The sequence below is a fragment of the Aulonocara sp. 'chitande type north' Nkhata Bay genome, linkage group LG3, assembly GCF_057382095.1.
Source record: "Aulonocara sp. 'chitande type north' Nkhata Bay isolate Kocher_YH1m ecotype deep benthic linkage group LG3, A_spYH_male_GT1.1, whole genome shotgun sequence".
NCBI classification, from domain to species: domain Eukaryota; kingdom Metazoa; phylum Chordata; class Actinopteri; order Cichliformes; family Cichlidae; genus Aulonocara; species Aulonocara sp. 'chitande type north' Nkhata Bay.
In genome coordinates, this window is record NC_141346.1 from 22,710,738 (window position 1) to 22,854,916 (window position 144,179).

The 144,179-nt window shown below is 38.2% G+C and overlaps 4 protein-coding genes and 2 long non-coding RNA genes across 9 annotated transcripts; 3 read left to right on the forward strand and 3 right to left on the reverse strand.

Annotated features, from left to right (window-relative positions):
* Window positions 1–2,713: 2,713 nt before the first annotated feature.
* Window positions 2,714–32,387, reverse strand: LOC147334605 (high affinity immunoglobulin gamma Fc receptor I-like). The gene is made up of 10 exons (XM_086285964.1): window positions 32,357–32,387; window positions 32,126–32,185; window positions 31,493–31,759; window positions 30,908–31,153; window positions 14,179–14,445; window positions 12,889–13,047; window positions 12,732–12,782; window positions 10,984–11,058; window positions 9,917–9,982; window positions 2,714–2,874 (listed from the first exon to the last, which is right to left on the reverse strand). Exons 1-10 carry the CDS (start codon window positions 32,385–32,387, stop codon window positions 2,714–2,716), a joined length of 1,383 nt encoding a protein of 460 aa, XP_086142090.1.
* Window positions 32,388–50,803: 18,416 nt separating this feature from the next.
* LOC147334606 (low affinity immunoglobulin gamma Fc region receptor II-a-like) lies at window positions 50,804–68,788 on the reverse strand. Its single transcript, XM_086285965.1, has 7 exons — window positions 68,758–68,788; window positions 68,396–68,455; window positions 67,435–67,683; window positions 54,328–54,387; window positions 53,853–54,110; window positions 52,292–52,537; window positions 50,804–52,011 (listed from the first exon to the last, which is right to left on the reverse strand). The coding sequence occupies exons 1-7, from the start codon at window positions 68,786–68,788 to the stop codon at window positions 51,881–51,883; spliced, it is 1,035 nt and encodes a 344-aa protein (XP_086142091.1). The 3' UTR covers window positions 50,804–51,880.
* A 12,825-nt stretch (window positions 68,789–81,613) lies between these two features.
* Window positions 81,614–90,962, forward strand: LOC147334607 (butyrophilin subfamily 3 member A2-like). 2 transcript variants are annotated; one of them, XM_086273377.1, is made up of 7 exons: window positions 81,614–81,714; window positions 85,257–85,347; window positions 85,544–85,885; window positions 86,728–87,006; window positions 87,090–87,209; window positions 88,330–88,862; window positions 88,975–90,962. In XM_086273377.1, the coding sequence occupies exons 2-7, from the start codon at window positions 85,266–85,268 to the stop codon at window positions 88,987–88,989; spliced, it is 1,371 nt and encodes a 456-aa protein (XP_086129503.1). In that variant the 5' UTR covers window positions 81,614–81,714; window positions 85,257–85,265; the 3' UTR covers window positions 88,990–90,962. The 2 variants fall into 2 exon arrangements, with proteins under 2 accessions (XP_086129503.1, XP_086129513.1); XM_086273387.1 differs by lacking the exon at window positions 81,614–81,714 and adding an exon at window positions 84,017–84,057.
* Window positions 90,963–115,435: 24,473 nt separating this feature from the next.
* Window positions 115,436–116,427, reverse strand: LOC147334608 (uncharacterized). Its single transcript, XR_015128591.1, has 3 exons — window positions 116,314–116,427; window positions 115,626–115,700; window positions 115,436–115,541 (listed from the first exon to the last, which is right to left on the reverse strand). It is a non-coding gene; the product is annotated as an uncharacterized LOC147334608 (long non-coding RNA).
* A 5,206-nt stretch (window positions 116,428–121,633) lies between these two features.
* On the forward strand, window positions 121,634–125,087 carry LOC147334609 (uncharacterized). 2 transcript variants are annotated; one of them, XM_086287371.1, is made up of 5 exons: window positions 121,634–121,944; window positions 122,234–122,303; window positions 122,789–122,866; window positions 123,016–123,141; window positions 123,320–125,087. In XM_086287371.1, exons 1-5 carry the CDS (start codon window positions 121,927–121,929, stop codon window positions 123,823–123,825), a joined length of 798 nt encoding a protein of 265 aa, XP_086143497.1. In that variant the 5' UTR covers window positions 121,634–121,926; the 3' UTR covers window positions 123,826–125,087. The 2 variants fall into 2 exon arrangements, with proteins under 2 accessions (XP_086143497.1, XP_086143499.1); XM_086287373.1 differs by having other exon boundaries at window positions 121,926–121,948.
* A 2,191-nt stretch (window positions 125,088–127,278) lies between these two features.
* LOC147334610 (uncharacterized) lies at window positions 127,279–132,639 on the forward strand. 2 transcript variants are annotated; one of them, XR_015128593.1, is made up of 4 exons: window positions 127,279–127,410; window positions 127,679–127,792; window positions 128,000–128,103; window positions 131,915–132,639. It is a non-coding gene; the product is annotated as an uncharacterized LOC147334610 (long non-coding RNA). The 2 variants fall into 2 exon arrangements; XR_015128592.1 differs by lacking the exon at window positions 131,915–132,639 and adding an exon at window positions 129,466–130,395.
* Window positions 132,640–144,179: the final 11,540 nt, after the last annotated feature.

Consider the following 144,179-nt stretch of genomic DNA (forward strand, 5'->3'; position numbering starts at 1 on the left):
ATAACCTGTTCAGGGTTGCCGACCCCTGAACAGGACCCTGAGAGCCTTCATCAGGAACTCAATGGGGATGTGGTGGACAACAGTGGAGGCCAACCTCAAGCCCATAGCACAAGTCACCATCAAGTGCGAGATCTACCAAGGAGATGCTCTGTTCCCACTGCTGTTCTGCATAGGCCTGAACCCCCTCAGTGAGATAATTGACAAGACTGGCTACGGAATGGAGCAGTTGTCAGCCACCTCCTGTACATGGATGACATCAAGCTGTATGCCAAGAGTGAACGAGACATTGATTCACTGATCCACACCGCCAGGATATACAGCAATGATATCGGAATGTCGTTCAGACTGGAGAAGTGTAGTCGGATGATAACAAAGAGAGGGAAGGTAGTCAGAACTGAGGGGATCAAACTACCAGAAGGCAACATTGCAGACATAGAGAACAGCTACAAGTACCTGGGGATCCCGCAGGCGAATGGAAACCACGAGGAGGCCGCTAGGAAAGCTGCAACCACCAAGTACCTGCAGAGGGTCAGGCAAGTCCTGAGGAGTCAGCTGAACGGTAAGAACAAGATCCGGGCTATCAACACCTATGCCCTGCCCGTGATCAGGTACCCTGCTGGGGTAATAGGCAAAAGGAAGAGATAGAAACCACTGACATCAAGGCAAGAAAGCTCCTTACCATGCATGGAGGGTTTCACGCCAAGTCCAGCATCCTGAGGCTGTACGCTAAGCGGAAGGAGTGAGTGTCAGCACCACAGTCCAGGATGAGACAAGGAACATCCACGAATACATCACGAAGATGGTCCCAACTGACCGAGTGCTCAGTGAATACCTCAGGCAGCAGAAACCCAAGAAAGTGGAGGAAGGCAAGGAACCATCATGGAAGGACAGGCCCGTGCACGGTATGTACCACCGGCAGATAGAGGAGGTGGCTGATATCCAGAAATCCTACCAAATCAAAACAAATAAAAAGCATGATTTAAAATTGATTAAAACAAGCAAACAAACTAACTAACTAATTAACAAACAAACAAACAAAACAGTATATAAAATCAAAACAGATAAAATCAGAACAGTAGATAAAATCAGTAGTTAAAATGTTAGTTTTGAAATTTAAGCTTAAAAGTGTGGATTTGGTGCTTTATTCAAATGCAGCTGAGAACAGGTGAGTCTTCAACCTGGATTTAAATAAACTGAGTGTTTCAGCTGATCTGAGGCTTTCTGGGAGTTTGTTCCAGATATAAGGAGCATAAAAGCTGAATGCAGCTTCTCCGTGTCTGGTTCTGACTCTGGGAACTGATAAAAAACCGGATCCAGATGACCTGAGGGATCTGGAAGGTTCATACTGGGTCAGGAGGTCACTGATGTATTTTGGTCCTAAACCATTCAGAGCTTTATAGACCAGCATCAGAACTTTAAAGTCTATCCTCTGACGGACAGGCAGCCAGTGTAAAGACCTCAGAGCTGGACTGATGTGGTCCACTTTTTTGGTCTTAGTGAGGACTCGAGCAGCAGAGTTCTGAATGACCTGTAGTTGTCTGACTGATTTTTTAGGTAGACCTGTTTTACTGTTACAGTAATCAAGCCTACTAAATATGAATGCATGGACTAGTTTTTCCAGGTCCTGTTGAGACATCAAATCTTTTATCCTTGATATATTCTTGAGGTGATAGAAAAACACATTAAGACAATAACAAAATCAGCTTACTAAGTTTAGCTCTGCATCCATCACTACACCCAAATTTCTCGCCTGGTTTGTGGTTTTTAGGTGTATAGATTGAAGTTCTCTGGTGACCTGTAATCGTTTTTCTTTAGCGCCAAAGACTATTACTTCAGTTTTGTTTTTGTTTAGCTGGAGAAAATTGTGGCACAACCAGACATTAATTTCCTCAGTGCATTTACCAAGAGCCTGTACAGGGCCTCGGTCTCCTGGTGACATTGTGATATATATTTGTGTGTCATCTGCATAGCTGTGGTAGTTTATTTTGTTGTTCTTTATAATCTGTGCCAGTGGGAGCATGTAAATGTTAAACAGAGGGGGTCCCAAGATGGAACCTTGGGGAACTCCACATGTGATACTTGTCTGCTCAGATGTGAAGTTACCTATTGATACAAAGTATTTCCTGTTTTCTAAGTATGTTTTGAACCAGTTTAGTACAGTTCCTGAAAGACCTGCTGTTAAGTCTAATTGTTGAATGTTGCCATTGTGTTTCTTAAATTTGTACAGTCTTAGTTCAAGCAGTAGGATCAAAGCCATTCCTTTGATCCTGACCACCTCTCCAACCACTCTGTGCTGGGGGAGGTTTTATTGTAGATACATCCTATCTGAAAGATCTGTTTCTTTTGATGTAAACTTCCTGGGTTTACGACCCTTTGGTCAGCAGGAGGTCTGACACACACACACACACACACATTCTCACATAACACACACACACTCAGTGTATACATTTACATACAGTGCCTTGTCTTTGTAACCAAAGGGGGTTGCAAGGGGAGGTGTTTTGTAAACTATTGTTTGATGTTTGTCAATAAAAGGCAGCGAGAGGAGGCCATCATCGGGGTCATTGTCGTGCTGGACACAGATGAGAGGCCTCCCTTGCGCAAGTAATGGATCGATCGACTGTCTTGTTTTCTTCATGATGAATAAGTCTCTAGAATTAGCGGGGCTTGTGGAAACACAGACCCAACATTTATTTGGTCCTCGAGCCGGATCCTAACACATTGCATCCACCGAGGAGAGGGAGAGGACACCACCGCAACGTCTGGGATGATTGACGTAAAGCCCTGGTGTTTCACTTTGCTTTGTCACCAGGCCGGGAAGTTTGCGCCTGAACTCCCCTCGGGATGGATGACGATTGACGGGATCCAGAGACTCTTCCCATGAACGTAAACAAACAGTGAGTACAGAAGGCCTTAGAGAGCGGCTACGTGACCCTGCGTTGACCGCAGGTACGGGAGCGCGCTAGCCGCGTGAGAGAGACGCAGGCTTCTCCGCTGTGTGGGGCGTGGAGATAACCTAGGTTCGGTGACTCCGCCGTGAAAAGAGTCCGGAATCTCCGCCATTTGGGGCGTTAGAGAGTGTCCGAAGGTTGAATTCTCCGCCATATGGGGCGTTTGAGAGTTTTCAACAGAGAGCGCTAGCTGTGCGTGCAGACGCAAGCAATAGGCCTATGTTGTGTGGGTGTGCGGGCCAGACGTGGTCTGCGTGAGTGTGGCTGATTGTTGTCTTGTAATGGAGAATAAAATGTGTAAGTCTGCCTTAGAAGGGGATGTAAAATTTATGGAGAAATTTTCACCGGGCAGCACGCAGTATGTGGGTTGTTGGTGTAAAAAATATGGATTTGAAGGGACATTAGTGGAAGTTAAAGGTAAAATGCTTGTAGAAAGAATAGCTGTAAGTGTAGCAGGTAAAACAGGGAAAGCGAAGCAGAGGAAGGAGTTGCAGTTAGCAGTTGCTAAGTTGTGGCTGGAGCAGGCTCAAAAGAGAAGAGAAGCACAGAATGTTAAAAGAGCAATATTGCAAGCAGTAGTTGTGAAACCTGAGGATGAAAACACAGCTCAATCCACTGCAACTACTTTAGAACCATAGAAAAGCTTTAGAAAGAGCAAGAATGTTAGCAGAAAGAAGAGCCAGAGAACAGCGTGAGAGAGCAGAGGCAGAGGTGGAGGAGAAATTAAAGGCTGAGTATGGAGAGGCATTAGGAGCAGCATTGAGTCCAAGACAGACTAGGCAGGGTAGGAAACAGAAAGTAAAGTTAGTGAACACAAACGTTACAACTACATATCCATCCCTGACACAACACAAAAAAAAAACATATGGTGTTTCTGTCCCAGAGTGTGAAGATGAAGAAAGTTTTTCTCCTGATCCATTCCGTGAGTGTGAGCATGTTTGACGTCATGGTGTGTGTGAAAAGGTATCCAGCTGGGGCAGACTGATTCTGCAGATCACCTGCCCAGTGGACAAAAAGGAATAAAATAGTTGTGTGGATGAATGATAGCATGAAGAGTGTTTGGTGTTTCTCAGTCTGAAACAGCTGTAATGCTATTTTCTGTTTTGGAGAAAAGTACAGTTAAAAAAAAAAAAAAAAAAAACAGAGAGAGATGTGTGTTGTTTAAGCAGTGATGAGAATAATGAAAGTGTGATGAGAGACTAACACAAAAACATACAGAAAATGCATTAACTATACTAAACCTTACATGCATATACACATACAATGATACTCATGAAGACCAGACAGCATCTTAAGCATGAGATTCTGTTTGTCATCTTGTCCAAGTCACTAGTAAGATGAAAGTGATACATAGACTAGTGGACTGAATATTATAGGAGGACAGATGGTTGCATCATAGAGGAGAAAACAGAATGCTGATGAGAGGTCTTAAATGAGTGAGCTGAGTGAGCTGATTGTGAGTTTCTGGTGTGTGAAGAAGTTTTACCATGGCACACATTTAGTTACATGAGAAGAAACTTATTATGTGCTAAGACAACAGGGTTATACTGTATGTTGTGTGTATGGCTGATTGGATGAATGTTTGAGATTAAACTGGCTGTTGATTTGTCTTTTGTTATTAAGTTGAGCCTGCCAATTGGGTTGTTACGATTTATCCCCCTGGCATGAAGAACACGTGTCATGACTTTAACAAGGCCTTTCTTTCCTTTATTTTCTTTCTTTCCTTTATTTTCTTTCTTTCCTTTATTTTCTTTCTTTTATTTTGTTACTTTCATGGTGCACTGAAAGTTTTGTTTGATGATCTCTGTTTGAGCAGATCTGCACGATTAGAATCGAAGCGTCGTCGAGAAAACTGTTGCAAAGTGAGCTTCTCCAAAATTAAAATGGGCTCAGGAGAAAGCCACTTATTTGGGACAATTAGGAAACAAGTTCCTGTCTAAAAGGATTCAACGAGGAAATCCAGTCTAAATTGTTTTTCTTTTTGAAATGATGTCGTTTTGCTGAGCGTGGAAACGAATGCGACGATAATTTCCACAATTAGCAAAAGAAGGAATCACTGAGTGAATGAGTAAGAATTTTAAAATAAATGGGGAACTGACTGACTGACAAAAGCTGACAAGACTGACTGACTTAACACCATTGTGTGAAGTCAACCCCCACCTGACAAAGGTGTGGATGTATCTCTGTGTGTGTCTCTGTTGCAGGAGCAGAAGGAGACCACAGGAGGAAACTTGGGTCACATGACTATGTGAACTCTGAAAATTTAACCTTTTTAGTTTAAATTCTCTGTCTGTGAATTTAGTGAGTGGAGTGAGTGGAAAGACACAACACATTTACACGTGAAGCAATATGTTTCACAACTAAATGGGATCAGCTGCTCATCGATGGTGACATTAGGCCCAGGGTTGTAAAACAGGGGAGGTGGTGCACACACTTATCCCACACTGTCCTGATGGCAGCTAGCTTGTCTCTCTGCCGTCGAGCTGGTCTGTCATCTCGGTTATCAAAACGGATAATCCTGGAAATTTTGTGGAAGTTTTCCAGAGACATTGATGCACGGAAAGGTTCTTGCCAGTTTCTGCATCCCACAGGGATTCTGTGGATTCCCCTTTGGACCTGAAAACTCCTGCAAGGATAAGAACCCCAAAGTAGGCCTTTGGGGTTCTTAGATGAATTTGTTCCATCTCCTTCCACCTCTCTCCAAAAACACACCTTCCTTCTAGATTACTGCAATCCAGAATAATTTTCTGGATGGAATCTGGGATGAAAAACTCAAATGAAGACTTGATGTCCTGCACATGAGTAACTGTCAGCCATGTTGGCCCTGGCTTATCACAGTAACAGCTCTGCAGGGTGGCTCATTTCTTGGGCAAGAAGACCATTCAATTTCACAATTTATTGACATCCATATTTCTTCACTTGCTGTCTGGTGGGCTTGTTCTGGTCCTGGAGCTGGCTGCAGATGGGGTACTCGTCTTCGTTTTGTTACTAAATGGTGCTCAACCTCATCCTCTTCTTCAAAGTCACTGTCAGACTCTGAATTTTCAGAAATGTGAAATATTCTGAAACCTCTTTGTCAACATCATCATCCGAAGCCCCTCTCTCTTCCAAAATCAATTGGATGGCCCTCGCAGCAGATAATCTTTTGCCATCTTGATCAGTTGTGATAAAGAACCACACTGGCAAAGTCTTATTTATAGTATTATGCCCCTAATTTGCAGGAGGGACAGGGTATGAGAAAATAAAATTTGGATCCCTCAAGAAAGAGGGTAAAATGTGTGGGAATGTCAGAGCAGACGGTGTTGATAGTTGGATTTTCAACAATGTTGCAACTTTGTGCAGGAGCAGGAGGGGAAGAAAACACTATCAGCAGCACCAGAAAGGAGGAAGACAGAGTGTGGGAACACAGGACCTACACTTTCAACACTTTTATTAGACCTGGGTCCAGTGGACCCGAACACCTTGTATGTAATGTAAATGTGTGGGGGGAGGTACAGTATGAGGTCATTGAAAATGAGTTTGGATTTATGTTCTTCACAGAAAATAAGCCAATGAATTTCAGGTTGAAAAAATAATTAATTGTTTAATTTTTCTTTTGAAAAAAACTGAAAACGGGTCTCACAGACCCGAACACCATACAAGGGTTAAGCTGTACAATGTTTCAATAGTTTATTTCACCTTTTGACATTGTTAGTTCCACACGAGGTAGATGTTTACTACTGCAGACTAAACTTACATTTCTGTCACCTACAAGACACTTGTCTTTAATGTTACTGTTACTCTCACAACCACACATATTACCATAAAGTGGTGCACAATTCTGAATCTGTCAAACCCTTTTTGCCAACGGAGGAGGGCACTTCTCATGAGTGAACAGACAAAGCCCACCAGTTCTCTGCTGGGCTTTGTCTGTTCTTGGAGTACTGTTTGTTCATCTTTATGAGATAACTCCTCGTTTATCTCAGCCTTGGCACCAAGCACAGATGGATGATGTATGGAATAAAACAAGTTGGAGGTGAACAGTTTCACCCTTGACTTGTTAAAATTAAATCCATTTGCTTTAAACAGATGCCTGCGTTCCCAAAGAATATTAAAGTTGTTGATAAAATGCACTGAGTGGTCAGCACATTCTGATATAAGCCATTTATTCAGTGTAAACAACCTGCTGAATCTCTCGTCTCCTCCTCTGACCGGCGGTACAGGTCCACTGATGAATACAGCTGCATTCAGAGAGTTTACAGTATTTAATAATCCAGTAAAGTCCCGTTTCAGAACCTCCGACTGTTGTTTGGACACATCGTTTGACCCTGTATGCAGAACAATGTTTGTCACAGTTGGATATTCATCTGCAATTTGAAGAATTCTCTCCTTCAGGTTGTTGACCATATCGTTAGGAAAGCAGAGGACTTTAGTGTTCTTACCGCACATCCTTTGTACATCCTTTACGGCAGAGTCACCCACAATCAGAGTTTCAGGCCTAGCCTTTAGCTTTCCCTGTGGCCTTTTACTTTTCAAAAGATTTTCAGACCTTACTTCGCTACTTTTAGATGGATGGTTGTCCGATATAGATCCAGGGTCCTTTGATAGTGGAGCAAATCTGTTCTGCAGTTTCACATTCAGTTGTTTTGAAGGTTTGTTGTTAACCTTCCTATTCACGGTTGTCCAGTCCTGTTTCCTCCCGTATACAGGGGTAGAAGAGCTTCTCTGTCTCGTAGGAAGTGAAGGCCAGTCGGTTTCAGAGATTTCAGCTCGCTGTGCCCTGCCTGTGATACATCCTCCCCCTTCCAGGAGACATGATTTATGTCTTGGTTTTGCACCAAGACAGTCCAAGGGGGGATTATCGCTTGAGGATTTATAATAGTGCACAAAGTCTACTTTCTTGGTCATGTTATCTGTGCTCCTTAGCTGTGTACTAGCTTGCTCATTGCCATTGTTTTGAATCAAAGGCAAGGTTGTTTCATTTCCACACAGTCCATTTACCTCCACATTTACTTCTAAGCGATGAATTTTTGTCTCCAGTAGTGCAGTCTTCTGCAGGAGGCTGTGGTAGTCATCTGTGGAGAGGGAAGGCATCTTGTTGGTCTCCAGTAAGCACAAGATCCATTGAGGCTGGGGTTTATCACACCAGGCACCCAGGTGCAGGCTGTGTAAAGATGCTCCAGAGACAATCCAGCACATAACAGCAGGGTGTAAGATGCTAGCAGGCAGGGCATAGATGGAACGCTATAACCAAGTGGCCGGTATAGTATACAGGAACATCTGTGCCGAGTATAACCTGGAAGTTTCGAGGTCAAAATGGGAGATGCCCCCAAGGGTGATGGAGAATGACAGAGCTAAGATCCTGTGGGACTTCCAGATACAGACGGACAAAATGGTGGTGGCTAACCAACTGGACATAGTGGTGGTAGACAAACAGAAGAAGACGGCCGTAGTGATCGATGTAGCGGTTCCGAATGACAGCAATATCAGGAAGAAGGAACACAAGAAGCTCGAGAAATACCAAGGGCTCAGAGAAGAGCTCGAGAAGATGTGGAGGGTGAAGGTGACGGTGGTCCCCGTGGTATTCGGAGCACTAGGTGCAGTGACTCCCAAGCTAGGCGAGTGGCTCCAGCAGATCCCGGGAACAACATCGGAGATCTCTGTCCAGAAGCGTGCAGTCCTGGGAACAGCTAAGATACTGTGCAGGACCCTCAAGCTCCCAGGCCTCTGGTAGAGGACCCGAGCTTGAAGGATTGACCGCCCACAGGGGCGAGTGGGGAATTTTTTTTAATATATATATATATATATATATATATACATATATATCACTTAAGATTATATATTTATTCATTTATTATTATTATTTATTTTCTTAAATTTTATGGATACTCAAAAAACAACAACAACACAAGTTAACAAAAAATAATTTTACATAAATTTGCTTTTATTAAAAGAACGCACATTTTTTGCCTTAAATTTATTCCCCCATCTTCATAATTTTACATAAGATTCACCTTGTGTTCACAGTACCACCATCTTTACCATAAAAGGATATTTTGTTGATGGCTCACATTACATTAACATAGCATTTGTCACACTGTCTTGCCACAGAAGCCACAGTGAGCATGTTTAAGAACTGCAACAGTGTACTCATGTCTACAATTAGGCAGAGCAAATAGACCTGGGCTTCACTAATAATATTTATTAACACACTGCTCCCTGTTTAAATAGACATGATGATATGAGGTGGCTGAAGTTTTCACTCTCAGAATAAGAACAGAGATAATATTTTTTTAAACATGCAGGTTGAGATATTTGCAATTTGATATAAACTGCCATCTTTTCACATATTAGAAATTAACTAGAAGTTAACTAATTAAATGTGTTTTTAACCACAAAAATGTTTCATTGTATTTTATATAAATATATATAAACATGTGTCACTTTTTCTAGATTTCATGATGGCATTAACAAAGAAAATAAAATGCACACTGAAGACCAGCATTCCCTTTATTTTTAGTCTTGTACTGTGCAGTAAAAGTTATCCAGATCCATGCCAGTCAGTTGTGGGACTCCAACCAGCTCACTACTGCCATCTCTGTTTGGAGGCACAATACATTTCAAAACAGTTATTTGTTAAAACAGTCTTATCTGGCTGCTGCATGATAGACCATCAGATAGACTCATCAACACATTTTTGCCTGTGGGTTTCTCGTGTGGGGTTTTTTCTGAGATGTTAAAAACAAAGCTGAAAATATCAACAGCATGAAACACGTGCATGCTGTGTTTAAAAAAATATATAATTTAAAAACCAAGAATATAACATTACTGTCAGATTATATATCCATCTTGTCCAAGATGTATTTGGCCTGGCCCTTTGCTCAGTGATAATGTGCAGAGGCTCCAGTCCTGCTGCAACCCTAAATTGTTCCCAAAACATGGGGTGAGCATTAAGGATTTAATAGTCTACTTTCAGTGTCAATTACCTTTCACATCCCTGGGTTTCCTGACCATAGCATACTTCACCTGGACTGATTCAAGTGCATTGTCCTCTGCAGGCATATAACAACAAAACATCATAAGAGTGATTTTTCTTTTCATTACATTTAAAATGTAAATTGTTCTCACTCATTTCTGGCTGGGACACACGTATGGTCTTCAGAGCGATGTTACTTTTTATATGGTGACATGTTTTTCTTCCTGTCACGATCTATGCTGTTAGATCATGTGTAGGGGAGAGTAATGCAGACAACCAAAGGCAAAAAAAAGGATTCTTCACAAAGAGTGAGGCATTTATTATGGCTGGTGGCAAACTACAAAACAATGGGGAAAGGCGAACCAAGATGAAGCTAAATAATAACCTAAAATGGGAAAACCAAAAATAGACATGAAAAACCCTAAACATGAAATCTGGTGTGGGTGTGTGGATACCTGGAACATGGAAACTTGGAAACATGGCATGAACTTAACAGACAACCTGACCGAAAATGAATGACAAAGACTACCTGAATGCACATGAGGGTGACAAAGGAAGAGGAAACACATGTGGAGCTGGGGCAACTTGACACAATGACAAGACAGGAGGAATTAAACTGGACATACTGAGCATGGGGCGTGAGACTTTCAAAGTGACACATGACAGATAGGGGAGACATGAAATGAGACACCAGGGGAGAGATGTAAACAAGAAGAAGAGACGAGACACAAAGGGAGAGAGCAAGAGAAAGGGACAAAAAGGGAGATAAAGACATCATGAGACATAAAGGGCAATGGAGGACAGACTCACACGATGAAGACACAACAACATAAACAACATATTGAGGAGACACAAACATGGGAGGAACCTAAACATACAAGAACTAAACAGGGAAACAGGACTCAAAACATAGAGCCAAATAAAGCCTAGACTAAATAAATAAACTAGAACATAATAAAACACAAGTCACCAAACTCAGAATGCTGGGTCAAAAACTCCTGAACCATGACACTTCCCCTACACATCTAAGCAATTAAGGGTATTATAACTTCAATGTTTTCAGTTTAGGCAAATTACCTGTCGACATTCTTGGTTTTGTGATGAGGGAATATGTCTCGTTGTTTTCTTCAGCTATGCTTACCACTGCAGGCACTGAAATATAGCGACAAGTCAAGACCTTAAACGAATATGATATGGGCAGACATTTTTTAGTTGAAATTTTAAAAAAAACAAAACAACAACAACAACAACTCTGATTCTAGACACTCTTTCTATATGATAACAATGTCAAAGTGCAGACAGTAAAATCAAATCAAAGAGACATACCAAAACCAGAGTGATGATTAAAACCTTGGTGTTTTTTGGTTGAAATGGCTGATTTTTTTTTATTATTTGAATTTCACTAAAATAAACAAACGTAACAAATTTTTTGAGCTTCCAATTTATAAACATCGCTTAAACTTAAACAGTCTGTTTTACAGCTGATCAAAAGGTCAGGACCACATGCCTTTAAAATCTATAATGGAGCTTCAGGAGGTGAAAGGGGCATCAAACGGCCAGTGGCTATATCCAGATGTTGCAAAAAGCATCCCTAATAACTGAGGGCCCTTGTTTGTGTGGTAACAACTGGGTTTTTCAACACGCCAACACTACAGTACACAATGCCCGCAGGACAAGGGACTTCTTCCAATAATAACATGGTAAATGGCCTGCATTTGTATAGCGCTTTTCTAGTCCATAGGACCCCAAAGCGCTTTACACTACATTCAGTCATTCACCCATTCACACACACATTCACACACTGGCGATAGCAAGCTACATCGTAGCCACAGCTGCCCTGGGGCGCACTGACAGAGGCGAGGCTGCCGGACACTGGCGCCACCGGGCCCTCTGACCACCACCAGTAGGCAAACATGGGGTTAGTATCTTGCCCAAGGATATTTGGCATCCCAGCCAGCCTGGGATCGAACCACCGACCTTCTGATTAGTGGCTGACCTGCTCTGCCACCTGAGCTACGGCCACCCAAAACATCACTCTTTAGGACTATCGTGCATGTTCCATTGATCTAAATTCAACTGAGAACCTTTGGGGATGAATGGCAAGGGAAGTTTACAAAAAATGGACTACAGTTACAAAATGGACAACAGTTCCATACAGTAGATGACCGTCTTCACCACTTGGAGAAATGTTCCCACTCACCTCATGGAAACGCTTGCATCAAGCATGCCACAACGAATCTTTGAAGTGATCAACAATAATGGTGGAGCTACTCATTATTGAGTTCATGTTTGGAACTGTGATTTCTGTTTTGAGGGGATTTATAGGTTCTTTTGTAGGTGTGGTCCTAAGCTTTTGATCAGCTGTAAAACAGCACTATCTTATGAATGAATGAAGGTCCCGGCTCAAAACATGTCTCACTCCCATTTCTTCTTGTTGGATGTTGAAGCTCTACTTGGAACCTAGTTAAGATCCAACCATGATTTTTTGGCATTTTTCAAGTGGTCATAAACTTTTGATCGGGACTGTATATCAATTATTATGTTGTCATCATGTTGCCTCGCAACCAGTGGGCTAAAGTGACCAATTTGTAGCATTTATGCTTCTACCATAAGAAAGCGCAACATATTTCTTTCCACAACAGTAACATGCAAATTATAATTAAAAAAATGTTATTAAACATGGTATATTTTGACATCATCATATTGCCTAATAACAACTAGTGTTAATTTAATTGACCAATCTTGCTTGCTTGTTTCTAATTTCCATGATCCTGTACATTTGAAGTTCAGTTTTTTTTTCTTAAACAGATGTTTGCCTTCCTAACCTGTTTGTGCAGAAGAGGGAGGCTGGAAGGAGGCAGCAGAATTGTGAGCACCTGCTTATGAAAAAGACAAAATAAACAGGAAAAAAGTATGTTTATTGTTATAAAATAAAAAGTCATAAAAAAATAAAATGTTTTGATGAGCCAACTGTCAGCATACTTGGTGTCAAAGAAGTTTCTTCTGTATGACCTCTGATGGTTTGTTGATGTTTATTATGTTGAAACACTCCTGCCAGTATTAGCAGAATGACCACCAATAAAACACTGAAACCTGTGCAGAGCACCAGGTAGAGCTTGAAGTAAGGCACTGTAGGATGTCCTGCCAGAAAGATGATTGCACTGTGTATTAGAAATGATTAAAATTATGTTGTAAATTACTCTAAATATTTTAAAAAATAAAATAAATCCTATTCACTATAATTATGTATGCCCAATATGATTTAGCCCTTTTTCAAAAGGTGGCACACTGTTCCAGATCATTTTCCAATTACTTTATTTCTGTCTAAATAAATTATTTATTTATTTATGTCTCAGCCGCATATGATAACTGGACATGCATACAAAGGTGTAAACAAAGCTTCATAAAAATTAACCAGTTGCCAATAGAAAACATGTCCTCCACCCACTAAAGAAGTTGTATTAAAAACCACATTAACAATGAGTCTAGTTTGTTGTTGAAAAGACGTCCACAACGACCACATTTGGACTACACATAGCCTGTGGACAGAGGTCCAATGGACGTCAACACTAGACGTTTAGTAGACATAAAAGATGTTACGTGGTGTTACCAAACAACCCCTTTAGTAGACCAAAATACGATGTCCAAAGATGACACATAAAAGCAACACTCTGGCGTCACTTTGCACAGTAGGTATGTTCATCATAGACCACATGTTGCTCTTCATTAACACACTTTATCATGAAGGTCTAAAATACAGTTTGGGTACAAAGTTTGTCTCTAATTTATTTAGAAAATATTGATGCATCTTACCTTCAACACTAAGCCAGCTCTCTGGTGATTCTCCAGCATCAGCAATACTACATTTGTAAAGTCCTTCATCAGATTTGGATACAGTGGGAGTCATTATGTTTCCTGATGAGCTGCTCCCAACGGAGACGCCATTTTTATAGAATTTTGCAGTGTACCTGGAGTTTGCATCCTTTTTTCTACAATGCAAGGTCACATTTTCTCCCTGCACCACAGGATAGACAGGAATCTCCAGGATCACATGACTCTCTAAATCTAAATGGCAGAAAATATGGCAGTTATTTTGTGTAAAAAGGGACTTTTACATAATAGTCATGGTCAACCGTCATGACAGCTCACATCATTTTTAAACAGACATCTGTGTCAAATATGTGCTTTTTCTGCTTATTACAATGCACACGCACAAACTGTTGATGGACTAAGTATGTCAACTTATAATTGATTTTTTTTCTATGGACATACCAGTTACAGTGACATTGACAGAGTTGCTTTTTTGTAATCCTCCCATTTCACACCAGTATTCTCCAGTGTCACTTGAAGGATATGCATTAATAATATTGCAAGGTCCAGTCGATGTTTCCCAGGTTGAAGCACATGTTCTAACATCTCCATTTATCTTTTTCATCACTCTCCATCCATTCAGCCCATTTAGCCCTTCACAGCTGATAGTGATAGGCTCTGTTTGAAAGAACTGCTGTCTGTTTGGAACAACTTGAGGAAAACCTGAATCTGAGACAGAAAATCAAATAAAGACTCAACAAATACCGAACAAAATAGTCTCAAAAAACTGTTTTTCAGACAACCACAAATGTATACACATTAAGCACTCTAATGCTCGACTGCTTTCAAATAATTATATATGACATTATATATATATATATATATATATATATATATATATATATATATATATATATATATATATATATAGATAGATAGATAGATAGATAGATAGATAGATAGATAGATCGTATGCGTGCAGTTTTTTCACAAGTGTTTTAGAGGTTTATGTTATGTTGTAGTTCTATTTTTAGCTGAAAAAAAGTAACTGCAGTAGTTTCAGAAAATTCATATTCTTATGAGATTTATTAAATCTATAACATACATACACACTTAGACATACAACAAAATGAATATTTAAAGACTTACTATATGTTTGCGAATCACTGAATTCAGCAACTATAACCAACAGAAACAGGACATTCATCACTGAAAAGATTGAGAATGACAGTTTTAATATTTAACAGGTTTTTTTTCCATCATTAGCAATAAGTCCTATGCATTTTTAGTGAGCAGTTACAAACATCCATAATGACTTCATGCAAATGCATAGCTGTATTTTGGATATTGTTATTTGCCCTTAATCCATGTATTTATTTTTTAATTTGTATATATATATATATATATATTTTTTTTTACAAAAGACAAGGTCAGTACTCACAGACACTGTTGGTGGAGATTCTGACCTCCATGTTGTCTTGCTGCTGACTGTGTGAGCATCAAACTGAAATGAGGATATATTCTTTTAAAGGAATTTCCTCTTCCTGTGGTTCTTTGTAGTGACTGGGGCCCAACAGGGTTCAATTTCAATCACATGTGATTGCATAAAAAATGTCCCTGCAACCTACTATATGTTCAATTTCTTGAATTTCTTTATTCATTTATGTTTGATCAGTTCTAGATTTTGATCATTCAGCCTACTCTTTTAATTCTTTAAGTTCTCAGTAATAGTAATGTATAAGATAGATTGTGAAATTCAGACTGACATTTGTGTTTCTTTCCTCTGTTCACCATTAATTCTTTATGTTCTGTTTATGTTTAAAATGAGGAATAAAAATATTCATGTTGTGTTTTGATATTGCAGAAGAAAATTAACAAAACTTTTCCAACTACAATATGGAACTTTGATGTGTTCAATTCCCACTGCACATTTGAAAAATACTTCAGATCATACAAATTCTGCAGTTTTATTTTTTTTATAGATGATATAATACAATATAATATAATATATTATATCATATGATATAATATAATATAACATAATATCATTAGAATCTTACTGGTACATGACAGTAAGAGTTCATGGTGCACAAAATTAATATAACCCAATGTTCATGACACTATCATTTGTCACGTACTGTGGTCACCACAGTACGTGACAAATGTCAAAATAGCTCTTTGAGAGCATCTTTACTGTGTGAGATGACAGCATAAACAAGATGGTTTTGGGTTCTCGTTAGTAAACTAAAAATAAAATGTCTATTGATGGTAAAACTTAGCTCATATTCTTAGATGTGAAAATTTACTAAACAGCAATATTGCAAAAAAAATGTATAGTTATTTTAAGGACATGAGTTGTTGTGAATACATATAACTCCACAATAAGTGATTCTCTTGCATATAGTATGATTTCAAAAGTATGATAGTATCACTCAATTTCAGTGTTACTCGCACATTGGTTAGTTATTCTCATTGACCACCTTAAGCCATCATCAACATTCTAGTAGACTCAGTAGTCCATTGACATCAGTTGTAAATTATTTATCTAGAAATTTTGTAGAGTATGGAGTTCGAAGACTGTGGCTGTTTGGTCTCTCCAATGTAGAGGTCTGTGCATTCCTCGCTGCACTGTACAGCATACACCACATTGTTAAGTCTGTGACAGACTTAACAATGTGGTGTCCCTCCCCAGACGCCTTAACGCCCACTCACATCCTGGGCCGTCTGACCTCAGGAATTTGACCTTAGAACTGAAGAAGCTTCTCAGATGAGAGGTGAAATGTCTTCAAGCAACTTAAAGAAGTCCAGACACTTTTCTTTGCAAGCTCCTTTGACTATCCAAGATGGCCGACTTCTAAATGGCCACCATGGTCACCACCGATCTTGAGGAGTTTGCCCCCTCACATATACTAATGTGCCACAAACAGGACTTTAATATCACCAACCATTCCCATGTTATTAAGGTGTATCCATATAAATGGCCCACCCTGTATTATAAATCAACACACACTCTTTATATAAAAGTAAGTAGCCTGCACAATCTAAAACATTAAAATTCTGTTAATAACCACAGAAATGTTCACTGTCTTCTGTCTAAATGTTACTGTTTTGACAGTTCTTTTCATAGCTTTCATAACTTCAGTAACATTAAAAATCAAAAAAGAACAATGGAGACTAATATATCCTTCATTCGTGGCTTTGGATTGTATTATAGAAGTGATCCAAATCCTCTTCTGTTAAAACTGAGTTGGTACCCTCATGAACTGTTTCCGGTCAGCCTGCTACGGTCGATTCTGTTTTGAATACAAATTAAATTTCAAAATATTCATTTTTCTTTTAAATGAAAGCTGAAGCATTCTGGAAATTATACTTCCAGCACCCAAAAAATTACAAATTGTTGCCCTTCTAAATTATTTACTGTATTTTCCACACTATAAGGCACACTTATAATCCTTTAAGTGTTTACTATCCGCCTTACTATACGGGGGGCCTTATGTATGAATTCTGGTTGTGCTTACTGACCGCGAACCGATTTTATGTGGTACATGGCACTCAAAAATCTGTCAAAAAATGTTTTAGTATGACTTTGGTAAGCTACGAAACCGCACCACTTGGTAGATTGTCGGAGCATTACAGCTACTGTAGTCAGGAGCCTCGCGGAGTAATCTGGGTCCAAAACTCTATCCGCTTCAGGTCCCAAAGTCAAACAAACACTGCGGCATCACTGAGAGTTGAAAACCGTCTAAATTCTTTCATCTTTAGTAAAATGATCAGCGTTGCTGCTTTACCAGGTGTAACAATTAAGCTTAACATCCAGGCATGTTTGTAGGGTTACTGAAGTTGGACTAGCTGGTATATAATGATGTGCTACGTGATGACTAGCGACACAGCTATGTTAGCATAACATAAACACAGTGAAGCTGGAGGATGAATGCTAACTTTTTTCCACTCGATAAAACTTAACGTGAGGGTTCCCCGTGATTATGGGCAAATGCAATCGCATAGGAGGATGTTGTAACTTTAGTCAGGAGAACAACTGAGATAATCCATCAATGGTACAGAAGTGGAGGAAGCAAGAAGGATGATTTGAGTAAAGTTTGATTTATCTGATTTTGTTTTGTTTAATGCACCTTATAATCCGGTGTGCCTTATGTATGAAAATAGACCCGTTCATCGACAGTGGGCCTTATATTCTGGTGTGCCTTATGGCCACTGTAATAAGTTTTGTTAATTTATGAAATACAATGATGAAAAAAATAAGGTACCAAATTTAAAACAGTTTGTTAATTTTAAATATTTCACTCACTTGCAAACACTCTGCTTCAGCTGCCAAGTGGCTGAGCATATGACCACCAGTTAAAATTAAATCTAATGATAGCAATGCCAAATACCATTTTCATTATGATACTCCATGACCTGCAAACAACCTTCAGCTCCAACATGTTGAACTGAGGGTGCTCAGCTTCATACATTTTTGTCTGTGGGTTTCTAGTGTGGTTATTGTTAGAGATGTTAAAAAATAAGCTGGCTAAGTATGTCTTTTTCTCTGTGAGAACATCTTCAGCTGTTGAAACACAGTGTAACAATGACTAAATAATGACATGACTTTCAAAAATGCTCCAAAAAATCAGACAGATTTAATGTCTGTAGCACTAAAGTGATTATATATATATGTATATATATATATATATATATATATATATATATATATATTTTTTTTTTTTTTTTTTTTTTTTTTTTTTAGGGCTGTCTGCGTTAACGGGGATTAATCCATCATCACAATTTACGCGATTAAAATTTTTAACGCAATTAACCCATCTGGAGCGCAGAATGACGAATGAAATGTCTGTTGCCAATGCATTTCGGGCAGTTTGTCCAAAATTAATTTATTCTGCGCTCCAGATGGGTTAATTGCATTAAAATTTTAATTGCAATGATGCGTTAATGTGTTATGTAAACAGCCTTAATCTTTTGTCTTTTTTTTATGATTACATTTTTTTTTACTCCACTAGCCTTTTAAACAGTTAGGGCTGATATATTTTCAATATTTCCACACGTTAGGCAAAATACCCTTCATCATGTTTCGTTTTGTGATGAGAGTATGCATCACCTGGGTGGATTCAGTCATGTGGGGCCCTGCTGACTCTGTATAGTCTTGACTTGCCTGTATGTTTCAAAGTAGAGAGGAAGATGAAAATGTTTTTCTCAGCCACAAAGATCAAAACTCTCTTCCTGGGGGGATGTGAGGTGGGCAAATGAACTGAATCACTTCTTTAACAGGTTTGATTAATCCAGGAGGCAGTCTCCAACATCGGCTGCAGCTCAAGGGTTGTCAAGTCCTGCGCAAGAGAAGAGACTGGATGCCCTCTGGACCTGGTGGAGGTGGGGTGAGTGACAGGAGAATGGTGGCTGTCATCCCTGTTGGACAACATCTCCCACCCCATGCAGGAGACTCTGACAGTACTGAGCAGCTCATTCAGTGGCAGGCTGAGGCCTGTTTTTATTCTGCCTTCAGTGGCAGAATCTCTCAATCCCACAATGTGGGATTGAGAGATTTCACAGGTCTTTCCTTCCAACTCCTGTCAGACTCTACTGCAGATGACCACACTATACTTCCTACTATAACAAAGCATTTTAGTCAATTTGTATCGTAATTTATTCTATTGCATATAGTATTTTATTATATTATGTATAGTATGTAATTCTATTTTAAGTTATTCTATTCTATTATGTTTTTTCTTTAACTTTTACTGCTCTTAAACGTACTTTCTGCAGTGACAAAAATCTTATTGTATCTTATCTTATGAAACTTCAGTAATTTCATGACAGTAACATGTAATATTTATTCACAACATTCACTATGCAAATTATATTACCACAGTATCATGTAGCATGGGGATATTTGTTTTCAGAATATGCTAAAGAGATATGTAAGTCTGCATTTCTTCTCTGGACTGACATTGGAAAGGACCAAGGCAACTAGTGCTTATTAGTGGCTTATTATTATTTGTTTCAAAAGATAAAAAAATTAAAAAATAACGTTCTGTAATGACGAAACGCACACTTTTAAATTCTCGATAAAACTTACTTCCAAAAACTAGCCAGCTCTCTAGTGATTCTTTTGTCTTAGAGATGTTACATTTTTAGAGCCCTTCATCAGACCTGGAAACAGTGGGGCTCATTAGCTTTAGCTTTGTTTTGTAGGTCTTTCAAGTTGTCATGAGATAATATTTAGCCTATTATAGTTTTGTTAGAAATACATTAATATACATTTTTAACTACTTAATATGCGTTTGAGAGTCACTGAATTAATCTACTGTAACTAAGATCAACAGGACATTAATCACTGTAAGGATTAAGAATGACAGTTAAACATATAAAATATTTTAAAAATATTTTCTTCATCATCGGGCCTTCCAAGGTTTGGAGGCCTATCTCCACCCACCACCACTTCCCCTGCCGGTGGCGGATTCCCTCAGGTGTCGGTGCGTTGGTGGTTCTTTGTATCTGGGGGTGGGCGTCCGGGTACACACCGGCTCACTCCTTGGCGGCCGCTTATTGGGGCTCGCTCGGGCCATTTCGGAGGTGGGGTGCCCCCGGCCTCTCGGCCTGGGGCTCGGTCACTCAGGCACAGCTGGCTGCCGGCGGAGCTCACGGGCGCATCACTGCAACTCCCCCTGGCTTCTGCTCCGCGGCTGCTGAATGAGCCCTCATCTGGGACTCTCCTTAGCTCTTACTGGGACAGTGGCGCAGCTGCCCCTCTGTGGGTCTTCCTTGGTCTCTTGTGTTCTGGGGGCCTCTGGATGTCTGGAGTTTTGATCTCCTCCACACCTGCTTGATACCATAAAGGACAGGGCTGTGGCTCCCCACACTCCCTAGCAGATCATTACATGGAGAAACCTTTGGAATGCAAGCATGCTGATCCACACAGGTATGCACACAGGTGTACACATGGGTATTCACAGACGCGGACTAAAGCTTTCTTGGCTGCTGGGTATAATAGACCCCCTTTATGCATAGCCCTATTTATACATCCACTACATCTACTTCCTTCTCAGTTAGGACAGTTTTCCTTCCTTTCTCTGGTATTAGAGGTGGTAGGGTTGGGCTCTGTAATCATCCAATTGCTTCTGTCCACATCACTTGATTGTAGGCTTTGTAACAGTCAGCCTGGCTTAATCTTTTTGTAAATTTTGCTATACATGTCTCCACATTGGATTGCCTGACTGTTGCCTCCGAACCACTCCCACACCAACTGTTCTGCTATGGTATTTCTTAGAAATGAGCTTTTTCTATGAGTCTACTCTACTTCAACCTCGCCCTCAGCTCAAGCCATGTAAAATCTATCCACACAGACCCGTATCTATTCTTCCAGTGGGAAAAAAAAGAACAAAAAGAAAAAAAAAAAAAAAAGAGTGTCAAGGTTCGAATTTGAGGAAGAGACAAACGACTGCATGGTCTCTCAGTAGATGTCAGAATAGTGATTTTATTATACATATGTACATATGGGGAAGATAGGCACTGCAAAACATCAGACTCCATCTCCCCCCGCAGGGAGCGCAGACAGAGTGTGGGAGGCCGGTCTTCCAGCTTCTCTGCTCGATACAGAAAGCTTTATAGCCTAATATGACGTCAGCAGAATTCGGCAGAATTCCCCTATCTCCCCTATCTCCAGAACAACAACATTTTCCAGATGTTTCCACTCAGGCTTTCCTGGGAACATAACCAATAGTGTGTAGAATGTGTAGTTGTGTGAGAGTGTTCGTTTCCGGCCAACAAAAGTTCACCGTGTCCTCATATGACTTTACTGCGGGCTGACTGGACCCCCAGCTAAACTGGTGCTTTACTAACTGATAGAGTATTGTATCTAGAATTCTATTATAGCCGATTTACTAAATGATAAGTGATACATGATAATATTGATGATAAGCTGATGCGGACTAATGAAGTAATAATGAAATAATGACAGTGCATTATGAATGATATACAGTGACAGTAAAATAAGATGTTTTCCACAATAAGAGATAATATTTAGCCTATTATAGTTTTGTTAGAAATACATTAATATACATTTTTAACTACTTAATATGCGTTTGAGAGTCACTGAATTAATCTACTGTAACTAAGATCAACAGGACATTAATCACTGTAAGGATTAAGAATGACAGTTAAACATATAAAATATTTTAAAAATATTTTCTTCATCATTATTGTTGAGTCCTGTATTTATCAATAAGAAGTTAAAACATCCACAGTGAATCCACTGACAGGTTCTGGTCTTCCTGAGAGGGAGAGAGAGAGAGAGAGGTAGTCTGTTTAAAATAACATCTATTTTTTAAAAGTATATAATTTGGCAAAGTAGAATGCCAAAATAAAGCATCAAGTGAATTGAAATTCATCAAACATAAGCAGTGTCCACAACTGAATAAACCAGGGTGTCAAAATTTTACAGAATCTTTTCCATTTACATGCAATCAAATAATGCCCTAATGCAGCCTAAATGTGGTTTTATAATGTACTGTTCTTTGTTTTAAAATGGTGTATATGCAGCAGAAAAATGTGTGACATGTCATAATAATCATGTATCCAAAAATGTTTTATTTTAAACATGATTATCCAGCCTATGTTAAACTTTTATCGTTTTGATTCATTGAGTTATTGTCACGGAAAAGAGGGACCCAGGCGCGGTTCTTCTTCACAGAAACACAGTGCGTTTATTTACAGTGAAACAGACAGGCAAGTCCAACAATTCACTCAAAAGTGCAATTTTCCAATCGTGCTCGTCCCTTGCTCCCAGTGCGTTCCGTGTTGTAACTCCCTTAGTGTGTGTGCTCCCCAACTCGCTTCTCCGCTCGCCCCTCCTGGAGGAAGAAGGAAAATCCACCATTAGCCACACGCTAGCCGAATAACAAGCTCACACTGCTCGCACGGACTATACCAGTTCGGAGTAATAATCCCACGTCGACTGTCGCCGCGAGTCCAGGTTAAATACCCCTTTCTAGCCGGGAGGAATGATTACCAACGGCTGGTCAGGAGAATGATAAGGGCGAAAGCGGATGGTTGAATGAAACGGATGAACCAGAATTGGTTTGTAAAAATGCTGCAACTTCAGTGGTGTGGAACTGGTTTAGCTTTCGTCCGTCAGACACACAACAAAGCACTATTTTTGGTAGCGCATGCTAACGGACTGTCGTTATTACCGTGTTTTTTTGGAAAATACGGCACACTTAAAATCAATCCTTTGATTTTTCTGAAAATCGACATTTTTATAATCCAGTGTGCCTTATGTTTGAATTCTGGTTGTGTTTACTGACCTCGAAACGATTTTATGCTCGAAAATCTGTCAAATGTTTTAGTACGACTTTGCTAAGCTACGAACTTGATGGATTGTCGGAGCATTACAGCTATCGTAGGCAGGAGCCTCGCGGAGTGATACGTACGGTGCTTCAACATAATTTTACCGTATTGTGTGTGTATAACCTCTTTTTAAGTTTTGTGGATATTATACATGGTTATGCTGAGGATATGTCAGCCAATTTCCACTGGAAATGCCTTTTGGTTAAACTGTCAGCAAGGAATCTGCATTTGCACTGTTACATTTTTATATAACTTTAATGCACATAAAAAACAGCTGCTTGTTTAAGTGAAAATACATTGATGTGTTTTTTGCACTAATAAAGTTGTAGAGTTGTAAAGTATTTTGTCTAGTGTCAATTATATCGTCAGTTAGATCGTTATCGCAAATTTTCAAATCTATATCGTGATAAATATTTTTGGTCATATCGCCCTGCTCTAATACATATATACTAATAATCATAACAGTAGTGGTACTACATATGCTGATAATTTGCTTTGCTTTGTAGTAGCACTGGAAAATATTGGATTCAGCAATTGAAATGTTTTTTTTGTCTTTCTTTTTGTCATTGAAGATATTCTTCATCAGAATCCAGTGGATCTCATAGATAACAAAATGACACTTGTCTATAATAATAGTGAAACAGAAATGCAACAATTTCAATTCCAACATGAAACTTTAATATGTTTAAAATTTATACTGTACAATTTATACATAGTTTAGATCATACTTTTTTTTTCAAGCTGACTTCTATAGTGTACAACACTGGTCAGAATAGCAGCAGCAGAACATACATACACATTGTCATAGACTGTGGTCAGAGACAGTATTGAAAAACTGCAACAGGTAAATTACAGAATCTTCAGCAAGCCATGTAGCTGTGTAAACTTCAAATATCTGCTTGATTTATCCAGACATCACATATTTGCAAAAGTGCTCTGACTTTTTCTGAGACGTCTGTTACCCACCAGCTCGATAGCTAGCCGGTTCACTAGAGCCGGTGAAAACAGCGAACTCCCAGCACATCGTTTTCAATCCTCCACGGTCGTTTGCTACTCAGGTTAAAGATGATAAATATAGTTCAGTGAGATAACTTAGAAATGTTACTGTTTGGCTTTTTTCAGTGTTTTATTTGGTTGTGAGTAAATCAGTTTGGCTGAGATTGAAGTTATAGTTTTCACACAGCTGAATAAACTTCACACGGAAAACTGATTAAACAGAAGAGTGACATGATCGAGAATTTACGCCAGTGTCCTGTTATATTTTAGATAGCAAGGAGCAGACGGCTGAGTTTATTAAACTCCACTGAGACATCCGGTGACGCGAATCTGAAGGTTAGACCCTCCAATTATACAGTTGCTCACTTCCGGCCTACCCAGCCTCCTGAGGACCCAGCCCACGTAGCGCGCAAAGGCCCGGTCCTCAGGAGGATGCAGCCTATGAACTTGGACACCCCTTACATGTGTTTTGTGGACTTGGAGAAGTTATTTGACTGTGTCCCTCGTAGTATTCTGTAGGAGGTGCTTCAGGAGTCTGGGTTTTCTGGCCCGTTGCTATGAGACATTTGGTCCTTATAAAACTATTGCAAGATTTTGGACAGCATTGTTGACAATAAGTTGAACTCATTCCCAGTGGGTGCTGGACTCTCCCAGTACAAGACTTTGTCAGTGAGTCTGTGTATAATTTTTAATGACAGAATTTTGAAGAGTATACAAATGGCAGAAGACTTCGTCTTGGTTGGCCTCAGAATCTTGTCTCTGATTTTCGCAGATAATGAGGTTCTGTTGGCCTCATGTAGTCGCCTCCAGTTTGCGCTGGAGTGGTTAGTAGCCAAGTGTGAAGTGGAGGAAATGATAACCCAGACATCTAAAGAGTTTAAGTATCTCTGGGTGTTGTTCATGACTGAGGGGAGATGGGAGCGGGAGATTGGTAGATTGAAACAGATTAGTGCTGTGACTGCAGCTTTGTAGTGAAAAGAGAGCTGAGTGTAAAAGTGAAGCTCGAGATTTGCTGCTCTATCTACATCCCCACTACACCTATGGTGATGAGTTCTGGGTAGTGAACAAAAGAACAGGATAACAGAAATATGAATTTGCGGTGAAGGGTGGCTGGCCTTTCCCTTAGAAATAGGGTAAGGACTTAACCCTTTAACCCTTTAGAGCCGGTCGGAGCGGGCACGCTCTGTTTTACGTAACTATTTTTAAATCCCGGTAGCTCTGCAACCACGTAAGCTAGCGCAATAATTTTTTTTGCATATGAAACCGGAGGAGTTGTACTTACATCTTATGCCATCAGCTTGTCCTAGGTCACAGTTTCCTTCCACATATAGCTTTGCAAAAACTGCATAAAAAGCACTTGCAGCAACAAAAACATAATATTCCAGAAACACGCTTTGCCGATCCGATCAGCTGTTCGTAACACTTCCTATGTTGGAATAGATGTCAGCGCGAACTTTTGCATGTCCGCCATTACCTGCCCGAAACCGGAAGTGACGTCATTTTGCGGGAATGTAGTCTTTTTTACCATCAGGGCCTATACTGGTCTTTTTAAAAGTTGTCTTTGACTTTATGACTTTCTGTGTCGTTTCTGGGATGCTTAGGACTCAGATTGCACTGCTGGAAATAGTTTATTTTGATGCATATGCTGCTTTTTTGCAAATTTGCAGTATCATATTTATTTTTGTTTTTCCTGCAGTATATAAAAATTGGTGTATTTCAAAAATAAAACTATGAAGACACTGTTAAGGTTCAAAATTGAGGAGGCAGAGTACAAACCACCCTTGGTCCAGAAGCTCTTGGTCAAACAATGATTTTTAATGAATACACACGTGTGGGAAGAATAATCTGTACACAGACAGGAATTAATCTTCAACTTAATCAAAGCATGAACAGATATTTTATAGCATCAGGGTTTGATTTACTGACGCCCCTTCATGCGTCACAGATACATTTTATACATACGTCAAATCAAAACCACAATGACCTTTTAACACAATTTAAAAAGAACATCGTCTTCCATCTTCATAACAGGTGCATCCTGTCACTGCCGGATGCTCGCCTGTCATCCTGACACCTCAGCAGCAGTTCTGCGACAAACTGCTCTTTTTGCAACCCCAGCAAAACATGATTAAACTTTCACCTATAAATGATTCTCTCTAACTAAGTGTGTGTGTGTGTGTGTGTCTGTGTGCTAACCACAATTGCACCCTGTTTCACCTCGCGACTAGCTCCTAACCTCTAACCAGACAGAGAGACAGAAGCCACTCTGATATGTAACAACTGAAACTATGTATGTGTCCTCTACTAAATAAATGTTTTAATCAAGAACCCCTACTAAAAGCTTAATACAAGAATATGAACATATAAAAGATATTAAAATGAACTGTTGTGTAAGCATGTACTGCAATTCCTTCTATGTTCTAGTTTTCCCTCAGCATGGATCATCTAGACACTCTCACTAGATGAAGCTTAAGACCATTAATGAACCTGAACATCAACTCAAATAAGCACAGATATGCATTGTGTACACAATAGTTATAACTGCATCTGAAATACAAAATTAACATCATCATAAACATCTTAAGGCCATCTTAAAGCTATCTGTTACATTGTCAAAGCAATGATCATACTGCAGATTATATTATTAATGCAATGGTAATAATGATGATTATTTAACAATAGCAGTAAAATAATTTCCCTGCTCCACAACACTCAAAATAAATTTCCTGTGGTGGGAAACTATTTTGTGCAACTTTTTTGTATTTACAGTTTTGAGGGATAAGCCTCTTAAGTTTCTCTAACTAGAAATATATGTTAAAAAAGCAAAAACGATTTTCAATTTTTTTGTAGTTTATTGCACTTTCTTGCAATTTATGTAATTACTATGCACTTAATGCATGCATATTATTAAAATGTGGGCTATAATGGTTGTATTGATGTATAGCAACTTGAAATGCTCCAAAAAATGGCACTACAACATGTAAAAATATAATATAAACTCTGGTGGACTTGGTTCTATGGTAGGTCTTAAAGGGTTAAACCATCCAGGAGGGGCTCAGAGTAGAGCCACTACTCTTTCACATTGAAAGGAGCCAGTTCAGGTGGATGAGGCATCTGACATGAATGCCTCCGTGGTGAGGTGTCCCAGGCATGTCACACCCAGAGAAGGCCCTTGGGCAGAACCAGGAGAGATCATAATTCTGGGCTGGTGTGAGAATACCTTGGTGTTCCCATGGACTATGGATTATTGGTGGCTAGGGAGAGGGAGGTCTGGGCTTCTCTCCTTAGGCTGCTGCCCCAGCAACCTGACCTAGGATAAGCAGGAGAAAATGGATGGATGGATGGAATAAGATATTTAATTTTAAAGAGCACAAAGCTACCGGAGACAAGTATTACCCTCATTCTTTTTTTTTTTTTTTGATTTATAGAAGGAATTCTACTAAAAGAATAATAATACCACCCAGTTTGAATATAGTGTAACAAAAGAAAATAATCAGACATCTAGAAAACTTCATATTAGTTTATATAACTGTTGAGTTGCATTTGTTGGAAAATGTTTTCCAGACAATTAAGGTCTGCATGGTGGTTCAAAATGTAAAAAGGAAAGTGTTTCTCGTGTTTAACTTAATGAAGTTTGAAAGATGAGTCCGTGACATACTGGAAACCTCCACTAGGGAACTGCCCAATCAGTTGGTGACTGTTTTTGTAATTATACAGGGAGTGCAGAATTATTAGGCAAATGAGTATTTTGTCCACATCATCCTCTTCATGCATGTTGTCTTACTCCAAGCTGTATAGGCTCGAAAGCCTACTACCAATTAAGCATATTAGGTGATGTGCATCTCTGTAATGAGAAGGGGTGTGGTCTAATAACATCAACACCCTATATCAGGTGTGCATAATTATTAGGCAACGTCCTTTCCTTTGGCAAAATGGGTCAAAAGAAGGACTTGACAGGCTCACAAAAGTCAAAAATGGTGAGATATCTTGCAGAGGGATGCAGCAGTCTCAAAATTGCAAAGCTTCTGAAGCGTAATCATCGAACAATCAAGCGTTTCATTCAAAATAGTCAACAGGGTCACAAGAAGCGTGTGGAAAAACCAAGGCGCAAAATAACTGCCCATGAACTGAGAAAAGTCAAGCGTGCAGCTGCCAAGATGCCACTTGCCACCAGTTTGGCCATATTTCAGAGCTGCAACATCACTGGAGTGCCCAAAAGCACAAGGTGTGCAATACTCAGAGACATGGCCAAGGTAAGAAAGGCTGAAAGACGACCACCACTGAACAAGACACACAAGCTGAAACGTCAAGACTGGGCCAAGAAATATCTCAAGACTGGTTTTTCTAAGGTTTTATGGACTGATGAAATGAGAGTGAGTCTTGATGGGCCAGATGGATGGGCCCGTGGCTGGATTGGTAAAGGGCAGAGAGCTCCAGTCCGATTCAGACGCCAGCAAGGTGGAGGTGGAGTACTGGTTTGGGCTGGTATCATCAAAGATGAGCTTGTGGGGCCTTTTTGGGTTGAGGATGGAGTCAAGCTCAACTCCCAGTCCTACTGCCAGTTTCTGGAAGACACCTTCTTCAAGCAGTGGTACAGGAAGAAGTCTGCATCCTTCAAGAAAAACATGATTTTCATGCAGGACAATGCTCCATCACACGCGTCCAAGTACTCCACAGCGTGGCTGGCAAGAAAGGGTATAAAAGAAAAAAAACTAATGACATGGCCTCCTTGTTCACCTGATCTGAACCCCATTGAGAACCTGTGGTCCATCATCAAATGTGAGATTTACAAGGAGGGAAAACAGTACACCTCTCTGAACAGTGTCTGGGAGGCTGTGGTTGCTGCTGCACGCAATGTTGATGGTGAACAGATCAAAACACTGACAGAATCCATGGATGGCAGGCTTTTGAGTGTCCTTGCAAAGAAAGGTGGCTATATTGGTCGCTGATTTGTTTTTGTTTTGTTTTTGAATGTCAGAAATGTATATTTGTGAATGTGGAGATGTTATATTGGTTTCACTGGTAAAAATTAATAATTGAAATGGGTATATATTTGTTTTTTGTTAAGTTACCTAATAATTATGCACAGTAATAGTCACCTGCACACACAGATATCCCCCTAAAATAGCTAAAACTAAAAACAAACTACAAACTACTTCCAAAAACATTCAGCTTTGATATTAATGAGTTTTTTGGGTTCATTGAGAACATGGTTGTTGTTCAATAATAAAATTATTCCTCAAAAATACAACTTGCCTAATAATTCTGCACTTCCTGTAGCTTTTTCCCTCAAATTAAAAGTTTTGCCTTCATTTGTAATTTACCAGTTTATTTTTCTATAAATTGCACTTCATTATGTCCAGTCATAATGTATTAATTTGTTTTTTAATTATTCTTTTTTTTTGTGAGCTGATAATTAACTATTATTTTAGATTGCACTGGTTTTATCTGTCATTCATATGTTTGATTCATACACAAATTGAAAAAATAATTCAGTTTTCTGTTTGCATCTACAATTTAGATAGATAACCTGTCTCACACTAAAGAGCATCCAAGCAATGTGAAAAAACAAAGGTTTAAATGCAGTCTTCCATTTTATATATGTCATTATTTATAAAACTACCATCTTAACTAATTAGTAAAGACTTTGCTAGCTTAGATGATGCAACATTGATTATCATACTTGTCAATCTGTATGTTGGTATTTAGTATTTTAATTCTGATTCCTTAAATAGAACACAGACTGTAAAATATATCACACCAACAGCTGCTGCTGCACAATATGTTGAGGGTTTCGTGTTGTTATTTTTATCTGTACATTTCTAGTCCTGATTCTAAAATGCTTACCAGCACTTGCATTTTCTCAGAAGACAAACTCTGACAGTCATAAAAGGAACAAACATTAAAAGTTCTATAAAACTCCCCATTTTCTGGTTTTGACATTAAAGCTGTCTATTCATCTGGAAACTTTACCTGAGAGACTTTACCTGTGATTTAATGTTTATTTCTATATATTTTATAATCTTTATTGTATTATTCTTGTCAGTCTGTTAAAAACAGGTAAATTACCTTACCTTGTATTGTCTGTGGAGACAATGAAAAAAAGTGTTAATCGTGGTTGATGGTTTGTTATGACAATTGGCAAATTATATATATATATATATATCAATAAAGTTTTCCCTAAAGTAACTTAATAAGCAGTGAAAGAAGAATCTTGACAACAACGTTTTGGATGTACTAGCACTTGGTTAACAGATGGCTATCTGTTATAACTGAAGAGTAAAAATGTAAATGTAAAATATATAAAACTTTATTTTTCTTTTCGAGTACCTATAATGACAGTTTATGTTTCCAATATTGTGGAAGTCCCACCAAGACAAGAAAAGTCACCAACAAAAAAATGAGACCAATGGAGCGCAGCACAATAAGTCCAGTGGGTTGAGAAGGCCCGTGTGCTTGAAAATCAGTTGCTATAAAGATAATGAAAAGTGATTCTTATTCACCAGTTTTAATTTTCATTATACTGGGACAATTCAGAATAATTATTATCTCAAGAAATTTTTAATTGTTAAATATGAAATATAATTTCATTTACAACATTTTACATTTTAAATAAACCAAATTAACAGTTAAAAGCAGCTAGGAAAAAACAACAGTCAATATCTCATAATGAAACAAATTTATGTTTTCCTTTACAAAATCTGACTTTAGAAAGCCTTTAGTCTCAAAATGCTACAGTTGTAGGTATTATCAGTTCTCTGATAGTTAGTTTCGGCTAAAACAAAATTCAACAAAAGCATAACCTGTGATTAATAAAACCCACACAGGCATAGCTCACCTTTTATGTTAAGCCAGCTCTCTGGTGATTCTCCAGTATCAGCAATACTACATTTGTAGAGTCCTTCATCAGATTTGGATGCAGTGGGAGTGGTAATGTTTCCAGTTGAGCTGCTCCTAATTGAGGCACCATTTTTATAGAATTTTGCAGTGAAGCTACAGTTTGCATGCTTTTTTCTACAATACAAGCTCACATTTTCTCCCTCCATCACAGGATAGACAGGACTCTCCAGAATCACAGGACCATCTAAATGTGAATGACAAATGATCTGAAAACTTTGTGGACTTGGAGGAAAAAAATTATCCTTATGTGGAATTTATGTTGAAATTATTCATACAAACAAATCTTTCAACTACTACAGACAATAGGTCGTATATCATTTTTAAGACATAAAACATTATTTCACACTTATAACAGACCTTATTGTGATCATGATGCTTCTGTTATCTGAAAAACTCTCTTTTACTGGTAATACTTGATTCTCAAAAATATGGTGCCATTTATGATATACCAAAACAACTGATCTAAAAACTAAATTACCTAAATGTGTCAATATATAGTTGATATTTCTTTCCATGTACATACCAGCTACAGTGATGTTGACAGTGTTACTTTTTTGTTTTCCTCCATATTCACACCAGTATTTTCCACTGTCAGTTTTTGGATATGCATTAATAATATTGCAAGGCCCAGTAGATGTTTCCCAGGATGAAGCACATGTTCTAACATCTCCATTTATCTTTTTCATCACTCTCCATCCATTCAGTCCATTTAGCCCTTCACAGCTGATCGTGATAGATTCTAATTCAAAGAACTGCTGTCTGTTTGGAGCAACTTGAGGAAAACCTGAATCTGAGACAGAAAATCAAAGGTATTTTCTTTCTTTTTTTAGAGAAATACAAACAGAAAAGAATTAAGCACTAATATATTGCTGAAATATTTTCAGAATAACAAAAAAATATTTACACATATCTACCGAATAAGTAAATATGCATTTCCATGCTTTCTTTTGTATGCTTCCTTCAGAGAATTATTTTTGTGTTTTAAAAGGTTAATGCAGTACCCTTGTTGTACTCTTTCAGATTTGAATCTAAAAACAGCAACTGCAGCAGTTACAGAAACGTTCAAGTTGTTATGAGATGTATGTGATATATTAAATCAACTTTATTTTTATACCCCAGTATCTCAAATGCCTCAAGCTGAGTTTGAACTACTTACTATGTCTTTGAGAAACACTCAATCCAGCTTTTGGAACAAACAAAAACAGCATGTTCACCACTGGAAATATGGACAAAGAGATTATCATTGAGAAGTTACAAATTTGCATAATGAATGCATGAAAATGTATGGGTGTGTTTTGGATATAATAATTTCCCTTTAAGTTCATACATACATTTTCTCAACAGTTGACTTAATATCTTTTTATTGACAGATAATGTCAGTACTCACAGAGTCTGATGCTGGAAACTCTGACCTGCATGTTGGCTTGCTGCTGACTGTGTGAGCATCAGACTGAAACGAGAATGTGTTGCTTTTGAGAACTTCCTGTGTTTCTAAATAACTCACTAGCGGGTATTGTCTTCCAGAGAGAGTGAGCTGCTTTATATTTAAAAGAACATCTTTTTTGTAAAGGGATATACAGTGAGGAACATAAGTATTTGAACACCTTGCAATTTTGCAAGTCCCCCCACTTAGAAATCATGGAGGGGTGTAAAATTTGCATTGTAAGTGCATTCCCACTATGAGAGACACCATTTAAAACAATTCAGGAAATCATATTGTATGATATTTAAAGAATATATTTGTATTGCACTACTTGCACTGGTTTATCTGCTGCCTCTGATGAGAGACCAGATCAGAATTGTAATTTTCTCTGATTTGTCTAAACTCTGCAGAGCCTCTGTTAGGGGAAAAAATGAAATAAATGGTTGGGTAGTTACAGATGAAAACTTAACTGGGGAGCACAAATAAGATATATTCATTCTAAAGTATCACAAACCATTGCAATCCTTAACAAGGCAAAGGAGGTATTAGACTGGACATCACTTCATATTCTCTACTGTTCACTGGTTTCACCTTACTTAAGCTATTGTATAGAGGTCTGGGGAAATAACTATAAAAGTACATTACATTCATTTTTTACTCTTAAAAAAACAGTTCAAATTATCCACAATGCAGGTTATGGGGATCATACAAACGCACTATTCTTGCAGTCTGAAACATTAAAACTTGCAAGTCTACTGGAAATTCAAAGAGCACAGATTCTGTTCAAAGCAAGTGTTTCTGTGTGTGTAGTGAAACTGTAGAGCATTTGAATATGCAGTTGAAACAATGTCCAAACATAAAGAAGTTCAAAAAAAGTTATAAAGATATGATCTTCATGAATTCTAAGAAAGGGGAGAATTTTGAAATTCAGTCAATGTCTCTATTTAGAAAATGTAACAGAAACTGTTAAAGTTGTGCTCCAAAGAAGAAGAAAAAACCTAACTTTACTCATACAATCTGGAAGTTGTGTCCTCCCTATATTAAAGCTGCTATACAGAATCTGTAAAACAAACTCGGTTGAAACATTTTTTGACCCTCTTTAATTCCAACATAACATTATCATTGATTGGGGAGATTAAAATTAATTATATATTTTTATGTGGTTCAGCCACAACTCTACTAAAACCTCAGCCAGTAATAGGTAGGCCAACTTTTGGACTATCTAGTTGTCTGTATGACTGCCGCAGTACGTGCACCACATTTGCACACTCAGAAATCAGAAAGTGCCAAACAGAGCCCTGGTGGAGTGAGGAGCTGTAAAGAGAAGCAGAGCGCTCTGTTTATATTCTACAAATGTTTTAACCCTTTAGAGCCGGTCGGAGCGGGCACGCTCTGTTTTGCGTAACTATTTTTAAATCCCGGTAGCTCTGCAACCACGTAAGCTAGCGCAATATTTTTTTTTTGCATATGAAACCGGAGGAGTTGTACTTACATCTTATGCCATCAGCTTGTCCTAGGTCATAGTTTCCTTCCACATATAGCTTTGCAAAAACTGCATAAAAAGCACTTGCAGCAACACAAACATAATATTCCAGAAACATGCTTTGCCGATCCGATGAGCTGTTCATAACACTTCCTACGTTGGAATAGATGTCAGCGCGAACTTTTGCATGTCCGCCATTACCTGCCCGAAACCGGAAGTGACGTCATTTTCGCGGAAATGTAGTTCTTTTTACCCTCAGGGCCTGAGGGCCTATACTGGTCTTTTTAAAAGTTATCTTTGACTTTATGACGTTCTGTGTCGTTTCTGGGATGCTCAGGACTCAGATTGCACTGCTGGAAATAGTTTATTTTGATGCATATGCTGCTTTTTTGCAAATTTGCACTATAATATTTATTTTCGTTTTTTCCTGCAGTGTATAGAAATTATTTCAAAAATAAAACTATGAAGACACTCAAAATAAATTTCCTGTGGTGGGAAACTATTTTGTGCAACTTTTTTGTATTTACAGTTTTGAGGGATAAGCCTCTTAAATTTCTCTAACTCGAAATATATTGTGGCGTGTTGGGGGAACAGCTAGTTCTCTCCCATCATGCCTTGGGACATATGCTGCTATTTAGATGTTCTTGTTTTATTGTTTATGGTTACACTACTTTTAAATGTTATCTTGAATGTTATGTTTGTACTGCGGTTCAAAGTCACTTACAGTTATTGTTTTATAGAATGAATGCAACGATAAGTGAGTTCTGTTATGCTGTTAATGACCCTCGAAGCACAGTGTAGCATCAGTAAGTGTTGTAATAAAGAGCTCCTCCTACCAGCTTGGGGTTGAATAACAAGCTCAATCTCTCTCTGTGAGCTTCTTTGTAAAGATTCCTCTGCATGCCACAATATGTTAAAAAACAAAAACGATTTTCAATTTTTTTGTAGTTTATTGCACTTTTTTGCAATTTATGTAATTACTATGCACTTAATGCAGACATATTATTAAAATTTAGGCTGTAATGGTTGTATTGATGTATAGCAACTTGAAAAGCTCCCAAAAATGGCTCCACAGCATGTAGAAATATAATATAAGCTCTGGCGGACTTGGTTCTATGGTAGGTCTTAAAGGGTTAACTGTCACGCACACTCACTCACGTGCACACACATACACACAGGTATGCGTACACAGTCACTCACGAGTACTCATATACAGTAGACACGTGGGAACGCACACATGTAGGCCCTCACGTGCTTGTGCACATAGACACAGACACAGAGTTTGCAGCACACCGTGGGTGGGTTTTATGATGGGGTCGCCTCTATAAAGCTGGCTATAACTAACAAAGGGGTAAAGATTTTGCAGAGGGACATCGGCCTCGTCTTCCCTTCTAGAAGTGCATGCTTAAATGAAGATGAACTAGAAAAATTTGCATTTCCTGCGAAAATGCAGTGTGGATGCTTTAAAGCTGAAGCTGTCTGCAAAAACTAGCTGAAAAAGCTGAAAAGTTGCAGAAATTGTAAAAACTTTGCAGAAGCGAAGGAACTTTGCTAAAAAAGCAGAACTGCAATATCTTAGAGGAAACATAATACTTGGCAGAAATACAATAGCATAGCAGAACTTAGCAGAAATATTGTAACTTACCAGAAACATGATAACTTCTCAAAAATACAAGAATTTAGGAAAAATAGTATAAGATAACAGAAAGAATATATTTAGCCAAAAATCCTTAAGCATTACAGAAACACTATGATTTAGAAAAATAGTACAACATAGCAGAAATACTGTGATTTACCAGAGACACTGTGATGAACTATGAATATTGTAATTTTAAATCAATACCATGTTTTAGCACAAATACTATCATTTGGCAGAAATACTATGTTTCAGCACAAATACTCTGGTTTAGCACAAATATTATAACATAGCAGAAATACAATTATATAGCAGAAATGCTATATTTAGAAAGAAAAATATAATATAGTAGAAATAGTATGATTTAGCAGAAATACTACAATATAGCATAATAACAATGATTTAGAACAAATACTATGATTGAGCAGAATAGTAATAACTTAAGTGAAAATACTAGAAAAATAAGATGACAAGCTGAAAAAAAAACGGAACATGGTTAAGTTCCGTCAAAACTAATTGTTGTTCACCTGTGGAAAAAAAATAAAGAAATAAAAATAAATTTAAAAAACAAGAAGGAACAGCCAACAGATACACACAAAATCAAATATGTATACACAAATGCACAGAGAGAGAGACACATGGAGGGTCTATGCCAGTCAACCAGTCTGAATATATTATATTTTTTTCCAACAATGAGATGCTGCCCTAAAGAGGGTCTCTTTCTCTCTCTCATGCACACACACACACACACACACACACACACACACACACAAAGGGAGAGAGAAGCATGTTTTCAGTCAAGCAGCCTGGGAGCTGCTAAATTTGAATCCACAGAGGCTTTGTACTTTTTCCCGCCAAAACAGGTGCACACACGCAGCACAGAGAAACAGGATTTTGTAGTCTATTTCTCATAGTGAGGATTCCCCTCAAACAAATGACCATAATTTCCTAACTGTATTGGCAAGAACGATCATTCTTACACCGTTTTGTTCAGAAGAGATGGGGGAATCGTCAAGTGTTGACAATTTATCATTAAAATATGAATTTTTAGAGATATATGACATCGATGACTTGTTGGCTTAGAAGCCACGAAGGCCCCATTATATGCGAATTTGAATGCCTCAGCACCACATATATGATTGGCTGGCTGGGAAGCCGTGCAGGCCCTGATTTGCAAATTTGAATGTCTCATCCCTCAGATATGATTGGCTGGCTGGGAAGCTGTGCAGGCCCTGATATGTAATTTGAATGCCTCAGTCCTCACAGAGGATTAGCTGCCTGGGGACCTGGCAGAAATATATAGAAATACTATGATTAAGCATAAATACTACATTTAGCAGAAATACTATATTAACCCTTTACAGCCGGTCGGAGCGGGCACGCTCTGTTTTGCGTAACTATTTTTAAATCCCAGTAGCACTGCAACCACGTAAGCTAGCGCAAAAAATTTTTTTGTATATGAAACCGGAGGAGTTGTACTTACATCTGATGCCATCAGCTTGTCCTAGGTCACAGTTTCCTTCCACATATAGCTTTGCAAAAACTGCATAAAAAGCGCTTGCAGGAACAAAAACATAATATTCCAGAAACACGCTTTACCGATCCGATCAGCTGTTTGTAACACTTCCTACGTTGGAATAGACGTCAGCGCGAACTCTTGCATTTCCGCCATTACCTGCCCGAAACCGGAAGTGACGTCATTTTCGCGGAAATGTAGTCTTTTTTACTATCAGGGCCTCAGGGCCTATACTCGTCTTTTTAAAAGTTATGTTTGACTTTATGACTTTCTGTGTCGTTTCTGGACAGGAATCATATTGCACTGCTGGAAATAGTTTATTTTGATGCATATGCTGCTTTTTTGCAAATTTGCACTATAATATTTATTTTTGTTTTTCCTGCAGTGTATAAAAATTGGTGTATTTCAAAAATAAAACTATGAAGACACTCAAAATAAATTTCCTGTGGTGGGAAACTATTTTGTGCAACTTTTTTGTATTTACAGTTTTGAGGGATAAGCCTCTTAAGTTTCTCTAACTAGAAATATATGTTAAAAAAGCTAAAACGATTTTCAATTTTTTTGTAGTTTATTGCACTTTTTTGCAATTTATGTAATTACTATGCACTTAATGAATACATATTATTAAAATCTGGACTATAATGGTTGTATTGATGTATAGCAACTTGAAATTCTCCCAAAAATGGCACCACAGCAGGTAAAAATATAATATAAGCTCTGGCGGACTTGGTTCTATGGTAGGTCTTAAAGGGTTAAGCACAAATCCTATAAAAAGCAGAAATACTATATTAAGCAATATAAATATCCTATAAAAATCCTATAAAAAGCAAAAATACTGTACTATGATTTGGTAGAAAAACTATAATTAATCAGAAATACTATATTTAGCACAAATCTTATAAAACAGCAGAAATGCTATGATTTAGCACAATAGTAATAACTTGAACAGAAAAATTGGAAAAGCAAAATGGACAGCTGAAAAAATGCTGAACATGCTGAACATGTCCCTCAAATATACTTGTTAAATGAAAAAAATCAGCAAAAAAAAAATATAACAGCCACACAATCACAAATATGGACACATATGGAAACACACATGCACAGAGAGAGACACACAAGATCCAATTCAGTCAACCAGTCTAAATATATTGAATTTGAATCGTACAATGAGATCATCCCATAAAAAGGCTTTCTCTCTCTCTCTTTCTCTCTCTGTCACACACACACACACACACACACACAGGGAGAGAGAAGCAAGTTTTCAGTCAAGCAGCCTGAGAGCTGCTGAATTTGAATCCACCAATCAGAGAGCCTGTGCACTTTTTCCCGCCAAAACAGGTAAACGCAGCATGGAGAGACACAGGATTTTTGCAGTCTATTTCTCATAATGATGACTCCCCTCAAACAAATGACCATAATTTCCTAACCGTAGGGGCTAGAGCGGTCATTCTTACACTGTTTTGTTCAGAAGAGATGGGGGAATCTTCCAGTGTTGACAATTTATCATTAAAATATGAATTATTAAAGATATTTGACTTCTAATGCACCATAACTGAGTAGTGCAAAGCAAAAACTGCCTTGACTTCCCCTCAAACAACGCTTTCTAACTCTTAATCTATTTGGAGTATCAATATCATTCTTTCACCATAAGAGACAGCAGGCTTTGGTGAACAATCATGGAAATTTTCAGGTCTCTGTGGAAATCCATTAAAAAGATATGACGAGAGAAAAAAAGTGGTTCATTTCCAGAGTTTGAAATCTGAAGAAATCTGAGCGAAGGACGAATTTCTTACCCTCAAACAAGTCTAACTCATTTCAGAACGGTAATAGGTGAGAAAGAAATTCTTGAATTGTGAGCGTCAGGAGTGTCTGAAGATATACTGGGACAAGCCTCATGTCTTAACTTTGCTTCGTTAAGGAGATATGACAATTCGAAAATGCCTCTCATTACAGAAATCAAGCGGTGATTTTGAACAAACTCTCCATTGACTTTCTATGGAGAGTTTTCGGACTTTCTGTTGGTCTGAGGAGATTTGCCAAAATTCTATAAATCCCACAACAATGATTGTGACATTTCCTGAAAGCCAATAAAAATACCTACGTTTTGATGTATAATTTGTGGAAGTTGAGTGAAATTTGAGCAAGTAGCAAGAAGTTGTTCGGACATGAAGAGAAACCTTCAGTGGCACACTGGAAGCCAAGTGCATAGCAACCATAACAACGCATGTATTTTGTGAAAAATCACAATTTTGCAACTCAAAACTTTAAGAGGCATAAAAGTAAAACGGTAAAAGATTTGAAAAAGCTGATTTATACCTGAATAGCCCAATAATTTGAGAACATTTTAAAGTTTGAATGGTTGTTCTACATGAAAATATGAGGAAGTAGTTAAGTTTCAAAAACAAGCAAATTTTAGCAGAATTGCAGAAGTTTCCCATTCATTTCAAATTAAAGGAAAAAAGCTTAATATTTTAAAAAGTATAATAGTGAAAAATACCAAAAGACATAGCTGTCATTAGCAGAAATAGCAGAATAGTTTAAAATTTGAACGGTGAAAATCGGCTGAAAATTGTGGAAGTAGATCCACGGCGAAAAGTGTACGGAAACACCAAGAAGGAACTCAATAGTGTCCACACAATAAAGATGAATAAAGTTTTGTGAAAATGACTACTGAGTCCGGTGCCGTCTCTGGATGCTCGAGGAATAAAAAGAACCGGGGTAAAACTGATTTCGTAACACTTGACAGTTACTAAGTTTTTTGTATATCATTTGGGATGATATACTATTTTGTGAAATAGTTTATTTAATCCTATATCCCACGTAGCAGAAAGGTCTGGCCCGGATCTAGTGTAAAGACGGCACCACTGGCTGACTTCTGGCATGTTAAGTGGTATGTCATCTAGATATGGGCCAGAAGTGGCAAAGATGGCAGTGTTTATGTGATGGCATGCCACATCTGGCAAGATTGTGGTTTGGTTTATGTGGCCCAGGGTCATAGAAAACAGGTCTGGCCCCGATCTGGCATCAAGCTGGCACTTCCGACTGACTGGTGTCATGGCAGGGTGTATGTCAACCACATGTGGGCCAGGTCTGGCAATGATGGCACTATTTATGTTCCTATTTTCCTATTTTAGTTAGAAGACCCAAATGCCCTGCGACAGACTGGCGACCTGTCCAGGGTGTACCCCGCCTCTCGCCCTATGACAGCTAGGATAGGCTCCAGCGCCCCCCGCGACCCTGAAAAGGATAAGTGGATGGATGGATGGATGGACCCAAATGCTATGTTGCAATACTATACTGCTATAGTAGCCAACATTTCAAATGCAGGTTTGACAGGTTTGTGAGTGTACACTTTATCCAAACCCTAGTGAGGGTTTACTCATGTTTACCACTGGGTGGCTGTAGCTGATCGGAAGCTTATTGGGTCGAAGTTGTGTCTGTAGCTGGCCCGTGACTGCACACAACTTACACATGGCCCACATACCGCAAAGAATGACGGCCCTTTGGTGGCCCAGGTCAGGTTTTCCAGAGGTAATCCATACATGGGCCAGCACAGGACCACCAGTGTTTCTGCAACTGGCCTTGTGCTGACCCATGTGTGGGGCACCTCTGGCAAACCAGATCTGGGCCACCAAAGGGCCTTCATTCTTTGCAGTATATGGGCCACATGTAGGCACATTGTGCGGGCCAGATCCGGGCCATACAAATTTTGCTATGTGGGATGTTGCCCTCATGCAGCAAACCACATTTTTGATGATTATCCAAACTTAAACTTATTTTTTTTATTTGCTTATTTTGTGACACAAAATACCTCAGTGCTCAGTAAACTGAGGCATAGAGGAGGGTTTGACCTTTGACCTGGAGGTGCAGCAATCCTTTCAGGAGCCCACTCTGACAGACTGCTGCTTACTGTTTTTTTCACACAAATGTGTACATTTAAAAACAGTGTGATCCTAGAATCAGGTCTGAGGGTGCAACAGCATTTCCAATTTCATGCCCGAACAACACAGGAAACACAAACCTCGGGCATCAACTGAACTGGGAACATAGAAACTAGAAACACTAATACTAGGAGAGAGCACACAGCCTGGGGTAGGACGGATCACAATACAATGAGAAACAAAGGAAAACTGAAAACTTAAATCCACAAATGAGGTCAGGGAAGAGAAAAAACACCTGAATGGAATGATGAATAAATAAAACAGGAAACCTCGACTGACTACAACACAAGAGCTTGGTACAGATAAAAAAGTAAACAGACTTCATAAGGAGACACACACATGAATAGACTAAATACAAGAATTTGACACAGGTGGAAAGGAACACAAAGAATAACAGAAACTTAACTAAACACTCGGCACTGGCAATATAAGACAGGAAGTACGGACTACAGAGATGCAACCTTGACACACAGACAGAAATACAAACACAGAGACAAGACTGACTGCATAAGAAGTGATGTGGACCACAGGAGAAAAAGGCTGCAACAGGAGAGGTCACTGGCCCAGGAGTCATGGGACTCACAGCTTGAGAGTCAGGAGGTGGGAACTAGGTGGGGCCACATTGTTGGTAGAAGAATCTGTAGGAATGGAGTCTAGGTCTGCTCACAGCCCCGCTGTTGCCCCAGATGGATGGTCATGCCCTGATAAGGGGCCACTCTGTTCCTGAATCCTGTACGCCACCTCCCCCAGGCACTGACGGACTGAAGAGTACCAGAAGGTATTTTCTATCTGACAGATGAAAATTTATTTGTTTTCCTTTTTCTTAACAGTAGACTAGATTCATAAACCTGATATCACCCTTCCATTTTTTTTCAGGTTGTGAAATTGACACCAAGGAACTGCCGAATTATTGAAATGAATCAAGCCAGATTTTAGTAAAGCACGGTTCTGTTTCATCAGTTGTGATACAAGGTCTGTTATGTAAATATCCACATGTGTGGTATCCACAGAAACCTCCGCATCGCAGCTAAAAAGTTTAGCTAAAAAGCTAAACCATTTCTACTATCACCAAACACACAGAAAACAAAAAAAAAAAAATAATTAAAAGAGCAGTTACAAACTTTCATGAAATTTATTAGTTTTTCTTCACAGATGCTGACAATAGCCTCTATAAACTCATTTCCTGAATACACAAGGTCGTTCACAATGTTTCAGGTAGAAGCAATCAACATTTTCAACATTTTCAGCCCGATTACAGACGTGTGATCGGATGAGCGAGTGTGTTGTAAATTGTTTGTCACGTGCATTTTTTGTCTTAAAACTTTTGATTGGTGGAACTGATGTAAACAGCATTATATTAGCGTGACTCTTTTGGCTCAGATGATTAAAAAGAGGGATCAAACATGTAAATCGGCCAATAGAAGCCAAAGTTATGGCCCCTCAGAATTAAAGGGCCGAGGCTATTTTCTAAAAGTGCATTACGCAAAGGCACAAAGATCCAATATACCTGAATGTGTACGTCGTTCTTCAATAATTATTCAAAAAACAACAATTTTAAGGCATGTACATCAAGTTCAATCATTTCTGTCGTTCAATACCTAAGACATTTCAGCTGACAGATGGTGCCAAAATGCTCCAAATGGAAAAATGCCTGGCAACTAGTTTATTAAAAGCTTGATCACCTTTCACTGTTTCACTTCAGCAGCATCAGTCTTTGCACAGATGTGTTGATTCCTGGTTTTCTGGAGTTTATTGTCTACTGAAGCATATTTTCAAAGTGGTTTTATCCAAAGCAATCCAAAAATAAATTAGGCAAGGTTGAAATCTCTTTTTCTATGTTCCAGCCTCAGTAACATTGACACAGTAACATCTGCTGTAATATTTACACCTCTGATGAAATCTCACAAGTTTTCGCTTTATTTTGATACTGAGGCCTCCTGCTTGTGACATTTAATTAATAGCTATTTATTTCTGGTGAGGATATTTCAAAGATTAACATGAGGAAAAATTAAATAAAAAGCAACTTTTTCTGAATTTTTTTCCACAAAATAATTCTATTTATGCTGCAAAGTTCAAAGATTTTGGAATAAATCATGGAATGAATAAAGAGTGCATAAGTGGTTTCTATATATACAGTATATACATGGATGTGTACAGTAAAGAGTATAAACACCATGCTGTGGTTCAGCAGCAGGTATGGTGGATGTTATAAATGCAGATAGTTTGAGCTGTTGAAAGAAACCGTAAACATGTTTGCTTGCTTTGGCTTGTCTGCTGCTTCTTCATGTTGTGACCTCCTCTAACACTTTGTTATAAAGAATTTCACCATGGCATGAAAGCAGCTCCAAGTGACTCTTATATGCATAAGTGTTTGAACATGTGTAGCAGGGCTCTTTGACTCTGGCCGGATGCTCAGTGAATATGTGACTAAATGAGCTTCACCATGTTTCAAAAACAATGAAATGTTTCATGTTTGCTCTCTGTGGCTCAGGTTATCCTGAGGCGATCGGTTCATCTCATCCAATCGTGGCCACTCATGACAATGATGCCATGCTGCCATGTCAGTTGGAGCCTCCAGTTGTGGACAAGGAGTGGTGGAGACCGGACCTTCCTCGACAGAGCCAGTATGTGCACCGTTAAAACCAAAACCAGGATGACAACAACATGAAGATGTGGAGGTACGCTGGGAGGACAGAGCTGTTCAAGGATGGCCTGAAAAGCTGCAGCACATTGCACGGTGGAGCTCTCAGTAGAAGGAATATACAGATAGATGTTTCTTCCCAGAGTTATGGGGCCTGAAGAGAGCTGCAGATATCAGGCTGGCTGTTGGTGAGTTCTTCCAGGAAATGTTTCATATCGTAATTGATGATGTCACACAGAGTTATTCTAGCTTTGATTTTAATTAGTTATGCTGCATTATATAAAGCTTCTTTAAGCCTTCTTAGGAAAATTATTATTTGATAATCCATGTAGTATTTTTATCTGTTATTTATTAAAAAAACATTTTTTTCAGAGTCAAATGCTGCTAAAATTATGGCGATGACAACAGCGCTGTGATCCAGACCTCTGCAAACAGCAGCTGTGAATGAAAAGAACAAAGTTAGAGGTGAAAGTGATTCTTTATAAAGATCACAACAAACAGTGACGTGACTTATGAACCATGATTTTTGCCCTATTTCCAAATAAGTTGGAGCTTTGTAGAAAATGTAAATAAAAACAGTAGTGCTGTCAGCGTTAATCTCGTTAAAATGACGTTAACGCCATAACTGCATTAATCTCCGTTAACTAGTTACGGCGGATCGCCCAGTGCGTGGGGCCAGACGGCGTCAACGCATTAACAAGCTAACACTAAACATCACAAATCTCCCACATCTTGAAACTCTCTCTCTCTCTCTTTCACTCACTCGCTCTGTCTCGCTGCTGTTACCAACACTTCCCAAACTTTCCCCTCTTCCTAAACAACCAAATCCCACATGTTGACTTTTGTTTTTACTTGGTCGACATAGCACATTGTTTCCACTGATAGGAAAGAGGTGGCTTTTTTTCTTTCTTTACTGTTCTCGCGCTGTCCTTGCTTTTTAAATGCTTTTTTTTTTATCCAAAAAAAACACAGTGACAACAGTATTTAGAAGAAATCATGGCTTATATTTTTTTAAATCATAACTCTGGATTTACTGGCCTGTAATTAAAATTTAAAAAACAGTGTATACTTTGAAGTCCAAACTTGTTTTGTTTTAAACAGAGACTCCTGCTCACACACCAGTGTAGACGCCTTAATGAAGAGAGCATCAGCATGTGGAAACCACAGGGAAGACCTGAACTGTCAGGGACCCAGGGTCCATGAGCAGTGTGGACAGTGTGTTTTTAGTTGGTCTGTGCTGCTGTTGTGTTTCCACGTTGTATGTATAGGCAGTTGTGTGTGGGTGAGTGTACGCAGTGCGGCTATTTCCTGTAGGCCAGCTGACAGGCACCTGCAGGCCTGGTTGGTGTGGCCGTGCTAGGGGGCTGGCCACACCTGAAGACCTTGCCACACACCTGCTGCTGATCAGGCTCATCGGGGGAGCTATTTAAGAGTATGATGGAGCTCTCACTGATGTGGGATCATTGCGTGAGACTCCACAAAGTGTTTTTAGAGAGACAAGTTCAGTGAGTGTATGCCCACAGTAGTTAAGTGTCCTGACGGCTGCTTCTATTGTTTCCACCAGTAGGAGTGTGGAAAGCCAGAGAGCAGCGAGCACAGGGAGTGCGGACACACGGAGCGGAGAGCACGAGGCATGGACTTATTGGGAAGAAGACACGACACGGGAGTCAGGGGATCACACGGGAATTAACTGTTCATCAGAGTCCAGCGTTTGGGTACTAATTCCCCACATCCCCACGGTGTGCCATGGCATACCGTGACATGAACATTTCTTCTTCAGCAGAAGTTTGGATTTCAACTTGAATGTCAATACTAGTTACTAATTTCACTAATTAGAAGCTGTGAGCTGATGTCAGAGTCGGGAATTAAAGGAAGGACACACAGAGCCTGATCTGATCACAAAGCCCTCTGTTGTTTGTTGTTTAAGGTCAAAAACTCTGCAGCTGACCTGGAGCTACAGGCTAGCTCACTCGAAGAATTCAGAGGCTGAACAAACAGAGCTCCAGCTGTGCTGCGTCCTTTCAGTGCAATACCAGAGATTGACACTAGAGGTCACTTTTGGATTTAGTGTAAAAACAGTAACCACACTGACACTGACTTGTTCCACACGAGTTCCAGCAAACGAACATGTCAAACAGTATTTTAAAACTGATCTTAAACACCTGACATAATTTGAGTATAATTATTTGCTATTTATGTGGATATAGTACAAGTGTAGCATTCATTTGATTTTAAGAAAAATTCATGCAAATATTTAAAAATGAATATGAAGTGAAAAAATAAGATTTCAACAATTTATTTAAAAAACATTCAGCAACATTGAAAATGTATTAGTTTGTATTTAAGGTTGTAACCTGTTACTGTAATGCACAAAATAAAGTCATGAATCATGTCACCAATATAAAGGTTGCAGAATTTGAAGCATGGATGAAATACATTTTATGCAAGTTTGAACATATTTCACCCTAAAGAAGAGATCAGAGGTCCAAAGTAACCTGATATTTACAATCCCCATGTATCATTCCCTACATGCTGTCAGTACCAACAGGGACATAGTTTTAAATAAATGGCTCTATATAGCATTATCATTACTTTGACTTTCAGGTTGAGCTGTTGAACTTATGGGAGAGGTCAGAGGTCAAATGTGATATGATATTTTAAATCTTTATACTTTATAAATGTTGGCATTACACAGCACACTATTAATAATCATAGATTCTAAGTTTTAAGACTTTTTTTTTTAGAACGTTAGAAACTGATCCACAGGTTAATCCAAACGGGAAGAAATAAAAGCATGAATAATCAGCCTTTGACACCTTTATTCTGAGTTTTAAAGTATTCCTTAGATAATAAAAACAGTTCTGGACAAGCCGTTTGGAATGTTTCTCAACATTGAGCTGTCAAATATGACACCAAGGTTTCTAAGGCTCGATTTAACAGGAGGGTCTAAGAAGCTGATATGCTGTCTACTTTCTGAAATCATGTGGTTGAGAGCAATAATTAAAGTTTATGTTTTATCGAAGATTAGCTGGAGGAAGTTCATTTTTAACCATCATTTTTAACTTGATTTCTGTCAGACAGTTATTAAAACTAGATAATTTATAAAACTCTCCTTTGAAAATGACTGCTTGAAACCCAGGAGCACAGCTGTCTGAAATGACTGAAGATGAAGCACTTTTTCTGAATTTACGTAGATTAAACTGAGTTTGCACCTGTCTGTGTTGAACTGTAACAATGTTCTGCATTATGTCAATCAAAGCTAGAGAGCTCGCCTTTCAAAGGAAAATATTGTAGCGACTCAAGGAGAGGGAGCACTAGCCCAAAGACTTGTGGTTCATGCTGAAAAAACTCAAACAAAACCGGTTATCCTGACGATGACATATCACCCTTGATCATTTGTGGAGTTATGATAGTCAGGCATTGGTACAATGTTACTCTTGTGAGTGAACCACAGGGGTGTGATTACTGTTTACTACACCGTTGAAACCCTCATGCCCTCCTTAGGACTTTTTTTAAAATTTGGCAATCATGTTGGCCGTGTTATAGCTCGTGACATGGATTTTTGAAGGAAATCTTCTTTTTAGTCAAATTTTTAAAATCTTGTGTCCTTTAATCTTACATGTCATCCATACTCTGCTGATGCATTTTGCACCGTTTCAACACCTTTGTGCACAAAAATCTACACACACAAAATCTGCTTTTTTTCATAAATCACTAAATCATCTTCAGCCCTTTTCACAATAATCAAACATTAAATTAATTTCAGGATTTTAAGCCTTGAAATGCCAGTTTATTCATTGAAAAAAGTCTAATTGTGTAGTTTTCCATACAATAAATAGAACGAGGATGGGACATTGGGTTTTTTTTTAGATTCTTGGACATGTCAAAGAACAGGAAAAAATTTGATTTGATTGCATTATTATTGTTTGTATAGTCTCTCTCGACACAAAAATGCCCGATTCACTTCCATTGAAACCCCATATTTAAATCTCTCTTGTAATACTCTTGTATTATAAAACCATGCATTCAATGTCAGCATTTTTTTTAAAGAAAAGAAGTGATATTTTATATTTTTACTGTTTTCCATCAGATTCAAACATTTTGCCATTGTAGGCTAATGCATGAACTTATTTTATTTTTGTCACTAACATTACGAAGCCGTGTGACCACCAGGGGGTCCAACGAGTGATTTATATGGATGTGTGTGTAAAACAATTTTCAGATCACCATCTGATTCATCAATGAGCACATTTATTATGCAAACTGCACCAACATTGAAAACCTCAAAAACAAAAGATAAACACAACAGAAAATATGAAATATGTATACATTTGAATCTGAAACCTCCAGGCTTTGAATATATGATGCATGTGTGTGTTTCCGAGAAAGAGATAAATGGTATCTCTTTGTGTGTGTGTGTGTGTGTGTGTGTGGGGGGGGGGGGGGGTGTCTTCTGTGAGATGAGCAGTTTAGATTAGTTTGGATTGTGGAGCAGGGAAATTATTTTACTGCTATTGTTAAATAATTGTCATCATTACCATTGCATTAATAATATAATCTGGAGTTTATATTGCATTCAGGGGTTGAACAGTGTGTCTTTCAGAAAGGCTAAAAGTAACAGGACAGGAAACAGGCTTGGAGAGTTTTGCAGAAGCAGGAAGTTATTTTGAGCAGCAGGCTAAGACGAGGCTTTAACAATGTAACAGATAGCTTTAAGAAGGCCTTAAGCAGCTATGACTATTTTATACACAATGCATATCTGTGCTTATTAAAGAGTTGGAGCTCGGTCAATTAATTGGGGGTCGGAAGCTTTGTTCGGCGCGATGTTCGGACAATCTATTGTGCAAGTGACTTGGAGCCATAGAAGGAATTGCAATACATGCTTACAAAACACTTATATATCAGGTCATTTCATATTAAGGTTTTAGTAGAAGTTCTTGGTTAAAACATTTATTTAGTAGAAGACATACACATAGTCTCAGTGAGCCTCTGGTCTGGTGAAAGGTCAGAAGTGCAACAGGTGAATTGAGAAAGAGCATGTGAGGTCGTGACACACACACATGAGTTAAATTTATTTAGAGGAGAGATTAGTCATGTCTGGTTGTAACTGCAAAAGTGTCTCGGTAAAAGAGGAACCGTCCTTGTTGTCTCGGCAAGAAAGAGGAACAATTTACTTTAAGACAAGAACGGAAAGTACCAGCCATGAAAATAGAAGATGATCTTCTGGGTTAAAAGCCATTGTGGTGTTGATCTGATCTATGTATAAAATGTATCTGTGACGCATGAAGGGGCGTCAGTAAACAAGCCCTGACGGTATAAAATCTGTTCATGCTTTGATTAAGTTGAAGATCAATCCCTGTCTGCGTACAGAGTGGTCTTCCCACGCGTGTATTCATTAAAATCATTGTTTGACCAAGAGCTTCTGGACCAAGGGTGGTTTGTACTCTCCTTCCTCAATTTTGAACCTTAACAGGATTTAAGACTTGAAAATGGAAGTCCAAACAGTGAACCCGTGATTTGATTTTTGGAATGTATATCTCTTTTATTTATATGTGCTCAGTTTTGCATTTTAAGTGATTTGATTATTATTTTGTGATGCTTACTATTTGATTTTGCTTTGCTCTTGCTAAATTTCTTTAATAAAATAGTCTGCAATTAAAGTCTAAATTGTGGGCATTCACTTTTTAACCTTTTGTGAAACAGTAAAGGTAATGGTCTAAGTATTATTCTGTCACAGTCTGGCTGTGGCAGACTATATGGAGTGATGAGTTGAGCCCAAACATAGACACGTAAAGTGACAAAACTTGACATAATAGAAGGTGAGCCTTTTATTTAAGGCTGGCAAAAGAACTACAAACAAAGGCCAAGGGAAAAACTGAAACCTTAACTGGGTGAACTAAACTACAACATGAAAGACCCTAACATGAACACCTGGGCATGAATACCTGAGACGTGGAAGATGCAAACCTAGGAGCATGACATGGAAAACAACAGACGAAACACAGACTAAATGCACACAGGAGGTGATCAGGGGAAATGGAAACAAATGGGAAAACAGCTGACACAAATGAACATAATGACATAACATAAAACACTGGGCCAAATGACCCAGGATTGTGACATGTTCTTTATTAGTACAAATAGCTCTTACAAATTATGCTGCCAATCAAAGCAGTAGTTGGTGATGACAAACATTTTTTCCTTTCCATCTAGAACCTGCCATCAGTGTTGTTTCTAAGGCTGGGGAGTGGATCTAAGCTACAACACAAATAGGTCTAAGTGTAATGTTCTGATGACTTCTAGTTGATCACAATCTTTTTAAGAAGGAATGAAAGTCACTGTCCATAATCGGTTTAAAGCTGCTTACTTTTTGCTCACATCATGTTTACCGTTATTTATTTTATACTCAAGCGTACATTAAACTCTACTTATAATACAAGCACATCTTCCAGCTGATATACAGGACAACAAGGTCAGCAGTTTCTTCCCAACATTACTAAAGTCATAAATATGCTGGCGATACTCTGGTGGAATTGCAGTTGCTGAAATATCATATATTTACTATCCATCCATCCACTCGCTTCTGCTTATCCCTTTTAGGGTCGCGGGGGTCGCTGGAGTCTATCCCAGCTGTTATAGGGCGAGAGGCAGGGTACACCCTGGACAGGTCGCCAGTCTGTCGCAGGGCCAACACACAGAGACAGACAACCATTCACACTCACATTCACACCTATGGGCAATTTAGATTGATCAGTTAACCTATCCCCCCTAACATATCTTTGGTCTGTGGGAGGAAGCCGGAGTACCCAGGGAGAACCCACGCAAAAACAGGGAGAACATGCAAACTCCACACAGAAAAACCCTGGCCTGATGGTGGAAGGTGGAATTGACCTTCTTGCTGTGCAGCAACTACCATGTCACCTCATATATTTGCTATTTAAAAAAAATAGTAAATCATATATTTACTATTTTTTTAAATAATGAAAAATAATGAAAAAAATGTTTTATGTTCGTAAGTGCAAATACCTGAAGTATTATGGAGTTGGCTTATTAAGATGATTTGATGTGGTTATTCTGCAGCATACAATTATTGGTTTATTTTCACTTTTGAAATCTAAAGAGAAAATAATACTTTCACGGAAGAATTTATAACTGCAGACAAAAAAAATGCTGGAACCGATTTATGGTGTAATAATTCCAGTGAAATCTTTATTTGATGTCTGAGAATTGCAGGAACAAAAAAAAAAAGACAAAACCAAGAATGATCCAGCCCTAAGTATATATTTAGAGCTGGATCAGATGACCCTGAACCTGTTACTTATGCCTGGGATGGGGCTTCCCATGATGCACTGTTTCTTCTTCCCTTATCTGTTTTTTTTCACTCACCATGTTTTTATACACCATTCTGCATTTAATTATTATTTGTCATTAATGTAATCTCTGGCTTTTGCACAGCATACCTTTTGTCCTGTCTTCCTCCTTTCACCCTCAAACAGTTGTAACAGATTTTGATAATATTTTAAAGTAATACGATTTTCCAAACTATTTTCAAAAATACTTTTTGCTGAAAGAATTATCTTAATTCATCTCATATGTAGATCTCATATGCTATGTAGAGCGTCTAAAATTATAAAGCCCATCTGTAACAAGATATTGAGGGCCCCATCTAGAAAATTTCTGTTGCTGTGCAGACTCTTTATTTCACACTTTCTTTCCTTACTGCATAATAACACTTTGCAGTGACACCAGCTCAGTTCTTCTCTCTCTGGTCCCAGCACACTACTGTTGTAGAAATAGGGGAGGGATGATTAGATAACTACTGATAATAGCACCAGCCAGCCTCCCTGGCACTAGCCCTCAACCCACTATACCACCCCTCCCCTGCAGCTGAGCTACAGACCACACTCCACCACTACAGGTTTTTTTTAATGGATTGTTAACCTGTGGTTGATTTCACTTCTGACTGTTTGATAATTTCTGCAAGTGGTAACTGAACAGACACTCTGAAACTTCTTACTATTTATTATATATAGTAAAAGCTGTCACATGTTGTGCTTGTCTAAGATCAGACAAAATAAAATACCTCAAGCTATATCGGAAATTATGAAAGCACAACCTTATATTTTAGAGAAGATTAGAGAAAAAAATAAGCCTTGGCTAAGCAAGACAAAGCCAAAGCTTCTTGCTAGAATATTTCTATTTTGGTATGAAATGAAACCCCAGAAACGATTGTTTGTTTGTTGAAGTGAGTTTGAGTCAGTTCTTTGTAACTCATATATTTCCACGGTAAAGAAGTCCCACGATGAGCAGCAGAAGAAAAACCATGATTACAGTGAAAACGGTCCGTACTACCAGGTAACCATGGCAAGAGTTCTGTGAGTAGCTTTGAGCATTTTGAAAGGCTGAAAGAAAGAAAAAACAAAACATGCCTAATTTACACTTCTTAGAGTTACAAAACCGAACAAATAGCAGATGGAAAGAGAAGCATTTGAATAGGCACTAAATATTATACTTAAGCTGTTTAATTTTTTGAATTTTAAAACATACACTCGATACATAATCAAGAGAGATGTTAGTGTTTGAGAATGACTTTTTTCAGTTTTACTGTCTTATATTTTTGCTGTGACTTGTTTTTTTTTTTTTTTTAATTGAGCCTAATAGTAAAAAATCTTCATGTCTCACCTCGGACTGCCAGCCGGCTCTCTGGAGATTCTCCAAACTCTGAGATATTGCACTTATAAAGCCCTTCATCAGACTCAGAAACTCTAGTAATGGTCATCTTGCCTGTGGAGCTGCTGTTGATGTGTCGGTTATCTTTGAAGAAATCTGCTATGTGGGCAAAAGGGGCCATGGTACTTCTACAGATAAAAGTCACGACTTCTCCCTCCTTCACAGGAACAACAGGACTTTCCAGGATCACAGCTCCAGCTAAAATATCAACAGACATTACTGAGAGTCAGCTGCTTTGACAAAATGTTGTCACTTTGTTTAATTTTGTCGTTATTAAAGCAAATGTCTCATCAGTCAATCACAAGATAGCAACTTGGTGTATAGGCATAGGATAATGAGCATCAGAATGGGAGAAAAAAGGTGATTTGAATGAGCTTGATTATGCTTTGGCTCATGACCGTCGACAACACAATCATCTCTAGGGTTTCTGGAGATGGATCCAAAAAAAGAGAAAATATGCAATAAGCATCAGCTCCCTGGGTAGAAATACCTTGTTGATGCCAGAGGTCAGAGGAGAATGGCCAGACTGATTCAAGTGGATAAGAAAACAAAAGTAATTCATTCAATTCTTACTTTGTTTAATTAAACTGTGCAAAAGACCATCTCTTAATACACACTGAACCTTGAAGCAGATGGGCTACAGAGCATCTGTAGCCCATCTGCTACAGATGGGCTACTTTCTTCTTCTGTCAGCTAAGAAGAAAAAAGTGAGACAACAATTTACACAGGCTCGCCAAAATTAGAACTGATCTGATGAATCTGGATTTCTGCTGTGATATCTAGATGCAGGGATCCATCCTGCCTTGTATGAGCAATTTTGCATGCTGCTCGCAGTATGATAGTGTGGGGAATATTTTCTTGGCACACATTTTGTATTAGTGCTGACTATGTCCATCCCTTTGTGTGTGTGGTGAATCCATCAAACAGGACAACACACCTTCTCACAAAGCATCTTATATTGGTTCTGTGAACAAAAACTCAGTGGAGCCCCTTGTTGCAGAATGGGAGATTCACATGCACATGAAACATATCCACTGCAACTGTGTGATGATGTTTTTCATCATGTCAATATAGACATATTATTGTAGGGTCTTTACCTTACATTATAAAACACCTTGAGGCAATTGTAGTTGTGACTTGATGTTATATAAATAAAATTTAACTCAATTGAATTGAATAAAATGAATGGAATAAAGACCAAATCTCTAAGGAATGTTTCTACCACCTTGTTGAAATCTATGGCATCAAGAATTAAGGCAGCTCTGAAAGGAAAAGAGGTCTAACCCAGTAGTAGCAAAGTAAACCTGAAAAAGTGACTGGATAGAGCACCTTTTTTTTCTCGTTTGTTTGGGTTTTACTCTAACTTATCTAAGCTTTAATTTACTTCTGACTAACTTTTTGTAACACACAACTAGATTTGTGACATCTCAGTTTCGCTTTATTGCAGGTGATACACATAGTTTAAAGCTCATGTGTTACTTGAGTGAATGTTTTTTATGAAAATGCATATTACCAGTGACTGTGATGTTGACAGTGTTGCTCCTCTCGCCTCCAATCTCGCACCAATATTCTCCGCTGTCTGTGAGATAAACAGGTTTGATGGCGCAGACAGACGTAGTTGTTGTCACCCAGTTACTGACACATGCACTGACTTCTCCCTTTCGTCTCCTCTTTACAGTCCATCCAGTTTCGGGATTAAGACCCTCACAGTTAATTGAGAGGGAGCTATATTCAAAGAGCTGAAGTCCAGTGGGAACAATCTGAGCAAAACCTGTATTTGAAATATAAAAATAACAATGATACTAAAATAAAAAGAAATGAGTTTGACAATATAGTGATATTTTGAAATATATGTAGGCTACTGCTGAATAATAATATGTTAGTGACTTTCTTTCTTTCTTTCTTTCTTTCTTTCTTTCTTTCTTTCTTTCTTTCTTTCTGCTTTTACGTCTGTGTTTTGCTTTGCTTTTAAGTTGATAATAACTTACACCTGTCCTGTGCATAGTTATGTTGAATTTGTGAAACCACCAACACCAAAAACGCTGTCACTGTAGAGATGAAGAAAACATAAAAGGGTCTTAGATTTTTTTAAATTAGAATTTTTTTCAGCAAATAACTCCATCAAACAACATGTCATTATCAAATTAGGAATTCAGAAAGGGAGGATACATTGTCAGGATAAATTACTACATTTTACAAGAAGACAAAAGTACTCACATAGTTTCTTGCAAAGAGCTGTGAGCTCCATGGTGTCTCGCTAGTGACTGTATTAAAATTAGACTGAAATATAACTGAAAAAATGTAGGTTAGACCCGCCTCCTACTGTGTGACTGATGGATACCACTAATGCAAAAATAAACTTCGGCTCAGGCTGTGTCACAAAGGGACCCTGTTTTATTATCTTCGCCTAAAACTTTATTATTTGGGTCACAGATTTTGAGCCTTTTTTCAGTTGATAAAGGGCAGATATGTATGATATTCCAACAACTTTGTGTTTAAAAAAGTATGATAGACTAAGGTATGAGAGTGTTAGGTATGAGCTTTTAAAAAACTGGCTGCTGGCATAATGGAAAGTAGGACTATTACTATTAGTCCTGTTAGTCTTAGTATTTTTTCAGCTAGACCTCTGGTCTCGTAACATGTAAGCTGGTGGCACCTTTACATGATGCAATTCCAAACAAATCTGACTAAGCTATGTAACATGTAGTTAATTTTAGAATGGTGTATTATAACTGAGCCTTGATCTTGTCCTCATTTAACCAAGACTTTTTTTTATATACATTTTTTAAATGTTGTGTTACTGTAACAATTAGGAGGTAAAGAGTATTCTCATATTTAAGTGGAAATCCTCAGTCGAGTCCACTATTAAATAAAGCAACTGTATACTAAAACTTGCGACAACGTATGATGTCAACACAGTCTATTGGGAAGACAAATGTAAAAACAGATTAATTTTGAGCAAGAGAGAGACACTTATAACATGCAGCCAAAATTGATAGCCCCTGCCCTTTAAAATCACCTTTTATCCTAGTTGTCTCTTTGTGGTTCCCATGGGTGTATGGGATTCCTGAGTAATTTTTAGCTATCCTCGGTGTTTGCTATTTCACATTCTGTTAATGTGGTCCACTCAGTCCTGACTACCTTAACTCTATTTGTTAACTGTTTGTTAATCTGACTACAGTTCTTCAGTCCAAATGACATTATCCAAGTGTCCAAGTAACACCTCATTCTGAATAAAGAAGAAACAATCTGATGTTGATTTCATAATGTACTTAGTTCTCAATAAAAGGTTTACCTTCCATGTAGTTGAGCCACATAGCAAAACTGCCAGCAAGCAATCGGACTGACAGAACACTTTTGGTGAGAAAATGTAAAAAAATTTAGGTGATTAATTTATTAAAAGTGGTCTGTCATTCTATCTCTAAATCTCATTTTCTTTGAAAGACACATTCTTATTGGGAAAAATGCATTTGTATTAATATGCTAGATACTTAAAATTAATTTTTCTTATCTAAATAAACTTATTTTCTATAGAAGGTTTTTAAATGTCTTCTCTATTACAAAAACGTATATGGTTACAGCAACTGAATATTTTATTTATCTTTGAAGGTAGGAAACATCAGGCTGGGCACGGCCAAAACAACGAACAAAAAATTCAAGTAAGGAAACCGAACCAACTTTCTTTTCTTGAAAATCCAAAAAATAATACAGGCCTCTCATTTGTCTCCCTAACCTAAACAGGAGAAAAGGTTTTAAAAGCCATAAGCTTCCTACAAAAATAGCTACCAGATCAATCAACAAAATAGTCTATTTACAATATTTACAATATATAGAAAAATAACTAATCTAGTTCTTCTAGATACAGGAACTTCATCACACACAGTACATAAATCTGCACAAAGTAGGCGGAGCTACACTGGTCCTAATTTACAGGGAGCTTCATTCAACCGATGGCCAGCCTCCACCTGGAACTTTCATAAGGAAACAAAAAGAGAGAGAGAAAATTAACAATGCCACCATCAGGAGTGAAAACAATAAACAAAATTATGACCTGGGTCATAACACCCCCGATTTAAAATCAAGCATTTCTACCCCTGAAGAAATGCTCAACCTAAATTCCTACATGGCATAGCGCATCTGACACAATATTATCAGCCCCTCTACGATTATATGATGATAAATATCAAGGTTAAAATCTTGCAGCAATATGGACCAATGCATGAGGCCCTGATGTTATTGCGCATGGGAGACAGGAAATGTTGCAGTGCTAAAAGTAATGCTAAGGTTTCCTTTTCATTTGTGCTGCAATTCTTCTGATGTGTATTGAATTTCTTTGAAAAGCAGCACACTGGGTGAGCAGCCTCCTGGAGAAGTGCAGCACCTGCACCATAAGAACTTGCATCCACCTCTAGCTTGAAAGCACAAGAAAAATCAGCAGCAGCCACCACTGGAGCACTGCACAGCCGGGCTTTGGCTGAGTCAAATGACTCCTGACATCCAGAAGTCCACACAAAAGTGTCGGCAAGATTTGACAAATCAGCTAAAGGAACAACCAACAAAGCCCAACTTGCAGAAAGCAGGATAGTAGCCACACATACCCAGAAACTGAAAGCCAGGGTTCAAGCCATTTTGGATTTTCCTGTACCAAATGGCACACTTGCTCTTGACCTACTTGTTTTCCTAGACAGTTGACCACAGCTTTGTCAGACTCACATTTTACACGATTTAAAGTCAAGTATGCACTCTCTAACCTGGTGAAGAATTCCTGCAAAGTGTCCATGTGCTCTGACCATGTTGATGAATAAACTACAATATTATTTGAGTATACTTTGCAGCTGCTGACACCAGAGAGTACTCTATTCATCAGCCTTAGGACATTGGCTGCAGCATTTCATAACCCATATGGCATTACAGTACAATGTAAGAAGTGGTACGGTTTCACAAAAACAGAGAAAATAAACAATGCGACCACCAGGTGTGCAGGAGCCAAATCAATACACGAAATCACGACCTGGGTCATAATATAGCATAGAAGATATTTTATCATTACTCTTTTATTCAAGTAGAATAACTGTATTCTTGTGCTAACAATGACAAGCTTGTATTATCTTGTCTTATCGTAATATCATGTGAATTGTATATCAGTGATTGCATCACGTCTCAGTAATTCTATTGTTTCAAAATTGACACACTTTGCTTAAATTTTCTTTTATGAACTAAAGCAAACACTTTAGACAGACCTAAATGAAAATACACACTCAGTGGTTAGCACTAACCTTATAGTGTCTTCTTATAAACTGCAACAGTTCTTGTAAACAGTGTTTTCAGTTGTGTGAACAGGAAGACTGAGCTGAACAAGGTTAAACCACTAAATCTTCAAAACAGACCCTGATGACTCCGTAGCTTTCACATGAAGGCAGTTATGGACAGTAAATTAAAACCATGTATGTCTATGCAAAAATATATTTAACAGACAAACAACTGAGAAATAATAATGAAGAAGATTTGTTTTCCACATCCCTATTCAATTTCAAATCTTAGCATCCTGTTGCTCTTGTACAGTTCTATGTATTCCAGGAGTTATAGGCTTTATTGTAGTAAATCCAGCCAGTGCACAGGTTGGTAGTTTCATGTACTCTTGTGGAAAAAAATGTGTACCTCATGATTCAGTAGTTTGTAGACCCTTTCTTACCAGCAATAGCATGAATGACATTATCCATGTCTTGCATTGTTGTGGAAGAGTCTTGGCCCACCTTTCTTTGCAACATTGCGTCACTTCATTCAGGTTTGTGAGAATTTCTTTATGCATAGCTTGTTTAAGGTTTTTTATGTTGTAGAGTTACTGGTGTCCTTGTCCTATTGCATGACTCAATTTCAGACATGCTTTACTTATCGGAGTGACGGCCTTACACTTGACTCTATGATGAGGAATTTCATCACCATGCTTGACAGTCTGTATGAGGTGTTTGCGCTGATATACAAAGTAGCAAAACTGATATGCTGATATGCAAAACATGGAGCTGTGTATTATTGCCAAATATTTTAGCTTTTTTTTTCTATTTTATCCAATGGACATTGCTCCAATAGTCTTGTGGCTTGTAGTATCTAGGTATGAACACAAAACTGACAACACAACACAATGATAAAAACCAGCACTAAGAGACTACAAAGCAATCGTACAGTGATTCTACTTTAGAAACACGAACAGGTAGAAACCTAGCAGATTAACTGCTAATCTGTTTTTTACCTTTTGAAGTTCAGGGTCTGGCTACTGGCCTGGGGTCAGCATTCATTCAGCTGGGTTTTTTACTAGCTTAGTGTTAGCATGTGTAGGATTGTTTAGCTTATTTTAGAGTTTAGAAATGTGTTAACATAGAATGTAGAACTATTGTAGAGATACTGCCCTTAATATTATAAAGGCCTCATTGTGTTGTGAACTTAGGAGTAAGACTGTAGGAGACCCCTCCCCCACTGAGTGGAAATTCCCCAGAGGATGTTTAGGTTGGGGGTCTCAAGATTTGTAACTTGATAACTGTGGTCTGGAAGGGAGATGAGTTTTATGACCTCTAGGGAGTCACCTGCACCCACAGTGTTTTAACTGTCAAGCACACACATCCACACGCACACTCACTCATGGGCACTCACACATACACACAGGTATGCGTACACAGTCACACACGAGCACTCACATAGGCACGTGGGAACGCGCACATGTAGGCACTCATGTGCTCGTGCACATAGACACAGACACAGAATTTGCAGCACACCGTGGGGGGTTTTATGATGGGGTTACTTCTATAAAGCTGGCTGGAACTAACAAAGGGGTGAAGATTTGGAGAGGGACACCGGCCTCGTCTTCCCTTCTAGAAGTGCATGCTTAAATGAAGATGAATAAAGATGAATAAAGATTTTGTAAAAATGACTACTGAGTCCGGTGCCATCTCTGGATGCTCGAGGAATAAAAAGAACCGGGGTAAAACTGATTTCTCAACACGTGCTCTCTGTGCAGATGCTTACAGAGAGCTGATGTTCTGCCACCCCTACTTAAATATCTAAATGATCCAGCTAATCCAAACTAGAGTGCGTTTTTGTGTCATTATCAACTACAATAGCAGTTTAGGGTTGTTGAAGTGATGTATTCAGCATGCACCACACACTTAACATTTTATCAAATGTTCAGTAATATATACAGTGGGGCAAAAAAGTATTTAGTCAGCCACCGATTGTGCAAGTTCCCCCACCTAAAATGATGACAGAGGTCAGTAATTTGCACCAGAGGTACACTTCAACTGTGAGAGACAGAATGTGAAAAAAAAATCCATGAATTCACATGGTAGGATTTGTAAAGAATTTATTCGTAAATCAGGGTGGAAAATAAGTATTTGGTCACCTCAAACATGGAAAATCTCTGGCTCTCACAGACCTGTAACGTCTTCTGTAAGACGCTTTTCTGTCCCCCACTCGTTACCTGTATGAATGGAACCCGTTTGAACTCATCATCTGTATAAAAGACACCTGTCCACAGCCTCAAACAGTCAGACTCCAAACTCCGCCATGGCCAAGACCAAAGAGCTTTCGAAGGACACCAGGAAAAGTATTGTAGACCTGCACCAGACTGGGAAGAGTGAATCTACAATAGGCAAGCAGCTTGGTGTGAAAAAATCAACTGTGGGAGCAATCATCAGAAAATGGAAGACATACAAGACCACTGATAATCTCCCTCAATCTGGGGCTCCACGCAAGATCTCATCCCGTGGGGTCAAAATGATCATGAGAACGGTGAGCAAAGATCCCAGAACCACACGGGGGGACCTGGTGAATGACCTGCAGAGAGCTGGGACCAAAGTAACAAAGGTCACCATCAGTAACACACTACAACGGCAGGGAATCAAATCCCGCAGTGCCAGACGTGTTCCGCTGCTGAAGCCAGTGCATGTCCAGGCCCGTCTGAAGTTTGCCAGAGAGCACATGGATGATACAGCAGAGGATTGGGAGAATGTCATGTGGTCAGATGAAACCAAAGTAGAACTTTTTGGTATAAACTCAACTCGTCGTGTTTGGAGGAAGAAGAATACTGAGTTGCATCCCAAGAACACCATACCTACTGTGAAGCATGGGGGTGGAAACATCATGCTATGGGGCTGTTTTTCTGCCAAGGGGACAGTACGACTGATCCGTGTTAAGGACAGAATGAATGGGGCCATGTATCGTGAGATTTTGAGCCAAAACCTCCTTCCATCAGTGAGAACTTTGAAGATGAAACGAGGCTGGGTCTTCCAACATGACAATGATCCAAAACACACCGCCCGGGCAACAAAGGAGTGGCTCCGTAAGAAGCATTTGAAAGTCCTGGAGTGGCCTAGCCAGTCTCCAGACCTCAACCCCATAGAAAATCTGTGGTGGGAGTAGAAAGTCCGTGTTGCTTGGCAACAGCCCCAAAACATCACTGCTCTCGAGAAGATCTGCATGGAGGAATGGGCCAAAATACCAGCTACTGTATGTGCAAACCTGGTAAAGACCTATAGTAAACGTTTGACCTCTGTTATTGCCAACAAAGGTTATGTTACAAAGTATTGAGTTGTATTTTTGTTATTGACCAAATACTTATTTGCCACCCTGATTTACGAATAAATTCTTTACAAATCCTATTTTTTTTTCACATTCTGTCTCTCACAGTTGAAGTGTACCTCTGGTGCAAATTACTGACCTCTGTCATCATTTTAGGTGGGGGAACTTGCACAATGGGTGGCCGACTAAATACTTTTTTGCCCCACTGTAGATAGTTTGGAAACCAACACGTAATGACTGCACGCCATTGGTGCAGTCATTACGCCATCGGTCTTCAGCCTTGGAATAAAAAATAAAAATACTGAAAACCTTATCAGCACACTAAATATACAACACCTTGCTATATTTCAATCTGGGTATTACTTTTAATTGTTTAAGATAGAAGTTGCCACTGCTAGCTAAGTCACTTTTGAACGATGCTAAAGAGAAAAAAAAAAACCCGGCCGAACAATGAGGCTGCTGTTGTAAAAACGCCAACTTTCTTGCGTTGGCAATGGGTCGTTAAAAAAAAACCGAGCCTGCTTGCTGCTGCGCTGAGGTCTCACACACAACCTGTCGAAAGGGGAGGGGGGTGCTGCTTGCAAATACATTTCTTTCATAATGATGTAAATCAAAGTGTATGTGTGTGTGTGATGCTAGCAGGCAAAACCTAATTTTTTTTAAATTTTTTTTTCTTAATGACAAGTTACCTTGCTCAGTGATTCTACTTGGTGTAATGTACTGTGAGCGTAGCTTCTGGCAAAGGTTTGTTTTGCCAACTTTTTCTAGTGTAAAGTAAATGCTTTTTTGTAAAACTATGTTTTGTGAATAGTTTAGACTAGTTTTGCTCTTTCAATAGCCTTCAATAGCATATCTGGCTGAATAAACTTATACTATGATGAGGTATCTGTCAGAGTAGTTATTTTGTGTCATAATTTAATCAAAATTACACATGACGGTCTACTAATCGGTCTTTAACCAAGATTATATTCGTCATTTTTATAAATATGATCACTAAAATGTTTTTAATATGTCATAAATGACATTATGGTTAATTTATATTTTATTTAATTATCTATTTTAAAAGATCGACCACATTTACTTTGATATATATTAAGTTGCTTAAAACTACCAAAAGTATATTCTTTAAATTGAACTACTGCTATAATGACTCTGACTCTCCATCTTTCAGATTAGTAGATTTGTGTCAGTCTTACTGACACTGAGATGAGCCATATACACAATAGTAATGTTATCCTTTATTAGTTCTTTCTCCTTTCTCACACAGTTATGTGAACAAAGAAATTCATCCTTTTCTGCCCTCTGCTGTCACTCAGCTTGCGATACAGCTACAACATGTCCTTCCTCATTATTACCATAACTGTAAAAAAAAAAAAAAAAGTCTGTAAAAAAATCCATCAGACCTCAAATACGAGGTCTGATGGATCTCGTGGTCAAATTTTTGCATGCAGCAAACGGCATGAAGCATGGATCCATCCTGTCTTGTCGGAATTATTTTCTTTGCCTTTGAGCTTCAAGTGAGCATTGTTTAAGCACCACAGCCAACCTGAGAACTTAAACCCTCTATGTCTATCCCCCATCTTCTGGTGGATGCCTTCAATATGATAACATGCCATGTTATCATACTGGCCCGGGACACGGTGCAGGTGAGATGGACTCACCTGCATGGCATCTACAATCACACCTCTCCAGCTTAAAACCTGTGCTCTTCTTGTGTTGTTGTTGGTGGTGATGTGTAGGGCTGGCAGCGGGAGAACTGCAGCCGTTGAATGTAGTGATACAGCAACCGTGTAATTATTGTAAGAACAAATGATGCTGCGAAGCATGAAAATGCCATCAGGTCTGCCGTGGTGGTTTGGTTATCAAGTTTTTATTATTTATTTATTTTTTTAATAAAAATCTTAAAGTGCAAGCAAACCAGTAAACAAATTAAAACAAACAAGTACCGTTGAGAAACTATAATACTAAAATTACAATTAAAATTCTAAACAACAAAAACAACTGGTGTAAAATATAATTAATTAAAATATAATTAATATGTAAGCGACTTAACAACCCCCAAAGCCTCTAAGTCATGTCATGTGACAGTGCAGCACCTAAAGACAAGATGGGGGAGGAGGAGCAAAATGTTCCTGTTCTTCACTGACACGGGAACGGCGAGTCCAGCAACCTGGCCGTTTCGTCTTTGCCGAAACCATTGCAAACGAGCAGAACTTAAAGTAAAGAATCAGTCTGCATGCCTAGGTCCTTGGAACTGATTGGAACACCTGAATTCAATGATCTGGATTGATGAATAGTTTTGGCCGTATAGTCCCTCTGTCACACTGCATCTCTGCTTCGGTTCAAATGGAGATTTACAGGTACTTTTAGCTATCGCCACAGCAGCAATAGCGCTTAAAACAAAAAGCATTGCAGTATAACTTCTTAGTATATAATAACCCGCTGCCTTTAAAACAAGCCCTGTTGGTGTTAAGCTGAAGCTCATATGGGAAAACAATTGTCTGAAATGCTCTCAATAGATATTCTATTTTTTTTAACAAAAAATAAAAAAGTTAATTACTTCTTCCTTTTCAAAGATAAGTTTTTGTGATTTAACAATTCAAATATTTAGATTGAAAGTCTGCTTGCCTGCATTTGAAAACAATTATTAAAACCAACATTTAAATATGTATTTCTATTTTGTTTAATTAACAAAGATTTATGTCATCTAAATACATAACTGGGTCACATGGTCATGTCTGAAATAATAATAAGACTTAGATTTAAAATCAGTAAAACTGCAACACAGCCAAAAGAAACAGTATAAGGTGGACATTGTAATGCATCCAAAAAACAATAAAACTTGAAAAAAACATTCAAAAAGCTTCAGATTTATGTCTTAACTTTTTCTGTATTCAGATGCATTTTTCTGCTGTCAATGACCTGGAAGACAAACAAAAATGTGATGTTGTTTGGCTTGCTTTGATGTCTACAAATGTCCCGTTGCTGTAGTCTGTAAGGTGAAAATTACCTCGGTCTTTCTTATGATATGCAACAGTAGCATATGTTGTTTTCTCTGGATCGGATTCATTTGTCCTTTTACAAACTGACAAATAAGAGAAGAACATGACAAACTATATGTATCAGCCACATACACTTTAATACTAAAGCAGTATGTAGACAGATACACTGTAATTACTAAGCACACAGACACAGAATATCACCTGTGTGAAAACAAAACAACGAATCAGCTTACTTAAACATGGCTATTATAGTTTCTGTGGTTATGTGCTTTCAGTTTCCTTTTAATGTAGAATGAAGTTCCTGCCACACAGTGTTTCTCACTCATCTCAAAATGATCTGTACTAAAATTGCAATATAAGTAGTTCACCACAGTGAGTGCATTTACAAATGACAGCATGTCTATTCTGGTATAAGTAACACTCATGTTTGAACAGAGATATAACGTCGTCGGTTCACTTCATTACCCTCAGGACATCTTAAAAAATAGATGCGATAGATGTGAAATACATAGTAGTGAAAACCAGTGACTGGAATTAAGCAAAAATCCTAATAAAGGGTGCAACAGAAAAATAGTCTAAGTGCCTTTTGGTTTGATGAACTGCTGTGCTTCGAGACCAGCAGGTTTAGGGAAGTCATTTATGGGGTCACACTCTGACCCCCCACACACACACACACACACACACACACACACACACACACACACACACACGCACGCACGCACGCACGCACACACACACACACATACACACAAGGTACTCTTTGTTTGTATGTAGACGTCATATGTTAATGAACCTATGTATATTCATGTAACCTCAATAAAAGAGCAGTGTTACGGGGAACGGACGAGAGCAACTGGGGTCAAGCGAAGGAACGGCGTTTGTCCGGTTCTCTCCCGTGCACGAGAAACAAGAAGAACTTTGCCTACTTCGTGTCTTGCTTGCTGTGTAATTATATTGTCTTCAACGTTCCAGCGAATAGGTTCAAGCTACAAACCTGTCACTAGCCCTTATTAATGAAAAAAAAATATTATCCATCCATATAACATATTTCACATATTTTGTGCTTCTGTCAGCGAACGACACAAAATAACTTAATGCAAATAAGTTACCTCTCTCCCTCTTTGGTTTGACTGTGACATCAGCATATGTAACACTGTCTGAATCAGCTACATTTACCTCTTAATTCAACACAAGAAGCAATAAATCCTTTGATTAATGGTAAGATGGAGCTAAGACATTATTATTATGGATATTAAAGGCTTTATACACATACAGTGGTGTAAAAACCTGTTTGTCCCTTTCCTGATTTCCTCTTTTTTTGCATCTTTGTCAGACAGCATCTCATCAGAATCAGGTCAGGACTTGTATTAGGTCACTCCAGAGTCTCCATTTTGTTTTTCTTAAGCCATTCAGAGAGGACTTACTCATTTGTTTTTGATCATTATCCTGCTGCAGAATCTTCAAGTGGGCTTAAGCTTGAGGTCATGAACAGCTAGCTGTACATTCTCCTTCAGGATGTTTTGGTAGACACCAGAATTAATTAATTTAATTTATCACAGCAAGTCTTCCAGGTCCTAAGACAGCAAAACAGCCCCAGGCCATCACACAGCCACCACCATATTTTACTGCTGTTATGATGTGCCTTTTCTGAAATGTTGTGTTACTTTTACACCACTTGGGACACACACTTTCTAAAAAGTTCAACTTTTGTCTTGCCAGTCCAAAGAATATTTTCCAGAGTCCAAAAGTCTTGGGGATAATCAAGACGATTTCTGGCAAAATTGAGAGAAGACTTTAAGTTTCTTTTGCTCAGCAGTGCTTTTCATTTTGGACATTTTTGCCCAGTCTTATTTCTTATGGTGGAGTCATGAACACTGACTGTAACTGAGGCAAGTGAGGCCTGCACTTTTTCGCCATTATAATGGCTCTCATTGTGGTTTGGTGGAGTCCCACAGATTTAGATGTGGGTTAAGCTTTTCCAGTCTGATTGACGCCAGTTATGTTTTTTCTCATTTCTTTCAGAATTTTCTTGGATACCGACATGATGTCATGGCATGAACAGGTGTGGCAGTAAGTAGGCCTGTGTGTGGTTCACTTTTTCACACAGGGGGCATGTAGGTTTGGATCCCAAGCTTAATATTAAACACCTTCATTTAGAAACTGCATTTTGTGTTTAATTACATTTTCTTTGTCTAATATTTAAATTTGTTTGATGATCTGAAACATTTAAGTGTGACAAACACAAAAAAATAGGAATTCAGGATGGGGGCCAAAACTTTTTCACACCACTTTACATTATGCTATGTACATTATACTCTAACACCTACATGCATTACAATAGTATGCTTATTGCTATTTTCAACCACACTATGGTATAAAACAAGATATTATGTAATAAGTACCTGTTTTCTTGTTGTTTTTTCTGTCATTATCACGTTTATCCATGATTAGATCAGGTACCCTGACATCTTCATACACTGAAACAAATAAACATATGACACCAATGCATACACATGTATAAAGTAATATTAGTAGAGTAGACATAAAAAGATACATACTTTAAAAATAGTAATCTTTACAGTCGATGTATTCATTAGACTTCAGGAAAAAGAATTTCAATAAAGTCTAGAGGCTTGAGTTAATGCCTCACTTGAAATTACAACTATGCTTCAAGAGGAGTAATTACTACAAAAAATCAATACTGAGCAAACAGTGTTATCGTTAGTAATTTTATATAATAGTATTTTTATGCAATGTGGTTTCTGTTCATTTACCATGTGATTCTCACCTGGTGCTGATGTGCCAGAGAAAGCTATTAGATAGAAAAATAAATAAACAGAGAGATCAAATGTGAGAACTACCAAATGTGTTGGGTTTTAGAAGGATTCCTTTATAGGGAAGCATTCTATATAGAATAAAGTAAATCATTTTTTTCTATACCTCTATTTTTCCGGCAGTAAAGTGCTCCAATAACTACCAGCACAGCTACACCTAATATGGTAAAGACAGACGGCAACAAGACTGAGGGCTCAGTGGAGTTGGGTGTCTCCTCAGGAGTTCTTTCATTATCCGTAGGTATTGTTTCTTGAGGTGTAGTAGGAATATTCACTGCTAACACAATAAAAGCATTAGTATGGCAATATTCAAGTTTCCTCCTGGAGATTATCAGTCAAAGAAAAAAAGCACTTATCAAAACCTCTTAGTATTTATTCTGTGACAATATAATGTTTCATAATTAATGTCATTTTGTCAAACAGATCTTGGCAAAACAATCAACCTTTTTGTTTTGTCTCAATTGACTTTTTTGTTTTCCAGATTGTCATGCAGGCAATAAATTAAAGATTTTTTTACTAGAAGATGAATCCTGGTGAGCCTTGGTTTATATGGTACATTGCAATTTTGTTTTAGCATCACATTTTTAGACTAATTATTGAGTAAAGCTAAAAGAGCAGAAGAGGGGAAGTACTATGTATGTGCTCTTTCTTTTATACACAATTATACGTCAAATATGTGGTTATTACTCACCCCCAACAGTCAGCCAACTCTCTGGTGATTTCCCTTGAGATTCAGTAAAGATGCACTTGTATAGTCCTTCATTAGACTTGGAAATATTGGGAATGGTTATTTTTCCTACATATCCAGTTTCCAAGTAGTGGCCATCTTTATAAAAATCAGCTGCAAGACTGGAAGGTATTGTTTTTTTCTTGCAGCCCAAAGCAATATTGTCTCCCTCCATAACAGGAAAAGCAGGGATCTCCAGGATCACATCTCCACCTAAAAAAAAAAAAAAGACAGCAACAATTATAATGATGAATACAGTGATCCCCTCCCCCCCAATAAATAAATAAATAAATAAATAAAAAAATACAAATTCCATTTAATACAAAGTCCATGTGTAAATGTGACTAAAGTGAAGATGACTGTAAAAATATTTTTAACTGAAGGCAATCTTGAGATTTTGACATAATACTGGGATTTTTTAAACTGGCGGTTACTAAACATACTAGTGATGGTGATGTTGACAGTGCTGCTTTTCTCTCCGTCTTCTTTTTCACACCAGTATTCTCCACTGTGTGACTTAAAGGCAGGTTTAATGTACAAAGTTCTTGTTGATGTTTCCCACTGAGTAGAATTTAAACCAAGCTTTTTGATCACTCTCCATTCTGCTGGGCCATGAAACCCCGAGCAGTTTAATGAGATGGAGTCATATTCAAAGAACTGAAGTCTATTAGGATGAACATGAAGATAAGCTCCTTCTGCTGCACAGATAATTACAAAAAGAAGAAGAAGAAAAGAAAAGAAAAGAAAAAATAAAGTCAGTTGATATTCACTGTTCAAAGAAAAGTGAAATGAAAAAGTCACATGAAGTTACACGAAAAGCAAAGACAACCACCATTGTTCAAATTATGAACCTCAGGATAGAAAATACATACAGTAACTACATCCTCATTTTTTTACAATTTATATATCAAAAATTTCTCCTTACATTTCTGAACATAGCACCATTTCTGATCTTCAGCTATGAGCAGAAAGAGTATCATCACCACTGCAGACACAAAAAGAAAACCTTGATCAACACAACTAGTCGATATCAAATTTAGCTTTTAGTGAGATATTTCAACCATTTTCCAACTTTTTCAATAAATACATATTGTAAACATTGACTAAAAGTAGGATTCATGTTTTGATAACAGTAATATATTATGTAATCACACACACTAATTCACAATTCAAACACGTGAAATCTTTTAAATTTTTACAGTAGTTAAACACGTAGACAAAGACTGTTTTTGTTGTATCTTAAGATTTTGAAATTGAATTGAGATGGAAAGAAGAATAAGTACTTACTCTGTTTCACACCCAGCCCTGTGACCTCCATGTTACCCCTCACATGTCTCAAGATATAACTGAGTAAAAGCACAATATCACAGATGCGAAGGTGCAGTACTTCCTTTTTCCTGTTCAGTGTAGAAGCTACCTCGACTTCTGGGGATTTTTTTTCCTCCACATGATTAACTTTTATGGGGAACAAAGGGAAACTTGTAAATAACTCATGAGAGAATAAAGTTATGTTGAAACCAAGCACACCATTGTTTTTCTTGTGACATTACCAATAAGTTTGATGTGTCACATGGCCCTCTTCCTATTGGAAAAACAAAAGTTATATCCAAGATGGCCGACTTCTAAATGGCCACCATGGTCACAACCCATCTTGAGGAGTTTGCCCCCTCACATATACTAATGTGCCACAAACAGGACTTTAATATCACCAACCATTCCCATGTTATTACGGTGTATCCATATAAATGGCCCACCCTGTAGTTTCAAAGACCATTTAGAGCGGTATGTAAAAGATTTAGTTCAAAACCCATTTGCTTATGAATACTTAACTTTCAGCTCCAAAATGTTGATTCTGTTCACTGAGAATCCTCAGTGATAGCAACCCCACCAGGTGTGGAAGGCCCTCATCAACTACAAAGGCCAGAACCCCCCAACTTCTGACAGGAGCCTTAAACTCGCAGGGGGGCCTTCTTTTCTCGGTTTGAGACCACCCCTCCCCAACTCCCCCACAACCACCACACCCCCTCTCCCTCGAGAAACATGAGGTCAGGACGAGACTGAGAGCGCAGACCAACTGGCAGGAATCCTCACCAGGCTGTTCAATCTCTCAATCAGGTCCCACACCTCCAGACTCACAAACAGCTCCTTCCCTACTTTGAAACTATCTTGTTGTCTAATGTGTGCCTTTATTATTTTTGTATACATTTCTCTTTTGTATATATCACTCTTGATTGTGTATATTTTTTTCTGTTTACTATCTATTCCTGATGTCTACTATTTATATTTTATTCACACACAGTTGGTGTGGAGCACCCACAATTTTGTTGTCCATGTACAATGACAATGAAGGGCTACTCTGTTCTTTTCTATATGCGATCTCAGCTCTGAACTTCACTATTCACCCCGTGCCCCTCTCCACGCTTCACCCCACCTTATGAGAAAGTAAGACTGTGCACGTATTGCTGTTTATCACCTGGATTTCCCGCCTGGAATTCTCGCCTAACAGCTTTTTTCTCGCTGCAGAGACACTGAGCCTCCTGGCTCCAGTCCCCTGCTTAGCCTCCCTGTTTCCAGCCACTTCTGGGTTCCTGTACCTGCAGTCACCCAGTATCGGGTTCTGTACTAGCTCTGTTCTGGACTCTCACACCTCATAGTAAATGACTTTGTGGTTATAGCGTAGCCACATTCATAGAACTGTAAATGTTCATAGCATTGCTTAGTTAATAGTGTTTCTCTTGCTTTACATACTTAACTATCGCCTGTGCATGGTTTAGGTTTACAGTGTTTAGTGATTATTGTTTTTCACAGTTCTCACTCTGTAAATAAAGCACTGCTTTCACAGGCAGCCTGTGTCTCTGTGTGCTGTCTGCATCTGAGTCCTTATACCTGGTGGCCCCTGTCTGATTGCACTTTGAACAGTGCACATACCAAAATTTTGACTCAACATATTAGCTTGGGTATATATTAACCGGCATTGTCTATAGATGTCCATATCATTAGACAAATCATCATATATGTAGTGACCTAAATATTTAACAGCAGTTTGCACTTTAAGAACAGAGCCTGCCAGATAAAATTCAGGAATAACTCAATTCTGGTTCTCCTTACTTCTGGCAATCAAAATATTACTCTTCTTGGCATTGGATATCAAACTCCAGATTGAGAGCAGGCCCTCAATAATTGTTGAAGGAAAGCACTTTATGGGGAGAAGATTACTAAATTATCTGCGTATATCAAATGGTTAACTATGGTATTGCCAATTGCACAACCTGTTACACATCCCAAAAGGTTGATTCTGTTCATTTGTTTCAGTGGCAGAAACATTTCGTCACTCATCCTGTTAGGGTTCCTGGGTCGTTGACCCAGTGTTTTCATTTTTGTACCATTATTTGTGTTCTCATCTTGGTTTATTAATGTGAAGGTTTTGGTTTCTGTTTTGCATTTCTATTTTCCCCGGTTTTTCTTGGTTTATGATTTTGTAGTTCTTAAGTTTGGGTTTCCATACTCCCTCTGTTCTGTGTCCAGTCGGTGTCTGCGTCTGCCCTGGTCCCATGTCTCTGTTCCCTCTGTTACAGTGTCTGCTTGTGAGTCTGTCTGTAAGGCCAATCTGTGTTTCCTGTTTTACTTTGAAAGTCCGTGTCCTATGTTAATGTATCTGGTTTTGCTTCCCTCGTCTCGTTAGCTCTGATTTGCCCCAGCTGTGTTTCCGTTCTGTTTCTCATTCACTGATTGCTCCCTCTGTGTATTTAAGCCCTGTGTTTTCATCTGTTCATGTTGCTTTCTAGCGTCTTATCATGCTGTATGTTCTGCCAGTCAGCGTGTTTGGTTTTGTAGTTTTCCGTTGAGTTTTTGCTTTTGTTTTACAATAAATCTAAGTTTGAGTTTACCCTCCATCTCCGTGAGTCTGTACACCTCGTTACCACCACTCCTGCCTGCGCACAGCCTTCAGATGACACACCCAAGTGACTTCTTCAGTCTCAGCTGACTGCAGGTTTCCCCAATCTTATAAACAGTACATTTGCATGATGACTGAAACTAGCGCCACTGAAGGAACAATGGGCTGGGAGGTCAGATCCTTGATCATTAATATGCAAATTCTCATGACCATTGATCATCAACAACAGTAGTAGTAGGAGTGCTTTTTTTTATTCCCCCCCTCAGCCCACTACTCTTTATGGGTTGCGGGGATGTCTTGGCATCCAGTTATGAAACGTTCTTAAAGCAATTCTTTGTCTTGTCTGAATGAGCGGAACAGTTTTATTTCTCCATTGCCACGACAACCCTTGACAAAGCCTGAAATCGCACGATGGCTTTTTTTATTTACATTTAGTCAGAAAAAGTGTTAAAAAATGTGTTTTAATTACGTTAATTTTCTGCTTCTAACAATGTCCCCAGACGCATACGTTATTTGTTGTTGCGCCCTGTCTAATGTTAGAGAAATCATCACCCTACTTTAGTTCATATGCTAACATAGTGCAAATCTATATCATGCTTTGAAAATGTGATACATTTAATCTGATCATCAAAGAATATGATTTTAAAAACTTATTCTTATGCTTTAAAAGTATGTTAGATTATCATTAAACACTTATCTGTATGTTATAATGTTTTTCATACACCGTGTGTAATTTTTATACACACTTTGTTCATTGTATCAATGTGTAATTATGTATCTTCGATAAATAAAATATTTAATCTTGTATTTGTGTACTTTTTGGTTATTGAATAAAAATTGGTGACATATTGCACAGATAAACACAGATGCTTTCATTTCATAATATAAAAATTTGAAATTTTTTATGTAAAACATAAAAACAACAAAACTTAAGACGTTAAATATGGCCTGAAGAAATTTCTGAATATCTAGATCATTGGTGTTTTCCATCTGAGAGACTACAAGGCATACTCTGAGGCTGTGTTTTAGAAATACAAGATGGTAACATGAGGCATGTTAACTTTGAGAACCGTAATTTAAGGTGTGAGAAGTATATGCATCACAGAAGCTAAAAAGGAGCTGCTTCTCCCTAGATTTGTTCAAATAAATTGCAAGCTATTTGCATAAGTTTGATGCATAATACAAAAAAAAGAAGGTCCATGTAATAGTTCACATGACCTATGCAAGACTTGTTCGGAATCTCAAATGTTAAAGAGGCGGGCCATCCTAGCCATTTCACTAGTGCCACCTTTTTCCGTCCCACTTTTTTTCTAGCCAATATGTTTTCAATTTTAAATGCTTTGTTTTAATCAACAACCACACGTTGTATCTCAGGCTCATAAAATGTCCCTTTCAATACCTCTCCTGCGAGGTCCGCTAGTCTGTACACTGGTGGCTGTCTCCCTATGCATTTTTTGACGGTAAAGATTTCATTGGTGTAGGTCTGCTCATATTCTTTTCGAAACACGCCTCTCAGTTTTGATATTCGTACAGTGTCACCAACATTAAATTTAAAACACGTTTTCTTCTGTTGCTTCGTCTTGTACAGCGTGTTAAAGACGAACTTCTTCTCCTAAAGCACTCCTACTACAACTACTAACAACCACTGATCAAAACCTTTTACACAGTCATCTAACAGCTTTGACAAATCATCCATGTAAACATTAAACATACGAGGAGACCAAACACTCCCCTGTCTAACCCTATTCCCCACATATAAGGGGGCAGACACACGGTTACCCCATTTTATGTGCATGGACTGATGGGCATACCACAAGGACAGAATTCTAACCAAAGATTTGGGAAACCCTTTGTTGTATAACTTACAGAATAACTCTTCATGATTTACATGATCAAACACTTTGGAGGCATCAATAACAGCTTGACAAGAAGAATTAAATCATATCGACTATGACCCTGTGAAACAAAGGGTGGGCAAAGTTTTTTATTAGCAAATTCTAATTGTTCAGCAGATATCTTATCTATCCCCCACGCCTTACTACCTTTAAACGTTTTTAATTAAATTACTCTTGATAACACTACAACATCTTCTTTATTATCAGTTTAAATAAAACACATCACAGTAATGTTTCTGCTATATTCGAGTAATTTCTGCTGAGCCACTAACACCATCAATATTAGCTGGTACAGAGTTCTTAACACTATTCATTAAAAAAAAAATTCTGGAAATAACTATTTACTTTATTAGTCTCCAAATTCATTCCTTTTAATAAAACATAAAGCATACTTAAAATGAGTTTGTGTTCTTTTCCTATGTTCAAATAGAGGGCCATAACGTCTCTGCCCTGATTCCACCCAAGCCTTAAAGGATCTTCTAAAGCTTATTAGCATATGCAGTAGGATGCAAAAGTTTGGGCACCCCTGATAATTTTCATGATTTTCCTTCATAAATTATTGGTTGTTTGGATCAGAAATTTAATTTAAATATATCATACAGCAGATGAACACAATGATATTTGAAATGAAGTTTATAGGATTTACAGAAAGTCTGCAATAGTTACTTAAACTAAATTAGGCAGGTGCATAAATTTGGGCACCCTTGTCATTTTATTTATTTGAATATCTTGAGCACTAATTATTGGAACACAAAATTTGTTTGGTAAGCTCATTGACCCTTGACCTACACACACAGGTGAATCCAGTCATGAGAAAGGGTATTTAAGGTGGCCAATTGCAAATTTTTCTCCTCTTTGCATCTTCTCTCAAGAGTGGCTACATGGAAGCCTCAAAACAACTCTCAAATGACCTGAAAACAAAGATTGTTCAACATCATGGTTTAGTGAAAGTATAGAAAAAGCTATCTCAGAGATTTCAGCTGTCAGTTTCCACTGTGAGGAACATAGTGACGAAATGGAAGACCACAGGCACAGTTCTAGTTAAGGCCGGAAGTGACAGGTCAACGAAAATCTTAGATAAGCAGAGGCGAAGGATGGTGAGAACAGTCATAATCAACCCACAGACCAGCACCAAAGACCTGCAACATCATCTTGCAGCAGATGGAGTCACTGTGCATCGTTCTACCATTCGGCGTACTTTACACAAGGAGATGCTGTATGCGAGAGTGATGAAGAGGAAGCCTTTTCTCCGCCCACAGCACAAACAGAGCCGCTTGAGGTATGCTAAAGCACATTTGGACAAGCCAGCTTCATTCTGGAATAAGGTGCTGTGGACTGATGAAACTAAAATTGAGTTATTTGGGCATAACAAGGGGCATTATGCATGGAGGAAAAAGAACACAGCATTCCAAGAAAAGCTGCTATCTACAGTAAAATATAGTGGTGGTTCCATCATGCTGTGGGGCTGTGTGGCCAGCAGTGTTGGTCAAGTTACTTGAAAAAAGTAATCAGTAACTAATTACCAATTACTTCCCCAAAAAAGTAATCCCGTTACTTTACTGATTACTTATTTTCAAAAATAATTAATTACTTAGTTACTTTTAAAAACACGATTTACAACCTGAATAGGTGATAAAGCGATAGATCTTTCAGCCCAATTCTACTTTTTCTGCATAATCCATCATACAAAATGTAATCAAATGAAAAAATGTTTTTTTAAAACTTGTTTTATCAGTTTTAATCTTTTAACTTTATGCATCAAGCAAAAATTTAATTATATGCACCATTCTCTGACTGGAAGAAATTAGTTTAACATTTAACCCTTTAAGACCTACCATAGAACCAAGTCCGCCAGAGCTTATATTATATTTTTACATGCTGTGGAGCCATTTTTTGGAGCATTTCAAGTTGCTATACATCAATACAACCATTATAGCCCAAACTTTAATAATATGCCTGCATTAGGTGCATAGTAATTACATAAATTGCAAAAAAGTGCAATAAACTACAAGAAAATTTAAAATCGTTTTTGTTTTTTTAACATATATTTGTAGTTAGAGAAATTTAAGAGGCTTATCCCTCAAAACTGTAAATACAAAAAAGTTGCACAAACTAGTTTCCCACCACAGGAAATTTATTTTAAGTGTCTTCATAGTTTTATTTTTGAAATACACCAATTTTTATATACTGCAGGAAAAACGAAAATAAATATTATAGTGCAAATTTGCAAAATAACAGCATATGCATCAAAATAAACTATTTCCAGCAGTGCAATATGAGTCCTAAGCATCCCAGAAACCACACAGAAAGTCATGAAGTCAAACATAACTTTTAAAAACACAAGTATAAGCTCATGAGGAAACGATGGTAAAAAAAACTACATTTCCGCAAAATGACGTCACTTCCGGTTTCGGGCAGGTCATGCGGTCATGTGATAGTTCGCGCTGATGGACATAGGAAGTGTTACAAACAGCTGATTGGATCGGCGAAGCGTGTTTCTGGAATATCATGTTTTTGTTGCTGCAAGTGATTTTTATGCGGTTTTTGCAAAGCTATATGTGGAAGGAAACTGTGACCTAGGACAAGCTGATGGCATAAGATGTAAGTACAACTCCTCTAGTTTCATATGCAAAAAAAATTATTGCGCTAGCTTACATGGTTGCAGAGCTACCGGTATTTAAAAATAGTTACGCAAAACAGAGCGTGCCCGCTCCGATCGGCTGTAAAGGGTTAAACCTATTTTCTGTACATTGCTTGCTTGGAAGTTTAGGGGGGTTTTTTCGCTGTAAAAAGAAGTTTTCTTCCCACGCACAACGGACACAAATGTTTTTTGTCACTTTTTATGGAATCAAACTCAAAGTAAGGTCAGTACTTCCACGCTTTAAATGCTGCACACTCATACTCTCTCCCGCACTCGATATATTATCCACTGTTGATCTGCACACAGCTGTTGTCACGAACGTTGTACTCACTTACGTCACTGTCATGAGACATTCTCGCAAAAAAATCACGGTTTTAGTAACGCAGTAACGCAGCGTTCCTACGGGAAAGTAACAGTAATCTAATTACCGTTTTTGCAATAGTAATCCCTTACTTCACGCGTTACCTGAAAAAAGTAATCAGATTACAGTAACGCGTTACTGCCCATCTCTGGTGGCCAGTGCAGGGACTGGGAATCTTGTCAGAGTTGAGGGATACATGGATTCCACTCAGTATCAGCAGATTCTGGAGACCAATGTCCAGGAATCAGTAACAAAGCTGAAGCTGCGCCGGGGCTGGATCTTTCAACAAGACAACGACCCGAAACACTGCTCAAAATCCACTAAGGCATTCATGCAGAGGAACAAGTACAACGTTCTGGAATGGCCACCTCAGTCCCCAGACCTGAATATTATTGAAAACCTGTGGTGTGAGTTAAAGACAGCTGTCCATGCTCGGAAGCCATCAAACCTAAATGAACTAGAGCTGTTTTGTAAAGAGGAATGGTCCAAAATACCTTCAACCACAATCCAGACTCTCATTGGAACCTACAGGAAGTGTTTGGAGGCTGTAATTTCTGCAAAAGGCGGATCTACTAAATGTTGATTTCATTTCTTTTTTTGTGGTGCCCAAATTAATTCACCTGCCTGATTTTGTTTAAACAATTATTGCACACTTTCTGTAAATCCAATAAACTTCATTTCATTTCCCAAATATCACTGTGTGTGTCTCCTATATGATATATTTAACTGACATTTTTTTATCGTAACAACCAAAGATGTATACAGGAAAATAATGACTATTACAAGGTTGCCCAAACTTTTGCATCCCACTGTAACTTCCAGCCTCATTTAGCTTTATACATTTTAGTCTTAGACAGTGAGCTGCTTGACATGAGTAGGGACTCCACAATATTCTCATATAAGGAACACAACTCAGCCACATGTTGGGGATTATTACAATTAACATGTAAATGCATCTTTTGGTAGCTCAGTCCTATCAGAATATACCAGAAGATCCTCCTCAATCAGGTTAGACCAATTTTCCCCTCAAATGTATTATTAATCGAAGGCAATTTGCCCAAATATACAGATAAAGAGATACAGGCACATGATCAGTAAGAGCAAGATGCTAATTAATGCTCACAAACTCTAATGAGTCCTGAGCTGTGCAGATACAATGATCTAACCATGATGTTGTGTGCCATGCTTCTCTATTATGTGTGTAGCTATTATCAGGCAAAAAGACTTTACTGGAGAGATTTAAGCCATTATCAGAGCAGCACTGCAGTAAATGACTTGCAAATAAAGATCTACCATCAGATACATCCGCATTCCGACGCTTGCCCCAACCTGATGCAGAAGCCGGGTCGCCTGGATTCCGCCAGAGATTCTGCAGGAGCCGATGCTGCTTTCTACATTGGCTTACTCTAACCCCATTTAGCTACCCCTGTTGCTTGTCATGGGTTTTCATGGTGTTACAGTGTGAACATTTATGTGCTTTTTGTACTAAGGAGTTTTTGTTTTCTGTTCTCATACTGATCCCCTATAAGGAGCTCAGTCTGAGTGGAGTTCTCTTTTTTTGTCCTCCTCTTCCCTACTGTGTTGTACGTTTCACTGTTTTTCTTTAATGCTACCTGTTCTGACCTGTCTCCCCGGTGTGATGTTTTTGTAATGTGTGTATGATTGCAAGTGACAAATAAAGTTTCATCATCATCATCATCATCGATCAGGGGACGATGGTTGGGCACGCAGGCCCTTTCCTACTGTTTAGGAAGCCGCCAGTGCTGTTGGCTACTGTGTGTCTTCATCCTCCCATCTTAATATTCTACGTATTTTTCTATTCTATATTCTAGTTTTTATATTTTTACAATGCTGTCTCCCTGATTTTTTTGTTGTTGTTTTGCAGATTTGTCACACGTTTCAGATCAATCACAATAGACAACGATAACATGAGTAAATATAAATTGCAGTTTTAAATAATGATTTCATCTATTAACAGAAAAAAATCTATCAAAACCTATGTGGAAAAAGTATGTGACTCAAAAAAAAAGTTGTCCCACCCCCTTCATCGCCAAGTTTTCTTTTCCTTTTTTCTTTTATATTTACTTTTTCTTCTTTGCTCCCATTTATAAATTTTATGATCATTTAGTTTTTATGATTCTCGTGATAATCTATCAAAGACCACATCTACCACATTTTCTTAAAAGATTCTCTCTCTGGTGTGTTGATTTACCTCCTGTTACTACGTCTAAAGGTCAATTCTAATAAACACAGTTAAAATTAAAGGCAGCTATGTTGTTGCTGCAACATATCTGATTTATAGCAGTCTCAGATTAAATATTATCAGCATGTTGATGGGACTGAACAACAGACAGCCTTCCAATTTCCTACATTTTTTTTTACTTTTTGTGTGTGTGTGTTTTGGGGGGGGGGGGGGGGGTGCTTTTTCTTTTTGTGCATTTTAATTAGCTTACAGCAGTTCTTCAATTTGACTTTGAGGAAAAAGTCATAGGTTAGGTATGTATCCGTATTAAATAATTACTCAAGGGTGATAGCAATTAAAAGAGATAGTGGGGCAGACCACCAGGTGGCTCCACTCACACCCAAGGTCAAGGGAAGTGCTGGGGTGGAGGTTTTGGCGTATGTGGAGTTGTTGTGAAGCTGTGAATAAAGAAGTTAGAGTGAGACATATTGAGACCTCTCCTGTTGTCTTTACATTCCTCCACAATAGCAAGATTTTATAAATGGACTTTGACAAGGCAACTTACTTTCCTCTGAGGTGAGCTGACATTCTGCCACACTTCATGGTATGTACGTATGATTTGATAAAATTCCTGTTAATGATAATTTGCAATGACAGTAATACCTAACAATGCATAACAATTCATAATATCTTACAATTTATTTATTTATTTGTATTTATTTATCTCTTTCTATATTAGTATTAGTTTCTGATGGTGGTACACAGTGATTGTTTTTACAAAAAACGGCATTTATACAGATAATTGATATTAAGTATACAGTGCAATTTATAGCAGATACGTTGTACAGTAAAATGACTGCTTACACATTTCCTGAATGCTTCAAAAATCCAAGCTAAATAATCCCTTAGAAAAAGGAAAGATCTCCTAAACACATCACTGTGTCTTTTTCTTTTATTCTTATTTAAGTAGACTTTGCAGATCTCGGTAATACTACATCAATTACATTTTTGTTTTTTTGGTTTTTACACAAGCCAAAAATGAGGACATTTATCTTTTGCTGGGTTTTTCTTTGCATCCTGTTGTGTTCAGGTAATGTATATTTAACATACTTGTAACAACTTGTAAAAGTTTTCATCAAGATCTAATGGCATCACTAATACTACAGTATTGATGGTTTTTCATATGTTAAGACCTACATAAATCTTAAGCACTTGCTAACATGATTTCTTTGATAACTATGCTGTATAATTATGTGCTTACATTTCTACTCTAGATAATGGGATTGGCCTCCACACTGCAAATTGTGTCTATTTTAGAACAGCCTCTTATATGAGCATTATGTCTAAAAGATATTTTTAAAAAAGAAAAGAAAAGAAACTGACATGATATTGTTTTAAATTTGTTGGGTTTATATTACCATGCACCCACTTCGGATGCTACCAGTCAATACATTGGGTGTTATTATCAGAAATCATTTCCATAGATATGGGCCAGAAGGGACCTTCTCTACCTTCTAGTTTGTTCATAAGGTTGTTCTCATCCATCCAGATGGAGGATCACTAACAGGAGCGTGGAAGACTCCAGAATCCACTCTGACTGGAATCCAGTGAATACAGCAGTGTGTACAGGTAAGACCATTTAAACGGACAGCATTTATAGAATGACTATTAAAAGTCAGCGAGTGTCAATAATGTTAATGTGGTTATCTTAGTAATACACCGAGTGCTAATATAACAGCTTTAAGATGCATTTGTAGATATTATTACGTGTTTTACCGTCTTTATGGTGCTAGCTTAAAGTTACGGTGTAAATGTTAGCTTATATTGGAGGAAAGCTGTTACTGGTTAAACGATGTTAGGACAGAAATATTAGCTTCTGTCATGACTGATGAAGTTACTAGTTAATAAAGTTTCCAGTAAAGTGTTTAATCGCAGCCAGATCACAGAATCAGGATTGAGTCAGGCTGCATCAGCTGAATCTGTTATTTGTAAATATCAGTATGTTTTATTCAGGTGTGGGGAAAATACATAGGAGTGCAGCGAAGCGAGATACCAGATTAATCCCTGTCCAAAAGTATCATACTTAAATCGGACTACTGAACCTGCCACATCAGCCTTTTGTGAGGTCTGTTTAAAGTAGATTAAAAATGAACTGCAGGTTCCTGAGAGGTGGACTGTGAGCACAGAGACACATATTCATACATACAGCTGTAGCATATGGAACGCCAGGACTGACAGTGATGAATGAATTAATTAATTAAATACACCATTAAATAATTAATTAAATATGTTAATTAAATTAATATTTTTGACACATTTAATTAATTATTGGAACATTTACATAATTAATTAATGTGTATTTAATTAATTGATTTTGGCACACTTGACTCTTTCAGGTCTCACCATGAAATAATTTTATCTGTCAACCTCACCAGTCAAACTCAGGGGGCGGGGTTAACACTGATCGAGTCAAAACCATTGCTTTGGCCTGGTGGCCATCATTTTTAGAAGGCATTTCTGCACACAAACAACCAGCATGTGGAAACTAACTGAACTGTACTTTGAAAAACCCTGTTTGTGTGTCACCAAATATAGTTTTAATATTTTTTAGCCGAGAATGTAGTGGTTTAATCTTCAGATATCTGGTCGGTTTGTCAAGATAGAGCCTCTTTACAAAAGTGCGTCGATGATTTCCGAGATGTCTGCCCAGCTCAGTGTCACAGCAAAGCATGGGATAGACCCGCTCGCAGACACAGACCTTCAAAGTAAAACAGGAAATTCACAAACACAAACTCAGGGAGACAAACAAAGCACCAGGGTAAGGACACAGGAAATAAACCTAGAACTGGAAACCCTGACAATGAAACCTACATACTTATAAAGATAACCATGAAGAAATTAAACATCAGATCAGCTAATAATAATAAACACAATGCCAAACACAAAACACTGGGTCAATGACCCAGCACCATGACAAAACCATTTTGAGCTCCTCTTTGGTTTACACATGATCTGAACTGATCTGCCGTATGCAGTCAAGGTAAGCCATCCCTGTGTTAGTAATGCCCAGTGTTTATCTTATAAACATAAAGGAATGTGCAGCAATGAACGTTAGAAACTGGTCCAACCGGAGTGTCTATTGTGCAGTAACTGGTTGATACTTGTCTCAGTTTTTGTTTCCTGCTCGGCTCCAGTGACTCATTTCACTTTAACAGCGACACTTTGGATTAGTTTGGATCACTGTGTCTGAGTCTAGGGTCTTTATCTGTGGTAAGTCTTTATGTTTATTTGTTTGTTTGGTTTCTTTTTTGTTTGTTTTGGTTTTCTTTTGATTTTGAGTCAGAGAACAAGTAGGAATCTGGTCTGCCACCTCTGGCAAGCACATTGTGTGGGCCAGATCTGTGCCATATCAATTTTGCTACAGTGGGGCAAAAAAGTATTTAGTCAGCCACCGATTGTGCAAGTTCCCCCACTTAAAATGATGACAGAGGTCAGTAATTTGCACCAGAGGTACACTTCAACTGTGAGAGACAGAATGTGAAAAAGAAATCCATGAATTCACATGGTAGGATTTGTAAAGAATTTATTCGTAAATTAGGGTGGAAAATAAGTATTTGTCTCCCACTGTATGTGGGAGACTGCTGCTGATTCGTGCAACATAAAAACAACAAATTAGTTGAAAAAGTTTTTATATGAAAATGTCTTCAGCTGCTTTTTAAAAGAATAAATGGAGTCTGTACAGCAGACATTGGGGGTGATTAGAGTCTTGGACATGTCAAAGAACAGAAACAAAATTGATTTGATTGGATTATTATTTTTTTGTATGGTTTCTCTCAACACAAAAATGCCCCGTTCATTTCATGTCAGCATTTTTTAAAGAAAAGTAGTGATATTTTACATTTTTACTGTTTTCCATTGTAGGCTAATGCATGAAATTCTTGCCTTTTTGCCACTTGTATTCTGGAGCCGTGTGATCACCAGGTCGTCCCAAGACTGATTTATATGGATGTGTGTGTGAAACTATTTTTAGATCAACATCTGATTCATCAATGAGCACATTTATTATGCAAACTGCACCAACACGGAAAACATCACCAAAAAAAAATAAACACAACAGAACACATGAAATATGTATACATTTGAATCTGAAACATCCAGGCTTTGAATATGTGATGTATGTCCGTGTTTGGGAGAAAGAGATAAATGGATCTCTTTGTGTGTGTGTGTGTGTGTGTGTGTGTGTGTGTGTGTGTGTGTGTGTGTGTGTGTGTTTTCTCGATTCTTTGTTGATGTGCTGAGAACAAACAACCAATACTCAGAACAGGTCCAGTTAACAACAATAATTTATTTTAGTACATATATGTGGGACATCCACATGACACCGCCCAAAGCGTGGTCCGGTGGATCTCAAAGAGGAAGCACTTTGATACACAGTTGTATATGTCAGGGTTCAGGCCTCTTCATGCGTAAGCAGAGTATATTTATCATCCATCAGTTACAGTTAGAGACAGCTAGATATGATTCCTTTTTTGTTGATCTTCTACAATTACTTAAAAATCTATCTTAACTGCCTCTCTCCTTGCTGTTTCCTGTTCTTAATATGAGGCCTATAATAGTCTATGACACATCCTGAGTACATCCTGTTCTGCACAATTTTCAGTCTTGCTAAACAATCTAATGACCTATGACACAGTTTATAACTCAAAGACGGCCTTTAATATACTGACCTGTTATTAAATGCATAAAACAAAATACACGGCAAATAAGCGCTAGAAAATATATTTTCCCAATAGTGTGTGTGTGTGTTGGTGGGGGTTGGGAGTGTGTGAGAGAGCATGTATGTAAATCTGTAAATATGCACTGATCATTTAATGGGGTGAAAAAGATCATCTTAGCGGATATGTTTGATGTATGTTTGAAGAGGTGCTTAAGCCAAAACATGGCCTCTTATTCAAAAAGAAAAACTGTTGTTAGTGTGTATATGTACCTGGCTTGTCCTCTAAATGAAGCAAATTCAAGCACATTAAAAGGTAACCAGACAGCACGTGTGGAAAGCGATATTCCAGTGTTTCTCTTTAAAAACCACACACCAATATTTAAAATGGCCAGTTATGCCGTGAGAGAGCTGAAGCTCTTTCACTCAGAAGAGAGAAACATTTTAAAGACCCAATGCAAATATACCATGTAATAATTTTTTACACCCTTATCATTTCATTTGATGAAATAGGTCATCCAATTACTGAAGCGCTGCTCTTAAATACACACACCAAGAAAGCTGTATGCACTATACACAGTGAGTTATATTTGACACCTTTCACGGACATAATGTCCTTGTTCACAACTCCTAAACAAGGAATTCACAGCATGTAGGATGTTGAAGCACATTCATCATGTTAAAACACAGCTTTGACTTAAATGAACAAATGAATCAAATTGAAAGTTTAACAAAATTCCAACCCGTCCTCACTTTATGAAAAGAACTGACCTTTGATATCAGTAACTATAAAGTAAACACGCGTTATTGTTTAACAGAGGGTTGGGTTGAGAGTGCACATAGTTTTATTACAACTTACTTTCTTTGAGCTTTGGTGACTGTTTTGAGCAGTTCGACAGGTATGTAGACTTTTACCATAGAAAGCTAAACTGTAATCTTTTCCTTCTGTATTTATTTAGATTACTTAGCCTCAGTTTTCTAGTAGGTGCTTATAATACATAAAATCACATTGATCCCATTAGCATTAACAGTTAACAGAGGCACAAAGAGTGCTGTAAGGAGCGAAAGTAACATAATTATTATTTCTGGATACTTGTACATTCATAAATATTTAAAATGTGTACTTTTAATTACATGCTGTTATTAGTTGCTACTTCAAGAGTTTACAATTTGAAACAAAATCCCTATCTTCTATCAGCATTTTATAGACCGTAAGTCTATTAATTGCAAACAGGACAAAAGAAACCATGACCTATGCACAGACACAGCTTATTGGTTGAGGAGGACCTCATGGATATACTGAACTCAATGTTACTTGTGTCTCTTGTCTCTCAACTTTCATCCCTCTATTATTTTGATCTCTTTATAAGCAGTTACTGGTAATAGTAGATGTTGGAATCAGACAATGAAAATGGGACAGAAAAAAAAATCACCAATGTTTTATCACTGTTTATCAATAAAAACTTACTTTTGTGCTAAATTTCACAGACTTAGATGTAGAACTTGTATTGTCATTGTATAGTTACTTGCACCATTAAATTATGTAACAAGACCACAGGGTTTGAAAATAAAAGACAAAAGAAGAAGAAAGAAATACATAAACACTATGTACACTCAAATATAATAAATAATAAATAAATAAGGGTGGAAGGGCTATGAAAATTGCACATCTGCTAAAATATTGCACAAAGGAGAAAAAAAAGGGAGACCTTTGATTTAGTAAAAAGTGCTTTTGTTATTTTGCTTGTAGTATAATGACTTCGTAAAGATGAGTAACTGGGCTTTGTCCAGATGACATGGTAGTTCTCATCAAGAGATAAGAAAAAAAAGTCAACAATTCCCAGCTTGTCTTTCAATTGAATGTCCAGATTTCCTGCAATGGTCTTGATCTCTCTTGTTACTGTTACTCCTGGAAAGGAGCGCATTTCGAAATGATTAAAAATAAATTCAACATAATTAAATAATTTTTTCAAATGTGATATTACCGTGACAGTCTACAAATCAGTCTTTCACTGTTTCATTTTTTCTATCAGAGAATGGCTTAATATAAAAAGGTGTGTGTTGCTATGCCCCCCCCCCCCTTTTTTTTTTGTTGCAGACATCTAGAATGAGTCCTATGAAGAATAAACATCTCTTGGTTTTGCATCATGTTGTTGCCGTCCTCCTTTTTCTAACACAAACTTGTGGTGGTAAGTTGCACACAAACATTTATAAAATACACAATTTAAAGTTCTTACCTGTAGTCTTTCACAGATGATGGAAACACACACTGTAACAGCACCAGTTTATGTTGATGTAGTTAAATAAATCAATTACATATCTTGCTCAGACTGATCTTCACAATTACTAAACTGCAGAATTTGTTTGTGTCCCTAAATTTGTTAGGTCAGCATCAAATGATTGGTCCAACTCAGCCAGTAGTGGCCATGATTGGTGATGACATCATTTTGCCATGCCATCTGGAACCTGCTGTGGATGCTGTTGACCTGACTGTGGATTGGTCCAGAACTGACCTCAAACCTAGATCTGTCTATGTGAGGCGAGAGGGTGTGGAGCTTCTGACTGAGCAGAATCCTTTGTACACAGGAAGAACATCACTCTCTGTCAACAAATTGCAGTGTGGAGACGTTTCATTGAAACTCTCCACAGTGCAACTCTCTGATGCAGGAACATACAAATGCCTTGTACCTAAATTTAATGCAGAAACTGTGGTGACGCTTGCTGTAGGTAAGTTTCATTTAATTCAGATTAATTTCTTCACTTTGCAATTTAGATGTGAAGAAAGACTTTAAGCAACATAGATATTGAAGGTCAAAGGGCACTCAGAATGACAAGAGGGATAAAGGAACACTTGGGTCAGCTCCAGTAGAAAGTGGATCATTCACAGAGGCATATGAGTTGAGAATAGAAGTGCAATCATTCTGGGTAACCAAAATAGCTCTTACTTGGGCTAGAAAATACTTCCTGGACAGATATTTGGACTGAGCATATTGACATGAACATGACAGGGGAATGACTACAGAGTCATTGGCATTCTGGTTTTCTGGCCATTAGGGCACACAACCTGACCAGTGTAGCACATGGAGCAGCTGGGTTATTAAGCAGTACAACTGGACAAATAAGAGAGATACATAACAAAAAACAAAAGTACTTAGAATCACAGGGGATTTGTGCACCCACTAAATGGGCTTTTTGCCAACTGAGGGGTATCTGGCCCCATGAGAAAAACACTTCAGCCAAGGAGGCCCTTTTACCAAGATGAACCAGAGGAAAGCTGATTTGACAAAGAACTACTTGGATAGGTACAAGTTAATTTCAGCCTATATACAGGAACTTTGAAAAGAGAAAATGGAATAAATAAGTAAGATTATTAGAAATTTGACCAGTTAGATTGGCACAGTTGATGTCACATAGCATTGTGCCTCTCTATAAGTTTAAAAGGACAATTTGAGTTAAGGTCAAAAAGAGAGACATTTGGGCGAACTGTAACTATTTTAAGAATCTTTTTTTTAGATATATATTTTGGCAACTACATTTCAATATTTTGTCTTTCATTCTTTTCTTTGCAGGTTCAGTTTCCTCACCAGTCATAGAACTCACTAATGTCAAAAATAAAATGGTGTTAGAGTGTAAATCTAATGGCTGGTATCCAGAGCCTCAGATGTTGTGGGTGTACAGTGAGGGAAAACCCATTTCTGTTGAACCTACAAAGATTGTCAGAGGTTCTGATGGCCTCTATACTGTCAGCAGTAAAGTGACTGTGGAGAAAGGACAGAGCTACAGCTTCACCTGCAAAGTTCAACAGAAGAATATCAGTCAAATCAAAGAGACACAAATCCATGTTTCAGGTAGAAATGCTTTTTTATGACTCACATTAATTTTCAGTTACAGAAAGTAGAATCTAGAACATTTTGTCTCCTTGTATTTACAGGTGATCTCTTCATGGTCCAGTCTAATACTGCTGTTCACATTACCATCAACTTGGCTGTCTGTTTAATAAGCGTCGGGACAGCAGTAATCCTAATATGGAAATGTGGACAAAAGAAAACCAGTAAGTTCAAACTACATTGTACTTTTTACCCCAACCTTAAATTATCATCAGGCCTTTTTAATGTCTGGTTTTAGTGTAACTGCCTTTAAAATTAAGGGCTAAGAAGTACAAACGTGATTCAAATAAAAATGACACAAACACATAAACAGTTATGTTAAAGGCGCTCGAGGGAAAACAGTGGATGGAGACTGCAGAAATTACAGCGATTTACTAGCAAAATTGGAGGCTCTCAGCAACTTTACTTTTATAAAGGAATATAACCCTGTGTCCTGTGTTGTAAAGAGATGTGTTAAGACATGCAGAATTGTTCCCATCAGTGCAGACTGACTGAGATTGAATGCAATATCTTGACTCTCTGTCTGCATTTATAAACTAAGTGTTAATTATTGGCAAGTGGTTGCCCGTCTGTAACTGGACGGGTTGAGTAACTGGACTTACTTCAAGTCAGACTGTGATTATATCATATCATATATCATATCATTATAACATCCAGTTTGCATCCCATTAGCAACCTGTGCAATTGCCTTGTGATCAGAAGTGGAGTATAGAACACCATCAACCTCTAGAAGAACACCTGGTTGCCACAACCACCTGCTGAATGTGTAGAAATTCCACACGAGGAAGTTGCCTTCCTATTGTTTTCCTCTAGTATGACTGAGACATTTTGGGGGCAAAGGTAAAAATATTTGAGGAAATCACCCACTGTAAAATTATAGTTATAGCAACAATATAAATGAAAACTTTTTGTGCTTCATCCTTGTTGTAGGAATTGCGACCAAAATGTCATGTTCTCACTCGTTTACTCATATAAACAAAGCAGTGAAAGAAAATTAAACGTGAAAATTAGATATGCATGAATAGATGTGATTTTGAATAAAATTGGCCAAACCTCTCTGACTCACATGTAGCAGTTTCAGTACATCTAATGTTATTTTAAATATCCTTCATTAGTGATTTCTGAACATCTATTTTCACTGAATTTTGAAATACATCTGAAAGTCAGTCCATCTCAAAAGAAGACTTTGTTCTAGACTCTATAGTAATGCTTCAAATGTTTAATGTTTATTTCCATTTATATTTGATTACTGGTATAGTAAATTCCTGCAATTTTATCACACAGAAATCAGCAAACAAGATGAGGATGAAAATGAACCACATCAAACAGAGATGGAGGAAAAATTACAGAGAGAACGTGAGGAAAAGAAAAGACTTGAAGATGAGCTGCAGAACAAGGAGGAAGATTTAAAACATGTCAGACAAACCATTGAAAAACTGATGGAGCAGAAGACATCTCTGAAGAACCAGAGAACAAAACTCAACACACTGCTGCAGGAGGACAAGGCAGAGATGAAAGAGGTCAAGAAAAAGTTGGAGAAAGACAAAGCCCCAACTTTTGACAAAGAGAAAAAAATGAATAAGCGTGAAGATAAAAAAACTGACCTGGAAAAGAGAACAGAAGTACATGAAGAACTGTTAAAGATGACAGAAAAGCTAATGGAGGAAACCGAGAACATTATAATCCAAATGACAGAAAGAAAGGGAAAACTAGAAATAGACAAGGAACAAATTATTAAACACTTGAGAAAGAAACAGGAAGACATAGAAGAGATTAAGAAGAAACTGTCAGAGAAACAAGCGAGAAACAATGAACAGGTGTGTAAGTTTTTCTTGTATATATTTCTTGCTAAAATCACACGTACAAACTGTCGTGTTGTGTCTTCAGTTATAAACCTGACCCGTTTTTCTTTTTGCTTTTCTCCCTCAGCAAAGGACAGAGTAACACGACAAATTAAATATGGAGTTTGCTGTTTTTTTCTCTTGTTGTCATTTTGCAATGTGATGCCTAATGTTTCTTTATTTGTTTGCTTTAAATTTATACTATATACATTTAAACAAGAAATGCAGTTTTACTGTATTTTATCATAGGAGAGTTTGTTATGATAAAATGTATCAACATTTTTGTGATCCTTTAAATCTTTTGTCTGTGTGTAAGTAAGAATTACACTGTGAGAGGAAGAAGAAAATATGTCTGTATTGTCGTGAGACCTGGGGTAGAATGAGATTGAAGTCCCCCCCTGGCCGCCTCATCATCACAGCTAAGAGATATTGAAGGTCTTAATAGTCAGACTTATGTGAGTAAAAGTGATCAAAGTTCTAAAACAGAGCTTTCATGCATTTCATAATAATTAAGCATTTTACAGGGAGTGCAGAATTATTAGGCAAATGAGTATTTTGTCCACATCATCCTCTTCATGCATGTTGTCTTACTCCAAGCTGTATAGGCTCGAAAGCCTACTACCAATAAAGCATATTAGGTGATGTGCATCTCTGTAATGAGAAGGGGTGTGGTCTAATGACATCAACACCCTATATCAGGTGTGCATAATTATTAGGCAACGTCCTTTCCTTTGGCAAAATGGGTCAAAAGAAGGACTTGACAGGCTCAGAAAAGTCAAAAATAGTGAGATATCTTGCAGAGGGATGCAGCAGTCTCAAAATTGCAAAGCTTCTGAAGCGTGATCATCGAACAATCAAGCATTTCATTCAAAATAGTCAACAGGGTCGCAAGAAGCGTGTGGAAAAACCAAGGCGCAAAATAACTGCCCATGAACTGAGAAAAGTCAAGCGTGCAGCTGCCAAGATGCCACTTGCCACCAGTTTGGCCATATTTCAGAGCTGCAACATCACTGGAGTGCCCAAAAGCACAAGGTGTGCAATACTCAGAGACATGGCCAAGGTAAGAAAGGCTGAAAGACGACCACCACTGAACAAGACACACAAGCTGAAACGTCAAGACTGGGCCAAGAAATATCTCAAGACTGGTTTTTCTAAGGTTTTATGGACTGATGAAATGAGAGTGAGTCTTGATGGGCCAGATGGATGGGCCCGTGGCTGGATTGGTAAAGGGCAGAGAGCTCCAGTCAGGCTCAGACGCCAGCAAGGTGGAGGTGGAGTACTGGTTTGGGCTGGTATCATCAAAGATGAGCTTGTGGGGCCTTTTCGGGTTGAGGATGGAGTCAAGCTCAACTCCCAGTCCTACTGCCAGTTTCTGGAAGACACCTTCTTCAAGCAGTGGTACAGGAAGAAGTCTGCATCCTTCAAGAAAAACATGATTTTCATGCAGGACAATGCTCCATCACACGCGTCCAAGTACTCCACAGCGTGGCTGGCAAGAAAGGGTATAAAAGAAGAAAAACTAATGACATGGCCTCCTTGTTCACCTGATCTGATTTCTTTTGTTTTTGAATGTCAGAAATGTATATTTGTGAATTTGGAGATGTTATATTGGTTTCACTGGTAAAAATCAATAATTGAAATGGGTATATATTTGTTTTTTGTTAAGTTGCCTAATAATTATGCACAGTAATAGTCACCTGCACACACAGATATCCCCTTAAAATAGCTAAAACTAAAAACAAACTAAAAACTACTTCCAAAAACATTCAGCTTTGATATTAATGAGTTTTCTGGGTTCATTGAGAACATGGTTGTTGTTCAATAATAAAATTATTCCTCAAAAATACAACTTGCCTAATAATTCTGCACTCCCTGTATTCTTAATCAAGATAAATAAAATACAAATGTAATCAATATATTAATGACAAACATAGTTTGAGTAATAGAAATAACTGTTTTAATGTCTGAGTTCTGTGGTGAAATGTGTGAGTGCTCATGAGCAGCTTCAACCGTGGCAGTTTTGTGTTTCTAATAACAGGCTTCACCAAGAATCTGACCTTGGTGTGTGTGTGTGTGTGTGTGGTGCAGGATGGGGGTGAAAGTGACAGCCTGGGGCCAATTATATTAGAAAATGTCTGACTACAAAATGTATGATTCAGTAAAATAAGTTATTAAAATAAATAAATAAATAAATAAAAATTAAAAAAGGTTAATTAACAGATTTTAAAAAGGTTAAAGAAAATATCCCTTTGTATTTAAAACAAAGAGGGATTATGCTGCAACAAATGTTCAAGTTAAAATGTTCCTCAAATTCTTCATGTTAAGAATAACAAAGAAAATGCAATGAGTTGATTTCAAAGGTTTAAAAAGTACAAACTTTGTGTTAAATCATGTAAGTCAGACAGACAGAGAGTGACAGATGTGTGGTGGACAGCGGATCATAAAATGTCAACAACTTGATTGGATTTCCAAAATGTGAAGATGTGATGCCCAGTAGGAAAGGGGGGGAGAAAGAGTGAACAGGTATAAAAATGGGGTGTAAAAGAGACTCTGGGTTCTTCCCTTTTGTCTTCTGTGAGATGAGCAGTTCAGAAAATTGGATCTAAGAGGTGAAAATTCTAGCAGGGACACTAAAAAGGGTAAAAGTCCAAAGTGTGAATTGATTTTGGAATTTATATCTGCTAAAATATCTGCTCAGTTTTGCCTGTTAGATGGTTAATTCAGAAGGATTTTGAGTTACATCATACTTCCACTCAATGCCCAGCTGCTCTGCTTTCCTGTTGGGTGATTATCATTAACTCAGAGCATGGGGATAAGATAAGAACAATCTCAGCATTAGCTCAGAAAATGTTTTTTTTAGATTAGTTTAAGTGATTTGATTATTGTTATATACTGTACAAGACAGCAACACAGTGTATAAAGGCACTGGATAGTGGCCAAGTTTACCTGAAGCTCAAACTGAGCATCAGAATAGGGAAAAAAATGTGATTTAAGTGAGCTTGACTATGCTTTGGGTCATGACCAACACAAACATATTTGGGGTCTACAGAGACTGATCCAAAAAAGACTTGTTAATGCCAGAGGTCAGAGGAGAAAGGCCAGACTCATTCAAGTGGTTTGGGAAACAAAAGTAACAAGATAATTACTTATTTCAATTAAGCTATAGAAAAGACCATCTCTGAATACACACTGAACCTTGAAGCAGATGGGCTACAGAAAAAGAAGCGACTTCTATCAGCTAAGACGAGGAAAAGTGAGGCCACAATTTACACAGGCTCACAAAAATTAGAACTGATCTGATGACTCTTAATTTCTTCTGTGATATCTAGATAGAGGGATCCATCCTGCCTTGTATCAGCAGTTTTGCATGCTGCTTGCAGTATAATAGTGTGTGGAATAATTTCTTGGCACACCTTTTGTATTGATGATGACTATCCCTTTATTTGTATGATGAATCCATCTAACAGGACAACACACCATGTAACAAAGCATTTTAGACTGCAGAGCACCTTTGGGATGTTGCAGAATGGAAATTTCACATTCACATCAAACAAATCCACTTTACCTTACAATAAGAAACGCCTTAGGACAATTGTAGTTGTGACTTGGTGTTATAAATAACATTGAATTGAACTGAATTGAAAATGGACCAAAGTCTCTGAGGAATATTTCCAGCACCTTGTTGAAATCTATCCCATTAGGAATTTAATTGCACCTTAGAACACACATGCATCAACACTACTATGAGCGGGTGGAGGTAGGTTTGGAGTCTTCTCTCACCCCCGTTCTCTGCGGCCTGCTGGAGCGGGGGGGCTAGGAGGAGTTGGCCGTCCGGCTGCAGTCTGGGGTGTGGGGCCTCCCTGCTGCTGCGGAGTCTGCCTCTCCCCACCGCAGGGAAAAGGGTAACACCACCTGGGTCTGGGTGCGGTTCCCCCCTCCAGGGGCAAGGGTACCTAGACCCGGTTTGTAGAGTACGCTTGGGGAGTGTGATCGTGTATACAGCGTCTCTTTATGTCTGTCTCCACGTCGGTTGAGTGTGAAGTGCACATGAGAGCATGAGGGTGGGAATGGATGTTTGTGTCTGTGTGTGCCTGTATGTCTGTGTCTATATGTCAGGTTGGGTATCAGACGCCACCTCTCTGGGGACATCTCGGGCCTTCCAAGGTTTGGAGGCCTATCTCCACCCACCACCACTTCCCCTGCCGGTGGCGGACTCCCTCAGGTGTCGGTGCATTGGTGGTTCTTTGTATCTGGGGGTGGGCGTCCAGGTACACACCGGCTCACTCCTTGGCGGCCGCTTATTGGGGCTCGCTCGGGCCATTTCGGAGGTGGGGTGCCCCCGGCCTCTTGGCCTGGGGCTCGGTCACTCAGGCACAGCTGGCTGCCGGCGGAGCTCACGGGCGCGTCACTGCAACTCCCCCTGGCTTCTGCTCCGCGGCTGCTGAATGAGCCCTCATCTGGGACTCTCCTTAGCTCTTACTGGGACAGTGGCGCAGCTGCCCCTCTGTGGGTCTTCCTTGGTCTCTTGTGTTCTGGGGGCCTCTGGATGTCTGGAGTTTTGATCTCCTCCATACCTGCTTGATACCATAAAGGACAGGGCTGTGGCTCCCCACACTCCCTAGCAGATCATTACATGGAGAAACCTTTGGAATGCAAGCATGCTGATCCACACAGGTATGCACACAGGTGTACACACGGGTATTCACAGACGCGGACTACAGCTTTCTTGGCTGCTGCCTCAAAGCACACTGTGCGTTGTCTATCCTGCGTGCTGCACAATATCGTTTATTATTTAGTAACTATTGATATCTACTGCTAGCTAGTTTATTGTGATGGTGCTTTTTTTTCTATTATTATGTTGCTCTTTGTTGTTTGCTGTCTCCTCTGTTTTTTTTTTTTCTCCATACAGGTGACCCAGGAGTTTTTTTTGTTGTTTGTTTTTTTTCTCTCTCTTCCCCCCCTTCTCACCGTCTCTTCCCCCCTTTGGTTTTCTTTCTTTCTCTCCCCCTCTTTCTTTCATTCTTTCCCCCTGTCCTATCCCACAGTTATGTCTGTCCCGTTTGCAACTGAAAATAAAATAAATTCATAATTATAATAAAGGTCAACCAAATGGACTAATATGGCAAGGCCATGATGATCCACTTGGTAAAATAAATCCGCTTGGCATCTTTCTTGGCCTCAAGACAACAATTCTGATGGCTATAGATCCAAACGGGACAAAAAAAAAAAAAAAAAAAAAAAGGAATTAAGGCAGCTCTGAAAGGTAGCAAAGTATACCTGTCCAGATAGAGCACCTTTTTTCTCCCGCTTGTTTTAGTTTTACTATAATTTCTCTATTCTTTAATTTACCTTTACATTTCAGCTTAGATTTATTCCAGCTAATTATCAAAAATATTTTTTTTACATAAATGCATATTACCAGCGACTATGACGTTGACAGTGTTTCTCCTCTCGTTTCAATTCTCACACCAGTATTCCCCACTTTCTGTGAGATAAACAGGTTTGATGGCGCAGACAGACGCAGTTGTTGTCACCCAGTTACTGACACATGCACTGACTTCTCCCTTTCGTCTCCTCTTTACAGTCCATCCAGTTTCGGGATTAAGACCCTCACAGTTAATTGAGAGGGAGCTATATTCAAAGAGCTGAAGTCCAGTGGGAACAATCTGAGCAAAAGCTGTATTTGAAATGTAATAACAATGATACTAAAATATAAAGAAATGAGTTTGACAATATAGTGATAATTTGAAATCAACAACACATATGTAGACAACTGACCCTAAAAACTTGTTTAGCACTGAATAATAATATTTAATGACTTGCTTTCTTTCTTTTTTTTCTTTATGCCTTTATGTCTCTGTTTAGTTTTTTTGTTTTTGTGGGTTTTTTAAGTTGATGATAACTTACATCTGTCATGTGTGTAGTTATAGTCAATTTGTAAAACCAGCAACAACAAAAAAGCTGTAACTGTAGAGATGAAGAAAACACAAAAGTGTCTTAGACTTTTTATTCCAAACATTATGTCTGTAAATAACCCCATCAAACAACATATTATTATCAAAACAGGAATCCTGCCTCCCTATATGTAATTCAAACTGTAAATTGTTTAATGTTTTATGAATAAATTGCTACATTTTACAAGAAGACAAAAGTACTCACACAGTTTCTTGCAAAGAGCTGTGAGCTCCATGGTTTATTGCTACTGCTGTATTAAAATTAGACTGAAATATAACTGAAAAAATGTAGGTTAGACCCTGTTTTATTATCTTTGTTATATGGGTTGAGGATTTTGAGCCTTATTTCAGTCGATAACAGGCAGATATGTATGATATTCCAACAACTTTGTGTTTAAAAAAGTATGATAGACTAAGGTATGAGAGTGTTAGGTATGAGCTTTTAAAAACTGGCTGCTGGCATAATGGAAAGTAGGACTATTACTATTAGTCCTGTTAGTCTTAGTATTTTTTCAGCTAGACCTCTGGTCTCGTAACATGTAAGCTGGTGGCACCTTTACATGATGCAATTCCAAACAAATCTGACTAAGCTATGTAACATGTAGTTAATTTTAGAATGGTGTATTATAACTGAGCCTTGATCTTGTCCTCATTTAACCAAGACTTTTTTTTATATACATTTTTTAAATGTTGTGTTACTGTAACAATTAGGAGGTAAAGAGTATTCTCATATTTAAGTGGAAATCCTCAGTCGAGTCCACTATTAAATAAAGCAACTGTATACTAAAATCTGCGACAACGTATGATGTCAACACAGTCTATTGGGAAGACAAATGTAAAAACAGATTCATTTTGAGCAAGAGAGAGACACTTATAACATGCAGCCAAAATTGATAGCCCCTGCCCTTTAAAATCACCTTTTATCCTAGTTGTCTCTTCGTGGTTCCCATGGGTGTATGGGATTCCTGAGTAATTTTTAGCTATCCTCAGTGTTTGCTATTTTACATTCTGTTAATGTGGTCCACTCAGTCCTGACTACCTTAACCCTATTTGTTAACTGTTTGTTAATCTGACTACAGTTCTTCAGTCCAAATGACATTATCCAAGTGTCCAAGTAACACCTCATTCTGAATAAAGAAGAAACAATCTGATGTTGATTTCATAATGTACTTAGTTCTCAATAAAAGGTTTACCTTCCATGTAGTTGAGCCACATAGCAAAACTGCCAGCAAGCAATCGGACTGACAGAACACTTTTGGTGAGAAAATGTAAAAAAATTTAGGTGATTAATTTATTAAAAGTGGTCTGTCATTCTATCTCTAAATCTCATTTTCTTTGAAAGACACATTCTTATTGGGAAAAATGCATTTGTATTAATATGCTAGATACTTAAAATTAATTTTTCTTATCTAAATAAACTTATTTTCTATAGAAGGTTTTTAAATGTCTTCTCTATTACAAAAACGTATATGGTTACAGCAACTGAATATTTTATTTATCTTTGAAGGTAGGAAACATCAGGCTGGGCACGGCCAAAACAACGAACAAAAAATTCAAGTAAGGAAACCGAACCAACTTTCTTTTCTTGAAAATCCAAAAAATAATACAGGCCTCTCATTTGTCTCCCTAACCTAAACAGGAGAAAAGGTTTTAAAAGCCATAAGCTTCCTACAAAAATAGCTACCAGATCAATCAACAAAATAGTCTATTTACAATATTTACAATATATAGAAAAATAACTAATCTAGTTCTTCTAGATACAGGAACTTCATCACACACAGTACATAAATCTGCACAAAGTAGGCGGAGCTACACTGGTCCTAATTTACAGGGAGCTTCATTCAACCGATGGCCAGCCTCCACCTGGAACTTTCATAAGGAAACAAAAAGAGAGAGAGAAAATTAACAATGCCACCATCAGGAGTGAAAACAATAAACAAAATTATGACCTGGGTCATAACACCCCCGATTTAAAATCAAGCATTTCTACCCCTGAAGAAATGCTCAACCTAAATTCCTACATGGCATAGCGCATCTGACACAATATTATCAGCCCCTCTACGATTATATGATGATAAATATCAAGGTTAAAATCTTGCAGCAATATGGACCAATGCATGAGGCCCTGATGTTATTGCGCATGGGAGACAGGAAATGTTGCAGTGCTAAAAGTAATGCTAAGGTTTCCTTTTCATTTGTGCTGCAATTCTTCTGATGTGTATTGAATTTCTTTGAAAAGCAGCACACTGGGTGAGCAGCCTCCTGGAGAAGTGCAGCACCTGCACCATAAGAACTTGCATCCACCTCTAGCTTGAAAGCACAAGAAAAATAAGCAGCAGCCACCACTGGAGCACTGCACAGCCGGGCTTTGGCTGAGTCAAATGACTCCTGACATCCAGAAGTCCACACAAAAGTGTCGGCAGGACTTCACAAATCAGCTAAAGGAACAACCAACAAAGCCCAACTTGCAGAAAGCAGGATAGTAGCCACACATACCCAGAAATTGAAAGCCAGGGTTCAAGCCATTTTGGATTTTCCTGTACCAAATGGCACACTTGCTCTTGACCTACTTGTTTTCCTAGACCACAGCTTTGTCAGACTCACATTTTACACGATTTAAAGTCAAGTATGCACTCTCTAACCTGGTGAAGAATTCCTGCAAAGTGTCCATGTGCTCTGACCATGTTGATGAATAAACTACAATATTATTTGAGTATACTTTGCAGCTGCTGACACCAGAGAGTACTCTATTCATCAGCCTTAGGACATTGGCTGCAGCATTTCATAACCCATATGGCATTACAGTACAATGTAAGAAGTGGTACGGTTTCACAAAAACAGAGAAAATAAACAATGCGACCACCAGGTGTGCAGGAGCCAAATCAATACACGAAAACACGACCTGGGTCATAATACAGCATAGAAGATATTTTATCATTACTCTTTTAATCAAGTAGAATAACTGTATTCTTGTGCTAACAATGACAAGCTTGTATTATCTTGTCTTATCGTAATATCATGTGAATTGTATATCAGTGATTGCATCACGTCTCAGTAATTCTATTGTTTCAAAATTGACACACTTTGCTTAAATTTTCTTTTATGAACTAAAGCAAACACTTTAGACAGACTAAATGAAAATACACACTCAGTGGTTAGCACTAACCTTATAGTGTCTTCTTATAAACTGCAACAGTTCTTGTAAACAGTGTTTTCAGTTGTGTGAACAGGAAGACTGAGCTGAACAAGGTTAAACCACTAAATCTTCAAAACAGACCCTGATGACTCCGTAGCTTTCACATGAAGGCAGTTATGGACAGTAAATTAAAACCATGTATGTCTATGCAAAAATATATTTAACAGACAAACAACTGAGAAATAATAATGAAGAAGATTTGTTTTCCACATCCCTATTCAATTTCAAATCTTAGCATCCTGTTGCTCTTGTACAGTTCTATGTATTCCAGGAGTTATAGGCTTTATTGTAGTAAATCCAGCCAGTGCACAGGTTGGTAGTTTCATGTACTCTTGTGGAAAAAAATGTGTACCTCATGATTCAGTAGTTTGTAGACCCTTTCTTACCAGCAATAGCATGAATGACATTATCCATGTCTTGCATTGTTGTGGAAGAGTCTTGGCCCACCTTTCTTTGCAACATTGCGTCACTTCATTCAGGTTTGTGAGAATTTCTTTATGCATAGCTTGTTTAAGGTTTTTTATGTTGTAGAGTTACTGGTGTCCTTGTCCTATTGCATGACTCAATTTCAGACATGCTTTACTTATCGGAGTGACGGCCTTACACTTGACTCTATGATGAGGAATTTCATCACCATGCTTGACAGTCTGTATGAGGTGTTTGCGCTGATATACAAAGTAGCAAAACTGATATGCTGATATGCAAAACATGGAGCTGTGTATTATTGCCAAATATTTTAGCTTTTTTTTTCTATTTTATCCAATGGACATTGCTCCAATAGTCTTGTGGCTTGTAGTATCTAGGTATGAACACAAAACTGACAACACAACACAATGATAAAAACCAGCACTAAGAGACTACAAAGCAATCGTACAGTGATTCTACTTTAGAAACACGAACAGGTAGAAACCTAGCAGATTAACGGCTAATCTGTTTTTTACCTTTTGAAGTTCAGGGTCTGGCTACTGGCCTGGGGTCAGCATTCATTCAGCTGGGTTTTTTACTAGCTTAGTGTTAGCATGTGTAGGATTGTTTAGCTTATTTTAGAGTTTAGAAATGTGTTAAGATAGAATGTAGAACTATTGTAGAGATACTGCCCTTAATATTATAAAGGCCTCATAGTGTTGTGAACTTAGGAGTAAGATTGTAGGAGACCCCTCCCCCACTGAGTGGAAATTCCCCAGAGGATGTTTAGGTTGGGGGTCTCAAGATTTGTAACTTGATAACTGTGGTCTGGAAGGGAGATGAGTTTTATGACCTCTAGGGAGTTACCTACACCCACAGTGTTTTAACTGTCAAGCACACACATCCACACGCACACTCACTCATGTGCACTCACACATACACACATGTATGCGTACACAGTCACACACGAGCACTCACATAGGCACGTGGGAACGCGCACATGTAGGCACTCATGTGCTCGTGCACATAGACACAGACACAGAATTTGCAGCACACTGTGGGGGGTTTTATGATGGGGTTACTTCTATAAAGCTGGCTGGAACTAACAAAGGGGTGAAGATTTGGAGAGGGACACCGGCCTCGTCTTCCCTTCTAGAAGTGCATGCTTAAATGAAGATGAATAAAGATGAATAAAGATTTTGTAAAAATGACTACTGAGTCCGGTGCCATCTCTGGATGCTCGAGGAATAAAAAGAACCGGGGTAAAACTGATTTCTCAACACGTGCTCTCTGTGCAGATGCTTACAGAGAGCTGATGTTCTGCCACCCCTACTTAAATATCTAAATGATCCAGCTAATCCAAACTAGAGTGCGTTTTTGTGTCATTATCAACTACAATAGCAGTTTAGGGTTGTTGAAGTGATGTATTCAGCATGCACCACACACTTAACATTTTATCAAATGTTCAGTAATATATACAGTGGGGCAAAAAAGTATTTAGTCAGCCACCGATTGTGCAAGTTCCCCCACCTAAAATGATGACAGAGGTCAGTAATTTGCACCAGAGGTACACTTCAACTGTGAGAGACAGAATGTGAAAAAAAAATCCATGAATCCACATGATAGGATTTGTAAAGAATTTATTCGTAAATTAGGGTGGAAAATAAGTATTTGGTCACCTCAAACAAGGAAAATCTCTGGCTCTCACAGACCTGTAACGTCTTCTGTAAGACGCTTTTCTGTCCCCCACTCGTTACCTGTATGAATGGCACCTGTTTGAACTCATCATCTGTATAAAAGACACCTATCCACAGCCTCAAACAGTCAGACTCCAAACTCCGCCATGGCCAAGACCAAAGAGCTTTCGAAGGACACCAAGAAAAGTATTGTAGACCTGCACCAGACTGGGAAGAGTGAATCTACAATAGGCAAGCAGCTTGGTGTGAAAAAATCAACTGTGGGAGCAATCATCAGAAAATGGAAGACATACAAGACCACTGATAATCTCCCACGATCTGGGGCTCCACGCAAGATCTCATCCCGTGGGGTCAAAATGATCATGAGAACGGTGAGCAAAGATCCCAGAACCACACGGGGGGACCTGGTGAATGACCTGCAGAGAGCTGGGACCAAAGTAACAAAGGTCACCATCAGTAACACACTACAACGGCAGGGAATCAAATCCCGCAGTGCCAGACGTGTTCCGCTGCTGAAGCCAGTGCATGTCCAGGCCCGTCTGAAGTTTGCCAGAGAGCACATGGATGATACAGCAGAGGATTGGGAGAATGTCATGTGGTCAGATGAAACCAAAGTAGAACTTTTTGGTATAAACTCAACTCGTCGTATTTGGAGGACGAAGAATACTGAGTTGCATCCCAAGAACACCATACCTACTGTGAAGCATGGGGGTGGAAACATCATACTATGGGGCTGTTTTTCTGCCAAGGGGACAGTACGACTGATCCGTGTTAAGGACAGAATGAATGGGGCCATGTATCGTGAGATTTTGAGTCAAAACCTCCTTCCATCAGTGAGAACTTTGAAGATGAAACGAGGCTGGGTCTTCCAACATGACAATGATCCAAAACACACCACCCGGGCAACAAAGGAGTGGCTCCGTAAGAAGCATTTGAAAGTCCTGGAGTGGCCTAGCCAGTCTCCAGACCTCAACCCCATAGAAAATCTGTGGCGGGAGTTGAAAGTCCGTGTTGCTCGGCGACAGCCCCAAAACATCACTGCTCTCGAGAAGATCTGCATGGAGGAATGGGCCAAAATACCAGCTACTGTGTGTGCAAACCTGGTAAAGACCTATAGTAAACGTTTGACCTCTGTTATTGCCAACAAAGGTTATGTTACAAAGTATTGAGTTGTATTTTTGTTATTGACCAAATACTTATTTGCCACCCTGATTTACGAATAAATTCTTTACAAATCCTATTTTTTTTTTCACATTCTGTCTCTCACAGTTGAAGTGTACCTCTGGTGCAAATTACTGACCTCTGTCATCATTTTAGGTGGGGGAACTTGCACAATGGGTGGCCGACTAAATACTTTTTTGCCCCACTATAGATAGTTTGGAAACCAACACGTAATGACTGCACGCCATTGGTGCAGTCATTACGCCATCAGTCTTCAGCCTTGGAATAAAAAATAAAAATACTGAAAACCTTATCAGCACACTAAATATACAACACCTTGCTATATTTCAATCTGGGTATTACTTTTAATTGTTTAAGATAGAAGTTGCCACTGCTAGCTAAGTCACTTTTGAACGATGCTAAAGAGAAAAAAAAAACCCGGCCGAACAATGAGGCTGCTGTTGTAAAAACGCCAACTTTCTTGCGTTGGCAATGGGTCGTTAAAAAAAAACCGAGCCTGCTTGCTGCTGCGCTGAGGTCCCCTCTATTTGTTAACATCTGACTGCAGTTCTCCAGTCCAAATGAAATTCTAATGTCACTGCTGTAAAATCAAGTCGTGTGCATCAATCAACCAATGTCTCGTTCACTCCTGGAATACAGCCATCTTCTCTATATTCATCCATGCAGTGGAGACAGCTTACAATTGTTCCACTTCATAGTTGATATCCATAGCCAGGTGTTTCAGGCCCATGCAGAACAGCAGTGGGGGCAAAGCATCTCCTTTGTTAATCCCACAATTTATGATGGCTTGTACAGTTGGCTTGAAGTTAGCCTCCAGTGTTGTTTTCCATATCCCCAAATTTAATTCCTGATCCTTAATCAAGCTTTCCAAGAGACATAGGATTTGTTTTAGTAACTCCAGAGAGTGCACAGGACTGGTCTTTTCCTTGGGGATCAAGACCTTCTGCCCTTTGGTTAACCAAGCCAGGTGTGTCTCATGCATTAGCAGCTGGCTGATTTGTGTTGTCAAGTGATCATGTAGTGGAGTTAGTTTCTTTAGCCTTTAGGTTGGAATCATTTCAGAGTAAAGAAGAAACAAAGGTTTACCTCCCATGTAGTTGAGCCAAGCAAAACTGCCAGAAAGCAAAGACTGATAGAACACTTTTGGTGAGAAAATGTAAAATGAGGAATTTCAGGCGATCAATTAATTATAAGTGGTCTGTCATTCTATCTCTAAATCTCATTTTCTTTGAAATACACATTCTTATTGGGGAAAAATGCAAATTGTATTAATATGCTAGATACTTATATTTTTTTAAAATCTAAAATAAACACATTTTCTATAGAAGGTTTTAAATGTCTTCTCTATTACAAAAACATACGGTTAACAGAGCAGTAACTTCACCGTTCACGTGCGTAATTTCCAGGGGGTTATGGGGGTCATGATCCCCCCAATAATGAGATCCAGCCAATATAACCCCCCAATATAATTTCATCATTCCAGTTTATAAAATTATGAATTATCAAGCGTGCGGTTGGTTCAGGTGGGGATGATGGGTGTCTCAAAGCCAGTGGCGGAGTCGAGTTTGGGTATGTTAATGGATCCACGACAGCGTTCACATTCGATTTGTGTGAGGTAATTAAATGCTCGGGTGACGGGAATAGCTGGAGAACATATAATGTGTGGGTTTGTTATCATCCAATGATGTGTTACCCTAAGTCGGTGTGGGGCCCATCATGGGATAGTGACATCTACACCTATGTAACGGATCAGTGGTGTTCTTGGCAGGATGTGGTCGCGTGGACAGGGGTAGGATGGCAGCCAACAGTGCCACCGGCCCTTGAAGGAATAGCTATTCAGAGAGATTATTCTGTTACAAATAACCCTATTACTCTTTCCCTAGGACCATGGAGTGAACTCCCTGAACCTGGGTTTGATGGAGGTGCGTTTTATTTAGTAGTAGGGGTAGATAAAGTAGGGACAGATCCATTCGGGATAATTCGGGTGAATTTATTTAATCCCAGGTCTAAACCGCTGGGAAATGACTCAGCACTGAATCTCACGGAGCAAATGGATCCCTTAGAGACAGTTACTTACAAGGACTCAGAAGAGAAATGGTTTGTTGCCACTGATTATACTAGGTTAAAACCTCAGGAGTTGATAGAGCGTGCCACAGGTTTTGGAGATAGGAATCTTTGGTTAGATTGGGTGGCTCAAAATGCTAAAGAGCAGGAAGTGGTTGATTGTGTTGCTTGTGCTACCGCTCGACCTCATTTGTTTACTGAACCCGCTCCTCTGTATCCAGAGGATGAGTGGGGATATAATTGCATGCTGAGATTAACTAGAGAGGCGGTGGACACAGGTAACTGCACCACTTTGTCAGGTTTATATCCGCCAATTGATAAACGTACACAACCAGGTTCATTCACACCAAAACGAGATAATTATACATGTTTTGAGTTCTCTACAGACAGAGTGAGATTTAGGCTAGGAAGGATTGATCCAAGCTGGTGTCAGAGGACAATCACAAAAGAGTATACCCTTTTGGTGCAGGTTCCCTTGGGGAGTGTGGGAACGTGTGCTCTGGTGCGCCTAGCTGCACCTTTGATGCTCATAGGCAGTAGGCTAGAGACAGTTCCACAGCAAGGCGCGGATGTGTCTACAGCCAGACGAAGGAGAGCCACAGGGGGTATCCACAGGTATGATCCAAGACGGGACTCGCCAACCTGGATTGACTCCATAGGAGTTCCCAGAGGAGTTCCAGATGAGTATAAGTTAGTTGATCAGATAGCGGCCGGGTTTGAAAGTGTGTTTTTGTGGGTGACTCCAAATAAAAACGTTGACCGCATTAATTATGTTCATTATAATGTGTTGAGACTCTCTAATCTCACTAGGGACGCGGTGGAAGGTCTTGCAGAACAATTAGGTCCGACGTCGTTAATGGGAATCCAAAATCGAATGGCGCTGGACATGTTATTGGCTGAAAAGGGAGGCGTGTGTGCGATGTTTGGGGACTTATGTTGCACCTTTATTCCCAACAATACAGCTCCGGACAGAACGGTCACACGGGCGCTGGAGAATTTGAAAGCGTTATCTAGAACCATGCATGAGCAATCAGGCGTGAACTCGAGGCTGGGAGACTGGATCACATCTGTTTTTGGGCAATATAAGGGATTGTTTATGTCTGCCATGTTTTCTCTTTTAGTTTTTCTAGGTTTATTGCTGATCGGGTGTTGTCTCATTCCTCTGGTGAGGCAGGTGTTGGGTAATCTGGTGAGCAGGGCCATAGCTTCTGGTTCAGCTGGGTCAGCTGGTCCGGAACATATGATGCCGTTGCGAGAAGCCGCTTGGACGGAGGAGTGACACAATATCTCTAAATGTTGGCCTTTTTTCTAAAGGCCAAAGAGGAGGAGTGTGATCAGGAGATATTTTATTTTGTATTCTCATAATCAGTTATCATTGATTAATCATTTACCATTGTTGAATCTGTTGACAAAATAATCTTTTAATTACATCTATGTTACTCTGAGCAAATATTAATGCACACTGACTGTTTATTGAGGTTCTGTATCATTCTTGTTATCTGCTTAAGTTGTTGCACTTTAGTGCAGTCACACCGCTCAGACCCACCAGTCCTGTTGGGCCCAGGCCCGCCTGCGTTCAGTTCTGCACGTACGCCGGCCTGTAACCACATGCACGCACTTATGTAACACACGCACGTTCACCTACACACTTAGTAATAATAGGAGGGTCGTCTGAGGACAGTTTCTCTGATAGATACACTTTCACAAAATGCACAATGTAATACACACTTGTTTTTCTCTTAAGAGTAGCAGTTGATGTCTATATAAGGGAAAACTCTTTGAGAGGCGGGGAATTGTTATCATTTGTGATCATTTCCAGTAAAGATCCAACTGTGATGTCATAATGGCAATATAAGGAGACGGGACGGTCCAGTTGACGAAGGATTGTATTGCAAATTGTCTTTCCCACACTGACTGCGCAAAGTGTGTAATAAAGATCACTATTTTTTGACACCTACTTCGGCCTGGGCTTGCTTTCTTCTCTTCCCTAAATCGAACGAACCATAACAATAAATAGCTTGTTAATTTTCTTTAATCATTTTAATTATTGCCAGCAAAACAGTTGCATGTTTAATCATCTAGTAATGTAACCCCCCTCCTTTGCTGAATACTTGGTATTAACCAAGCGGCTTTCTCTACCAGACCTTCACTATTTGCTGTATGTCTGTTTGCGCAGTTGCTGGTGCTAACTAAATGCTTGCTAACTGTACTGTGGAGACATCGGACATGAAAAGTGGCGGCATTGTGCTGTGTGATCAAGCTGCATATTTCAGAGTGGCCTTTTATTGTGGGCAGTCTAAGGCACACCTGAGCGATATCAATGCTATCTAATCAGCACCTTGACATGCCACACCTGTGAGGTGGGATGGATTATCTCGGCAAACGAGAAGTTCTCACCAACACAGATTTAGACAGATTTGTGAACAATATTTGATAGTAATGGGTCCTTTGTGTATGTAGAAAATGTTTCACATCTTTAAGTTCAGCTCATGAAAAATGAGAGCAAAAACAAAAGTATTGCGTTTATATTTTTGTTCAGTGTATTTTAAGCATCCGTTTGCTCGGACCACACAAAGGTGTAAAATATGGAATTGTCTCCATGATAATCGTAAGGGCTGCACAAATGTTTTTCAATTTAAAATGTGCTGTAAGAATAAAATGATAAACCAATATGAAGAAGATGAAAATAACAGGAGTTAACTGTAGAAAGAATTATCCTTTTAGTTTTATATTTAGTGGTATTGCTTGTTGTTGAGTATATTGTTTTCTTTGTTTTGTTTAGCTGTGTGTAGGATAGTGTCAGAGTGTATTTTGGTTGTAAGTGCCTACTTGTATTATTACAGATAGTGGGCAGGTGTTAATAAGAATTTATTCTTCTTCCTGTTCCTTCTCATGCATGGATACAGTGTTACTTCAATTGAAAGGAAGGTTTGTGTATAGGAAATGAATTACTGCTGTACCATGTGTGAAACAAAATAAAATGAATTGAAATGAAATGAAATATTTTATTTATCTTTGAAGGTAGGAAACATCAGGCTGGGCATGGCCAAAACAACAAACAAAATATTCAAGAAAGTAAACCGAATCAACTTTCCTATCATGAAAATCCCAAAGAAAATCCAGGCCTGTCATTTGTCTCCCTAACCTGAACAAGAGAAAAGGTTTTAAAAGCCATAAGCTTCCTATGAAAACAGTTACCAGGTCAATCAACAAAATAGTCTATTCACAATATTTACAATACATAGAAAAAATAACTAATCTAGTTCTTCTAGATACAGAAAATTCATCACACACAGTAGATAACTGCCTGGTTGGAAGCAGGAAGTAGGTGGAGCTACACTGGTCCTAAATTGTAGGGCATTTCATTCAGTCTTCAACCGATGGCCAGCCTCCATCTGGAACTTACATAAGCGACCAAAAAAAAAAAAAAAAGAGAGAGAGAGAGATTAACAATGCCACCATCAGGAGTGAAAACAAACAAAATTATGACCTGAGTCATAACACCCACAATTTAAAATCAAGTATTGGATATAAAATGTAGTAGCCACATTTCTACCCCTGAAGAAATGCTCGGCCTAAATTCCTACATGGCATAGTGCATCTGCCACAATATTATCAGCCCCTCTATGATTATATGATGATAAATATCAAGTGTTAACCATCCCTCGCCGTCAGTCCCCTCACCGTGGTCGGGAGACGCAAGGGGAGATGCTTCCTCCAGGGCCGAAGTTTGTCCTCCTTCGAGGTTAATCAGCTGAGACACCGGAGAGTACTGAAGAGATGAGGCTTTAATAACAGTACTGCACACTTCGAAACACTGCATTGGCTGTAGCCTGTTAGAATGCTGCTCCCGGTCGCCCTCTCTACCCACGACACACTCTCTCTTTTTTCCTTTTTTTTCTCCTTCCGCTCCCCACGTTTCCTTCACGCGCATGCTCACACACATCACATACACTCCTTACTGCACCCGGCCACACACAAGACGGCAATTCCTGCAACACAAGGTTAAAATCTTGCAGCAATATGGACCAATGCATGAGACCCTGATTGTTAGAGACAGAAACACCAGGGGATTGTGGTCACTATAAACAACAACTGGGTGGAGCTGGAACTAACATACACTTCAAAATGTTGCAGTGCTGAAAGTAATGCTAAGGTTTCTTTTTCATTTGTGCAGCAATTCTTTTGATGTGTATTGAATTTCTTTGAAAAGCAGCACACTGGATGAGCAACTTCCTGGAGAAGTGCAGCACCTGCACCATAAGAACTTGCATCCACCTCTAGCTTGAAAGCACAAGCACTGGAGCACTGCACATCCAGGCTTTGGCTGAGTCAAATGACTCCTGACATCCTGAGGTTCACACAAAAGTGTTGGCAGGACTTGACAAATCAGCCAAAGGAACAACCAACAATACCCAACTTGCAGAAGCCAGGGTAGTATTGCTGTATTCTTGTGTTAACAATGACAGTAAAGCCTCTCTTATCTTGTCTTATCATAATATCATGTGAACTTTATATTAGCGATTGCATCACAGCTCAATAATTATATTGCTTCAGAATTGACACTAGTGGTGTCAATACTGCATATTTTGGTATTGGTATCGATACCAAGTTTCATTTTTAGGCTGCGTGCAGGCAGAAGTGGTAATATGGAGGACCCAAAGTTTAGACACTCTGAGGCAAAACGCGAACTCAAAACAGCTTTAATGCTGAACTCAAAAAGTAACAAAACTGAGAATCCAAAAGTAAACTTAGGCAGGCAGACAGACAGAACACAAAGCAAGATGAGGAAACAAGACACACTAAGACACAGACTAGACCGAGAGAGACAGACTAGACACTAAACTAAACCTGCAATAACAACAATAATCAAACCAGTATCACTAAATAGTCAGAATATAAATCATAATCCAAAGAAATACCAAAAACATAAGAACTGAAAATGCTGGGTCAGAATGACCCAGAACCGTGACACCAAGTAAATACAGGCCAGTATTGCGGATACCAATACTTTTTGAATAAATGAGGCGGATGTGTCATTAAATTGCTAAATCTCAATTAATTTTCATGACCTTAAGTGTTTTTTGTGATGTTTCCTTTTTTATTATTAAATAGTTAAAACCCCGGACATAATTAGGATAACGTTTATAATTAAATAGAAAATTCTTATCGAAAATGAATTTTTTTAGAAAAATCTCAAATAAAAAGTGCAGGCAAACCAGTAAACAAATTAAAACAAACAAATACTGTTGAGAAAACTATAGTACAAAAATTACAATTAAAATTCTCAACAACAAAAACAACAAATGGTGAAAATATAAATAATATGTAAACAACTTAACAACCCCCAAAGCATCTAAGTCATGTCACGTTATGGCGCAACATCTAAACACAAGAGGCTGTTTCGTCTTTGCCGAAACCACAGGACCGCAAACAAGAGCAGAACTTAAAGTAAAGGATCGATCTCACCAGGCTAGTATCGATCCGATACCAGTGCATGATATACAGTGTATGTATGTGTATGTGTGTGTGTGTGTGTGTGTGTGTAATATGTGTCTATGCATCCATATATGTATGTACACTGAACGAAAATATAAATGCAACACTTTTATTTTTGCTCCCATTTTTCATGAGCTGAACTCAAAGATGTGTAACATTTTCCACATACACAAAAGACCCATTACTCTCAAATATTCTTCACAAATTCGTCACAAATCACAAAATGTCTAAATCTGTGTTAGTGAGAACTTCTCCTTTGCCTCACGTGTATGTATGTAGGTATGTCATGGTGCTAAATAGACATATTGCACAGGTGTGCCTTAGACTGCCCACAACAAAAGGCCACTCTGAAATGTGCATTTTGATCACACAGCACAATAGTGTTGCATTTATATTTTTGTTCAGTGTATGATCACTATTAAAATGTTTTTAATATGTCATAAATTACATTATGGTTAATTTATATTTTATTTAATTTTCTATTTTAAAAGATCATCCACCCATTACTTTGACACATATTAAGTCGCTTAAATCTACCAAAAGTATATTCTTTATATTGAACTACTGCTATAATGACTATAATGACTCTGACTCTCCAGCTTTCAGATTAGTAGATTTGTGTCAGACTTGCTGACACTGAGATTAGCCATAAACACAATAGTAATGTTATCCTTTATTAGTTCTTTCTCCTTTCTCACACAGTTATGTGAACAAAGAAAATGATCCTTTTCTGCCCTCTGCTGTCACTCAGCTTGCGATACAGCTACACAGACCAAACATATCCTTCCTCATAATTGCCATAACTGTAAAAACAACATGTGAAAATATCACCTGGTTTGATGAATCTCGTGGTCAAATTTGGGCATAAACAGCATGAAGCATGGATCCATCCTGTCTTATCTGAATTATTTTCTTTGTCTTTTAGTTTCAAGTAAGCATTGTTTAAGTGCCACAGCCAACCTGAGAATGTATGCCCTCTGTGTCTGTCCCCCATCTTCTAGCGGCTGCCTTCAGTATGATAACATGGCATGTTGTATTTCACATTCATTTGACTGGCAAGCATGAGGACTCCCACAGGAAAGGAAGACCAGGAGTCACCTCTGCTGCTGAGGATAAATTCATCTGAGTCACCAGCCTCAGAAATCACAAGTAATGCCAAGAGTGTCCAAAGCAGTAATCACAGCAACGGGTGGCTATTTTGAAGAGTCTAAAATATAAAACATGTTTTGATTTATTTCACAGTTTTTCATTAACTTCATAATTGTGTGTGTGTTCCTTCATAGTCTTGATACCTTCAGTGAGAATCTACATTGTAAATAGTCATGAAAATAAAGAAAACACACAACATTGGATAAGAAAGTCTTTCCAAACATGTGACTGGTATATAACTGTAATCTCTTTGGTTCAATACATAGATATATTCCACCTGTGGCAGAGAAAAGAATAAATATAAAGAAAATGTATTTTATACTTGGTAAAAGAACAAATTCTTTTTTGTTCCTTATGATGACGTGGAACCCGTCGCTGACCTGTGTGAAGTTGATGGTGAAGATGGCGTGTGAGGGGCTGCTGACATCGTGCATGCCGGCGCTGGCGGTGGTGCGGTTGATGTTTCCGGCCTCCATCAGCTACGTAAGGCCCGCCTTTCGGGTGCTCCCTGACTCTCAGGTTGTAGGTCTGAGTGGACTTCCTCCTCAGCAGGTCTCTGACACTCTCGTTGTAGAGCTTCAGGTAGCTGAGGGCACAAGCACAAACGTGAAAGCAGCCTTTCCAGCATTTTGGACCCTCAGGTGCTGGAACCAGACTCTCTTTTTTTTTTTTTTTTTTTTTTTTTTTAAGTGACATCAGAAACAGCAGCATGTGACATCACGTGATGGCGGAGCTTCAGTTCATCCTTTGTCATCTTTTTTTTTTTTTTTTTAATAGGACAGGGGGAAAGAATGAAAGAAAGAGGGGGAGAGAAAGAAAGAAAACCAAAGGGGAGAAGAGACGGTGAGAAGGGGGGGAAGAGAGAAAAAAAACAACAAACAACAAAAAAAAACAAACTCCTGGGTCACCTGTATGGAGAAAAAAAAACAAACAAACAGAGGAGACAGCAAACAACAAAGAGCAACATAATAAATAAAAAAAAAAGCACCATCACAATAAACTACCTAGTCATAAATATCAATAGTTACTAAATAATAGACGATATTGTTCAGCACGCAAGATAGACAGCGCACAGTGTGCTTTGAGGCAGCAGCCAAGAAAGCTTTAGTCCGCGTCTGTGAATACCCATGTGTACACCTGTGTGCATACCTGTGTGGATCAGCATGCTTGCATTCCAAAGGTTTCTCCATGTAATGATCTGTTAGGGAGTGTGGGGAGCCACAGCCCTGTCCTTTATGGTATCAAGCGGGTATGGAGGAGATCAAAACTCCAGACATCCAGAGGCCCCCAGAACACAAGAGACCAAGGAAGACCCACAGAGGGGCAGCTGCGCCACTGTCCCAGTTAGAGCTAAGGAGAGTCCCAGATGAGGGCTCATTCAGCAGCCGCGGAGCAGAAGCCAGGGGGAGTTGCAGCGACGCGCCCGTGGGCTCCGCCGGTAGCCAGCTGTGCCTGAGTGACCGAGCCCCAGGCCGAGAGGCCGGGGGCACCCCACCTCCGATGGAACCAGACTCTCACCTGACTTCTGTGTGAAACGACGCTTCGACCCATCAGATCCGACTGAACAAACCCTCACATATCCTCGGGATCAGGCCGGCGCCGCCCTAAACCGAGACGACACCCATCACTTCCAAGCTTCTGGGGTATCTTGGTATCTTGCCTAAGGACATGTGGCATGCCCCCCGACTTGATGATTGATGACCTGCTCTTCCTCCTGAGGTACTTTGCCATGAATTGGCGTTTTAGTTACTGGTTTCTAATACAGTATGGTGTGTATTGCATTTGAAATTATTATTATTATTATTATTTGGCAAGTATTTTTAACCTATTTGGTAACCAAATCATACTTGTATGTTGTTGTAGTTGTAGCTCTTGCACTTGATTAACTGATAACCAACAAGTGTGACCACACCAATTAAAGCAGTTTCGGCATTTTGCTCATCTATTCCAATAAACTGCTTGTCTGGTATATGTACGCGTAACCACAAAAAAAAAAAAGAAGACCCTTCACTTTCACTAGACACATATAGGCGTGATTACTGAGGAATTAAGAAATCAGTTAAATAGAACATGACTGATAAAGTGAAGTAGAACGAGAATTCTCAAAAAGCAACACCACACTACAAGAAACACATGAGAAACATAGTCATTGAGATCTAACAATCTGGAAAGGGTTACAAAGCCACATCTAAAGCTTTGAGACTCAGCAACAATGATATAGCCATCATCCTCAAAAGGAGAAAAAGTGGAACTACTGAGAGATCTTAAACAGGGTGTTCATGTGCAAAATAATGAAAAATGACAGAAATTTGGCAATTCTGCAAAGAAAAATGGGTCAAGATTCCTCTCCAGAAGGAAATACTGCAAGGGTGGTATAACGAGTCATAGGTTTAGGTGATTATTATTTGATCATTTTATGTTTTCACTTTTGAAATCATGTGTAAATGAATAAGCACTTATAATTCTGCTCTGCAAATATTTATTTGTCAGCATGATCTGAATGCTACATGTTTATTTTTGAAGATCACATTTGTTCTATCATAAATGGATTTCATATCACACCTGTTTATAACCTGAATTAATGTAAAAATGAACATTTAATGGACCATATAGCAGGTCATGTGTGTGTAAAAAATTGCCAAAATAATGCACGCATCTGCTTTCACATACATATATAGCTCAGGGATAGCTCAGTAGGTAAAGCGGTTGCCCCATGATCGGAAGGGTTAGGTTAGGAAGGGTTCGAATCCCCTGAACGGCTACCCTGAGGTACCCTTGAGCAAGGTACCATCCCCACACGCTGCTCCCCGGGCGCTGCACTGGTGGCTGCCCACTGCTTCACTGAGTGAATGGGTTAAATGCAGAGAAGAATTTCCCCACGGGGATCAATAAAAGTGTACATTATTATTATATGAACTTGAGTGACATCCTTTTCTTAATCCATAGTGTCTAATAATGTTGACCCATTCTATGCAGCTATCTCCGCTCTTCAGGGAAGGCTTTCTAGAGGTTTAGGAGTGTGTTTATGGAAATGTTTTGACTCTTCTTACAGAAACACATTTGTGGGGTCTGACACTAATGGACAAAAAGATCTGGCTTGCAGTCTGCACCCTAATTCAAACCCCAAGGTGTTAGTTCGGGTTGAGGTCAAGACTCTACAAGCCAGTCAGTTCTTTTACATCAGAATTTCCCATCTTTGAGGTCCTTCCTTTGTGCTCTGGTGTACAGTTATGTTAACAGGAAGGGGCCAATCCCAAACTGTTCCCACAAATTTGGGAGCTTGAAAGTGTCAAAAAGTATATTTGTTTGCTGAAGCATTAAGAGTTCCTTTCACTGGAACTTAGGAGCTGAGCCCAACTCCTGAAAAACAGCCCCACACCAAAATTTCCCTCCTACACCAAGCTTGGGACAATGCAGTCAGATAAGTAACATTCTCCTGGCCTGAACATGTCTCCACTGCTCTACAGTCCAGTGGTGGTCTGCTTTACACCACTGCATCCAATGGTTTGCATTGTAATTGGTGATGTAAGGCTTGGCTGCAACTGCTTGGCCGTGGAAACTGATTCCACGAAGCTCTCTATGCATTGTTCTTTATTTGATCTGAAAAGTTCTGTAGTGACTGACACTGCAGAAAGTTGACAACTTCTGGTACACTATACACCTCAGCATATGCTGCATCTCTGTGATTTTGTGTGGCCTACCACTTCATGGCTGAGTTGTTCCCAATCTCTTCCACTTTGGTATAAGCACCCATTCTTTCTCAAACATTTGTAGGAGCAGTCTGCATGCCTAAGTGATTGATTTTATAAACCTGTGGCAGTGAAAGTGATTGGAACACTTGGGTTCAATCATCTGAAACTTATCTGTCGCACTGCATCTTTGCTTCAGGTCAATAGCCACAACAGCAATAGCACATTTTGGTATAACCTGTTAGACCAGGAGTCAGCGACCGTTAACACCCAAAGAGCCATTTGGACCCACGTTCCACGCAAAAGAAAACACTGGGAGCCGCAAATACTTTTTGACATCTAAAATGAAGATAACACTGTATATATATTGTTTTTTTTACCTTTATGCTTTGTGTGAACAACTAAAGTGTGTTGCTTATGAAATTCATGAAGTGCTACAGACAAAACGACATTTTATTTATGTAATTAACACATTTTTGAACTCTTAAAGAAATATAACAAAAGGAAAGACACCAAGCTGAACTAAAATGATCCAGCAAACAAAAACTGTTGTGAGCCGCCACCCTTATATCGCCTTTGGGATTTTGGAGCCTTGACCTGACTTTTAAAAAATAACTGGAAAAAAGCACTATGCTGCTGAAAAATGAAAAATAGATATTTGCAAAATTCTGCCTAAATATGTATTTTACCTGGTTAATGTGTGCGGCGGGGCGTGGTCTGCAGCGCCGCTGCATGGGAGGCGGACGCACCTGAGCGGCACCCGCAATCACGCCTCGCCACCTTAACGTCTGTGCTCTCTATGCTGTTGTGTTGTTGTTGGTATGTGTCGGGCTGTGAGCTGAAAAGCTACAGCCGGCTGTATGTGTACAGCAACCGTGTGTGAAAAGTGGTCAATAAAAAGATGCTGAAAAGCAGCGGGTCTGCCGTGGTATGTTTACAATGGGACTTCTGCTCCTGAACCTGTGCGCACAGCGTCTGCAAATCAGGGCTGTACGAAGTCACTTTCATCTGTACGCAGGCCTGTAAGCTGTCATCTGTGAGGCGTGAGCGGTGTTTGTTTTTAACATAGTTCACAGTGGAGAATAGCTGCTGACATAATGTGGATCCGAAGATCCATTAATGGCCTACCTGGGGTTGAAAGTCTCGATAAATGCACGGCATTTCGGCGGGTATACCGGCTTCTGCGAGTGTGATGCTTATTTTGAGCGATGAAGAAATAATAGAATATAATTTTATTTTTATATTTCAATATCTCAATAATCTTCCAATTTAGAACTAAAAAAGAACTAACATAAATAAAATACACTTCAGCTAAATACTTCTAATTTATTTTCCCAAGCCACGCGGAGCCGCAGTATAAGGACTAAAGAGCCGCATGCAGGTTGCCGACCCCTGTGTTAGACTATAATGACCCACTGTCTTTAAAAAGAGGCCCTGATGGTGTTGAACTAAAGCTCACATATGAAGACAATTGTGAGTCTGAAATGCTCTCAATAAGTATCTATTAAAAGAAATTTTGTTATTTAAAAATTAAAGTTTTTAGGTTGCAAATCTACTTTTGTGTATTTGAGAAAATTTATTAAAACCTATATTTAATGATTTATTTCTACTTTTTTAATTAACAACAATACATTTTATCTGGCAAGTCTGAAGTAATAATACGACTTAGATCTACAATCAGTAGCACTGCAACACAGCCAAAAGAAATAGTTTAACCAGGATATTGTAATGCATCCAAAACACAATAAAATATGTCAAAAAGCTTCAGACTCATGTCTCATTTTTCTGTATTCAGATGTCTTTTTTTTGCTGTCAATGACCTGCAAGATAAACAAAAAGGCAATGTCAAAAATTGCATTGATACCTACATAGGCTGTTGATGTAGTCAGTAAAGAGAAAATTACCTCTGTCTTTCCTCTGATTTGCAACAGTAGCATATGTTGTTTTGTCTGGATCTGATTCATTTGTTTGTTTACAAACTGACAAATAAGAGAAGAACATGACAAACTATATATATCAGCCACATACACTTAAATACTAAAGCAGTAAGAAGGCAGATAAGCTGTAATTACTAAACACACAAATACAAAACTTGAGCAATACAAAACGAATCATCTTACTCAAACATGGGTAATATGGTTTTTGTGGTTATGTCCTTTCAGTTTCCTTTTAATGCAAAATAAATTTCCTGTCAAACTGTTTCTCACACATCTCAAAATGATCTGTACTAAAACTGTAATATAAGTAGTTCCCCACAGTGAGTGCATCTACAAATGACAGCATGTCTATTCTGGTATAAGTAACACTCATGTATGAACAGAGATATAACATTGTCGGTTCACTTTTTTACCCTCAGGACATCTTAAAAAATAAATGCAATAGATGTGAGATACATAATAGTCTCACTTGAAAAGGATAGGACTAGGGGTGACTAGGATTAAGTCAAAATCTTGATTGACTTTATTGGGTGCAACTGAATGATAAAATCTAGCCCTAATTAATGAAAAATGAAATTATCAATCTACATAACATATTTCACATGTTCTGTGCTTCTGATAGTGAACAACACAAAATAACTTGCAAATAAGTTACCTCTCTCCCTCTTTGGTTTGACCGTGACAGCAGCATATGTAACACTGTCTGGATCAGCTACATTTCCTCTCTGATATTCTGAAACAATATAAAAATACATTTTCATGAATTGTTCAATGAGAAATTGAACTGAGTTTTCTAAAGATGCGATACATTACAGCTGATCCCTGTAGGGAAATTACTCTCTGCATTTAACCCATTCACTCAGTGGAGCAGTGTGTAGAGACAGTACCTTGCTCAGGGGTACCTCAGGGTATAAAAAAGATATTATGTAATAAGTATCTTTTCTCTTGTTGTTTTTTTCTGTTATTGTCACATTTATCCATGATTAGATCAGGTACCCTGACATCTTCATACATTGGAACAAATAAACATAAGACATACGTGTATACACATGTATACATACATAGTAGTCGTAAAGTAGACAGCATACACATACTTTTAAAATAGTAATCCTTACAGTCTTCACAGTCAAGTTATTCATTAGACTCCAGGAGAAAGAATTTCAATTCCTTTCCAAAGTTTAGAGACACTGTTTTTTGAAATTACTGCTATGCTTCAAGAGGAGTAATTACTAGAAAAAAAATACTGAATGCACAGTATTATTAATAATTTTATAATTTTATAAATTTTATATAATTGTATTATTATGCAGTGTGGTTTCTGTTAATTTACCATGTAATTCTTACCTGGTGCTGATGTCCCAGAGGAAGTACATGCTATTAGATTAAAAAAATAAATGAAATAAACAGAGATCAAATGTGAGAACCAATATGAAACTGCTAGCTCAACCATCATTTTTGCATTACTTACTTAAATAAACCTTCTTTAATCTACCGTACAAATGCTTACCCTAAGCTCTGCTACCCATTGCACACACTACACTTTTATTTGCTTTATTTTGAGTGCATCTCTCAGTTTTCCCTATATTGGCAAAAGTGAATTAGGCAGTCATGAAGTAATGTCAAAGGCTTGAGTACAGTTTTCAGACAGTAGTAGTGGAGCTCAGTGCATGCCCACTTTTAATTATACTTAACATCCTGTGGCCACGAAATGTGTGGGGTTTTAGAAGGATCCCTTTTATAGGGAAGCGTTCTATGGAAGACAGTAAATAATTTGATTTCTTGTAATTTGCAGCTGGATGAAATATTTTCTATACCTCTGTGTTTCTGATGGTAAAGTACTCCAATAACAACCAGCACAGCTACACCCAAAGTGGTGAAGACAGCTGACAACAAGATGGAGGGCTCAGTGGAGTTGGGTGTCTCTTCTGGACTCCTTTCATATTCACGAGGTATTGTTTCTTGAGGTGTGGTAACAATGTCCACTGTTAACAAAATAAAAAAATTGGTATGGCAATATTCAAGTTTAATTTGCATGGAAATTACTGGTCAAAGAAAAAAAAACTTATCAAAACCTCTTAGCATTTATTCTATGAAACTCTAACATTTGATAATTAATATCAGTTTGTCAAAAAGATCTAATCATAACGTTTGAACTTTTTGTTTTGACTCAATTTAGGTCTTTAGTTGTGCAGATTGTAATTAATTTTTTCACATCATAGTCACTAGAGGTGAATCCTGGATGAGCCTTGATTTGAATTGTACATTGCAATTTTGTTCTAGCATCGTATTTTTAGCCTATTTAATGCATAAAGCTAAAAAAAAAAAAAAAAAAAAAAAAAACAAAAAACAAAATGTGAAATACTGTGTGTGTGCTGTTTCTTTTATACACAATTATATGTCAGGTATGTAGTCATTTCTCACCCCCAACAGTCAGCCAACTCTCTGGTGATTTCCCTTGAGATTCAGAAAAGATGCACTTGTACAGTCCTTCGTTAGACTTGGAAAAATTGGGAATGGTTATCTTTCCTGCATATCCAGTTTCCAATTTGTGGCCATCTTTATAAAAATCAGCTGGAAGATTGGAAGGCATTCCTTTTTTTCTACAACCCAAAGTGACATTTTCTCCCTCCATAACAGGAAAAGCAGAAATCTCCAGGATCACATCTCCTCCTCAAAAAAATAAAAAACAAAAAATAATTATAATGATGAATACAATGATACAAAGTCCATGTGCAAATCTGACTAAAGTGAAGATAGCTGCAAATATATTTTGAACAAAGCCTATTTTGACTTTTTCTGGAGCCATGGCAGCATATTGAACTTTTTAAAAAATTGTTAATTGTGGTTTACTAAACATACTAGTGATGGTGATGTTGACAGTGCTGCTTTTCTCTCCGTCTTCTTTTTCGCACCAGTATTCTCCACTGTGTGACTTAAAGGCAGGTTTAATGTACAAAGTTCTTGTTGATGTTTCCCACTGAGTAGAATTTAAACCAAGCTTTTTGATCACTCTCCATTCTGCTGTGCCATCAAACCCTGAGCAGTTTAATGAGATGGAGTCATATTCAAAGAACTGAAGTCTGTTAGGATGAACATGAAGACAAGCTCCTTCTGCTACACAGATAAGCGGGAAAAGAAAAGAAAGTGAGTTTATATCCACTGTTCAAAAAGAGCAAAGTGAAAACTCACATTGATTAACCAGTTTAATTTTAGTGCAGAACTAATACTCTGTGTTACATTGAGACCACCACTGTTGAAATTGTGCGACTCAGCATAGAAAATACATACAATAACTACATCCTTATTTTTTTTTATAGTTTATATATCAATAATGTCTTACATTTCTGAGCATGGCAACATTTCTGATCTTCAGCCATGAGCAGAAACAGTGCCATCACCACTGCAGACACAAAAAGAAAACCTTCATTACACCGCCACTCAAATTATTAAATTTAGCTTTTAGTGGCATATTTCAATCGTTTTCCCCCTTTTTGAATAAATACATATTGTAAACACTGACTAAAAGTAGGATTCATGTTTTGATAACTGTAATCATACACACCAATGTCCTTATTGACTGAAATAAACTCCTTTAAATGCAAGTTAATAAAAGTTAAAGGAGTTTCTATCACCAATACTAACTGACTGGTTAAAGAAAATCTGACTCTAACAAAAGTATTTAGGTAGTAAAGTTTTAATACTGTCTAATACACAAACATCTTATCTTGAAGATTTGATTTTGAAGTTGAATAGAGATGGAAAGAAGAATCAGTACTCACTCAGTCTCATACCGAGCCCTGTGACCTCCATGTTACCCCTCACATGTCTCACATATCACTGAGTAAAAGCACAATATGATAGATGTGAAGGTGTAGTACTTCCTTTTTCCTGTTCAGTGTAGAAGCAACAGTGACTTTTTTTCCTCTCCACATAGTTTACTTTTATGGGGAAGTTCTGTTTTGTTTACATTAGAAAGAAAAACAAAAAAGTGATAGATCATGACTTAGCTTAATCATCACTGAACAGCATAATGTTACAGCTATGGTGGCAGATGTGTGGGGTTATGATAGAGAACGCAAAATGCAGGAACTGGCTTTGATGCGATGAGTGAGCTTTTATTGAAACGATGTGAAATAACAGACTGACACGGAGGTGGTGAGGACAGGAACTAAGCAATAACCTAAACTGGGAAAATCGAATGAATGAAACTGAAACCTAAACTCAAAGGATGACATGCAGGGAAAAACACTGGAAGACTCAAAGATGAACACAGGAAGAACCGCAGAGGAAACACAGGGAGGCAAAACAGATGTACCAGGAAAAGGCAGAAGAAAACGCACGACTTATATACACACAGGAGCAATCAGGGAATGGGAGACAGAAAGGAAACAAGAGAAATCAGAGCTGACAAGACCTTGGGAAGCAAAACCAGACACACTACACACAGGACAGGGACTATCAAAGTAAAACAGACACGAGCTTAAGACAAGACATCAGACATGGCAACAGGGAGGGAACACATGGGCAGACACAAAACAGAGGAAGCAGGGAATCAAAACCCTAGAACTAAAAAGCCTAAACCCAAACACATAGAGAGAATACACTAGAACACAAGATCATAATAATAAACACAAAACGCTGGGTCAAATGACCCAGGACCATGACACATAATCCATGTAGTTTCAGACCACCTAGAGCAGTATGTAAAAGACTTCAATTAAAACCCATTTACTTATGAATACTACAATTTCTGCTTTTTTCATTTTATGTATTGAGTCATTAATCAGACATAAACATTGACTTTAGTTAACCTCACACTGGGAAAATTCACTTATTAAAGTAACAGAAAGAATGGAAAGAAAAAGTGAATTCGGGATATATTATAGAATGTAAAAACAGAAAAAAAAAATTGTGTACAAAAAAAGCTGAACTTTCACCTCCAGAATCCCCTATGTGAATCACCACTTTATCTTCGTGGAGAGTTTGTTGAGGGGTTTTTGTCTCCTGGTAGGGTCTCCCATGGGAAATTGGCCCTGGGAAAGGGTTTGTTCCCTGTGCCTTCGGGTTGGGGAACAGGTGTTGACCGCTTATGTGCAAAACAAGGGTTCAGAGTACCCGGCCTTATTGGATTCACTGGGCATGGTGCTTGAAGGTGCTCCACTTGGGGATTCTAACGTCCCACAGTGTCCCAGATCTGAACCTGAGTGGTATTCTGTTACTGGACTTTTGTGCAAACCACAGTTTGGCCATAACAAAATTATTTTCGAACCTAACGTTGTCCATAAGTGCATGGCACCAGGATTTTGTAATCATATCATCAGATCTGCAGCTGTATGTTCTGGACACTCAAGTGAAGAGAGGTGCTGCGCTGTCAACTATTCACCACCTGGTGTTGAATTGGATCAGGTGGTCATGGAGGATGGTGGACAAACCTGGTGCACCTACATGTACAGTGAAGGAACACCTGGCAGAGGCCTCAGTCCACGAGATCTTTAACTCCCACCTCCTGCAGAGCTTTGACCGCATTATGAAAGAGACTGGGGACATTGAGTTTGGACAATGTTCAGCACCTTCATTGCTGAAGCTGCTGCACTGTGCTGCTGCTGCAATGTGGTTGGTAAATACAAAATTAACAGAAAAAAAATTAACAGAAATTATTCAGAGAAAATCTTGTGAAAAAATATGTGATCCCCCAAAAAACCTTCACAGCAGTTTTCTTTTCCTTTTTTCTTTCGTATTTACTTTTCCTTCTGTACTGCCATCTGTTCATTTTATGGACACTTTTTTTATTATTCTCATGATAAGCTATCAAAGAACATATCTAAAGTTTTCTTAGAAGAAGTTATCTCTGGTGTATTCATTTACCTGCTGTTATTATGTCTAAAGGTCAATCCTGGTAAACACACAGTTAAAATGAAAGGAGCCAGTTTGTTGTTGCTGCAACATAGCTGGTTTATAGCAGTCTGGGATTAATTACTATCGTAGCAAAATACTATCAGCATTTTGATGGGACTGAACAACAGACATCCTTCGAAACTCCTACATTTTTTAGACTCTCAGTTTTTTGTGTCTTTTTTGTGTTTTTTGTGTGTGTTGTAATTAGCTGACAACAGTTCTTCAATTTGACCTTGAGGTAAAAGTCATGGGTTAAATATATATCTGTATAAAATCATTACTCTAGGGTAATAGCAATTAAGAGAGATAGCAAGATTTTATAAATGGACTTTGACCAGGCAACTTACTTCCTATCTTTCTGAGATGAGCTGACATGCTGCCACACTCCAAGGTATGTACGTACCATTTAATAAAATTCTTTTTTATAATAATTCACAATCACAGTAATACTTAAATTTACAATTTATTTATTTATCTGTTTAAATATTTGTATTACTTTCTCATGGCTGTACACGTTGTTTGTTCTTACACATTTCCTGAATTCTCAAACAAATTCATGTTAAATATTCCTTTACAAAAAGGAAAAGCTTATCTGCTGAACTTATCGCTGTGTCTTTATTATTCTTATGTAAGATTTTGCTGATCTATGTTAAATTACATCAATTACATTTTTCTTTTAGTTTTTACAGAAGCCAAGGATGAGGACCTATATCTTTTGCTGGATTTTTCTTTGCATCCTGTTATATTCAGGTAATGTATATTTAACAAATAAACTTGTAAACATTTTCATCAAGGGCTAAGGACATTACTAGTACTACAGCATTGGTAGTTTATCATATGCTAAGCCCTACAAAAATCGTAAGCACTTGCTAACGTGATTTCTTTGATGACAATGCTGCATAATATATATGGTGTATAAAAATATGCTAACATTTCTACTCGAGATTATGGGATTGGCCTCAGCTCTTCAAATTGTGTCTATTTCAGGACATCCTCTAGTATAAGCATTATTTCTAAAAGTAATGGTTAAAAAAAACTCACATGGTAATGTTTTAAATCTGTTGGGTTTATATTATCATGCCATCTCCACTCACTACTAATAAAAAAAAGGTAAGATATGAAAATGTCCTAAAAGTAAACTATGTAAAGTTTTATGACCATATTTCAAATTATTTGCGCGGTCACTGAAATCTTGTTTTAAAAAACCTTGCTGCATAATTTGATATTTCCCCCAGGGTCATTGATTAGGACCGTGACTTCCAAAAGTGACACAGAGGATCAAACTGATACAAGCAGCAAGCACACAGAGAATGGTACATATTCTGCTTTGTCCTGGACTTAGCATAAAGATATATATAAGTATTGTAGTCTTGATCTGTGTAGTCTTTTAATGCTATCTTGTATATGCTAAATTAATTGCAAAATAATATATATAATTAATTGTTTGATCATTTCATTTCAGCTTTGGCCTGTTCCCCATGTTCTTGCGTTTATTGTATCATTATTGGCACAGCTGGTGGCTTAGCTTTTGGCTTTGTGTTTGTTGGAGGTGCTTTTATCTTCTGGAAATGCAAGAAATCAACAATTAGTAAGTATGAAATATAATGTCCAGTCTTCTGCTGCCATTTACAGACTACCATTAAAAGACTTGGATGTTCAGGATTACTGGCAGATTGACATCAAATACATCATAATTCAAATACTTTTTCTTTCAGTTTTAATTTAATATTTGTTCTATTAATCCCTTTCCTTTGTGCCCTCTGTAGTGCAATTCATTTTCTCAGCAAAAAAGAATGATGGTCAACTAAAGACGGCCCTGCTGCAGAGACAAGCTGAGAAGACACATGAAGAACTGGATGTATTATCAGCGCTGAACACTCTAATGAAGGAACTGAAGAGGGGACATCACCAGCAAAAGGAAGAATTCAAACAGTTAGAGGAGACAAATAAAGAGCTGGCAGAAAACAAGGAGAAACTTTGTCTGGTAGAAAATGAAATAGCAAAGAGTGAAAAAGAAAAAGAGACGGACAAAACACAAAGATACTTGGAGGAAAAACAAAGTCTATTAAGTGTTCAGCGTAAACTGGAGAAGAGAAAGGAAGAACTGGAGAATCTACAACTGAACATGAGGAAACAGCTGCAACAAACAGAGGATATAATGAGCATGATGACAGAAAGGAAGACAAAAGTAGAACGCGCTTTGGAGGCGATTAACTCGCAGCTGGAGGACGCAGAAAGTCAAAGTGATACGGCTCATCTTCACACACAATAGTGACAATAACCTACTGCTACTTCACTTTTTATTAATTGTCCCTTGCAACTAAACTTAGGTTCATAATTTGGATAGAAAATTTTGTTTTATAGAATACAATTTCTTTTCTTTTAAACTGTTTACACCACGATAGCAGATTTTACCCAAGCAACCAATATGTAATTGAAAAGCAGAGTTTGCATCATTAATTCAAAACATTTAACAAAGAATTTTGTATTAACATTAACTTATGTTCAGTGGTTATACACAGCTTACACAGTGCCCCATTTTCAGGGGCTCAAAAGTCACTGGACAAAGTAACACAGCTTTAAACATAAGGATTGCTTCTAACAGCTGGAAGACTTTCTGTTGTTAATGGCTGTTTGAAATCCAGAAACCATGGACATCAGCAAGCTGTGTTTTTCTCCTTTGAGAAGCTCTGCAGGGCCTTTGTTGCAGCTGCTTTCAGTTGCTGCTTGCCGGTGTGTCTCTCTGCCTCCAGTTTTCATCTTCATTAACTGAAAAGTCACCTTCTATTTGTTTTTAAATCAGGTGACTGTAATGACCTAATTTTTTGACTTGAGAAATTGTTAGGCCTTCGTCTTCTTGAGTGTAACTAGTGGCGTATACCTTGTTGTAAACTTCCTGTATTTTGATTTTAACAAAAGGCACCAAAAAAGTGATTTAAGTTTAAATATGCCACTGAGAGTAACAATACATGTTCAACATCATGCTCATCTAGGTAATTTATATGTGGTATACAAAAGAAAACCAACAAGGTTAATAAAACTGAAATTCAACAACATAAATATTAATTAGAGGTATTTGTCATGAGATTGGAGGATAATTTCGATAATTTTGCTGCTATAAGTAAAAAGGAGATTTGGTAATTCAATGAATTATTATACATTTTGTGTTTTGATTACCTTTTAAGGATAGTCTGTTAGTCATTGAAAAAAAAATATTTTTTTAAAATGAAAAATCTGTTCTTAATTCTTTATCTGCGTGTTATTATAGAGTTTAAGAGAAACTGAATAAATAGACTTGGATAAATATGTGAAGAATAAATGTCTTTCTTATTTACTTTGAAATTGTGTGATTACCAGTAATGTCCTCCCAATAGGAGCAACATCAGACAAAGTCTGACATGTCGTCAGATTTTCCATTATCTGTTTTATTCAGAGTCAGTGTGCAGCAGTATTGCTTCTTTAATCAGTGACCCTTTATTTAGTTATATATGTGTTGTAATTACAGAATTCACCTGCTTGCTGCTACTACTGCACATTCACCCAGTGTATATACTATACATATATATATATATATATATATATATATATACATATATATATATATATATATATATATATATATATATAATGTTCTTCCTCTACACCCCCCCCAAATTTTTACACATGTCGAGGAGCGTGTCAGGCTACATTTCACTGTGTGTTATACTTGTATAACTATGCATGTGACAAATAAAGAACCTTGAACCTTGAACCTTGATGACAGTTAAACATTAAACTCTGGTTGAACCCTGGTTTAACTGCTGTACTATAAAGGACAAGACATTTATACTGTTCCGACCTCAGCGGAAAGCCAGTGTCATCATCAAGGACCCCTCACACCCTGTGACTTATTTATCATGTTTAACTTGAGTAGTGAAAGACTGAAGGGGTCTGAAAACGATGTGCCGGGAGGTTTTCACTGGCTCTAGTGAGCCTCGACTTTCAGGTCAGCTATCGAGCTGGTGGGTAACAAATGTCTCTGAAAACAGAGCAGTTTTGCAAATATGTGATGTTTTGATAAATCGAGTAGATATTACACAGCTACAGTCTCGCCTTAAAATATCTTAAAGGTTTATTTTATGACCCAGAAAGAGTAATATTAAAACTAAGTAGCTGTCGCCATTGTTGAAAACTGGAATTGGCGGGGTTGCGCTATGAATTCTGGGATAGGTTGGGCCACGAAGAATACACCCAACCAATCTTTCAAATATGGGGAAATAACGACGCATATGTCAGCTGCATTTAGAGCAGCCTTTGAACTAGGTGATGTAATCAGCCTTCAAACGCGGCCTCCAAAGGATGCAGCCTATGAATTGGGACATACCTCCTGATACAGACGGACAAAATGGTGGTGGCTAACCAACTGGACATAGTGGTGGTAGACAAACAGAAGAAGACGGCCGTAGTGATCGATGTAGCGGTTCCGAATGACAGCAACATCAGGAAGAAGGAACAGTGGTCCCAGTGGTAATCGGAGCACTAGGTCTGGTGACTCCTAAGCTAGGCAAGTGACTCCAGCAGACCCCAGGAACAACATCAGAGATCTCTGTCCAGAAGAGTGCAGTCCTAGTAACAGTTAAGTTACTGCGCAGGACCCTCAAGCTCCCAGAGAGGACCTGAGCTTGAAGGATAGGGGCAAGAGGGGAATTGTTTTATATATATATGTATATACAGTGGGGCAAAAAAGTATTTAGTCAGCCACCGATTGTGCAAGTTCCCCCACTTAAAATGATGACAGAGGTCAGTAATTTGCACCAGAGGTACACTTCAACTGTGAGAGACAGAATGTGAAAAAAAAATCCATGAATTCACATGGTAGGATTTGTAAAGAATTTATTCGTAAATCAGGGTGGAAAATAAGTATTTGGTCAATAACAAAAATACAACTCAATACTTTGTAACATAACCTTAATACTTACCAAATATCTTAAAAAAATATGTTATTAGTCAAATCATGTAACAAGTGAAATAAAAACAGGACAAAACACATCGATTTCTGTGTTTTATGGTTTGGAAAATTTTGTTGATATAAATGCAAATGTGATTTTTTCCATTTATGTGCTGCCATATGTTTTGCGTTGTGATTACATTTTACTACTAGTCTTCTAGTCAATAAATATTTTCTGTGATTTTACGCCAATAAAATTCTCTTTACTTCTTTTCTTTATATGTTTTGCAAAGATTTTCCTTCCCACTGTCACCAAAATGCTTGCTCATAGGGGGTCATATAATTGTTGGGTTTTCCTCTGTATGTATTATTGTAGGATCTACCTTACAGTATAAAGCACCTTGAGGCAACTGTTGTTGTGATTTGGTGCTGTATAAAATAAACTGAAGGATGTGTTCAGGAAAAAAAATACATAGACTTGGATAAATATGTGAACAATAAATGTCTTTATTATTCATTGACTTTGAAATCGTGTGATTACCAGTAATGTGCTTCCAAGAAGAACAATACCAGTGGAAAGACTGACATGTTATCAGGTTTTCCATTATCTGATTTATGCAGAGTCAATGTACAGTGTACTGAGATTTTGCTTTCACTTGTCAGCCAACCATTGGGTGTAATCAGTGACCTTTTATTTAGTTATATATTAAAGTTAAACATTAAAAGGCTGTGATTTTATGATAGTTATAAACACTTGCATATTCTCTGTAGCAGTGTTTAAAAGCACACTGTGTGATTATTAAATAAATCCAACTTAAAAGCTTGCACCGAAGAAGAAGAGACTGGATCAAAGTGCACGTCATTCTACAGTCAAAGTCTTGCGCTGTACGGTGTTGAATGGTGGTGCAAAGTCACTCAGAAAAACAACTGGTATGCACTTCTTCTTATTTAAACATCAGTAATTAGTACCATAGTAACTGACCTTTAAAATAACGATTGAACTAACAGACTGTATTAACACTTTGTTTATTTGATAGATTATTATTTTTTGCTTAGTCTGGAGCATTCTATCAGTCAAAGTACATACCACAGTATCACAAATGGGATGATGCATTGTAACAAGATGGTTTGTGCTGTTGTCCTTACTTTTCATTGATGTCATGAACTAGTCACTTTTAAGTCACCTTTATGTTTCCAGCACTGCAGGATACTCTAATGGGATTGATTGATCTTTGCACGATTTCAATGCTCTTTGGTTCCACCATGCTTTGACCCTATTCCTGTCGACAGATATTGGCATTGAGTTATTGAGGTATAGAAACTTTAACATGCAGTTTGACTTTTTTACATTTAGTCTGGTTATTTTAGTTAATAGTTCAACTGCATCTTTATTTTTCATACTAAATCTATGATGATGGCATGCAGGCAAAGCATTGACAAATGTCACATACAAAAACATCCTTAATTTTGTTTCATGCATTTCATTCATTTAATTATGGTTTTTTTTTTAAATTTGAAGGATGAAGTGTTTACATTACTATCAGCGCTGGATGGTTTGTGGCTTAAGTTGTGGCCTTGTGTGTATTGCCTTTAAGTGGTGGATCTGCAAAAAGTCAACAACCAGTAAGTGTGAAATAAGATTTTAATTTCTCTGCTGCCATTAGATAATTAATTTGATTTTCAAAAAATAGTGCTGAAATCAAGGGCGTAGATTTGGCAGGGACGGAAGGGACAAGTCCCCAACAATATCCAGCAATTATTGAATTGTCCCCATCAATAATTTGATCTCTTCAAGTAAAGAAAAACACAATCTGTCCACGTCTCATTGACCTAGCGGAGCAGAAAGAGTTAAATTACGTTCTCTACTGGAGTCCTACCTCATGTGGCAAATATGGCCAATGTGATTGGCTGTGCCTTTCAGGGAGCTCTGTTTATTTTTAGCAGTGTAAAGCCTGCGCTGCAAGGAGGAGAGGAGGATGACAGCAAAAAGGAAGAACCTGGATATAAAAAAATATTTTTCAAAGAAACCTGTAAGTCACTTAAAGTCAAGTTCACTCATATAATGTGTCCGTCACAATAACGTTACAGGCTATGCTAGGCTTTGGCCCACATCAGTCTAAAATTGTATGTAACCATGAATAACGTGTTTTGGAAACTAACTGCACCCTACAAACATTACTGATCAGTAATGTTTGTAGGGTGCTGTTAGTTTAGTTTAGTCGGTTATTTGTTTAATAGTAATTTAACATTATATAATTCACATATAAAACTATGAATTGTGATTTTAAATGGTTTAAAAGCATGTAGAATAGCATATGCAGGCAGGTATATTTCTCCTTTTTTTATCAAGAAGCAAAGACATAAAGGAAAAAAAAAAGAAACCGGGCAGGGTTTGGTGGTTGAATCATCCGTCCCCACCAATGCCAAAACCAAATCTACGCCCTTGGCTGAAATGTTAAGAGAGGATTCTGTGTATTCGTGTGCTTATCCATATTAAGGAAATTATAATTCAAACAACATTTTGGTCCAAACCAGGCTGTTTGGCTATGACAAAAACCCAGAGATGCATTTTTCAAATGCAAAATTTATATTTAAAAAGAAAAAACAATTTATTTTAAATAAAAGGAAGAAAAAAGAAACCTTACACAAACCATGGCTTGTCAGTGTTGTGGATGAGTGCATGAGTGGAAGAATGGTGTTTGCAATGTTGTTTAGTGCAGGAAGAAACCAAAGGCAACCAAAATCCAAAGGGTTGTTTCTGAGAAAAGCACCACACAGTGATTGAGCGAGGATGTTTTTTTCTCACTAATTGTGACTGAACCACTCCACCCATCCAAATCAAACGAGACATGCAACAAAAACAGGCCAAAAGAAATGCAAGGTGGAGTGGGTCGTTGTATTGTAATGAGTAATTTAAATTATATATTTAACTTTAATTAATTGCAAAAAAAATTTTTCTACAATGTCCTGTTGTTTGTGAAAAAGAAAGAAAAGTAAAAGAAAAGAAGACCCTGCTTCAGAAACAAGCAGAGAGAACACAAGAAGAGCTGACTGTATTGTCAGAGTTTATCACTCAAATTGTGGAACTGAAGAGAGGACATCACCAGCAAAAGGAAGAATTCAAACAGTTAGAGGAGACTAATAAAGAGCTGGTAGAAAACAAGGAGAAACTTTGTCTGGTAGAAAATGAAATAGCAAAGAGTGAGAAAGAAAAAGAGACGGACAAAACACAAAGATACTTGGAGGAAAAACAAAGTCTATTAAGTGTTCAGCGTAAACTGGAGAAGAGAAAGGAAGAACTGGAGAATCTACAACTGAACATGTGGAAACAGCTGCAACATATAAAGGATATACTGAGCAGAATGACAGAAAGGAGGTCAAAATTAGAAAACAATTATGAGGTGATCAAGTCGCAGCTGCAGGAGGTAGAAAATCAGTGATTGGTAGTGAGAAAGAATAAATAAATGATGTACACTGATTGATTAACCTTACTATCTGACGTGATATCTTAAATAAGACAATATAAATAATTAAATAAATAAAATAAAACAATCGTTAGTTGCAAAGAAGAATAATCTAAGAAAGATAGCAATATTTTTTTCAATTTATGATAAATTATATTCATGTTGTTTGAGTAAGAAAGTTTAAAAAGAAAGGAATTATCTCAATTGACTAAACAGAGAGATGGTGCTGGAAAGGATGCACAGCAGGTCGAGTAAGAAGGAAATGTACTAATGCGAGAAGAGGGTATGCTGAGAAAAAGGAAAGAGTACTCTGAGGAGATGATGAATAAAGAAAATGAGAGGGGATGATGGGTGGACAGAAGTTAATGAATCAGGAAGTGCAGAGGATTAGTAAGGAGGAAGTTAGGGTAGCTATAGAAAGACAGTTGGTCAGGATTCCATACCTGTAGAAGTCTGGTAAAAAGGCCAGTTGACTTTTTCACTAGATTTTTTTTTAACAGTCTTGGAGAGTGAGAGGACGCATGAGGAATTGAGATACTGGATGATGTGCAGAGCTGTGGAAATGAAAAACAATTAAATTTGATTCAGAATATGTTGTTAATAAAAAAACAGAAAAGAGAACTGCTCAAGCAAGGAAGAAAGCTGAAAGGAACAAATGTTTATTTAAATGAACACCTAATCAAGAAAAATACAGACATTGCAAGACAAGCAAGAATATTAAGAAAACAGAAGAAAATACAGTCAACTTGGATGTCAGATTGTAAAATATTCATTAAATTAAATGGAACACCAGAGCAGGCAAAAGTTCTAGTCATCAAAGCGATGACAGATCTATAAAAATATAACTAATAAATCATAATGCAAAGCAGTGCTAAATATGATGGCACTTGTCTAAGTTTCACAACCAACTCAGATGTCTGACAGTTTCATGTAACAATAGATAGATATTGACAATAGGACATATGTATGTCCTGGTGTATGACAGCAATATAGATCCTGATTGTAATTTCTTTAACAATAAGATAAATGAATGAAATTATGATAGACAATTTAAAAAGAAAATAAAGGTAGAAAAGGGTATAACAATGGTTCACTTTAATAGAGGAAGCCTATATGCAAACTTTCAATCCATCAAAGAAACCAATATACAGTTTAAACAGCTATTCAAGATGATAGCCATATCAGAGACCTGGATAACTCCTGAAAAAGAAGCAGACTTAAATAAATAAACGGATATGAATTCCTTCATTTAGACAGGGTCAACAAAAAAGGAGATATTTCAATACTGCTTCGAGGTAGCAAAAAGCGCTCATGGAGCTGGATTCTGCAAACCTTTCAGCCAAGGTTCAGAGACTGAAGAATCACCTCTGTGCATTGTAGATGACTACATTTCACAAAATGGGACTTTTTAAATGGATATCCATCAAAAGGTTCATGCATTGCCTTGATATGATGTCATTTCCATTGTAGAGAAAGCATTTTTGGACTAACAAAATCTCAAATATGTCAAAAAAAGCAAAGGGAAATGTTCTAAAAAATAACCATAACCTGAAGATGTTTTTCATACAGGCCAGTAACCTGAGGAAGGGTCTAAGCTTGTTCTTGTGTTATCACAGTTCCTGTGTAATTTACTAGGGGATGGAACATAAACCATGAGCCTTTTTTCATTGTTTTGTTCATTTTGTTTTTTAAATAATCTGACCTTCTGTGTTTGCTCTCCTGGTTTGCCATTTATCCTTCAAGTATGTAAGGCTTTGAGCTAAAAGGGAAAAGACCCTTGTCTTTTTAGTGCTTGTTTATTTCGAGTTATTGCCATGTTCATGAAAATAAATTGTTCATTTGGAAAAATGTTAACATGTGGTCATTTATTCATAAATGTATTACAAAACACACAACTACATGTTAGTTTGTTTGGTTTTTTAGACATAGACTACCAGAGAAATACAATAACATTCATATTTGAATGTTAGGGGGCGATCGTGGCTCAAGAGTTGGCAGTTGGTGTTCGTCTTGTAATTGGAAGGTTGCCGGTTCGAGCCACAGCTCCAACAGTCTCGGTCATTGTGTCCTTGGGCAAGATGCTTCACCCGAAACTATACTGTGGTGGGGTTTGTTTGTTTTTGCTTTGTTTTGCTTTATATGTTGTTTGTGTAATTTAAGACTAAAAGAAAATTAAATGAATGAGAGTTAAAACTTGATATAAATAATATGATATAAACCTTGGGTATAGGTCCAAATAAGTGTATACTTCTGCCTACTCCTTTTCAAACAAAAGAATGGAATGATATTTTGTAATGATTGTAAATGTACGTTTGAAATAAAAATGAACTGAACTGAACTGAATATATAAATCTACAGTGCATGAAAGTTCAAAATAACCAAAATGAGAAAAAAGGAAAAATGCAGGAAATATATTTCAGAAAAGAAGATTATTCTATTGAGAAGGATCATTTTATTAATGTTTCTCTCTTGATTAGTATCTAGAGTATAGTATAGTATAACTATCTTAAAAAAAATGTGTTAAGAAATGCAGCAAAAACGGGGCATTGTACACCTATACATGTGCGTGACATTTTAATGGCAATTTCTGTATTTTGTGGTTTGGAGAATTTTGTTGATCTGAAAGCAAATTATATTTTTTACAATTTATGAGCTACCATAAGATTTGGCTTGGGATCACCTGATAGTCTGTCGATAGTCATCTATTTGTGTGATTTTTCTTTTATGGCAATAAAAGTTATCTTTCACCCTTTTTCTTTTGTCTTGTCCTCATTTAAAATAAGAACATTTAGTGGCCTCCATCCCCACTAAAAAATCCATGTGTGAGAATTTGTGAAATTTGAATTCACAGTTTTAACCGAATTCTAACAAAAGCATTGGCTTTCTCTCAAATTTCCAAAAGCAAACAAACAAAACCTGTTTTCCCATTTCCATTCAGCTCTCCCACACTTCCATTTAATGGTACAGGTATTGTCATTATACTATTACTCTGATCTGGGCTGTGATAGTAGGCTTTTTTTCTTCTTCTTTATTTGCCTGTCTTTTGTGGCAGAGTAGCAATCAGAATTATTGTCTGATCTGGCAGAGGCTTACAACACTTTCTCATTTGGCCCAACATGAAAAGTCTAACCCACGCAACAAAGAAAATTTGAACTACTTGTTTTGCATCAGAAACACTAGCAAAATAAAGATTGTCCTTAGCAGCCAGAAGCAGGAAGAATGCCACACCGAGGATGTGGAATAATGGGTGAAAAATTTCTTCGAGAGACAACATACTCAAGCAAAAAAAATAAAATAAAATAGTGGCACTGATCACAGCCACAGAAACAGCAATTTGAAACAAAAATCAGAATCAGCATACTTTATTACTCCCTAAGGAAATTATGTGGGTTACAGTTGCTTCAAATACAGTAACAGAAACAGAAACAGACTAGACTATTTAACAATACAAAATGTTACAGATTTACAGATTTAAGAAATAGCACAATATATACAAATCACTCAATAATAAATATCAAGAATTGACAGAGGCGATTAATAACAACATCGCAGATGTGGAAGCAGAGCAACTGCTGCCGAAAGTTTTGTCCTTTCTCAGTAATGCAAAGCCCCCAGCATCCAACATCGGCATGGAGGAAAGCAATGTCAAGATCATCATTGTCCTTCCAGTAGACAAGGGTAGGTGCACGGTTTTGCTGAACCAGAAAGACTATCATGAAAAAAATTTGTCACTGCTCAGTGACAAAAATACAGGGAGTGCAGAATTATTAGGCAAGTTGTATTTTTGAGGAATAATTTTATTATTGAACAACAACCATGTTCTCAATGAACCCAAAAGACTCATTAATATCAAAGCTGAATGTTTTTGGAAGTAGTTTTTAGTTTGTTTTTAGTTTTAGCTATTTTAGGGGGATATCTGTGTGTGCAGGTGACTATTACTGTGCATAATTATTAGGCAACTTAACAAAAAACAAATATATACCCATTTCAATTATTTATTTTTACCAGTGAAACCAATATAACATCTCCACATTCACAAATATACATTTCTAACATTCAAAAACAAAACAAAAACAAATCAGTGACCAATATAGCCACCTTTCTTTGCAAGGACACTCAAAAGCCTGCCATCCATGGATTCTGTCAGTGTTTTGATCTGTTCACCATCAACATTGCATGCAGCAGCAACCACAGCCTCCCAGACACTGTTCAGAGAGGTGTACTGTTTTCCCTCCTTGTAAATCTCACATTTGATGATGGACCACAGGTTCTCAATGGGGTTCAGATCAGGTGAACAAGGAGGCCATGTCATTAGTTTTTCTTCTTTTATACCCTTTCTTGCCAGCCACGCTGTGGAGTACTTGGACGCGTGTGATGGAGCATTGTCCTGCATGAAAATCATGTTTTTCTTGAAGGATGCAGACTTCTTCCTGTACCACTGCTTGAAGAAGGTGTCTTCCAGAAACTGGCAGTAGGACTGGGAGTTGAGCTTGACTCCATCCTCAACCCGAAAAGGCCCCACAAGCTCATCTTTGATGATACCAGCCCAAACCAGTACTCCACCTCCACCTTGCTGGCGTCTGAGTCGGACTGGAGCTCTCTGCCCTTTACCAATCCAGCCACGGGCCCATCCATCTGGCCCATCAAGACTCACTCTCATTTCATCAGTCCATAAAACCTTAGAAAAACCAGTCTTGAGATATTTCTTGGCCCAGTCTTGACGTTTCAGCTTGTGTGTCTTGTTCAGTGGTGGTCGTCTTTCAGCCTTTCTTACCTTGGCCATGTCTCTGAGTATTGCACCTTGTGCTTTTGGGCACTCCAGTGATGTTGCAGCTCTGAAATATGGCCAAACTGGTGGCAAGTGGCATCTTGGCAGCTGCACGCTTGACTTTTCTCAGTTCATGGGCAGTTATTTTGCGCCTTGGTTTTTCCACACGGTTCTTGCGACCCTGTTGACTATTTTGAATGAAACGCTTGATTGTTCGATGATCACGCTTCAGAAGCTTTGCAATTTTGAGACTGCTGCATCCCTCTGCAAGATATCTCACTATTTTTGACTTTTCTGAGCCTGTCAAGTCCTTCTTTTGACCCATTTTGCCAAAGGAAAGGACGTTGCCTAATAATTATGCACACCTGATATAGGGTGTTGATGTCATTAGACCACACCCCTTCTCATTACAGAGATGCACATCACTTAATATGCTTAATTGGTAGTAGGCTTTCGAGCCTATACAGCTTTGAGTAAGACAACATGCATGAAGAGGATGATGTGGACAAAATACTCATTTGCCTAATAATTCTGCACTCCCTGTAGTTATCAGCCCCTGACATGATACCGAGGAAATAGTTACAGGAAGAGGGTGATAGACTGTCTGAATCAGCCAGAACAAAATTAAAAATGCTTTTCAGGAGCTGGGCTCATTTAAGATAGACTAAAGCAAAGTAAAACAAAAAATTGTCCTGCAGATCAACTTGTGCTGCCACCCAGATGATGTCTTTCTCAGGTAATGTCCTTCTTATTTCACCAAGGACAACACAAAAATGCTTTTTGCATACAATCAGAAATCATGCCAGTTGTCTAAAGGTCTGTGTACCACACTGAGATATCTGCAGTTCAGACCCCTCACCCGCTGAAAACATTTGGAATTTCATGAAGCAAAAACAAAATGAAAATTAAAAAAATAATAATTTTAACTACTTAAATAGCACTTTTCTATTCTAAACTCACAGAATGTTTTACTACAGGGCTCATTTACCTAATCACACTTACATTTATACAGGAACTTGTTTCTGTAACTACATGGATGGACATATCACAGGCAACTCAAAGTTATGTATCTTGCACCAGAGTACTTTGACATGCTGACTGGAGTAGCACAGGATCTTAGCTTGGTCATTCTCCACAACCCTTGGGGGCGTCTCCCATTTAGACCTCGGGACTTCCAGGCCGTATTCGGCACAGATGTTTCTGTATACTATACTTGATTATGGTGTTCCATGTACAGTGGCTTGCAAAACATTGTGGTTATTGTGATTAATTGTGTGATTAACCTTGTTGAGGATGAGGGGCTACTTGAAATAAATCACATAATATTCAACGACTGCACATCTGAATTTCCTTTGAGACCCTCCACTGTAACCAAGATACACAACTTGTATGAAGAAAAGAAGGCCAAAGTCGAGGAGGCTTTGGGGCACACCGACACAGTTGACCAAGTTCACCAGAGGCAATTGAACTTCTCTAAGCAATCACAGTTACCTTGGGGTAACAGCACATTTTCTTTTCAACTCAGTGGGAACTTGTTGTGACTGTTATGAAGATGGGGAAGAGGCACTTCGCTGACATATGACCCGAGTACTTTATGCAGGTAGCTTGACAGTCATTCACCATGTGAGAGGTTGTCAGGGAGTTTTTAATGTTTTATTTGATTATGCTTCACATGTTATGTTATACTTATGTTCACATATTTCAACAGACAGCTTTCTGTAGAAACAGGAAGCTGACCCTGTGACTGTAGACATTTACCGCAAGAGACCAGTACAGAAATACACATCCGCAGAAGTTGACTTGCATTATACTATTCTTAGAAATTGACTTGTAGCACACACACTTTGTGACACACACACACACACAGCTTACACACAGACAGCATCAGGACCTGCGTAACAGGAAATGTGATTATATTTGCATATTGACGATGTAACCTATAAAAATAAACGAATGCTGCAGTTCGGTGTGTCTCTCTGTCTGAGATTCCGCACGTTATCAGTAACAAGTGTCTCAGTGTTGTTTATTCACCTGACTGTTTGTTAACTATAAATCTCTAACAGAGGTTATTTTCACTTGCTGGGCATGTTGTTCAGAAGAAGCAAGCTGCCCTGTCACCTGAAAATGCCAAAATGCTTGTCTGTTTGAGCAACTGGTTCATGGCAAAGAAACAAAATAATAGGGGAAACCCATGTACTGTATGTTTTAGTTCTGTTTTGTCATTGTTTCTCCTGTTTTATTACAAAAAAAGAAGAGGGAAGAAGCTTGGGTTGCTCAGCCTCTGCTAAATACAACTGGAGAGGAAAAAGAAGTATAGCCAAACTGTTTTATTCAAAGACACTGAAGGTATAAATTATAACCTAACTGCACTTTATAGACTTATGCATTACACTCCCCATTGTTACATATGCATTTTATTTATTGTATTTTTATTTTTAATTTTTTATTGTGTCTCCCTGTTTTGATTCTGCATAGATGGGAATATATTTTGTGAGCCTTAACTGTGTCTAATGGTAAATTAAACAGTTACATTGTGTGGGGGTATAGGCTAAAGTTTCCTTTCAGCATATTTTTGAGTACTCAGTACCTTTGAGGTTTTTCTGAAGAATATTTTGGACTTTTCATTGTATTTTTCATTGTTTTGAATTGTTGCAATAAAATAAACATATTTGCATAAAGCAAGTTTATTTTTCCACTCCCATACTGTTAAGTTAGAAACATGAAGTATATCCTGTTAAAATTCCTTTAGAACAGATTAAAAAATATGTGATTGATTTGTAATTAATCATGAGTTAACTATTGATAAGTATGCAATTCATTACGACTAAACATTTTAATCAACTGACAGCTCTAATATGTAGGTTTTTCCAATGTAAAAAAAAAGTTTTGATATATTGTTTTTAATTTAAAAAAAGCGATATAGCCTCATTGAACCATGTGAGCAGTAAACAACCCCCCCCCCCCCCCCAAAAAAAGAAAAAAAGTTCCCATCACACAAAACATTGACTGAAATGATTAGTAGTGGACTGGATGATATATGTTTATAGGAACTTTTTGGTTTCTGATACTTTTGGCTAACTAAACATGTCCTGGGTCAATGTAAATGTCCTGGTCATATATTATTTAGCTTAAAACTTTGATAACCATAATCTTTACATGAGATCCTGGGGATCCTTGCTGTACAGATTTACTAATACTAAAATGAGCTATAAACAAAGGGGTGTGCACATGGCCATGCCATCCATCCTTTTCTGCCCTCTACTGTAAATCAACTTGCTGCACAGCTACCCTTTGCAATACTCTTCCTCATTATTCCAAAAATCAAGAAAATAAATACCTAATAATTGCATATTTTTTCAGTTTAACAAATCAGTATTGTTGTGGCTTATTTGCAGTGGATACACTACTGTAGTTAGTATATAACAATAACTAACTCCATCTTTCTTTCTTTCATTTTATTTATGCATATTTTTTTTATTTTGCAGAAGCGACTTACTGTAGTATTAAATAGTGTTTACTTAAGACTGCAATAAAATATATAATAAAAAAGACTGCTACAAAAGCACAAAAAATCTATTAAAATGTAATAAACAAACATAAATATTAAAAATATATATATAATTCTCTATGTACGTTTTCTCTCAGGTTGTCCACTTCTGCAGCTGTTCTGTCATATTACTGTTTGATTTTTTTTTTAAACTTTTGCTATGTTTTTTGTTTCTCTTGTGTTTTATTGAAACTTGTGGTGTCTTTGTGTGTGGTCTATTTCTTTTCTTCAGTAGTGTTTTTCCATACAGCATTTTCCAGCATTTCTGTATTTGCTAGGGTTTTATTAACTTGCAAAAGATTTGACCTTTCAGGGTCATGGTAATAGAAATCTTCTATATTTTGAAATAATCACTATTGTCTCTACCTGCTCTAAAATACTGTAAAGTACTTGTTACCTCCCCACGAAGAGGTCTAGGGGTTTGAGTGTGGGGACCGGTAACAAATGGGTCCAGAACAGAATGAAAGGAAACCAGACAGAGGTGTTCAGTACATAACATAGCTGGACTGGCCATCGGGCCCAGTGTCATTTGCCCAGTGGGCCGCTGGCGACTTTTTGTTTTTATGGGCCGATCGATTCTTTTTTTTTTTTTTTTGGAAGGGTATAAGGTGTTGGATTGGCCAATTGGTCATGATCGACTCTGGGCTGGACCAAATACAGCCGAGGAGGTCAGATGCACCTTCCCCCTTGTTTAGCAATCTTATAGACGAACTAAAGCAAATAGAGAACAAAAAAAGGAAAGGAGGTGCAGAAAAAATTAGGGCCAAAAAGAAACAAGCCCTTCAGGCAGACGCTGCCAAATGTGTAAAAATAACTGAATTGTTTGGCGGTAGCTATGGCATAGCTTTCACAGATTTAGCAACATCAGCAAGTGGTGGAGGCCAGCAGGTGGATAAGGGAAAGGAGAGACCTGAGGCGGCCGCCGGTCATAGTGGCAGAGGAACTGAACTTCAGGTAAGAAATTATGACCTGCTGTCTATCCAGGGCTCTAGAGTGCGACCAATTTGGTCGCAGATGCGACTGATTTTTGCGCTGATCCTGAGCTGCAGGTTTTGTCTCTCTCCAACCAAAATTCACCGAGCTGAATTTTGCCGTTTTGCTTCCACGACTATTAAAATCCCACTCCATGCACAGCTAGCTCTCTCTCTCTCTCTCTGTACTTCAAGAACAGTTTCCCGTCTCCAATCTCTGTTTTCTGTATTATTCATTCGCTTATTACCCACCAGTCTACCGTTGTTTACAGCGCTGTGGCTGCTGTCTTTTTCTTTTCTTTTTTTCACTTAAATGACCTCGGACAAGAAAGCCTATTTTTTCTGTTTTTCAATACTGAAGTAATTTAAACTTTATATGCAGAACATTGTAGAATATTTTTAAGGTTATCTGCTATAAAAAGCCAGACCAGGAAAATCTCCTTCATGTTTTTCTGTGTTTTATTCTCAGTTACTTTCACACAAAGGCATCTGCTGTGATGTTCACAATTCTGATGAAGTCAGTACTGATAAATGATCAGAATTATAATATTTCTGACTGTCTGAGGCTAAATTGAATCGAATCGGGACTTTGAAAACCAGAATCGAATGGATTATAGAAATCAGTGATGATACCCAGCCCTAGTGAGCAGCCTAGGCACGACAGAAGTGGATGTAGCTGTAATAGGAAAATAACTATTGCTAACTTTTCTGTTAAGTTAAGGCCTGATCCTTCTGAAATTCATAGCCAGTGCTCTGACACGGTGTCATCAATCTTTGAATGCTGAAAAAGCACAGTGTATCCAGAAAAACACATTATATTATATCAATTATTATAAAATTTGTGTGCGCCTAACTTTTGTGCCGGTACGCCTAACTTTTTAAAGTTAGGCGTACCGGTACGCCCATGGCAAAAAGTTAGTCTAGAGCCCTGCTATCTGTGTCAGATATAAACCAAATTTAGTTGTAGTTTGTTTTCGTTGTGCTGACTTTTTACAGTCGCTTAGAATAACTGGTACTGCGTACTAGCTAGCATGACAGAGTTTATATACTGCTGGGCGGGTGCTATGAAGTTACTGATAGTAAATTTTATTTTATGCTTAAGGTTAGTTTCTCAAACTCTTCAAAATCTTAACAAATTGTGCCAATCCTTACATGTTGCATCAGGCTGATTTATCATCAAAAGTGGAGAAGACAGAAGAGCAGCAGAGAGAGATGGAGCAAGAGAGAGAAATAAAAGAGCAGGTGAGAGAGATGGAGAGATGACTTTATGTCATCCATGAGGGATGCATTTGACATATGTTTCACATATTATAGCCCAACAAGTTACTTATAGCAATTTAAATACGAGCAATCAGTTTTTGGCAAATACCGGAAATCACTTTTTGGCAGACAATCACTTTTTGGCACAACACCGGCTATTGCGGTTACAACAGCTTCTTGCCATTTTTTGTGTTTCTTTTTATCGCTGTGTAACTGAGTTCAATTGAAAGCCTGCATGCGCTAGTACCTCTTGCCACAAGTTCCCAGAATCCTTTGCGGTTTACCCCTGAATGACGTCACATTTTTGGAGGGCCGGTCTCTAGTCAAAATGCCCGGGCCGATTTTTTGTCCCAGTCCAGCCCTGGTACATAATATGATTTTATTACAAATAATCTTAATCTAAACAGCCAGCAACGCTGTCTTATCAATAATGCAAGGGAGAGGCGGAGAGAGAACAACACCACACCCACACAAGGGCAGTTTCAGGAGGCCCTGCTAGGGCCGTATTGATACTGTATTATTGTGCATTTCATCAAAACACCTGTTCATTTTAATGTGTTGCTACCAATCCAAGAGACAACTATGTTAAACTATTAAATGAAATAATTTGCCACCATTTGAACTACAAAACCTGTGTGCCAGTCCTTCTTAATCAAACAAATTCAATTCAGGCTGTAAAAATGCTTGACTCTGTGCTAGACATGCCAGAGACATTCATGTTGCAAACTTGCTTCTCTCTCCCTCTTGATTTCAAAATCAAAATTCTCCAACATTTGATATACAAGTAGGATTAATGTCAGATCTTGCTGATTAGACTGATTAGAGTGTGTAAACCAGCAATTGATTAAATTCAAATTTAGATCAGTACACCAAAGTATTCATAATTAAAAAATAGAAAACTACAGTTTGAAAAAAAAGGGGGAAAAGGGCATCTAGTTTGCTACTTACAGTTTGTCATTTTAATATCAAAAGCAGAGAGTCATTTGATGGAGTAAATGTAATAAATATTCATTATGTCCTTCAATCATATCTTTTATTAAAATACAATGTGCTTTGAATATACTGCCAAATGACTACTTGGCCTATAAATATTCAAGAACTTGGTAGTGTCAGATGTTTTTTTAGCTCAACTCAAATGTAGTCATTTTAATTTATGAAGGGATTCAGCATTTCCTAATGCTCTGTGAGGGGATATGCATAAAACATAGACTGAACATCAATTTATATTTTTAATGCACATGAAAATACACACACCAGAATATGGAGTGCAGCAAAGGAAACAGACAACATCACAAAACTATTTCAAGGACTTACTGGTTGACATTAAAAATGTTCCAAAGTATCATTACACAGTATTATCCATCCATCGATACAATTCAGGTTTTCGCATGGCTGAAGCCTATCCCAGTGATCATAAGGTGAAAGGTGGGGCAGGTTATTTGTCTATCACAAAAATTCTAACTCTTTAACTCGTTGTCACTGTGCAGTCATACATTGTACAATATTACAATGAAATTGGAGCTAAAAGCACACCGTTGCTAAAAGAAAGACAAGAAGCAATCATAATAAATAACAGATATAGAAATGCTGTATCCCATTTTGAGACAGCAGGTGATGTAGAGGTCCTCCAGTGGGTTGCCAATGATTTTCTGGGTGATGGTAATGACCCTTTGTATGCCATTGTGCAGCTCGAGAACCACACAGAGATGCAATATGTCAGCACGTGTAGCAGCGGTAGAAGATAGTCAGCAGCTCCTGCTTCAGGTTGATGCTCCTGAGCATCCTCAGAAAGTGGAGATGCTGCTGGGCCTTCTTTACAACCTCTAAGTTGTGCTAAACCTACAGAGAAAGTCGGAGAGCTGACTGTGGAGAAGCAACACTGGAGTCGTCAGACTGCCACCAAATTCACCACTGCACATCCTCTTTTCTTAACATTGTCAGAGGCATAAGCACAGAGTTCTAAAGCAGAACCATACATGTCTCAGTGTATGCAAAAGTATCAAATATGAATTCACTAATTTTTAAATAGCCTTAAATGAACACACATGGATACATTTGTCCTTCATTGAGAAAAAAATATGTAAGACTGTTCTCTTCCGTTTGCGCAACATCTCTAAACATCTCAGAGTGACGCTGAAAAACTAGTTCATGCATTTATTACTTCTAGGCTGGACTACTGCAATTCATTATTATCAGAATATCCTAAATACTACCTGAAAAGCCTTCAGTTAATCCAAAATGCTGCAGCAGGAGTATTGACAGGGACAAGAAAGAGAGAGCCGATTTCTCCTATATTGGCTTCCCTTCATTGGCTTCCTGTTAAATCCAGAATTGAATTCAAAATTCTGTGAATAATAAGGCCCCATCTTATTTAAAATCATCTCTGGCTCGCTTCCACAGCATGTCTTTCATCCTGTCTTCTCTCACACCAACCAGTCGCAGCAGATGGCCGCCCCTCCCTCAGTCTGGTTTCTTCCTGTTAAAAGGGAGTTTTTCCTTTCCACTGTCGCCAAAGTGCTTGCTCATAGGGGATCATTTGATTGTTGGGTTTTTCTCTGTGTGTATCACTTTAGGGTTTATCTTAAAATATAAAGCGCCTTGAGGCAACTGATGTTTTAATCATTCAAAACCATTGCATTTAAGGCTAAATATAATAATATATTTTTCTTTTCTTTCTCTTTTAGATAGACCACATTTTATCTTCTGTTTTCACATCCCTCATGAAAACCAAATGCTTTTTGTTTTACTGCGAACAATGTTTGGCCTTTAGAAGGCAGGCAACCAGTAGTATTACATAGCCATTATTCTACTGCTGTAAGGTACTGTCACGGCTGGTGAGGTGGACTCAGGCGCAAACAGAAAGTACAGTTAAACAGTTCTTTATTAATCCACACCGAGTCCATTATATACACGTGGGGTGGAAAGGCCAGTGTTCCAGGAGTCAGGGGGACATAAGATCTTCACACACGCTCCGCTACTCTCGCTCCTCGCACACACAAAACTCCACGCTAAACAGCTTCACTCACGCTCACGGGTCCAGGGGTGAAGGTACGACAGGGTTCCGGAAAAATCTATACAAGGAGATGAGGGTTACTCATAAGCAAGTACGTAGTAAGAAACGATAGTTTTTCTGGAGAGCTGGGCAAACACTAACTTGAGTTACTCAATATTCCAGTGACACGTAGCACAGTCAGCAAACAATAGTGAGGAATCACCAGTAATCAGCTACAGGTGCATGGGCCAAGGGCAGGAACTCAATCTGAGCTCCGCCCAGGCAGAGTGACATAAGCGAGAGAGCAAGAGAGGGAAGAGAAAGACAGAACCAAAACAAAAACATGTCTGGCCACGCTGGGCTGACCAGGTACAGCTATATCTGTCACACAGCATGTCTACTTCAGGTTAAGCAAAAACCTATTGTTTATTATCACAATAACCACAACGTATCTATCAGCATCTAAAGTGAAACTGCACTGTGGTATAACTGCTAAACTATAATAAACCACTACCGTTAAAAAGCAAAACTGAAACTGTATGATGGAAGCTCAAATAGGAAGGCAGTTTAGATAAGCTCAATCTTTAATCACTTCACATGCCAGTAAACATGTTCAACTCAACCTCCTCTACATTCAGAACCTCACTCTTAATAGCAGCTAACCACAGTGCATGTATTTAAAAGTGACAGCATACTG

Bases quoted from the DNA above. Each gene is read 5' to 3' on its own strand.
- LOC147334605 (XM_086285964.1), bottom strand. From the start codon at position 32,387: ATGCAGGTCAGAGTTTCCAGCATCAGACTCT. The intron at 32,186-32,356 runs GTGAGTACTGAC...CCATATTTCCAG, and splicing joins AGTTTCCAGCATCAGACTCT to TGGTGAACATGCTGTTTTTG. The intron at 9,983-10,983 runs GTAATTTGCCTA...ATATGCCTGCAG, and splicing joins AAAACCAAGAATGTCGACAG to AGGACAATGCACTTGAATCA.
- LOC147334606 (XM_086285965.1), bottom strand. From the start codon at position 68,788: ATGGAGGTCACAGGGCTGGGTGTGAAACAGA. The intron at 67,684-68,395 runs GTAAGGAGAAAT...TTTTTTTTTTAG, and splicing joins ATGGTGCTATGTTCAGAAAT to GTGGAGATGTGATCCTGGAG. The intron at 52,012-52,291 runs GTGAGACATGAA...TCTTTCTTTCAG, and splicing joins GAGCCGGCTGGCAGTCCGAG to CCTTTCAAAATGCTCAAAGC.
- LOC147334607 (XM_086273377.1), top strand. From the start codon at position 85,266: ATGAGTCCTATGAAGAATAAACATCTCTTGGTTTTGCATCATGTTGTT. The intron at 85,348-85,543 runs GTAAGTTGCACA...TAAATTTGTTAG, and splicing joins TCTAACACAAACTTGTGGTG to GTCAGCATCAAATGATTGGT. The intron at 87,210-88,329 runs GTAAGTTCAAAC...TTTATCACACAG, and splicing joins ATGTGGACAAAAGAAAACCA to AAATCAGCAAACAAGATGAG.
- LOC147334609 (XM_086287371.1), top strand. The intron at 122,304-122,788 runs GTAATGTATATT...TATTTCCCCCAG, and splicing joins TTGCATCCTGTTATATTCAG to GGTCATTGATTAGGACCGTG. The intron at 122,867-123,015 runs GTACATATTCTG...ATTTCATTTCAG, and splicing joins CAGCAAGCACACAGAGAATG to CTTTGGCCTGTTCCCCATGT.